The sequence below is a fragment of the Pipistrellus kuhlii genome, unplaced genomic scaffold (assembly GCF_014108245.1).
Source record: "Pipistrellus kuhlii isolate mPipKuh1 unplaced genomic scaffold, mPipKuh1.p scaffold_m20_p_1, whole genome shotgun sequence".
NCBI classification, from domain to species: Eukaryota; Metazoa; Chordata; class Mammalia; order Chiroptera; family Vespertilionidae; genus Pipistrellus; species Pipistrellus kuhlii.
In genome coordinates this window covers 39,902,846-40,044,458 of record NW_023425404.1, presented here as the reverse complement: position 1 = coordinate 40,044,458, position 141,613 = coordinate 39,902,846, and the positions used below count along the sequence as shown (strand labels likewise).

The 141,613-nt window shown below is 43.8% G+C and overlaps 2 protein-coding genes across 10 annotated transcripts; both read left to right on the top strand.

Moving 5' to 3' along the window:
* The first annotated feature begins 25,448 nt into the window (after positions 1-25,448).
* On the top strand, positions 25,449-113,120 carry LOC118720643 (myocardial zonula adherens protein). 7 transcript variants are annotated; one of them, XM_036440731.2, is made up of 13 exons: positions 25,451-25,616; positions 39,453-39,539; positions 53,391-53,546; positions 56,449-56,541; positions 59,724-59,837; positions 63,544-63,696; positions 66,987-67,112; positions 68,187-68,315; positions 71,778-71,857; positions 73,273-73,378; positions 95,993-96,076; positions 103,730-103,830; positions 112,142-113,120. In XM_036440731.2, the coding sequence occupies exons 1-13, from the start codon at positions 25,542-25,544 to the stop codon at positions 112,239-112,241; spliced, it is 1,404 nt and encodes a 467-aa protein (XP_036296624.1). In that variant the 5' UTR covers positions 25,451-25,541; the 3' UTR covers positions 112,242-113,120. The 7 variants fall into 7 exon arrangements, with proteins under 7 accessions (XP_045438164.1, XP_036296645.1, XP_036296632.1 ...); XM_045582208.1 differs by lacking the exon at positions 56,449-56,541 and having other exon boundaries at positions 25,449-25,616; XM_036440752.2 differs by lacking the exon at positions 66,987-67,112 and having other exon boundaries at positions 25,449-25,616.
* Positions 113,121-129,580: 16,460 nt separating this feature from the next.
* POLR2M (RNA polymerase II subunit M) lies at positions 129,581-138,017 on the top strand. 3 transcript variants are annotated; one of them, XM_036440781.2, is made up of 4 exons: positions 129,581-129,834; positions 131,349-131,987; positions 134,564-134,768; positions 136,969-138,017. In XM_036440781.2, the coding sequence occupies exons 1-4, from the start codon at positions 129,722-129,724 to the stop codon at positions 137,113-137,115; spliced, it is 1,104 nt and encodes a 367-aa protein (XP_036296674.1). In that variant the 5' UTR covers positions 129,581-129,721; the 3' UTR covers positions 137,116-138,017. The 3 variants fall into 3 exon arrangements, with proteins under 3 accessions (XP_036296674.1, XP_036296664.2, XP_036296684.1); XM_036440771.2 differs by lacking the exon at positions 129,581-129,834 and adding an exon at positions 130,839-130,936; XM_036440791.2 differs by lacking the exon at positions 129,581-129,834 and adding an exon at positions 130,889-131,034.
* The last annotated feature ends 3,596 nt before the right edge of the window (positions 138,018-141,613 follow it).

Here is a 141,613-nt window from a genome sequence, read left to right as displayed (position 1 = left end):
GTATAAAAACAGAGGAGTTGAGTTGTGTGCCTTCTTGTCCTTTTTGAGGAGGTAAAATAATTTTTTAAAAATGGCTAGTGAAATATAGATCTTATAAAAGACATGATCCTTGATCATCAATATGAAGAATCAGCTTCTCCATTTGAGAATTCTCTGATAATCCATTATAAACATCCCAGGGTGCAAATTACTATTTAGTCTAGACCAGATATTTAAAAACTATAAACAAGAACCATCTGGGAAGCATGTTACAATGTAGACTGCTGGCCTCATTTCCAGAATTTCCAGGAAAACCAAAAATTTGATGCTGATGCTACTACTGGTCTGGGGACCACACAGAACCTCTGGATTAAACTTCCCACCTGACCTTTCTCAATAAATCCACTGGGTGGCAGAAGAGAGCACTACAGGTACAACACTGGGTGACCTGGAGTCCTCAGGCAGAGGCAGTGGGGGGCTGTTTCTGTGAGCCTTCAATGTAGGTCTCTGCTACCAAATGATCTTGCAAACCAACCACAGCAGCATGCTCTCCAACATGCAAGAATGCATTATAGGAGTGAGTGCTTGGTGACTTAGATCTTATTCCTTCTCCCGGATGTCCCCAGTCCCAGCTCTACTCAAACACCCTCTGCTAGGTCCTCAGAACCCTTCTCAACTAGAAGCAAAGTCTATTTGATAACTTTCAAGGTCACTTCCAACAAGGTTTCTGTCTGAGTGTAAGGTGACCTAGATCTTGGAAAGGGAACTGACTCATCCAGAATGGACAGGTTAGGCTGCGGATGTGGGGGCCTCCTGAGGTCCTCAAACCATATACCTCATGGTCACTGCCCACTGTGTCTTAGCAGAGACCCACCCTGACCAAGACACATGACTGGGTTAGCAAGGTGTCATCCTGAGTGAGATGCCATCCTGCTACTCCCTGTTATGTCCCCTCTGCTCAACCAAATGTCTGCAATGCCTGCTCCTTCATAAAAGGGTTGTCCTTGTATGCAACACCAATGGCCGTTTGTTGACATGAACCCTTTCAGGAACCCACACAGAGCTCTACAAGTAATCAATGCTACACATACTGCCTATGAGTTGTTGCATGAAGGACATCATCCCTGCCTGGGATCTGACTATTTAGTCCACCAGTAGCCAAAATGGTTGGTACCCATGCCTCAAGACTCAGGGCCAACATGAACTCATACGAAGCCTTTCCTGGTCCTTCATATCCAAACTGTCCCTCCTCTGGGCTCACACCCTTTGTCCTATTGTAGCCCATTCCGGATTGTGGTGAGTTGATGACAGTGGTTTTTCTCTGCACGGTAGGTGGTGAGCTCTTCCAGGGCAAAGACTGCCTCTCATTACTCATCTTTGTGGGAGGTACCTCGTAAAGTGGGTGGAATTGAGATGGTTTGTGTTTGTCTCACATTTTGACAAGTGATCAGGGTTATATTTACCTAAACTTTCTGACTTAGTAAACAAAAGCATATTTCTCTGGGCCCTCCTAGACTTAATAGATCTAATAGTTTTACTTTTACATCATAGGGCAACCCTCCACCCACAGAAGAATAAGTCTAATAAGTCTAGAGGTTTCTAAGTTAATTTGTGAATCATTGAAAAAGAATACACCCTGAACTGATCAAAAGGTGACGAACGAAGTTAACTTCAATCAACAAAGGACAGAATCAGACATGCCTTCTGCTAATGACTCCTTTATTTTCCCTGTGAATGTTTTTCTTTCTAGTCTGTTCTGTTTATGATATTATTTAGTTCTGTTATATGCTTGAGATCAGATACCTGTTATTTTTATCCTAGTTAATTTACTTAATATGGATAGCATTTTCTGATATTTTAAAGCATGTCCCTAATGTCTTTAAGCATATTTAAAAGTCGGTTATTCTATAATGTATAGAAAATACACTTTACCTAAATCTATAGACAATATTTTCTTTGGTATTTGGGGTTATTTTCTTGGAATAGTATCCTCAAATGCTTTTTTTTGTATGTTCAAGTGAAATCCTTATTAACTCTTTCACTTAAATAATTTATGCTCCTTGTTAAAAAATACAGATAGATAAAGAGTAATAATAATAATAATATGAAGGAGAAGGAGAAGGGGAAGATGTGGCAGAGGAAAGTCACCCTTGGTTTTAATATCTGGAAATGAATGTTTTATGTATATTGTCTTGGCTTTTGTTTCTCTCTATGTATGTTTATTTTATAAAATTTGTAATCATACTGTTTATACTATTACATAACCTGCTTTTCAAATTATTTTGACTTTTTCCATGTGTATAAACATATTTCCTTGACACGTTTTTAACAGCTGCACAACATTCCCTGGAATAATAGTTAACATTTATTTGGTGCTTAGTATATGCTATACCTAAGCTCATTTAAATCCTCACAACAACCCTCTAAGATAGGTACCATTATTCTCTGCACTGTAGCAAAAAATATATATATAAATAAATAAAATTCAGGCATAGAAAGATTAACTAACTGGCCTAATTATAGGAATATCATAAATGTACCAGTATATGAACCAATAGTCTGTTGTAAGACATTTGTTCCTTTTTGAGTGCTGTCTGAGTGATGTTGCTGTTAATCATTAAACAAATATTCAATCAGCTCCCACTATGCGGGGTGTTTTGCTAGATGGTGTGTATACAGGGGTGAAACGGTCAGCAGAAGGTAGGAATGGTTGGGAGAGACCCTATGAAAGGCTTCTGGCCTCAGAGTGGGTTTTCTCCATTCTGTTTCCACACCTGTGACAGCAGCATCTGGCTGGGTGTGGTTCTGTCTCTTTCTTTAACATCAATATTTCCCGGTTTCTCTTCCTGCTCCACACATCAGCCAGGGTTGGCATTCTTCCTTCCTGAAACAGGCAACCAAAGCCACAAGTGTAACCTGGGGGGCTGGTTCTGCACCTCTGATTCTGCTGTTTGTGTGTAATGAAAATGCCTAGACATGCTCACGATCAGTAATTAAATAAAACTGGCATTGGCTGTTTCACAATGGAGTAGGTTACTCCACCCTGCTATCCCTACCTTCCTGCAGGCTACTTGCTGATACATACATATTTAGTGCACTGGGAGGGAGCTAAGACATTTTTGGGAAGCAGATAAGAAAAAACAAGCAGTCTTTGGGTTTTCATGTATTTTCTTTGAGTAACAGTTTTATTGAGCTATAATTTTCATACCATACAATTCACCCATTTAAAATACTCAATTCATTGGTTTTTAGTACATTCCTAGAGCAACACCACTACTATCTAATTCCAGAGCACTTTTATACAATAAACCCATACCCATTAGTAGTCACTCCTCATTTTCCCTCCTCCCTCCACACTCCCCCCCCCCCCCAACCCTGGTGACCACTAATGAGCTCTCTGTCTCTATGGATTTGCCTGTCCTGGAAATTTTATATAAAAGGAATCTACAGTAGTTACAGAATCAGTATTTGAGTCCGATTTCGTCTGAAGCCAAATCTCTTTCTATTACCTCCATTTTTGCCTCTCAAAATGAATACTTAATGTTGTTGACTTACCTTTAGACTCTGGTTTTCTTCAGAGTCTGACTTCAACTGAGCACAATGTTTTCAGGGCTCAATCACGTTGTAGCATGTGTTGGTAATTCATTTATTTTTATGGCTAAAAGTTCCACGGTGTGAATATACCACAGTTCTACCACGAGGGACATTCCTGTTTGTGAGTCCTCCTTCCTCCTTGTCCCTGAGCCGGTTCTCTGTGCCTGAGAGAGCTTTCCTCCCACCATGGCTTCTTTAAAAGGATCACCTGTGCAAAAGACTCTTGTAAAATTGACACCAAGTGTCAATTCAGTGGGCCAGAGAATGGTGTCACCTATGTGGATAGTGAAAGAAGTTTGAAATATGCAGAATCTTCTGCAAAAGGGATGCAGATGGGGCTAAAAATAGGATTTGTTGAAAGTTTATATATGAAATAGTTAGATGCCCTTGATCCTCTCTCTCATCCTAGAAGAGAGTAGACATTGATTCCCTGGGGTTTCTGGCTTTGAGCAATGACATAGCTAAGAACAGGGTGCTCTGCTCTCACTGAATGGTGAGTGCACCTACTCCTCCTCCACAGGCTCCCAGAGTGCTGGGATCACAGGTTGCTATCTCCCGGGCAGGGCAGGAGCCTAAAGGATTCCTTTCTGGAGAAGATGGCTGGCTCAGGGATCCGACTGCCACACAGAGGGCTGCCCATAGTTACTTCGCGCCCCACTCTTAAACGGGAGCTGACCATGAAGGGTTATCAGGCCTTTGAGAGGAACCAAGAGAGAGAAAAAACAAAGAAAAAAGAAAAGGCCACGAGGAACTTGGAAACCAGTAGGTTAGGCAGTAGAAGGAAACAACCACCATAGCAACAACAAGACCCTGTGATTGGCTGGTCCCCAGAGAATACATACAACCCCAGGAATCATCTGTGAAACTTCAAAGTTTGAGAGCAGAAAGAAAATTAAACAAAGAGTTAGAAATGAAGCTAAGGAAATCACATAGAAAGCAGAATAATAATATAAAGTAGAAAATAGGAAGGAAAACATAATAAAATTATAAGATCTATCCAGGCAGTCTAACATCCAAATAACAGGAGTTCTACAGATGGAAAACAGAGACTTTTGAGGGGAGAAAAGTAACAAAGTCATAATTCAAGAAATCTCCTAATGTCTGAAAGACATGAATGTATAGATGGAACGGGTCCACAGAGCGCCAAGCACAATCCATGAAAACCTATGAAATTTCAGACCATGAGGGAAATGAGAAGACCATGATAAATTCTCAGGGCCAGGGTGGAGTGGGGAGAACAGGACAGCAGGAATTAGAATGGTATCAGCCTTTTCAAACAAAGCAACACTGGATACAAGAAAACCATGGAGAAAGCCTTCAAAATTCAGAGAGAGAATGATTTTTTTAATACCTAGAATTCTATAATTAATCAAGACAGTTTCAGAAATGCAAAATTTTAAAAACTTTAATTTCTGTTTAGCCCTGAGTCTGTTCCTCCTAAATTCAGAGATTATCCAAGAAAGAGGAAGACATAAGATAAAGGAAGCAGGTGATACACACAGAGAAATCCCAGGAATTAATAAGGGCAGTCGCTGGGTGTGTGTATGTGTGTGTGAGGGGGGTGGGGGGGCGCTGTGTAGCTGGCTAAGAATGAGCAGTCCTGGCTGCCCCATGAATGTGAAGGGCCCTATGGGAAGTGGGTGGGCGCAGTCTCCTGAGAGATGGGCTGGCACAGGACCCAATGAGTGTTGTTGCCCCGAGGGACTCTACTTTGGAAGGAAAGTTAGTGATGAGTTAGTAATACAGAGAAAGTTAAATAATGAAGAAAAAATGACAATTGTTAACTCCAGGTTAACAATGTCTTCTTCTTTCTTGGATAATCTCTGAATTTAGGAGGAACAGACCCAGGGCTAAACAGAAATTAAAGTTTTTAAAATTTTGCATTTCTGAAACTGTCTTGATTAATTATAGAATTCTAGGTATTTACAAAAAGGTGTGTAAGAAAAAAAAATCTATAATAATAAAAACATAATATGCTAATTAGACCGATGTCCTTCTGAACAAAGCCGAGGCTGCGAGGGAAGCCCAGGTCCCAGGTGCCAGAGGGAAGCCTGTGCTGGCAGCTGGGAGGGGGGCGGGGAGAAGGCCTACTCTTACATGAATTTTGTGCATTGGGCCTCTAGTTACTCTATAATGCACTTCATGGCCTAATAATCCTACAGCAATAGGGGATAAGTACTGAATGTTGATTTAACCAAAGCTTTGATGTAGCTCTATTTGCAGAATGGAGGAGGGAAAGTGGGCAGGGAGATTTAAGAGACCAAAATGTCAGCTTCCACATGGAAAGTTGATAGATACAATCTAAAATAAAACAAAATCTAGATAAAGCCATATCAGTGTGTTGTTTGAGTATACAGTAGTCCTCCTCGATCTGTGGTTTCTTTTTCCATGGTTTTAGTTACCCTCGGTCAACCGTGGTCTGAAAATATTAAAAGAAAATTTCCAAAAATAAACAATTCATAAGTTACAAATTGCATGCTGAATAGTGTGATAGAATCCTTTGCCACCCTGCTCTGTCCTGCCTGGGGCATGATTCATTCCTTTGTTCAGCATATCTGTGCTGTATATATTCCTGTTAGAGTCACTTAATAGCTATTTTGGTTATCAGATTGGTTAAGAGAAAGATAGAAACAGAGAGAGACCACATTCACATACATTTATTACAGTATATTGTTATAATTGTTATATTTTATTATTAATTATTGTTCTTAATCTCTCATGTGTCTAATTTGTAAGTTAAACTTTGTCATAGATATATATAGGAAAAACATACATAGATAGATATAGATACAGATACAGATACAGATACAGATATAGATATAGATATAGATATAGATATAGATATAGATATAGATGATTCAGTACTATCAGTCAGGCATCCCCTGGAAGTCTTGGAAAGTATCACCTGCGGATGGGGTGGGGGGCTACTCTATAGAGAGAAATAAGAGAAGAAATAGCTAAAAGAATTCAGTGGCAATCAGGGTGGAGAGGGTGGAGCTGGAAAACGCTAATTTTCATTACAAAGCTTGTGGAACTGTTGGACTTTTAAAATAATGTATATAACTGTAATTTCTTTTTAATAAGGTCAACAGCTAGCAATTGCGGAATCGGTGTTTGAATTCAATGTGATTAGATGGTATCTTGTGCTTTAATGATTGGCCTAAGGATCCTTCTTTTCTGTCATCCCTTTCTACCTTTCTCCCTCTGTCCTGTCCTTCTTCCGCTCAAGAACACCTACTACTCAGGTGGATGGGAGACACTGGAGGGGAAAAGGCGACTAAGGTCATCCTTGCCACCAAGGAACTCACAACACAGTAAAGGAGTTGGGCACGTAGTCAACTTTCCAATTAGAGGGAGGCAGCAGGAGGAAGAGCAAACACGGGACAGGAGAGAGTGTGGGAATGCAGAGCGAGGAGCATAGCATTCTGACTGCAGGGCAGGGAAATCTTGGTGGGCAGCTTGGGGCTCACAGGCGAGACAGAGCTCTGGTGTGAGGTGGACAGGACAGGGGCACCCAGAGGCCGAGTCCTTGGTGCCAGTGCAGAGGAGATAGCTGGAGCTTGGAGCCCGGTGCTTTCTGCAGAGCATCCAGAGGGGAACTGCATGTCCTTCTCTGCCCTCCTCCCTGAAATGGTGACTACAAAACCCCCGGGAATGCTGAGGAGATGTGGGGAGAATCTGGAGTGACCCCTCTGCCATCTAGAGAGGAATCAGAGCAAAGGTCGCAGGTTCCCAGAGCCAGTGGCTCCTGCCAGACCGGAATGTGCTCCGTGGCCTCTGGGTGAAGCTGAGCTGGTAGCTGCAAGCATTCAAAACCCATCGGGATTACTGTAAGTGACAAGGAGAACTTGTTCTGGGCTTGGAGGGATGTCTCACAGAGCCCACGGGACAGGAACTTGAACCAGGGACTGAGGCACTGTAGGGAACCAGGAGGTTCTTTCTCTCCATTGCTTCTCTATGCTTCCCTCTGTCTGTACCCACTTTGTTTGTTTGATTCCCAGACAAAGTAAAAAATAGCCACTGAGTTTGCACCTGACAGAACAGCTAGACAGACACTTGGGAGGATGAGATAAACCCAACAGGAGAGCCAAGTTCTGCAAAGTCGTAAGGGAGGTCCCGTGGGAAGCACATGCTCTTTGTGGAGCTCAAAGGGGCTCGTGTGGTGAATGGGATTGAGGTCCGTGGGAGCTGGAATAGGCCCTGGGATGTACATCCTCCAAATTCATAGAATTTTGAGATTTGGAAGGCGTCGGTCGTTTCGCCCTCTGGGACGATGAGCAACTGTCACCACTGTCCAGGCTCCATTAACGATCCCCATGCACTTGTTCACCCCACTTACTCACCCTGGAATGCACCACGCTTTACACTGTCCCAGGAGTCATAACCACACATTCCCTCGTTAATTCTCAGCTCTGCACGCCACTGTCACACTCACAGAACCAGTTCTTCACCCTCAGTGAGACCACAGGTGCCTGGGCCCTCCCAGTGTACTCCCCTTCCCTCTCCTTGACCTTCACCCGTGTCCCCAGCCCCCACCTGTAGGGAAGGCAGCACTGACCAGGAGTGAAGGCATGTGTTCAGGGGCAGGCTGCCTGGGCTGTGTCCCCATACCTTCTTTACAGCCTGGAAGACTGTGGGCAAGTTATTTAATCTCTCCAGAACTCAGTTTCCTTAGCTGTAAACTGGGATTTATGGTAGCATCTACCTCATGGAGAAGGACGTGCTATATAACCATGTCTGTGTATATATGCATAATACGATAGTGGGGGCAGAGCTTTCTATAGTGCGTAGTTCACAGATGCTCTCAGCAACCATTAGCTATCCAGTCACTATTGGTTCTGTCTTTTCACCTGCCCCTTAGGGCTGCTCAAAGAAAGCTCAAGAATCAGACTTCTTGTTTGTGCCTCAGAGTCACCATACTCCCCACTGGACCTCCCATGGCCAGTGTGTGTGTGTGTGTGTGTGTGTGTGTGTGTGTGTAAAAGTTTTACCCACAAATGTGTGTCAGTATGTTTTTTTTAACAGCTTTATCAAGATATAGTCCACATGCAATTCAATCTACCCATTTAAAGAGTATAAATATATAGCCTTTAATTATATTCATTGAGTGCCACAACTATCAGCATAAGCAATGTAAGAACATTTTCATGACTTTCTAAAGAAACCTGATACCCTTTGCAGTCAATCTCTCTCCTCCAGGCTCCTCAGCCCCAGGTAATCACAAATCCACATTTTTTTCTCCTCTGTAGATCTGCCTATTCTAGACATCTAATTAAATGAGACCATACCATATATGGTCTTTTGTGACTTGCCCCCCAACTTATTTCCAAAGTTCACATATGTTGTAGTATTTATTAACACTTTATTCCTTTTTAATTATAAAAACAATATTCCATTGTATGAATACACCACATTTTGTTTATTCATTTATTAGCTGGTGGATGGTTTCTACTTTTCGGCTTATATGAATAATGTTGCTATGAGCTTTTGTGTTACAAATTTGTGAATGGCCATACGTTTTATTTCTCTTGAGTATATGAGTAGCAGAATTGCTGAATCCTGTGTTAAGTCTATGTTGAACTTTTGAGGAACTGCCAAACTATTTTTCAAAGTGGTTGTGTTCTTTGACATTCCCACCAGCAGTGTAGGAGCCTTCCAATTTCTCCATATCCTTGCCAATACTTGTTATTATGTGTCTTTTTTATTATAGCCATTCTAGTGTACGTGAAGTGGTACATATTATGGTTTTTATTTGCATTTCCCTAATGGCTAGTGATGTTGAGTAGCCTGATAATCATTTCATCCATCGTTTGTTTATTATCTCTTGGATTCCTATTATAGGTTTAAACATTTTCACAAGGTCCGAATTCCTCTCATCTCTGGAGATCCCATCTCCTCTGCTACTCTGAAACATCTCCATGCTTGCATTCATTCTTCAACAAATATTCATTGGGCTCATTTGTGCAGTGCGGGCTAATGGCTGGGGACTCACAACGGAGTGAACCATGCTCTTTGCCCTTATCTCTCACTTGTTCATAGTGTCCAGCACCATTTACAGTCTGCAACTCCTCATCGTGGGACTGCTCTGCTTACTATGTATGCCTTAGTGGCATTATAGAATCTGGGATAAAATTTAATGATGAAATTTATGGCAACCAAGGTTCTGTGTATATCTGAGTGTTAGGCAGCCCAACCACCTTCCTCGCCATTCTCCCTGCCTCCCATCTTCTACTGCTATGATTCTTTCATGCAGTCTTATCCCTCTTCTCCACACCCCTCCTAGACTGTAGTTTCTCCAGAGGAAGGGATAATTCTCACACCCCCTTGCATTTCCCACGGCCCAAAGATAATACTTGGCACATTAAAAGTATGCAATACTATATCATATCGATACAACGTTATGGACTCATTTATCATTGAATTAGTAAATGACTAGATGGCAAAATAAGTGGATGGATGAAGATATTCCATTCTACTAAGTATGATTTGTTTTTTAGTTGGCTGAACTGGGGCTCTATTCTGATCTGTATTTTGAACTGGCCTGAATGATATGCCAGGCCAGCTGAACTGACGAGGCTTTATTTTAGTTAAATATTTATAACAAATAGTGTTGTGTTGCAGAGTTTTTTTTGTTTTGTTTTGTTTTTTAGTGTTTGGGGAATGGAAGGAGGTTCACATTTTCTTAGGAATTGAGTTTGTTCATTGCATTTTTGTCACACCGGATATTAAGTTTCTTCAAGTTCTATTATATTAATTTTTAAAAAGTTATCTTTCATTGATTTGAGAGAGAGAGAGAGAGAGAGAGAGAGAGAGAGAAACATTGTTCTGTTGTTCCAATAATTTTTGCATTCATTGGTTGATTTCTGTATGTGCTATGACTAGGGGTCTAACCCTCAGCGTTGGTGTATTGGTGACACTCTAACCAACTGAGCTACATGGCCAGGGTCTTCCTATGGAGTTCTAAGTCCTGGCATATTTGGATTTGTTTGCATCTGTAGGGTTTCAAGCACAATGAAATAAAACGACATAGCATAAAATAAAACATCCAAAATCCAATACAGACATGTTGAACAGAGTCATGGTAGAGGAGGCTGTGCCAAACTCTGCAAGGAAACCTGGATTTAAAAGTGTCTGGTCATGGTGTACCTTCCCTTTCACCTGCACAGAGGCAGGACAAAGGTCTCTCTCCCTCCAGGACAGGAAATGTTTCTCTCTGAATGGTTTTGTTGAGGGAGGGAATGGATAGGGCGGAAGTGGCTTCCGGTGGAGTATCCGCCAGGCCCCCGGAGACAGGATGCAGGGACCCGGGCCCTCCAGCCCCTGTACTCGGCTGTTTCCTATTTCCAGAGGTATAGGTGGTGTCCCCTGTGCTGCAACGGTGATAAATGCATTGTCCTGAGATCTAAACGGGGGAGGGAGGAAACGCCTGGCATTTCTGATTATCTGTCTGCTTATTCTCTGACATGTTGTCTGGGGCAGATAACGGCCACAGTGGAGAGCGTGTTTCCAGTGTGACGTCCCGATAAAGGGCTAAGACATGGGAGACCTGAAGCAGGTCTCAGCCAGGCTAAGCGTGCCCCTCGTCTTCCCCTCAACTTCCCTCCCTCCACTTTGGGGTCTTCCCAGTTGTCCATACTCTGACTACTCCATCCCCAGCGACTGGGCTCGTTCCCCTCCCACACATGCTCTCAGGGCCATGGCTCCCCACAAGTGCCACTTGTGGCCACAGCTCCCTGAGGCTTCCTCTTTCCCGACTCCTGGCCTCCCACTCACTCCTGAAACTGGGAAAGCTCTTCTTCGCTGATAGGTCAGGCAGGAAAGGCTGCAGGAGAGCCCGCCCTGCTCCTCTGCTTTTGGTCAGTACTTGCCTCGTGCATGTGTTTCACTTATCCCCTTCATGTAATACTAACAATCTAAAGGGCAGTGATTTAACCACGTCCCCCGTTCCACAGGTGGAGAAACAGAGGCTCAGGGAGGGAAACGGACTTCCCTCATAATGGGAATCCCAGGGATGTGAAGTCATGGTCTGATGCAGAGACCTCCCTCTCACTCAGTACATTCCATTTCCTTCTTGCTACTCCCTGGCACCATGTGAATGTCTGGGCCCATGAAGTGCATAAGGCAGCCCTACCCTTGAGGAGTTCCTGGATACACAGAAGCTGGGGAAACACTGGGAGAAGCACAGATGGGCCGGGCAGGAGGGAATCATACACGGGAGGAAGGGACGATGAGGGAGGAGGCAGAAGCTCTGTGGTGGATGCTGCCCACAGCCCTCTCACCGCCCCAGCTGCACGGAGGGGCGGATGCTGATGGTGCCCGGGAATTGCCCAATGTTAGGCCCCCTTCACAGAGGAAGCTGGGTGCAAAGGCCCAGCCTCCTTGCCTCAAATGAACACAGCCCTGGAGGGCCATCAGCTTCAGAGCACCCATGGGACTGGCTGAGGCCTCGGGTCTGACTGCCCTCAGGCCAGCCTCCTCCTACTGGCCCTGCTTTCCTCACTCTGAGCCTTTCTGCACACAGCTGTGTGTCCCAAGGAAGGCGAGATGCCTGGAAGCAGGAGATATAAGGGTACACAGCATGCTCCAGAGAGTAAAAGTAGGCCAAGGCTGTCAGGCTGTAGGACGTAGGGGGTAGAGCAGGCTGTGCAGGACTCAGCCTGCAGCTATGTGCAGGCTTGGAGGCCTGACCCATCCTGCGAGTAAACTGCTTACAAAGTAGGAGAAGCACAATGTATGGCCTGAGTAAAGAACAACGAAGACATGTTTGGGAATCACTTAGGTTTGTCGATACTTTTGGAATGTCAAAGCTGAGAAGCAGCCTCAGACACATCCAGTCCAAGGCCCTCCGCTGTCACCAGGAAGTGGGAAGCCCTGGAGAGGTGACAACGCAGCTGGTGTCAGAGCCGCCTCGGAACCCAGCTCCCTGGCCTCTAGCACACTGGTCTTTGCACCACTCCTCTGCAGGCTGGTCCTCATTCCTAGGAGAACTTAAACATGAGCCCGTGAAGGTCCACTCATCTCGGTGCTCCGACAGTGATTTGTCCAGGGAGTGCAAATGCCCTTGAAGAAGACTGCCACCCGCCAGCTTCCCCCAAGGACTCTGGCAGCTCTCCACAGGGCTCCACACAGTGAGCCCGCATGGCTGGTGCCATGCGCATTAAGGCTCAGTGTTGTTCTAGAACCTTCTGTGCCTCCCCTACTCCTTATCACATCAAATTCAACTGCAGTCAAGACAAATGTGGGAGCCATGGACATCGTAATGGCGGCCACTCTGCCCACCTGCGCACCTGTTCAGTGTTTAGTGGGAGCTGGGCCCTCCCTGCTCTGGGGAAAGTGTGATCAGTAAGCTGGCCACCAGCTGGGGCACTTACTATGATCAACAGCAGTCCTTAGCTTCAGCGCATTAACCTCTGATAAATGGATGGCCCCAGATCCATCGCTGTGCTGCAGACCGTGGTGCTGTCTTGGCCGTCAGGTCTATAACTGAGACTTTGTCCTTCTGTCTGGCTTCAGGGCTTGGCAATTATTAACCCACATCATCAGCCTCCATGTGAACTTCTCTTCCCAGATTAGGCACGTTCCCTAAAAGCTGCCTAAAGCAGTGTCTCCTCTGGGATCTGCGTGATGCCAGCTTCCAATGAGCTTGATACATTAGTTCCTTCATGTGCTGGGGAGGTCCTGTGGTCACTGACGTTGGAGAAACGTAGTTATTTATCTTTGGAAGATGCTCCATCTACTTTAGGGCACTAAGTCCTATCTGAAACCTGCGTACTTTTGTTTGACTTAGATTTCCCCGATTTTATTTGACTACAGAAACTTTTTTTGCAGGAACATCTTTTAACCTCCTTGAAGGGATCATCCTCACCTGTTTCTGAGCCGGGTTTCTCTCCTCTGTCCTGGTTCTGACAACTGGGCTTTCTGTGTGGGCCACACGGCTCTGTGTCTCCCTACGATCCCTTCTGCGCGCGGGGGTCTGGGTTTGTTCCTGTGGCTTTGCTTCCTGCTTCTAGACTCTGGTTTACCTGGGACTGATGGGGTTTCCTGGGACATGGGGCCTCCAGTGCTGGGGCTGAGGACATCCCAGGCCCCTGGGGCATATTGGTCATCTATCCTGAGCCCTGCTCTGCGCCTGCAGCCCCTCCACTCCCTGCAGCCCCTCCGCTCCCTGCAGCCCCTCCGCTCCCTGCAGCCCCTTCGCTCCCTGCAGCCCCTCCACTCCCTGCAGCCCCTCTGCTTTCTGCAGCCACTCCGAGCTTGCAAGGACTCTCCTGGGATTCCTGCCACTGGGCTTGGCCCACCTGGTGGAACACACAGGTATTTTGCTTTAACTCTCTGCTCCTGATGAATGGTCTGGGTCTGCGATCACAAGTTGCTTAAACGCCCACTCCCTCCCTACCTTTTCAACTATACGCAATCTCCTTATCACCCCCAGCAAGGGGCAGATCCTGACATTCCCTTGCTACCCTTCTGGGCAGAGCCTGACCCCACACTACCATCCCATCCCATGCCCCCAGCAGACTTCAGCAATCACAGCTCCAAGGTGCCCTGTCCCTCTTGAGAGCCACTCAGGCTCCGGGGGAGGGACCTCCGTGGAGAGGAAGCTGATGGTCAGGGCTGCTCGGCATGTTTGTGTGGAAGGGAGAGAGAGGCCCAGGGAGCAGAAGCTGCAGCCTCCCAGCCCCTGCCCCACCTCTGCACTGTCACTACATTAAGCAGGGTTTGGGGGATTGGCATCTGGGATCGATGGCCGAGCCTCTGGGCGAGCTGAGCACGCACATGTTTGCTCTGATGAATGAGCAGTCTCTGACGTCAAGGGCTCACTCACCGCGGTGGAGGGTGATAGGGCATGGGAACAAATGAGAGCAATTAGTGTTGAGACTTGTCAGAGCACAATTGGTGGGGTGATTAATCGGTCCCTGTCTTAACTGCTGTAAATAATTTTCCTTACTCGCCGGCCCTTGCTCGAGCCTTTCTGTTCCCTTGTCCCAGAGTCCTTCTGTAGGTCCAGTCAGGAGTTCCCTTCGTTCATGAAAGCCCTAACTAATTGAGAGACTGTGACATTTATTCCGGAAGAGGTGGGGTTAAGGTGACCTGTTGCAGTGGGAGGCAGAAATGGCCACATCAGAGGGAGGTTTGGATCAGAACTAGATGTTTTCCTAGGTTTAGTGAGCAATGGTGCCGAGACCTTGGATGGACTGATTTGAGCATGCTGTCACCCTGGGGGCCATGGCAAAGACGGCTCACTCATTCATTCAAGAACGAGCTACTGGATGTCTATTCTGTGCCAGGCACTGTTGTAGACTCCGGGATTAGAGGAATAAACAAAATAGACAAACACTCCTGCCCTCATAGATCTTGGATCTTGGTGAGGAGAGATGAGCACAAACTAAATGCAAAAGTCTTGGGCTTTGATCTGAAGAGCTGTGAAGCCATTGGAAGGAATGAGTTTAAAGGATCGCGGTAGCCTCTGTACTGTGATTGGACTCTCATGGGGCAGGGGCAGGGGCAGCATGACCAGTTAGGAGGCCGTTTCTAGGGTCCAGGGAAGAGATAATAATGACTTAAATGTTGGTAATGAAACTGTTTAGATTTGGGACATATTTTGACGTGAAGCAGATAGGGGAAATGTAGAATATGAGGTAAAAAGAGGAATCAAGAATGATTCCAGCCCTACTAGTTTGGCTCAGTGGGTAGAGCATCAACCTGCGGACTGGAGGTTCCCAGGTTCGATTCCAGTCAAGGGCATATTCCTGGTTTTGGGCTCTGTCTCCAGTTGGGGGCGTGCAGGAGGCAGCCAATCAATGATTCTCATCATTGATGTTTCTGTCTCTTTCTCCCTCTCCCTTCCTCTTTGAATCAATAAAAATATATTTTAAAAAAATGATTCCAGGGCCCAGTCGGTGTTGCTCAGTGGTTGAGCGTTGACCCATGCACCACGAGGTCTCTGGTTTAATTCCCGGTCAGGGCACATACTGGGTTCTGAGCTTGATTCCCAGTACGGGGCGTGTAGGAGGCAGCCGATCAATGATATTTCTCATCAATGTTTCTATCTCTCTCCCTCTCCCTTCCTCTTTCTCTAAAAGCAATAAAAATACGTTTTAAAATATATTTTAAAAAGAATTATTCCAGGGATTTGGCCTGAACTACTAGATTGGAGTGACCATTAACCAGACAAGGCTGCGGAAGAAAGTGTTTTGGGGGAATAAGAGGGAGGGAATCTTGCACAGAAATATCAGAGTTCCCATGCCCCGCTTCGAGGCAGGGCACACCAGCCTAGATGGTTGTGTGTGGATTAGAAATGGCATCCCTTTCTCTAGTAGAAGCAGCCCCGTGCTGGAGGCACAGTTGACAAGGGGAACATGAGCTCTTCTAGCAGGAAGCCCTGGTGCTTTGAAAACCTTTACAACTCCATGGAGAGGCCCAGCCTGAAGGGATCAGCATATCAGAAAGACGCCTGCAGGCAGGATGGGGCCAGATGCATACTTGGGGCAGAACAAACTGAACTCAGAGCAATAATTGTTCCTTTCCTTATGTCATGTTTAATAGGAAACGTTATACTTGCTCAGCAGCTATAAAGGAAGCCTGTTTGCATGAGTTCATTAGATGTATAAAGGCGGAAACATAATGTTAGGAAGTATTGTTGGTCTTCTTAGGATTAAAAAAAAGTGAACGCTGTTTTGTTTGGAAGTTTTATTATTCTCTTCCATTACATGATAATGGCAGATTAGTTCTTTATATTAATCTCTTAATAAAACAAATCAAATACAGGAAAATAATGGCTTTTATCCTTTTCTGAATGCCTTACATTGGCACTGGTATGGAACACAATATATTTGCATTGAAGACACTGTCCAAAATCTAAGAAGTGTTCCATCCCCTTTCACACTCATATTATCCCAAAATGACCAGACGAACCATGGTTTTCTTCAGAAGGTTCCTTACAACATACTATAGTCATATACTTTATCTATATAGTATAGAAATATGCTAATTAACTGGGATGAGATAGCGGGTCAACCAGACAGGAGGAGGTTGTGCATGCAGTGTGTGTGTATGTGGGGCGGGGGAACAGGGGGCAGGAGGGTGGCAGGGGCCTCTGAGCGCCTGTGTTGGGGGAGGGCCTGATCAGCAGCTGCTGTGGCTAATTCAAGGGTAGGAGAGGGAGACAGGGCTGGATCAGCAGTGGCCTTGGCTGCTGCGGGGTCGGGGGAGTAAGGCAATGCCAGTGACTCGAGGGTGGGCAGTGCTGCGCAGTTTTGAATCTCACACTGGGGTCCTAGTACATTCATAAAGCCTCACAATGACCCTGAGAGGTGGGTCAATTACCTCCCATTTCACAGGTGAGAAGATTAGGGTTGGAGAGTGGAAATGACCTTCCCAGGACCCTCCAGCTAATAAGTGGAAGAGCCTCAATACAAACGCAGCTTAGTGTGGCTCCAAAGCCTATGATCTCTATTAAACAGTGTTCCCCAGACTGCCTGCTCTGATGATGAGAAACCTAGCATTTCCCAGTCCCAGGGCCCCTGATCCTGGAATTCGTAGGTAATAAAGGCATCTACTCTATGCTCCCTCCTCCATGTGACACCTGAGATCCTTGAGATATCTTCACCAGTGGTCCCAGAGCCTGCCCAGAGTGTGAAGGCTGGATGGTGCATAAGGAGAAATTGGGGAAGCCTATTGGAATGTAGATTTCTGGGTGTTATCCCAGGTCCACTAGATGAAAATATCTGTGGTTCAGGGCCCAGAAGTATGTTGTTAGCAAGTCCCCAGGTGGCTTTGGTGCGGAGTTGGGTGTGGGGACCACTGATAGAGCCTCGTTCCAGTGATGGGGAATGCCCTGCCTGCCTCTGTGTTAGCCCTGCCCATCATTTTCACCCTCCTTACTTCCTTTTCTTTACCCCCTCTCCTTGGTTAGCTCTGATGATGAAAGTATTGCTTAGATTGCATTGCACTCCATCTCCTATAGCTTTTACTACCTATAGCTTTTACTTACTGGGCCCCATTCTACACTTTGGGTTACATAGAACAAGTCTATCCCCTCTGCCACAGTGACAGTCCTTCTAGAATTAAAGTCACCTAACATGTTCCCTGGTCTTTTCTTCTCTAAAACAATATTCCCAGCTCTGTCACCTATATCTCCCATTGTTTAGTGTCAAGTTTTTATGCCATCTGTGTCATATTCTTCTGAAATCATTTGGGCAACCCATACTCTTTTAAACCAGGAAATCCAGAACCGAAGGCCACATTCCAGGCATGGTTGGACCCACACCACATAGTAGGGAGTTTTGCCTTTCTGGTTCCAGACCCTGCCTCTCTCTACATGCAGCTTGAACAGGATGAGATGTTCTGGGTCACTGAAGGGTGGGTTTCTGTGGAGGGACTGGCCAGGCTGAGATCCACAGATGTCTGTGGTACAGGAGCCGCTGACTTTGGCCCCAGGGTGAAGACCACAAATTTATTCCTGATGATTCCATCTTGTCAGATTCTGATTCTTGCTCCAGACTCTTTGATTTTTTTGGACACTGTCTCTTCCATCAGTAGGTTGAATGTTCCTTCCTCAGATTCTTTCGGATATCTGTATTCATACTGTTTTGTACTAGACTCTCTGGGCCACACAGTGGTCTATGGTCATTCTTGTTCCAGCCATCATTATTCTGAAAATGACATATTACATACCCCTTGGTAACTGTATGCATATCCAGATTTTATACAGATATAATACAGAGATGTAGTGGACACAGTTGGTGCCTACCCAAAGCTTATTGGTCCTCTTCTACCAGTTCTGTGTGTCTGTTTCCCAGCTTTTGTGTGATTTGATGCTAACAGTCTGTACCTGTGACCTTCAGAGGATGTTCCATGGGCACAGAGATTCCTTGCCCCCACCCCACACCAGGGAGTGACTGAAATCAGGAGTCCAGATATGCAGCATAGTGTCTGGAGGCTGAACTCAGGTGTAGCTCACACCTTGGAACTGCCTGGGGGAGCAGGCTGGTTGAGAACTTTGCCTCAGATGGTGTCCTGGTCCACTTCTTCCCCTTTCTGCATCTCCACTCCCTTCCTGGTTTCTCTTGGGAGCACCTTCTCAATAATCCCCTACTCATGATTTTTGGCTTAGAGTCTGCTCTAGGAGAAGCTGATGTAAGATGGTAGTCATAGCATAAAAAGGTGTGCCAGGTGTTCTATGTGAATATCTACACTAATAAAAGAGAAATATGCAAATTGACCATACTTCCATTACTCCCCTCAAGCCATGCCCACTAGCCAATCAGGAGTGAGAATGCAAATTAACCCAACCAAGATGTCAGCGGCCATGGAGCTGGAGTGAGCAGGAGGCTTGGGTTGCCCCAGCCATGGAGGAAGCTAAGCTTCTTGCCTACCCTGGCTGGCCATGGCCTCCACTCAAGGCTACAAAGTTTCAACTATAGAAGATAAATAGATACCAGATATTTGCTTCCAGCCAGCCCTGGCCTCAGCTCAAGGAGGCACTGAAAAAAAAAAATTAAAAATGGAGAGGCTGGGAGCTTGGACCTTTGGGAGGTGATCAGGCCAGGATGGGATGGCAGTTGTGGATGAATAGACTGTTGAGGGTATGGACACCAGCAGAGGGGGCAGTTGGGGGTAGAACAGGACAGTGGGGGATGCAGTTTGGAGTGAGAAGCCAGCAGGGGGCAGTTATGGGTGAGCAGGCTGGTGGGGGGGGGGCATCTGGGGGTGAGCAGGCCTCTGGTGGGGGGCATTTGGGGGTGAGCAGGCCAGCAGGCAGATTGGTTAGGGGCAATCAGGCAGGCAGGCCAGTGACTGGCTGGAGCCAGCAGTCCCGGATTTTGAGAGGGATGTCTGACTGCCAGTTTAGGCCCGATTTCTGTATACCGGCAGTAGGACATCCTTCAAGGGGTCTCAGATTGGGGAGGATGCAGGCCAGGCTGAGGAACACCCCCCTCTCCTCCCCCACAAGTGCACGGATTTCATGCACTGGGTCACTAGTACATATATAAATGTTTCAGGGCTTTTTGTTTTTAAAAATAAAAAAAAGTCCCCTTTATAGATTAGCCATTCCATTTTTGGTATAAACTCAAGTACAGGTATTACTTATATGTTCAGTGGTCCAAATGGGACTTACTGACCAGTCACCAATTCAGACGTTTCAGAAGGAATCTTCAGTTCCTGAAGGAAGCAACTGGGTGCCAAAGGGAGGTGTTCTTGGTAGTACACTGCTCAGGAAGGCCCCTCATTCTTTTAACATTTCTCATCTGACTTATTCCTTCCCATCTGAGATTATTAGTATTATTTTTTCAGTAGGTGGAGCCTACTTCCTCTTAAAGACAGTCATCAGGATGTCTTCCTGGAAAAATAATTACATAATAGAACGCCTTTGCACCTGCACCTTTTTCACTACAAACCCATTCAGCTACTTGGAAAGTCAGAAGGATGCCTTCCTCCAGGTGGATGTCCCGATTTGCCCCTGTGTGCTCAATGCATGACAAAGGCCCAGGGCTGAGGAAGGATCACTCCTCCTTTACTCCACCTATTTCCTTGTGTGTGTGTGTGTGTGTGTGTTTAAAATTTTTAAAAATATTTTATTGATTGTTTACAGAGATGAAGAGAGAGGGATAGAGAGTTAGAAACATCGATGTCAGAGAATCATTGATCAGCTGTCTCTTGCACACCCAGTACTGGGGATGTGCCCACAACCAAGGTACATGCCCTTGACCAGAATCGAACCCGGGACCTTTCAGTCCGCAGGCTGACACTCTATCCACTGAGCCAAACCGGTTTCAGCCATTTTTATTTATTTTATTATTATTTTTTTTAAATATGGTTTCATTGCTTTTAGAGAAAGAAGAAGGGAGAGGGAGAGAGAGAAAAAAATCTATGAGAGAGAAACATTGATCGGCTGCCTCCTGCATGCCCCCTACTGGGGATCGAAGCAACAACTGGGGCTTGTCCCCGGACAGGGGATCTAACTGGTGACCTTTCAGAGGATGGGACTGCCTTAGTTCAGAGCCTCTTTATCATGTCAATAGTATTTTAGTAGAAGCCAAAGTACTTTTGACCCTTGGGCAACATGGGTTTGAATTTCATAGGTCCACTTACGCTGGAATTTTTTTTCAAAAATGACAGTAAATGTCTATTCTCTTCCTTATCATCTTCTTAACATTTTTACTTTAGCTTATTATATTGTAAGAATAAGGTGTATAATACATATAACATAAAAAATATGTGTTAATGGACTGTTTATGTTATCAGTAAGGCTTCCGGTCAACAGTAGTAGTTAAGTTTTACAATTTATTTTTATTGATTTCAGAGAGGAAGGAAGAGAAGGAGAGATAGAAACATCAATGATGAGAGAGAATCATTGATTGGCTGCCTCCTGTACACCCCCAAATAGGGATTGAGCCTACAACATGGGCATGTTACCTTGACCGGAATCAAATTTAGGACCTTTCAGTCTGCACGCCGACGTTTCATCCACTAGGACTAGTAGTGAAGTTTTAGGGAATTCAAAACATATACACAGATTTCCAATTATGCTGGGAGGAGGGGATAGGCACCTTTCACCTTGCATTGTTCAAGGGTCCCTGTCTTGGCCTGCAGCCTCTGCCTTCCATCTGTGCTCCTCTCTGGAGCCTGATCTTGTCACTGCTCTGGTTGCAGACCTTTAAGAGGTATCCATCACTTGCAGATCGATTCTCAACTTTATTCAAGGCCTTTTGCAACCTTTGTAACTAGCCATTCCCTTTTTCCCTGAAGTTCAAGCTGAATGGCTAACGCACATTTCCCAGGCCCTCTGAAATCATGGTTACATGTGGCCTCTCACCCCCTAGCACCCCAACTTTTCCTTCTCATTTTCCCAGGGAGCCTTTCCTGTCCTCTGCTGCAGCCACAGCTTGGCTTCCCTCCTTTGGTGTCCATCACAGTGCTCTGGATGCCTTAGGTCTGGGCCTAACCCAGACCAAGAGGTGAACAGGCAAGTCCACAGACTCTGGAGCCTTCTGGCCTGGGGCTGATGCTTAGCGTCACCACTTACAAGTATTGGAACCGCAGGTAAGTCTCTTCACCTCCCCGGGATGTGATTTTCTCATCTCATCTGCAAAACAGGGGACATGGTGGCCTCTTCCTCACTGAATTGCTGGGGAAGTTAAATCAATTGATGTCTTTTCAGCCTTTTGCACAAAGTAAGGGCTACCTATGTGTTAGCTATCATTTTACTAAGTACACATTTATCTTCCCAAATTGATTGTGAACTCCCAGAAAGCAGGGGCTGTCTTATTCACTTCTGTGTCCCTAGCATCTGGCACACAGTAGGCCCCTGGCATGTATTTGTTCAATGAATTGGCTTAATATTATTCTGCCAGTAGTTCATTTGCTCAAGGGTTAATCGGTGAGCGCAGCGTTGTTTTCAATGAGCTTGTATTCCCCAGAGTGGTTCCAGCCCCTGTGTCTAGACAGGTTTTTAGTGCCGAGTATCTGGATGGCTTGGCCAGGGGGTAGGGTTCCTCTCAGTCTGCTTTCCTTATCTCTAGGCCCTGTTCTCTGCTCTCAGACACCCCATGAATACGGGCTGCTTCTTGTTCTACTTTATCCAAAGCAGCTTTGTAATTCAACACCCTTGTCCTTGGGTTGGAAATGTGTCCTTTTTTCACTGTGAAAATCTGGTCTCTGACATTCAGAACAGGAGTGTATGCCAGGGCTTTGCAACGTTGTGACAGCTGAATGGAGAAGAAGAAACAGGAAGCCTCAGAAACGTAAGAGCGAAGAGGGCACGAATAACAGGAAGGCTGGCATTGCTTGGGCTCACCTACTCTGGGCCCTTGTTCAGCAACTCGGTTCCTGAGTGTTTCTGCGAAGAAATAATGATATTCTTTGCCGGTTCAGACTTTGCTGGAGAAATGGGTCCCATCATAAGCCTGTCAACTAAAGATGCCAATGGAGAACCTAGCGGGGCCTCAGCAGAGAGCAGCAATTTCACAGGCAGACGGTGGGAGGATATGAGAGCGAAATCTAGGATTGGGTGAGAGAAGGAGGTGTAACAGTGATTGAATTCAAGAAAAAGAAGGGCGTTTAGACAGACCTCTAGGGTTGTCTGCAGACCTGTGCTTTAGCCAGGAGATGTAGGACCGCTCTCAGGAATACGTGGCTGTTGCTGTGGATGCAAAGGGATGGCAGCGGAGACAGTTCTGTCAGTGCTCCTGTGCCTCCAGCCCAAACAGTGGCGATCCTGTCACCAGTGCTCACGGGGGTTCTGGAGTAGACGAGGACAATGTTGAAGGGGAATAGGGTGACCTGCCACACCAGAGCCCTGTCCCTGTCCCTGTCAAATCTGCCCCTTCCAACCCTCATTTTTGTGGACCGTGGAGGACCCTGGCCTGGTTAGAAGTGCGCAGCTTTTGATTCCTCTTTCGAAGAGTCAATGCTTCCTTTTTATCTTCCCCCAGAGCTGTTCATAGAAACCCATGCCTACAACTTCATTTTTGACTTTTTCTTTTCATTCTAGACCCATCTTTTCAATGATTTCTCAATTCCTACTTATCTTTCCATTTTTCCCTTCTCCTCCTGTCCACTCTCCTCTCTCGTGTAGTACCTTATGCGTTGGCCTGGCAGAGAGGGGCTGTCGCATAAGCCGGAGCCCGTCATCTGTCCGATCCAGCCACCCACAGGCCTTAGTGACAGCCGGCATGAGGAACTTTCCTGGCTGGGACCATCCTGGGGCTCTGGCTGCTTCAGCTGGCATGCTGCTTGGAGACCCTCACCCCCCTAGAAGCTGGGTTGAGAAGGATCTTGGTTTCTGTATTGCTAGATCATAAGTGAGTTGAAATATTGCTCTGTAATATCATTTCTTCATTCCTTCAACATTTACTGTGCATTTACAACATGCCAATTACCGTGCTGAGTACTGGCAGGAAGAGGAGTAAACAAGATCCAGGTTCCACAAAGAGCTCACAGCAGGTGTGCAGCCTGCTGCTTTTGCAACGCACCACAACACAGTGTATTATGTTAACCATATGAAAAAGACTCGGGTAGATGGAGGAGAAATGAGTCCATGGGCCACACTTCCTCTCAGAAGCTGACTCCGTCTTGGGTGGTCACTTGGGTAGTTGCCATAACGTAAATAAACAGGGATGATGCCATGCTATTTTGACTCTGCCCATTTCCTTTCTCCTCAGGGCAATGTAACAAAACAACAACAATCATTAGCCTTTTTCTGCTGAGGTAGCCATGCAGATCTTTCTAACCCATGTTGGCTTTCAACAGCCACCTTTTGACCGCATGTTATTGAAAGCAGACCCACATTTTAGTCTTGCTGAAGTCTCCCACGAGTAGGGGCTACATGGAAGTACATTAGAAAGAACCCTCTTTTTAGAGGAATGGTTGGGTGGAGGATGCAGGGAGAAGTGTGGTAAAAAGCAGTAGACCTACAATTAGAAGGCCAGAGGTTTAGTCCCAGTACTTCACCAAGTGTCCTAATGTGCCTGGGCCTCAGTTTCCTCATTTGCAAATGGAAAAGCATCCACCTTGTTGGGTCATGGTGAGAATTGGTGAGAAAATGCTTATGAAGCACTTAGAATGCAGGCACAGCGGCAGTGGTGATCATGGCCTCACTTCCTCATCTGCAGAAGGAGCGAGTGTCTGTCCAGCAACATTGAGCATCTTTTATATTGGTGCCACACTGGAGGTTGAGAATGGTCCAGCAGCTCACCATTGGGGAAGGGGACACACACACACACACACACACACACACACCTCTAACAGCTGCTGGGTTCATGAGGTTGGGTGTGCAGGGCAGGAGGGTCCTGGAGAGCTTGGTGGGAGGCAGCGTTTGATCTGGGCTTTGAAGGGTGAATAGAAAGAGATTGTCTTTGCAGAAAAGCACATCAAGTTCTTCATGATCTGTCTGGACTCCCTTCTGCTGCTTCTCTACCATTAGCCCCTTACACTGGGATATTTTCAGTTCCTCAAAAATAGGCCATACCTTCTCTTGCCTTCTACCCATCTTTGCACAGGCCCATTCTTTTGGTCTGGAACTCCTTCCTCTGATGGGGGAGAGGGGGCAGCGTAGTGAACAAGCAAGGCACCAGGATCAAACTGAGGAGTCCATTCTAGCTCTGCCACTTACCAGCCAGTGAGGCCCCTGTTGTGTTGTTACTCAACCTCCTGACAAGTCAATATCCTCAGCTGCATAATGGGGGTGCAAGCTAATAACAGTGCCTACCTCAAAGTCTGGCTATGGAGACTGATGGTGGCAACACCTGACAAGGGCTTGCCGGTGGCCCACAGTCATCGCTGAATATTAAACAGGAGCCTTTGTGGTGAACACTCTATCCTACTCGTATTTCAGGTCTTCGCTTAGTCATCCGCTCCTCCTGGGGGTGTCTCCTACACAGGAGCGCTCCCTATGGCATCTCCTCTTCCACCAAATTACCAATACCTGCCCTCTCTGTGTCCCCACCGGAATGCAAACTCTGTGAGGACAGGGGACAGTGGATTGCAGGCTGCTGGGAGGGACACATGATAGGCACTCAATAACATACTGAATGAATGACTTGGGATGAGGGTCCTGGCACCCCCCCCCCCTCCCCCTGCCCCGGGACATGGCAGAGCCTCCTGGGGCAGCCAGGGTGGGAGTGGGCCGTCAGAGCATCTGAGGATGCAGGGACAGGTGGACCTTGCCACCGCAGACAGCAGGGCGTCCAGGGAGGACGCACAACGCCTTAGGGGTAGGATGCATTTCAACTTTGGCCTTCTGCCCCCTTGGGAGAAAATGCAGCCTGACGGGTAAGGCGAGGGCTCTCCGGCCGCAACGGCCCCGCCCCCGGGCCAGGCCCCGCCCCTGCTCGCCGCTCCCGCCCCCGCCCCGCCGCCTCGCCCCGCCGCAGTGGCCACTGGCCGGCGGCGCCCGCAGGCAGGCGGGACCGCGCTCAGTCCGCCTGGAGCAGCGCCGCCTGAGCCCGCGTCCGCTGCCCTGCGGGATGCTGCGCTCCACGTCCACCGTCACCCTGCTCTCCGGCGGCGGCACCAGGGCGCCCGGGACACCCAGCCGGAGGGTGAGTAGCTGGGACGGAGCCGCCGAGGTCCTTCTTCCCCGGTCCAGCCGCCCGCAGGCAGGAGGGGTCTGGGGAAGGGGGCGCGCGGAAGCCGGTTCCTGGCCCGGACGCCCCACCCAGGCTCAGCCGTCTTTGGATGCTGCTTCAGATCCGGCCTTGACCCTTCCTCTGTACGCCCCGAGGGCGGAATTGTTTAGGGCACTTTCTGGAATTCCCAGAGATTTCCTCTCTTTCCCGACTCCCCTGCCAAGCCAAGTTTATTGGCACCATTTAAAAAAAAGCAAGGGGGGCATTTCTGCAGTATCCCTACCTTGGGACTCAGAGGTAAAGAAAGTCTTTGACACCCAAACTTCTCTCCTTCCAGCGATTGGAAAAGGGTCTCTGGTCCCCACTGGCGATAGAATAACACGGCTTGCTGGTGGCGTGCGCTTAGCCATACCAGGTAGTCTTCACCCGACAAAGTTGGGGCCAGCCGCTGGAGCCCAGTTGCCTGTGACGTGGATTTATGCAAACCACTTTCTTCTTTCCGATTTAAATATGAGCACCGTGGCAGCAGAAACAGCCCTGGTAGCAGTGGGCTCCATCTCCAGGGAGATTGCCCTTTGGACGTTGCTTTGTATCTCTGCGACCTTTTTTGCATCTTTTCTCACCTCTCCAGGTGCTCTGGGAAAGAAATGCTAGGCACATGCAGGTTGCATCTTTCTCTTCCAGATCAGCACCCCAGAGCACACTGCCAGGGCCTTGGCTTGAGCTTCTCAGTTCATCTATTCATCGTGATATTCAGCACTTATTATTTGGTGCCTCTTTGCCATGGTTGAGACATCTCTCTCGTGTGTTTCCCCAGGGTTTAGCTAAGTGAGTGATTAAGTCCAAGTCAGGGCCACCTTGGTATCTAATTGTGGTCAAGTCTTGTAGACATGCATGATTGCTTTGGATATGCTTCAGCTGAGTGCCTAGCAGTTGCCTTTCAGGGGTCCTCAAACTTTTTAAAGTGGGGGCCAGATCACGGTCCCTCAGAGAGCTGGAGGGCGGGACTATATGAACTACTAATTCCTACTGTAACACCTCGGCTGCGCTCACTGCCCAAAAAACCTGGCGGGCCGGATCAGACTCCTCTGCGGGCCGCATGTGGCCCGCGGGCCGTAGTTTGAAGACGCCTGCTAGATTGTCTTTCTTTAGCTCTGTTGTGTTACTTTTGGGTGTGGACCAAGTGATGAGTTCTGGCTGTGTGTGCAGATGTGTGAGTGTGCGTGTGCACACACCCATTTGCGCATGAATGTACACATACACTGGGACAGTTAGGATTGACACAGTTCTGGTTGTTCAGCCATTAGCTTCATAAAGCATGATCCCCATGAAGTCCAAAAGGGTTTCCAACCGCAGTCCCGGCCTTATCCAAGATGGGGATTTGCCTTTTTTTCTGTGGAAATCCTTCACAGTTGGAACACAGTTGCGATTGAGAAAGAATAGAGTCACTGAAAGGCTCGCCCTGAGCCAGGACAGTCATGAGTGAACCATATTGCATGAGTTACATTGTCTAAGTCTCTTCCCCTCCCCCCCTCCCCCCCAGAGGTGGGAGCTGATTGGAGTGATATTGTGGGTGGATGCAAACGTGACAAGTATCAATATAATCTTTCTGAAGATGTTTTCTCAAAATTTAGTTTTAAGAATTTCTTTGGTTCTATGTGTTTTGGTGTCTGGCACAGTGGACAGCGTACTGAGGAGACTCTGCCTTTTGAATGAGACAACCTTCTTTGGAGAGAAGGGGTCAGGGCCCTGATTCAAACCATGCAGGGCTGTTCTGAGCACATGAGTACTTGTTTTGAGAAGATATCTAAAGGTTCTAGGATTTCCTTTATGATTTCCACCTCTGTTCATGATTTGCAAATGTCATGAGTAGTGTGTGTGTGTGTGTGTGTGTGTGTGTGTGAAATGAGAGGCTGTGATCTTTTGATTGATGCTTGATTGGTTTATTAAACATTTATAGACCTCCTCTGTGTGATTCAGGGCCAGACACTGGGGTTCACTCTACCTGTGGAGACCAACTGTCACAGACTGCCATCATACAGTGTGATGGTTGCCCAGTGGGGTAGAGTGTTGATAAGTCCAGTGGAAGCTGCAAGGACAGACTTTCTGGAAGCATCTGAGGAAGGCCTCCCTCTGCAGGGGACATTTGAGTTTAGTCTTGCAGGATGAGGAGGAGTGTGCAGGGCCATTGACATTTCTGGGATGCTGAAAGGAGGAACTATCACTCTTCTGAATGGAACTCTTTTGACATACACTGAATAGCAGTGGCATATTGGACCTGCTTTATAGCAAAACAATTTTTTTTTTTTAAACAGGAGCACACTGTCTTGAAAATAAAATTGTAGACCAAACAAGTAATCATGAAATGTGCTCTTGAAGTTGAAAGTTTTTCAATAAACTGCACTGTTCTGTCTTTCCTTTCTGATATTGGACAAGTGATGGTTTTGAACAGTAACATTGGCCATTAAAATAGCATTTCTGTTTTCTTACCAAGTTAGGGGCTACAGGGGAGCCAGGCTGTGTTGATGTAGACATTCAAGCCAACCAGAAATGGTGGTGACAGATGACACTGAGCAGGGAGTTCTCTGAGTCAGCTGCCAGGGGTGGTGTGGCCAGACCAGACTGTCACCAGTTACCCTTCATTGAGTGGCTGCCACCTGCAATTTATACTTCCTCCTTATCTGAAATCATCTTTCAAGGAAGAAAACAACAACTGTAGGTGGGAGAGTAATTCCCGTCAGCTGATAAACAACGCTCTAAGAGGCATGTATGGAGGCCAACAACAGGGGTTGTGAAATGGTTAAAACAATCTGCCTCCAACCAGTTGTGCTCTAAAAATAGTTTTATCTATGGCAACAGCAGGAAGATAAATTGGCTGGAGAATAACCATAGACAGAAAAATAACCTTGGAGAATGGGGAAAATATTTTTAAAATACTGACATCGCTTCATGGTTTTGAAAGAAATTTTGTAAATGCAGTTAGTCCCACTGAACGAGCATTTGAAGCGAGAGGTCAGTGTGTGGCCAGGTTGTGCACTTTGGGGGGAAGGCACCTGGTGCTTTGTGCAGCCAAATATTATTGCTCAAACTGTCCAGCTAGGATGGTGTGGCACCTGTCAAGGGTGTCTTCCCTCACCATTAGGTATTATGAATATTTCCTACTGATAATAAAAGACTGTTGGCTGATGTTATTGTTATCATGGCCCCTTGGTGGCATATAAAAAACAAAACAAAACAAAACAAAGCAAAACCCTGGCCCTGGCTGGCTGGACAGCTCAGTTGATTAGAGCAGGGGTCAGCAAACCGCGGCTTGAGAGCCATATGTGGCTCTTTGGCCCCTTGAGTGTGGCTCTTCCACAAAATACCACTGCCTGGGCGAGTCTATTTTGAAGAAGTGGCGTTAGAAGACGTTTAAGTTTAAAAAATTTGGCTCTCAAAAGAAATTTTATTTTATTTTTTTTAATTTTAAAAAATATATTTTACACAGAGAGGAATTGAGAGGGACAGAGAGTTTAGAAACGTCAATGAGAGAGAAACACCGACCAGCTGCCTCTTGCACACCTCCTACTGGGGATGTGCCCGCAACCAAGGTACATGCCCTTGACCGGAATCGAACCCGGGACCTTTCAGTCCATAGGCCGACGCTCTATCCACTGAGCCAAACCGGTCCTGGCATCAAAAGAAATTTTAATCATTGTACTGTTGATATTTGGGTCTGTTGACTAATGATTTTATGACCATTGGTTAGAGCATTGACCAGGTACACCAAGGTTTCAGGTTTGATCCCCGACTAGGGAACACATAAGAACCAATCCATAAGTGCATAAATAGGTGGAACTACAAATCAATGGCTCTTTCTCTCTCTCTCCTTCCCTCTCTCTCCCTCCCTCTCCCTCTTCCTCCCTTCCTCTCCAGTCTCTCCCTCCCTCTCCCTCTCCCTCTCTCTCCCTCCCTCCCTCTCTCTCTCCCTTTCCTTCTCTTCCTCTCTCCCTCCCTTTCCCTGTCCCTCTCTCCCTCCATCCCTCTCTCTCTCCCTTTTCTTCTCTCCCTCTCTCCCTCTCTCCTTCTCTCCTCCTCTCCCTCTTTCCCTCACTCCCTCTCTCTTCATCTCCCTCTCCCTCTCTCTAAAGTCAATTAAAAAACAACAACACTAAAAAAAAAAAAAATCCAAACACAACAAGGCCACAGGGATAGGACTGTCGCCTAGCCTGCTCTTGCCCACACTTCTGTTTATTTGGCAGAGGCTTCCTCTGTTAAATGCCAGAATGGGCCTGCCAGTCATCACTTCCTAGCTCATGCACCACTCTCCTGGGTCCCATTTCTGTCTGATTGGCTCAATACAAAGAATTCTCTTCAGTTGGGCAATGAATGGGCCTGACAGGTATTTAGCTCATTTCCCTTTCCTTTTCACAGAAACACTGTGTGCATAACCTCTGTATTGTCCCACAGGCTCTGAGGAAGGGACACAGGGTGTTGTGGGACCTCAGGGTCTAGGGAGGGAAGTTGGCTGCAGCATCCCCCAGGGAGGGCATGGGCAGGGGGCTTGCTGGCCCCTCACTAGGGCCCTCCTGGGCCAGACCCTGACAGGCCAACTTACAACGTTTGGAAACCCTGGCATCCTCGGGGCTTAGCCCAAAAGCCTCTGCCACTAAAAGTTGACAGTCATATCTCAGGGGGAAAAAGAAAAATGAAAGAAACGTACCAGCTTCTCTGGTTTGTTTTGGTTCACCTATCTTGCCGTGTCAGGTGTAGGATGAATCCTCGGGACTATAAAGGAAACTTGAGACCTGGAAGCTTCTAGTCACTTGGGAAACCTTTTGAAGTCAGTCAGCTTCAAACATTGTCTAATTGAGTTCAGGGAGCTGTGGGTCCAGTGCTAGCTAACTAGAGACCATGCTGAAATGTCTCGATCTAAAATGCTTTCAGCGTTGGTCTGTGGAGCTCAAGGTCCCCAGGTTCTATTGGTTGCAGGCTCCTCCCCGGCCCAAGCCCTGATTGAGGCATGTGCAGGAAGCAATCAGCTGATGCATTTATTTTTTTTAAATATATTTTATTGATTTTTTTCACAGAGAGGAAGGGAGAGAGATAGAGAGCTAGAAACATCGATGAGGGAGAAATATTGACCAGCTGCCTCCTGCATTCCCCCTACTGGGGATGTGCCCGCAACCGTTATACATGCCCTTGACTGGAATCGAACCTGGGATTCAGTCTACAGACCAACGCTCTATCCACTAAGCCAAACCGGTTTTGGCCCAATCGATGTATTTCTCTTATATAAATATTTCTCTCCATCTTTTCCTCTCTCTTCCACTCTCTTTGAAAATCAATGGAAAAATATCCTAGGGTGAGGGTTAAAAAAAAAAATGCTTTCAGTGATTCTGTGTGCGTGGTCTTAGAGCTTCCTGTGGCGATCCCTCTCAGGCTAAAACAATGCTGGTATTGCCCAACACACTGAAGAGTAACACAGTGGTATTTACTGCTTTTCCCTCTTTATGAGTACCGCGTGCTAACCGATTGCGCCACTGGAGCTCCTGCTTTTCCCTCTTTAGATGAGTGATATTCCCTAAATGTCAATCACATTGTCGACTCTTACTTGTTCCTTAAGGCCAGAGTGAAATGCAAAATTCAGTCACCCGAGTTCTGCTTCAAGAGCCCCCTCATTTTGTAGAAATGCAGACACTCCTGGGACAGTGTTCTGGAAGGTCCCTTTGCCCGAGAAAGTACCAACCCCTTAGTTCAGCATCAGGCCCCTCTGATCTGCCTTCCGTTCCCTGTATCCCCCACCCCCATGTAACCTCTTCCGAGATATTCCAAACTGCTCACCATTCCCCAAGCTTTCCACGCAGTTTCTTGCCTTGCTGCCGTTTTCGTACCTTTCCTCTGATGAAGGGTCATCTCCTCCAGGAAGTGTGCCCTGAACCCTCCTCTCCCGTGTGCCCAAGAGGCTTGTGAACCCTGTCATTGTTTGCATCACCCACCTTTAACTACTTCAGGGACCTTCCCTCCCCACGCTACTGTACTGGGTGCTTAAAAAGAGGTGTGTTGCTGAAACTGGTTTGACTCAGTGGATAGAGGGTTGGCCTGCGGACTGAAAGGTCCCAGGTTCGATTCCAGTCAAGGGCATGTACCTTGGTTTCAGGCATATCCCCAGTAGGAGGTGCGCAGGAGGCAGCTTATCGATGTTTCTAACTCTCTATCCCTCTCTCTTCCTCTCTGTAAAAAATCAATAAAAATATATTAAGAAGAGGTGCATCACCAGGGTCCTAGAAAAGCCACACGTAGCATTGGATTGGCAAAGGGGAAAACAGGAAGAGAAGCCTGGGAGGAAAGCCCGCCCATCAATGCTGGCTCACCTGGGCAGGAAGCAGGTGACAAATGGATGGGAGTGCTGGCCCAGGTGCAGAGAGGACTCTGACAGTTCTGGGAAGGCCTCCAATTTTGCAGTTACCTCATCCTGTTGCATAGTTGGAGTTTCATTCCTTTGGTTAAGTCAGTGGTTCTCAACCCTGGTTGTAAACAGCATCACCAGGAAGCTTAAAATATCTGTGCCCAGGCGTCACCCCAGACCTTTCAAACAAGAACTCCAGAGAGCAGAGAACAACATTCGTATTGTTCATGAAGCTTCCCAGGTGACTTCAACGTGCAGCCAAGGATTGAAGTTCCTTCTTCCAGCTTTGCTCTCCCCTTACAGCTTTTGTGGAAATGTAGCCACTCCTGGGACAGTGTTCTGGAAGGGCCCTTTGGCCTCGTGGAAGGGCCAGGCTGTCGGGAGGGGCAGATGGGGGGGTCATACACTGCAGGTCACACTGCTGTCTCTCTGAGCACTCACTTACCTGCGTGCTCTCCCTGATCTTGGCGTTCGCACATTGTGTGCTGGATAGAAGTGAGCCAGCATGACAGGGAGAGAGGTCGCGTCTCCTGTCTATTAATTTTTTCTGGAGCCAGCCCTGACATGGGAAAAAGTGTTCAACTATATAGGTCAGGGGTCAGCACGCTATTATCCATGGGCCAAAATCAGTCCTTGGCCTATTTTGTATTATTTGAGCTAAGCATGATTTTTATAGTGGCCTGGGAAACCTGAATGTTGACTCTCTGGTACTTACAGAAAAAAGTTTGCCCCACCCTGATGCAGATAATCAGGCCTTCAAGTTCAGGGCCACAGCAGAGATAAGAGGCCTATTCCAGAACAGACATGCCTGGTTCCACACTGCTCACCCTGAGCTTTCTGGAGAGTTGATGCTGGTACTGATCAGAGAGGGTGTGGGATCCATCCTCCCACCTCAGCCACAGGGTCCACACCTTCTCTTGTTAGAGGAACTGGGCAAGGGCCCCACCCACAGTCACATTGCAGACTAGGGCTGAGAGAAATGTAAATGCAGTTGGCTAATTTCCTTAGGGAAATCAATGGTCATAAACCGGTTAGTAACACCTGTCTCCTCTCAGGGTCATCTTCTCCACACCTTTTTATTTGAGATGGATAGTTTTCCTCAAGTAAGCCCAGGTGCCTGAAGCTGAGAGCATGATGGCATGTAGATTCCCATCCCCTACTCCTCCATCCCTAGCCCCCCCTCCCCCCTACTTCCCCAGATGGAGACCAGCCCTCTGCCTTCACAAAGGGGTCAGAAACAAGCCCCAGAGAGCATGCTTAGCTTCCAGGAACCCTGAGTTGCAAACAAGGGCTTGCTTGTGTATTTTCTTGTGGCGGAAGTTTGAATGCTTGTGGTGGTGGCTTGAATACTGTCTGCCCTTCTCCTGCTGTCCTTCCCATGGGGATTAGTTTAAAGAAAGAGGGGGGCTCTCTAGGGAGTTTCAGGCATATTCTCTTACTGTGTATTACTATTAGTTCAACCCCGAAAGAAATCCATACTGATATTCACTGAGCAAAGGCCTATGTTGTGTTGATTCTATTTTAAGCACTGTAAGGGCTACCAATTCAATTAGGGCACAAAGCTTGCTCGATCTCTCCATTTTCCCCTTCTGTCATGTTGCAGTGTGTGGGCATAGCAGGAGGTACTCAATAATTGCTATCGAATCACTGAACTCAGGTTTGAGTTTTAGTTCCTTCCTCTAGCCTTCCATTAGAGGCCTTGCTTCTGCAGCAGCCATTTGTAGGTTGTTAGAGGTTGGCCTCTGCCTATTTGCCCATTTTCTGTTCTACTACAGCTTAAGCTGCTGGCCCACTTACCATTCTTAGAACAGGCCAGCTTCTGCATCTTTGACCAGCCGGAAGCAAACACCTTTCATGGTAGCTGTCTGTTATTCTGACTACAAGTTGTCCAAACCTCACTGACTTGAAAAGTTCTTTCTGTACTTCTATACTCATACAAATGTCAACTCTAGGAGCCTTTCCATATATGATCCTGCCTCCAGTTAAGATGATTGTTCTCCTTCCTATATTCCCATCAAGAACACTTATAGAGGGCCTAATATGTGCCAGAAACTATTCTCAGCCCTTGACATGTGCCAGCTACCTTAATCTTCACCACAGTCCTAAAAGAGTGGTTCTGCAGTATTGTTAGCTCTGTTTTACAACTAAGGTAACTGAAGCTGAAGATCAAGTAGCTTTCCAAAGGTTTCAGAGCTAGTCCGTGTCAGGGCCAATATTAGAATCCAGGAAGTGGAGTTCGCCAATCTATCCTGTCCCTCAGGATCTTGTGTTGGTGACAGACACTCAGTGTTCTTGGTTGCCTTGTTTGGGTTGCTTTTGGATTCTGAGCTTCTGGGGGCCTGGCTGTTTCTTTTTCATCTTGGGACCCTCAGAGCCCTTAAAAGTATTTTACCAGTAACTGGGCGATCAGATACACCGAGTCTTTCTTTCTGCTTTTATGCACTGGAGGGGATCCTCACGTATAGCGGTGGCCCAATAGCCGTGGTGTTCAAGATAGGTAATTTTCAGCATTCCTCATTGTTCAGAACACAAGGCTGAGCTAGCCGCTCTGGGAACCCCAGAGAGTAAAGTACCCTACCTGCCTCTCAGGTACTGCCCGGCCTGACTTGCTCTGAGTATTGTGTATCTGAGTTTCAGGAAACCGTTGAGATCAGCATCATCGATGGTTGAGAGATTTGCCTTGATCTTACTCAGTGGGAGATTTCCCCACAAGTGGATTCCTGAAAACAAATGAATAAGGAGAAGTAAACCACACCAGGTCCACCTAATGGGCGCATTTAGGGGTTACTTCTGGTAATGCTTCTGTTGAGGAATTCAGCGTACCATCCAGACCACTGAGATGTTCTGTTTGCTGCTCCAAGGCAGTCCTAGGGGTTTAGGAAAGGTTGATATCTTTCTTCCTATCTTTCTGATACATTGCTCTCAATTTTTATTAGTGCTATCATTAATACTGTTATTATTTTAATTAAAAAGCTTGCAACAATTGCAAACAATGCAGAAATCCCACTTTCTAGAGACTACTGCCACCATCACCAATTGGTTGTGTTTCCTTAAAGACATTTTTTCATATAAATTTATACCAGTGATTTAAAAAACAAAAATGTGCCCTGGCCAGGCGGCTCAGTTGGTTGGATTGTCGTCCTGTACACCAAAAGGTTGTGGGTTTGATTCCCCCAGTCAGGGCACACACCCAGGTTACATGTACAGTCCCTGGTTGGGGTGCATACAAGAGGCAACCGATTGAGGTTTTTCTTTCACATCGATGTTTTTCTCTCTCCCCCACCTTCCTCTCTCTTTAAAAATCAATAAAGAATACCATCAGGTGAGAATTAAACAAACAAACAAACAAACAAAAATGGGGTTATTTTTTCAATGCAGCTTTTTTCCCCCCACCTGACAACATATTTGGCCATCTTGTTAGGAAGGCATCTGATTCGTTCCTGGATTTAAATTGCTCTGTATAGATAGCTAGTCTTCAGTGGCTCAGCCTTGATTAAAGAATGCTAGCAGGGTCCTTAGGGTTTCCATCAAGCAGCTCTAATGATAAGAGTAAACAATCCAGGGCACTCTAAAACTTCCAGATATCTTTGAGGTTCATTTTATTTTAATTCATTATCTGTCACCAGGTACAACTGATAGTTCAGGGAATTGCATTCTATTTACCCTGTGGCTTTGTAAACTCAGGGGACACATGGCTCAGTGAGAGCTATAGGAAGGGTGCTGAGGAATATGGAAGTTTGGGGTGGGCAGATGAAGAATGGCTCAAGCCGAGGAAGGGGACATCTCGCCTTTGGGTGGTGGGACCCCTGGGGACACTTCAGTTTTGTAGTTTATTGCCGTTATGGATTACCCATCCAGGATAATTAACTTACAAAAAAAAAAAATCACAGTTATAATGCCCACTAGATCCAGTGACCAAATTGTTATTTCCATGAAGCAAGAGCTGTGAAACCAAGTAGGCTCATCTCATTTTGGAACTTGTAGGATGATGAGACTATGAAGATAATAATAAAAATCTCTGATGTTGATAGAGGCTTACTATTATATGTGCCAGACATCTTCCTTTTATTCACAGCTTGCCTTTGAGATTCTGAGAGCTCAAATAACTGTCCCATAGTCAATACACATGGTAGGTATTGAAACCTGGGTGTGCATGTTTGCACGTGTGTGTGTGTGTGTGTGTGTGTGTGTGAGAGAGAGAGAGAGAGAGAGAGAGAGAGAGAGAGAGAGAGAGAGAGAGAGAGAGAGAGAGGTGGTACTGGAGAAGAGTACCTTATTTTCTCTGCAGAATTAAACTGTGGATTAGATCCAGCCTATTATGAAGACTGTTACCCTTTGAAGTCTGTGTAAATGCCAACTGGTTTCAACCAGTTCAAGTGGCCTGAAGTCAGAGGGTTGCCTTTCTCCAGAGGGACTAAGATTCCCATCAGTGTTGCTGCCTGTCAGCTAACCTTGGTAGTTAGTTTCTCTTTGGACAACATGACTGGCAGCGTGTTTTGAAAGTTTGGCATACAATTAGCCACCTAAGAGGCAGATAGCCTTGGGACCATTGGGGGACGAAGCTTGCCCTAAGGATGGAGAGAGATCTCGAAATCAAATCATGTGGTTGAAAGAACTGGGATTGTTTAATCTGGAGGAAAAGAGGTTCAGAGGACAGCAGGCCTGTTTAGAAAAAGGGAATTATACTGCAGTCTCCATGGGCAGAGCTAGGTTTATTAGGTTCTGAGGGAACAAGGTAGTTCATTACCCGGAAGTGAGAGGTGCTGGGCAGCAAAATGAGATGCTTCAGAGGGAGGTGATGGTGTATGTGGAAGAGCTAACACGTGTCCCAAATACCCACTTGTACGAAATGTTACCCCCAGACTGGGCACCCATCTGCCAGTTACATTGTTAGCTGTGGGTTTCCTTCATAGTGCTGAACAAGCATAAATGAATCATGATGCTTTGTTACAATTAAAAATGGCAAAGTTAAAACAGAGTGTTCCAAGGAAGAAAGAAATGTCAAGATTTTTTTATGGTAAAAGTTGCATTCTTGAGAAGAATCAGCCCTACATTCTTATTAGCCCCTGGATTGGTCTAAGATAAATATTCCGGATACCATGGAAGTCAGGTGATCTGGACACCTGAACATTCTTTAAGTCCTTCAGGCAGGTAATCACAAGGCTATCTATAGGATCTGTACATCTATATTTGTAGCTATATCTACATCTACGTCTACATCTACATCTATCTCCAGGCATTGTTGCATACCCAGAAAGTTCATAAGTTTAAGTCCTCAGGCTAGTTAAAATAAAATTAATTCTTCATGCTTCAGCCCATTTGGTCCAATCCAGTTTTGCCAGCTTGACTATACAGATCCTGTTTTAAGTCAGCTTAGCTGTACTGACTTCATCTGGTGTTCTTCACTCGTTCCTCCACAGGCTGGCAGGTGGATTTAACTGGCCTTTTTCTACCCCATCCCACCTTGGGCTTCTTTGCTGCAGGGCATTTTTGCTCAGAGACCACCCTGTGGATCAGTGCAGACCCATGACCCTGCAAATCAAGTTGGGAGTATTGTAGTTTGCTGGGGCTGCTGTAAAAAGTACCACAAACCAGGTGACTTAAACAACAGACATGTATGGTCCCACAGTTCTGGAGCTAGAAGCCTAAAACCTTCTCAGGGCTGTGCGGGAGGATCTGTCCCAGGCTCCTCTCCTCAGCATGTTTACATGGTGTCCTCCCAGCATGACTGTCTGTCTCCACATTTCCCCCTTTTTAAGGATATTAGGCATTTTGGATGGGGACCCATGCTAAAGGCCTCATTTTAACTTAATACATCTGTGAGGACCTTGTTTCCAAAGAGGGTCACTTCCTGAGGTGCTGGGGTTAGGACTCTAACATTTGGATTTTAGGGAGACATAAATCAATCCATAACAGGGCCAGGCAGCACTTCCGTAAGCTGAACCCATGCAGCTGTGGGCTGGGTGCTCTGGGTGCTGCTGGAACCTCCTTGGGCTTCCCCCCTCCCTAGATATATTTCTGTTGATTTCAGAGAGGAAGGGAGAGGGAGAGAGAGATAGAAACATCAATGATGAGAGAGAAGCATTGATTGGCTGCCTCCTGTACGCTCTCTACAGGGTATTGAGCCCCCAACCCAGGCATGTGTCCTGACCAGAAATCAAAATGTGACCTCCTGGTTCATAGGTCGATGCTCAACCACTGAGCCATGCTGGCCTGGCTTCTTGGGCTTTTTTATTTTATTTTTTATTTTTTTTAAATATATGTTATTGATTTTGTACAGAGAGGAAGGGAGAGAGGTAGAAAGTTAGAAACATCGATGAGAGAGAGTCATCGATCAGCTGCCTCTTGCAAACCCCCTACTGGGGTTATGCCCGCAACCAAGGTACATGCCCTTGACCGGAATCGAACCCAGGACCCTTCCAGCTCTATCCATTGAGCCAAACCGGTCTCGGCTCCTTGGGCTTTTTTAATGGCAGGATCATTTCTCCCTGGGAAATGTCACAGCAGGACCATCCTGTGACATTAGGGTAAAATAGACATCATGTGTCATTAGTATATTCTCATTGTTTTGCAAACACCACCACCATCTGTCTCCAGAATTTTTTTTTTTTTCCTTCTCAATCGGAAACTTCATACCCATTACGTAACAAGTACTCATTCTTTTCTCTTCACCTTCTGGCATAATGGATGCCAGGTGGTCTGGACCCGTGAACATTCTTTCTTAAGTCCTTTAGGTGGGTAATCAAAAGGCTACCTATAGGATCTATGTCTGTATCACCATTCTGCTTTCTGTCTCTATGAATTTGTATTATTGGCTTATTTCGTCCAGCATAATATCCTCAAGTTTACTCATGTAGCATGTGTCAGAATTTTCTTCCTTTTTTAAGGATGGTATTTCTCTGTACATACTACATTTTATTTATCCCTTATCCATTAATGGACATTTGTGTTGTTTCTACTATTGTGAATAATTAAAAGTATGAATATGATTGTATAAACTTAAAAAAAAACACCTGTGATTAAATGAGCATATTAAAAAATTTCAATATATTGTCAAGTAGAAAGCAACCTCATACTCCAGTCGTCACTGTGTGTATTTTGGCCTCTATCCCTCTAGCTGTATATGCATATGGACTATGCATGTGAAATAAGGTTATTCTATATATACTATTTGCCCTTAAAAAAAATGGTTGGAAAACTATGAAGTCACTCAGTGGTTTCCCTGCTTTGAGCAGCAGTGTGGCGCATGTCGGCGATGTGCAGGCGAAGGCTGGTCTTCCCTCAGTCCCTGTGTGGTTGGAATGATTACCCTCATTGCAAAGTCAGGGAAATGGGCTCTGAGAAGCACAAGATTGCCCAGTTCCTTCTACCCCAAACGCAGGTTCCTAACTGGCCTCTCTCTCTCTCTCTCTCTCTCCCAGGCAAACGTCTGCAGACTGCGGCTGACCGTACCTCCCGAGAGCCCCGTCAGTGAGGAAAGTGAGAAGAAGGTGGAAAGAAAAGAGCAAGTAAGGCATTTCTGAGGCAAAGCTGTGACAAGTTCTTCTCTTTGCACTCCTTTATGTAGGCCCCTTCCCCGCCCGCCATCTCTCTAGACTCTCAGAGCCAAGTGTCAGCGGCCCTGCTGAGGGGAGGGCTCTCCACCTTGCACCCCATTGTCTGTCCTCCAGAAGCCAGACTGCTCTGACCGCTGGCTCTGCCACCCTCGCCCCTGCCTTGCTTCCTGTGAACACTGGCCCTGTGTTGGCTTTAGTGACAGGTGCTGGGGCAGGGAACGTGTTTTTCCTGAGAGAGTGCAGCCCGGCAGAGTCAAAGGGCCCATTGTGAGCTGCCGGCGGGGCCTGGCCTTTCTGTGCAGCTGGAGCTGGAGCCAGTTCACGCAGTGGAGAGGCCACCGGAGAGGAGAAGCCCAGCAGGCACTGGGGTGTGGGGCAAGGGCACTTGGCTGCGGGTCGGAGGGAGCAGGCATTCCTGTGCCAGCGGCTGTGCTCAGTGCTGGGCCATGGAGATAAGTCTGACCTTGCCCTGGCCTCAGGGAAACTTGCAGTGTTCCAGGCGAGACAGACATGTGAGTAAACAGTGATGATGTGATGCTTCGTTTCAGCACCAGGAGGTGTTAGAAGGGCTCTGGGAACACGGGAAGGGGGTAACAGACTGCTTGGGGTGGGGGTGACATGGAAGCGGAGGCTTACAGGTACACACGGCAGATCCTGCTCACCTCTAGGCCTGTGGTCCTGGGCAAGTCATTGTTCTCATTCACAAACAGTTATGGGGTACCTATTGTATTTTAGGCACTCTTCTAGACACTGTGAGCATAGTAATGAGCAAAGCAGTAAACAAACAAACAAAAAAGTCCATCATTGACAGGACTTAATATAAGTTCTATTGGGAGAATAACAAAAATTTAAAAATGAAGCAGCATTTCTAGTTTAGAAGGTAGTAAGTGCCGATGGAGACAAATTAAGCTAGAGAAGGGGATAAGAATACCAGTGTGTGGGTAGTAGGTTTTTTTCCCCTGCATGTATTTTATGTAAGTGTAAAATAAAAACAATAAACTATGATATAACATAACTTTTATACATGAAATCATAAACAATACCGACTCAGAATACAAGCCGTGCTTTGGGAATAACCAATTGTGTGGGCACCTATGAAAAAAGAAGCTTTTTCTTGTCTGGTAAATAGTTGATAGCATCCCCAAATTTACTGTAGGTCTTTGTCTCCTTCCCCTCTCCTACACCCCTTTTCTACCCACCTGCTGTCAAGGACAAAGAACCATCTGTGCTCATGCAAATGATAAATGACCAGGAAAGGAGGTAGGGAGGAAAGAAAATGAGGTTATGACTAGAGCAAGGTGAGAGAATGTGAAGTTGCTTATCTGCTGGAAAAGAGGATGAGTCCCACTGGAAGGATCCTGTAAAATAGCTGGTTCCAGGTTGGAGCAGGGAGAGCACCAGGTGAGCCTGGGACATCACCCGCTAGAAAGCAAGGGAGCATCAAAGGCGAATGGGGTCATAGCAAAGGACCCGGGAGCTGGTGTGAAAGGTCTCACACTGGCAAACATGGGACAGTTTGAGCACCAAAGAGAATAGTGACAGTAATGGGCTACGACACATTGAATGATAAAAACAACCTTCATGAGTGTATTGTAATAATCAGGGAGAGAGAGAGAGAAATATATATATATATATATATATATATATATATATATATATAGAGAGAGAGAGAGAGAGAGAGAGAGAGAGAGAGAGAGGGAGGGAGGGAGGGAGGGAGAGGGAGAGGGAGAAGAGGAGGGGAGGGAGAGAGGGAGGGAGAGATCTTTATAGAACATCAGCTGATACTTTTAGAAAATCTGTTTTGTCACTCTTAGGCTGAGTCATCAATAGACGTGATTAATAGGTGAGCGATTATTGTGGAACAGTATATTCACATAGTCTCACAGATTGCTTGCTGATTTAAAAGGTACAGAGGGTCCTAGGCGGTTTGGCTTAGTGGGTAGAGTGTCGGCCTGTGGACTGAAGGGTCCTGGGTTTGATTCCCGTCAAGGGCACATGCCCAGATTATGGGCTCGATTCCCAGTAGGAGGCAGGAGGCAGCCGATCAACAATTCTCTCTCATCATTGATGGTTCTGTCTCTCTCTTCCTCTTTCTTCCTCTCTGAAATAAATCAATATATGATCCAGTTTAGGAACCAATAGTGGGATGGCCTGATCCTATGTGATTTCTGAGGTGGTCCCAGTAAAAAGTATGCAGTGTTACCTTTGTAATATTCATGCCAAACTTGCTTAACTGAACCTAGTAATAAGGAAACAGAAAAAGCCAAAACGTGGGACTATCTGCAAAACAATTGGCCAGAATCTCTTAATAAATTCAATGTTATTAAAAAAAAAAAAGATGAGAATCTGTTAGAGATAAAAGAGACTTAACATCAAATATAATAGGTGAACCTTGATTTGATCCTGGATGAAAAAAAAACAAAAAAACTCTGTAAGAGATACATTGGAATAATTAGCTCTGAACATTCTCCAAAGAAAACATTTGGGGCTAATAGCTTGTAACCAAAAGAGAGCAGGGGTGGCCTGGCTTCGGCCACAGGATCCTTGTTGGTGACCAGGACTGAGTGGGGCCCTATCGTTGCTGGGAGTGTGTGTCCCCCCAATGTCCTCTCTGTCCCTTTCCTGTCTGTCCCCTTTAGAGCTGATAGGTTTGTAAGAGAAATGGGCCTGGGCTATGGCCAGGGGCACATGGATAGCTTAGCAAGAAGGGACGCAGAAGGACCTACTAGGGATCATGCCCTGACTGGGAATCTAACCGTGACCTCCTGGTTCATAGGTTAACACTCAGCCACTGAGCCACACTGGCCAAGCTCAGAGGAGCACTTTTTGAAAAAGGTCCCAAACAGTGAGTGACGGGGCAGGCCTTGGTGGCTGTCCCCTTGTGCATGGCGGGGGAGGTGGGGGACTTGCTCTGTTGAAGTGACCCGTGCTGCAGGCCTGGGGGGATGTTTATGCAGGGTTCCCGGTGCTGACACTGGGGCAGTGGGAAGCTCTGGAGGGCACATCATCGCCGTTAAAGAAGAACCAGGCACTTTTCCCTGTCAGGGAGTTGGTAACCAAGTTGTGTACTGATTTGCCTATTTGTCTTGAACAGTGCTTTTCAAACATTTTAAAGCAATTGAATTCTCTCCCCCCCGCCCCCTTCTGATCAAAATGTTATCCCAAGCCCATGGATATAATCAAGACAAAAGTGATGATGGTGAAGATCAGAGTCCTCCCAGTTTCCCTTGACCCTGCTCTCCGGGCCCCCTCCTGCCTGAGAACTCCAGGAGCACAGGGCAGGAAACTAGATCCTGTGCCGTGATGCCGCTCATACTGGGCGGACCAGGTGTGCAGCCGGAGTGGCCGTCTGTGATGCATTGGTGACTCACTGCAGAAGAACTGGGGTAGAGAGGAGGAGGTGGGGCTGGCTCTTTCCCCAGGACTGAAGTCCTTGGGTGGTGGCAGCACTCGAAGGCACGGGTGGTAACTGTGAGGCTGCTCTGGGTCATTTCGTCACCAGTCCTGGCGGGGTTCCTGGTTTGAAGTCACTGGGAGCCAGAGGCAGGCACCAGTGGGGAGGCCCTGGGGGTGCCACCACCTCTGATGTGCCTTCTGCGTGGCAGCCCCTCTCTGGGATATCGTAGCCCACCCACCTCCAAGATGCCAGGAGTTCTGGTGAGATGACTTTGGTATTTTGGGAGGGGTCTGTGGTGTGCAAAGGCTGGGGCCTGCAGCTGGCTGAGAGGTGGAGGCAGGAAGGTGTAAATGGCCCAAGTGGCTTCTGATGAGGAGCAACTTCTCGGAGGACTTCCAGGGCCCTGTCAGGGCTGCAGCTGGCTGGGCCTTCCTCTTTCCACAGCCACGGAAAATGCGTAGTGTACTTTGAGGATGTGAGATGACGTGGAGTGGCCGGCCACACATAGATGCCACTGCCAGTGGGGCTGTTCTTCTGTCCACTGTTCCCACGTCACCAGAGAGGGGATTCCTCGCAGTGGATGGGTGTGGCACATGGTACAGGCTGCCCAGCTTCACAGTGGTGTGTCTGGAGGTTCTGGGGCCGGCACCACAGCGGCAGTGACTTTTTCTGGAGTCATGGGGCTATGGGGTGGATGTGGGAGGCTGTCTGCTCCTTTACTTTCCCTTACAGGTGATGTCAGCTGCCCTGAGGCTGTTTTCTCAGGCCTCAGATGACCTCTCAAATACTGTCCCTGCTCCTCAGTTTCTTCATCTTTCACACAGGCACAATAATGTCTGGTTGTAAAGAGCAAATGAGCTAATATAGGCCATGGGCCCGATTCAGTGTCTGGCCTATAAAAAGGAGTGGAGTGGCAGTGATTGGATGCCTGATTCTTCCCTTTGACGCCCACAACTGTGATTCTTGTTCTTTGCTTTTCTCCCTCGGACCCTCCTGGAGCCGGTCCCTTCCCTGGAACAGCCCAGCCTGCATCTCCCTTACCCTCTTGGGCTGTGCCTGCTGCATCGCCTTGATGCCATTATGTCCTTTTCCATAAATCTGAGTATCCCTCTGCCCATACCACCAGGCCTGGCCCCTTCTCCCTGCCGGACCTTACCTCTGAGAACTCATCCTTACACAGCTCAGAGCCACCACAGGAGGATGCCCACCAGGCCGCCAGCTCTGCTCTCCTGAGCTCTGTCCTATGGATGGCCTCCCTGGCTCTCAGTGTTCTCGACATGGTGGTGTTTTTATGTACAGGATACAGATATTTTAGAGTTTTAGCATTATTTTTAGTATTAAAATATGAAATCTGGATTTCATGGTTTTATATGAAAAGATTTGCCCGTAACGTTCTGGGCTTCCTTTAAATTTAAATGGAGTATAGGTACACCATTCAGAAACTGTCCTGACCCTGACCAACAGGCCGCCAGGGCATCTTGCATCCCCATTCCCCAGTTACAGCGAGAATGGCTGTCCTGTCTTAGGTTTGTTCGGCCAGTGTATTTCCCTCAGAGCCACTGGGGTTTCATCTATTTCCAGAGCACTCTGCTGGAGTCATCCTGGAAATGGGGCAGGGCATTACGGGGAATACAAAGACAGTGTGTGGGGTTTGTGGGGGAGGGGAGTGGGAGAGAGGGAGGCTGGTGCCAGCACCCAACTCCCTGTCCTTCACTGGAGTCTGACCCCTCCCTCTATTTCCTCCAGAGCCAAGCCCCTTCTCTCTCAGAGCCTGTCCCCTCTTCTCTAGGAAAATTTAGTTGTTTTGGAACCTTCTTCCCCAGACAACCTGAGAGATTCAGTCTTGGGCATAGGCCCTCTCTCAGATAAAATATCAAATGAAGACAAAGGATAGACGAAAAGGATCATATCTCTTCTTTTAAATAAAATAATTATATTTTGTTGTTCAAAAAAAAAAAAAAAAAGCCAAAATATCAGTATTTGGGGTTGTTTCCAGTGTGGCACCCTGTTTGGGTAGCAGGACTCAGAGCCTGCTGGCCAGTTCCTCTCAGTCCACCTGAAACCAAGTCAATATTATCTCCTTTTTTATTTCCTGGTTGGCCTGCCCTCACTGGACAGGTTCACTTATTACCTTCTAAACCCATGGCCTCTACTTCCTCCCAGAACCCTTGCTAAGGCCCTCGCCCAGGCCTGGGATCTCTTTTAGCCATCTCTCAGTTTACCGATGTCTTCCTTGTCCCTCAGGTCCGCTTCCCCAGGAACTGCCCTGACTGCCCGTGCCAGATTGTCTCTCTGGCACTATAGGTTCACAGGCTGCCCCTCACCTGGCACCTGGTCACCTGCTGCTAACAACTCCCACATGTCTACACACACATTCCTGCGAAATTTGTGTACAACATATATTTATACATATCTACACACACATAGAAATTAGGAGGTGTCTTTGTTTTTACCTGGCGCCTAGCACCTGCCTTACTCATAGTTTGTGCTTAATGAATGGCTGTTGATGATGACGATTCATGGCTTTGTGTTTGTTTCCTAGGTTAGCTGCCATAACAAAGGACCTCAGACTGGGTGGCTTAAAATAACAAAGATTTATTGGCTCCTGGTTTTGGAGGCTGGAAGTCTGGTATAAATAAGGTGTCACTCAGCAGGGCCATGCTTTCTTTGAAGGCTCTGGGGATGAATCCTTCCTCACTGCTTCCAGCTGCTGGTGGCTTTTGGCAGTCCTTGGCTTGCGGCAGCATCCCTCCAGCCTTCACCTTGTGTTTCCCTGTGTATGTGTGTCTCTGTATCCAATTTTTCTCCTCTTTATAAGGACACTGATCATATTGGATTAGGGCCCACTCTAATGATCTCATTTTAACTTGACCCTAGCTCTAAATAAGGCCAAATTCTGAGGTATCTGGGTTTAGGGCACTGCCATACATTTGTTTGTATATCACAGTTCAACCCATAATACATTTTTTTGTAAAATATAATCACCTTAAATTGTACAAACAACTCCGATGAATTAGCCATGGACTTTTGTTTATTAAAAAATCAGTAATAACTTAGGAGAGGAAAAGTTGGTTATTTTGTAGGCACACAGTTCATGTTGAAAAATTGGTAAGTGTGCAATATAATCTTTATAAAATTGTTGAACACTGAAATTAATATTGGTGGGTAGATAATTTTGAAACTAAATTCCTATGATTTTCGAAGAACTTCGTGAATGCACATATCTGTATTTCTATCCAAATAAATATGCAGTGCATTCTTAAGTAACACACATACTCTTACACATAGAGAAGTAAGAAACAGACACAATGCCAACGATTACAGCCTTACCATGTTGAATCAAGGTCTCACCGTATAGTTGAATTTTTGAGAATGTGATCTGAACTTTGCTGATTTTGAGTCCGTGATGGTGAAGCCTTTTGCAAATTGACAAAGTAGTTTGAAGCAGATAATATTTGAAGTAGCTCTTAGTATTCCCCCATCGTAGGTGTCCTTCAGTGACCTGTGTTTTGAAAGAATCTGTTTCTCTCTAGACCTTTGAGGGCTCTGAGTGAGGGAGAGCAGATATATGTACACTCAGGGAAAGTCGGGAGCTTTCATAGCCTAGTAAAATGTTGAAAAGGAGGCAACCCTTGCCCTGGGTTTTATAGCCCCCTTTCCTTTAGAGCCCTGGGTGAATAAGCCTGAGTTCCTGCCTTGGTGTGACTGTTTACACAATATCACGGGCTGTTGCCAGGTGAGGGAGTGTGCTGCCATGATTCAGGTGGGGGTGGGGCTGGGGCTGCCCTGCTGATAGCGTGCAGGATCTACACTTCTCCCAGGGAGGATGGAAAGAGGCCTGGGTTCTAGTCCTGGCTCCCTTACCAACTGAGGTAGTGTTGGGCCAGTCAAGACATCTCTAGAGGCCTCACTTTCCTCTTCCAACAAATGGAAACATTCGCCTAGAACCAGGGAGTATGTAGAGAAGTGCCACCGGTAAAAACGCCACCAGTAAAAGTGCCACCAGTGGCTGTGGCTTCCATGGACCAGGCTGGGTGAGCTGCCCAGCAGTGCCCGCAGCCCCACAGCTCTATCAGATGCTGAGGAGGGGCGGGTTTACAACTCCCCTGGACTCTACAACTTTTTCCATTTTTCTAACTTCTGAGACTGTGATTCTCTCCCAAGTCAAGTCAAGAGGTGAGTCAATTTGATGACTGTGATCCATGGTAGGCAAACTGCAGTTCTCGAGCCACATGCAGCTCTTTGGCCCCTTGAGTGTGGCTCTTCCACAAAATGCCACGGCCTGGGCGAGTCTGTTTTGAAGAAGTGGCATTAGAAGAAGTTTAAGTTTAAAAGATTTGGCTCCCAAAAGAAATTTCAATCGTTGTTCTGTTGCTATTTGGTTCTATTGACTAATGAGTTTGCCGACCACTAAATGTGGTGGTAATAGCAAAAAGATCCAAGGAAAGGGAAGTGGACAGACAGATAGAAGCATCCAGAGAAACATGTAGACTTAAGTAGGAACGCAGATCCTCAGAAATGTAAAGACACCACTACCAATAACAGAATCTGTCAGTATCTACTAGTCTGCCCACTGCCTGCTGGTGTGTGTGTGTGTGTGTGTGTGTGTGTATATATATATATATATATATATATATATATATATATATATATATATGTTCTTCTGTGAATTCCTTAGAACAACCTTTTGAAATTGGTGGCATTATCTCCTTTTTACTGCTCAGGACTCTGAAACTCAGTGAATTAAATAACTTATACATAGAGGATTTGCAGTTACAACCGGCGTCTATGATGTGACCCTGTTGTCATGGGAACGCTGATTTGTACACTTTCTCCTATGAGGAAAAGTCTGTTTAGGAGATTTAATCAGTCAAGGTTACCTAAGGTGTCCACTGCACCATTGGGATCCAGAAAAGAAGTTTCTGATCACTCTCCCCCATGTCCTTCTTTCCCCCTCCCTACCTCCGTGGGTTGTGAGGCCTAAGCATCTGTTGTCTGCTCAGAACTGTAAAGTAATATCTTTAAGAAGTTACCTCCTATCAGGATACTATCATTAGAACTACACTCTTTGGCATTTCTGGGTAACTAGAAGTTTGTTTTGTTTTGTTTTGTTTTGTTTTTCTTCTCAGAGGTAAGTATTCAAAGTGGTTTGTTTGTTTTTTCTTTCCCCAAGCATGATTTTACTTAGGAAGGGGTCTCTATTCAGTCTGTGAGATACACAGAAATAAATATCTCAATAGCCAAAGGTTTCCATTTCTCTGAGGAGCCTGGGCTGCCCCTCCCCTATTTCTCAGCTGTGGCTCAGCTGTCATGTTCCTTTGCGTCCCAAAAAGGCAAAACAATGTCAAGTGTAAGTAATGACCAGGGGCCAATAATTTGCTGTGAGGGATGCACAGGTCAGACAGGTCAGGCCACATTCCTGAAAGTGCCCTGCTGCCTGAGGGTGGAGAGCATGCCCAGTGCCCCAGCACTCAGCTGGCTCTGGGTCAGCTGCTGCCCTCTGGCTGGAAGACAAGAGTCATTCAGTTCATGTTGTGGTCCATCTTTGTTGTATTGGCAGCCTGAAGGTGGGACCAGCTGGCCTTCTGGGCCCTTGGGGTCAGGGGCTGGCTGTGGCCGGCTGCCAACGTCAGTTTGGATTTATGTTACATTGTATTTCTGCTGTTCTCTATCTCCCCCCAAACCCTTCTTGTCCAAGGACTTTCTTCCTTTGCACAGATCAGTGTCTGAGATGACCAAACACTCCAAATATTCGGGCATAGACCTGATTCTAAATAGTCTACACTTCTTTCCTTCAAAATGTATTTAGCGAGCATCTATTCATGCTGAGTATCAGGAATAGAGCAGCGAAGATAGTCAATACTGTCTCTGCCTCAAGAGAGCTTATCTCCTTGTAAGATCACATATTTTGATTTAGAGTTTGGAAAATATAGTCACCTGTCACTGGCCTCACTGAAGCCCACGTAGCAGGGAATTAGGCTGAGTTACTTTTTTATGGTTTCTCCTTCTTTCTAAGGCACTGGTTGCTAAATATATTTTTAGTTACGAGCCTGTAAGTAAATTTTAAGTTCTGAGTATATCTGGGAAACAGTCTATGTTTTAATGATTATGGCTGTTGTTAATTCTGCTGCATTTCACCTAGGGATTCTGAGATGGCCTTTGTGTTGGTTGTTTCCTTTTCCCTTTTTGGCGATAACTTTCTTTTCATTCCATACATGTATTAGGGCTTTTGCTTTCAGAGATTTTACCTAGTATTGTTTCAGGCCCTGGAGGCTGTTAATAGGCCTAGTGTACATGTTTTAAAAATGTTTTTTTTTTTTAAATACTAAGCATCATTATAAAGAAGTTTTTAAAAACTTAACTATGGGGAATTTCAAACACAAACAAGAAGAGACTAAAGTGTGTAATGAATCATTGACCCTTCACCCAGCCCCGGCAACCCTCAACCTCCTATCTACACCCCATCTACTTCCTCCACCCTGTATTCTGATGTCATAAATATTTAGTTATGTATATGTCTCTGAAAGATAAAGGCTATCTCCTCATATAATCACAATGTCATTCTTATGCCAAAAAAGTTAATATTTATCTTACTGAGAGATATTTTAAAGGATAGAAGTGGAGGAACATTTAGCCACATAGTGCCAAAAGTCACTCTTTTCTTTTTTCCTGTATTCTCCCATTTTGATTAAAATGATAGCACTCTCAGCTCCTTTGCAGCTTTACTGGATATCAAATTTATGATTGGGGCAAAACCATCAGATCCCTGTTCCACCATCTAAGAGGACACAAGGATGTCTCTTTCAGCTGGACCCTGTGTACACACTCTGGGTAATTCCCAGAACCTCTGCCAGCTTCTAAAGCTTCCTCTTCATTCAGCAAATTTTTATTGAGAAACTCATTGCATGTTAGATGCCAGGAATTATGGTGGAAAAGAAGACACACAGGGCCCTAGAATTATTGGAGCTTTCCATTGATAGGGGCAGGCCTTCCATATATAACAATCCTAATAGTCACTTCATTATGGTTGTGGTTAGCTCAAAGACCCAAGCAGGTGGAAGGATCAGTGAAGATGTCCTTGAGGGAGGGCCTATCAGAGCCCTGCAGACAGAGCAAATAGCCAGTGTAAATGCCCTGAGGCAAGAAGGAAGATGGTTGATGAAAGGACAGAAAGGAGGCAGTGAGGCTGGAATGGGGCAGAGGCTGAGGGGGAGATGGACCATAGGAGGCTGGAGGAGAGCCTCCTCATCCTGGGCCCGCCTCTTCCCAAAGGCCCAGGACCCTGCGGTCTGGGCTGCCACATGGAGATGTGAGTTTCAGTTTCTCTTCTGACTCTTGGCTACATTGAAAGCATTATAGTCAAAGAAGGAGCTTACATTTGAGGGGACATGAACAGGCACTTGAATGCTGCCACCTTGGAAGCACTAATATTCACACAGGAGGGTTATTATGAGGATTAAAAAATATTGTTTAATAAAATGACTAGACAACAAACATTTTCCCCTTCTCCTTCTTCATAAATGTTCCTTCCCTCTCCCTTCACAGCCCAGCAGCTCCTCACACGGCCTCAGGAGCCCTCTCCTTGTGGTGATCCTGCTCCTGAACAGAGTCCTGGGCTGGGCCCTTCCCTCTGGGCCTTTTATTTTCACCCTGATTTTGTAATAATTTTTGTCCTATGAAAATTGAAATAAAAATTATTAATTCAAACATAATGCCTTTTTTAGCCCCCCAAATCAAAGAGTATAAAGGAGTATAAATGGAAAAAAAAATGATATCCCATATTACTGAGGAAACTGGCTTTAAAGGTTTGGATGACATCTTTCTAGATGTTTTATACACACAAGCACACATTGTTTAAAACAAAAAATGGGATATGAAAATTAGCATTTTTTTACTTAAAAGATCTTCATATCTTTCCATGTGTGTAACTTTTTAATATATATTTTTTATTGATTTATGACAGAGAGGAAGGGAGAGGGATAGAGAACTAGAAACGTCGATGAGAGAGAAACATCGACCAGCCGCCTCTTGCACACCCCCTACCTGGGATGTGCCCGCAACCAATGTACATGCCCTTGTCCGGAATCGAACCTGGGACCTTTCAGTCTGCAGACCGACCCTCTACCACTGAGCCAAACCGGCTTCGGCCATGTATGTAACTTTTTAAAATATATATTTTATTGATTTTTTACAAAGAGAAAGGGAGAAGGATAGAGAGCTAGAAATGTCAATGAGAGAGAAACATCGACCAGCTGCCTCCTGCACACCCCCCACCAGGGATGTGCCCGCAACCAATGTACATGACCTTGACTGGAATCAAACCTGGTACCTTTCAGTCCACAGACCGACTCTCCATCCCCTGAGCCGAACTGGTTTCGGTGTGCATAACTTTTAGATCCATGACTCCTCGAGCAGTGCTTCGCAGACCCTGTAGTCCTTGTTGGTATGTTCCTCCGTGGTGGTGGCCCTTATTTCCCCTCGTGTGCAGGGAGGCAGAGTCCTCTGTGCCCAGCCCACCTGAGTGTTTTCCTGGATGCTAATCCACCCGTGGAGGGTGTGCTTTGCAGTAATGCATCTCACCAAAGCCTGATGTCGTCACCAGCTTGTTTTGCAGGAACCGGGTGGAGTCCGTGGCTGAAAGAGCATGCTTTTGTTTCCTGGTCCAGGGGGAGTTTCATTAGAGCGTTTCCTCTTCCTAATTCCATGCCCAGTAAAGCAGGGATATCTAACCCCAGCTTGTCACTCCACCAAGACCCGTTTCACAGTCCTCACCTCAATTTGATGGACAATTTCAAGAGTTCATCAATGCCTGTGGGAAAAGGGTGAGGGACTCAAGTGGAAGTATTTTCCAGAATCAAAGGGAGAGGGCCAGAGTTCTTCATATCCCATGTTTCTCCAAGTATGTGCAGAAGGGTAGGAAGCAATGAATGTTTTGTTGTCTTACTTTTTTAAAAAGCTCACATCACCAGTATGAGCAAACAATATGAAAGGGTAGACAGTAAAATAATTGACAGTTATCCTGATCTCTAGCTCCCCTGTACCACCTGCTTTCCTTCCTTCGGGGTCATCACTATTAATCATTTGTCATATATCTTTCTAGACTTTTCTAAATTTTGAATGGGATTTTAAAGTACTTCTTATTCTTCCACAAATGAATGGTTTTAAAAATGCAAATGACAGTTTGATATGTCAAACACATTTCCTGGGAAGAATTTATGCAAAGGTGACCTGGAAATGAGTGGGAAAGCAGAGTGGCTGTGATGGAACCTAGGCTTCTGCGCTGTCATTGTTGAAGTACCAGGATCATCCCCCCCACCACACCCCAGGAAAACTGGGGCTCCACCAGGTTGTCTATGAAATCTCAGTCTCTAGCCTTGCTTGTTTTCTTGCTCCTTCCTTTCGATGTTGGGGAGGCCCCTACTCTGTCCCCTGACATATAACAAAGCCTGCGAGTGGGGAGATATACTTAGTGCAGATGGAATTGAGCTTGAATCTAGATGTGTGACTTATCTGAACATTAGTTTTACTTTCGCTTTCTGGGCTACAAAGTAGAGAAGACAATCACTATGTCTCAGAGTGGCTGTGAGGATTAAGTGTGCTAAGGAGCAGTTCTAACTTATAGTGTGTACTCCACAAATCTTAATTTCTTTTTCTCCTGCTTCTTGAGCCTTTATTCTAGAAAGGTATGTTAAGACTTGGACATATTACCTCTTTCTAAAGGTATTTGCACTCCAAAGCTGATCAAAACTTTACCTGAAGAAATTAAGGAGTCGGAAGATTCTTGTTCAGTGAGGTTATATCCCTCTGCCTGGTTTTTCGGAAATATTTCATGAATAGTCACAACAGGTTGTGTACTCACCCCACATCCTTTTCTCAGAGCTGGTCCCAGGATCAGACCTAACTTCAGAGGACAATTTGGCTGCCAGAGGGTGGCCAACATTTCCCGCAAGGTATCTCAACCCCATGCACTTCAGGCCACATATTTAGTGAGGAGGTTGAAGGCACACAGAGCAACTGGTATAAGGGGGAAAACAGCATTACCAAGAATGTCAGAGTTCAGACACTTGCTCTTGTTATTGGGGACAACACAAGTCTAGCCCTTTTGTGTGAATTAGCAAAAGGCTCCTCTGGGAAGATGGAGCTGTGCAGATGCACTTCTAGGTGGATGGACAAGGCCTTGGAGAAATTAGAGAAGGGTACTGTTCCTCAAGGGTAAAGGCAGGTTCTGTCCAGGCCCAGTGCAACTTGGTGAGCAGAGACTGGGTTTCTGCTGGCCTCTCTGTCCGGGGCCAGGCAACCCAGTGCTGGGCACAGCATGCATAACCATAAACCGTGGGCCTGTTTTTACAGCTTTCTTCACAAGGCCTAAAGAGTTATGATTCCTTTCTTTTTTTACCCCTTTCCAGCATCCTGACCCAAGCAATGGGGAACCAACCAGGAAACTTCCTCAGGGCGTTGTCTATGGCGTGGTGCGAAGATCCGATCAAAATCAGCAGAAAGAAATGGTGGTGTATGGGTGGTCCACCAATCAACTGAAAGAAGAGATGAATTACATCAAAGATGTGAGTCACTTAAGGATTTTTTTTGTTTTGTTTCTTGTTTATACTCTTTCTGTAGCATGCAAGAGGGCGGAGTTGGAGTATTGATGTGAATGTAACACACATTTTGGAAGAATTCTTAGCGTTAGCACTTTGGATGGGAATGTTTCTACATATCTTTATGGTCCTGTTAAGAGTACAGATGTAGTTCTTCAGTGAGGTCTATAGTGAGCTTCTGGGTGTTACTTAGTAGCTCTGCTCAGGAGAACAATGACTTTCTTTCTTTGTGTATGGTATGGGGGCTCTTAATTGGCTTTGCTTATCATGTTGGACATTCCTAATGCATGAGTTTGGATAACTGTATGCATTTGGATGATTTTGGATGCAGGTAACAGAAAAGCCAACCCAGAAGGGCAACTTGTCTCATGTAGGGATTGGTCTAGGGGTAGGTGGCTCTAGGCATGGCATTTTCCAGGCTCTGGTCTACTTCTCTGAGTTTCCCTTGGTTCTTTTCTCCTTCAGCCTCAGGCTCATAGTCTCTGAAAACATGCCAGTGTCCAGGGAAGAAAAGGAGTTTCTCATCTCTGATCACTCTTTAAAGGCTCTCCATTAAGCTTCTCCTATGTCTCACGGACCAGGACTTGGTCACGTGCCCATTCCCAAATCCATCACTGGTGTGGGAAATGGCATGACTCAGGCTGGTTAGGACCAATCAGTTGGTTTGAAACAGATGCTGAAAAGTCAACCCCATAGACATTGTTAAATCCAGACCAATCAATGCCATTTCTTTGTATTTAATATTACATTTCAATCTTTTTAATTCATGTGTGTTTTTTAAAGAAAATTTGGAAAATACAAAAATGTAATAAGAAGAAAACAAAATCACTGTAGTTCCACCCATTCAACCAGAGCAGTAATTAGCATTTTGAAGCATTTCCTTTTAAAATTTTTGTATCTATCTGTTATATACCTCCATGTCTCTTTGGCTCTTTTGGTCTCTGTAGATTGACCAATACCTTGTTGACCAAGCCAGAGTGATTACATAGAGAGAAAATGAGCTTCTGTGACATTTATGGTTCCTAAACATTGACCCGTGGGCTAGAGGTGCTCATGAGCAACAAGGCATTGTGGGGCCATGGAGTACCTCATGGGCCTTGGTTCAAGGTCCAGCTCTCTGTTTGGCCCAGCCAAACTTTAGCCCTGCCTAGGCTTCAGTTTGCTCATGCGTAGATCAAGGGGCTAGGAAGAGACCTTTGAAGTCAAACCTGCAGAGGAGCAGCTTGGACATTTCCAGCCTTCTGTATTTTTCTCATGGAAATACTCGGTCCTTTATTGAAACGCCCCAGATAACATGACAGGGCTTCAGAGGTGAACCTTCTCTGCAGGGTGGAGAGTTGCAAATCACTCAAGACAAAGACAGCAGGTTCAGGCTGGCTGTGCACCAGGATGACATGAGCCAAGCTCACAGGGGTGGCTCTGCCCCGAAGTGCCCACCTCCATTGTGCCCTGCAACCTAAAAGTAATCTCCAGGTCCCCTTTTGATCGTGCCTTCAAATCCATCACTGGGCTGCTCATTCCTACACGTATCTATGGGATTGTTTGTCCTCTCTCGCTGTGATTCTGGTCTCTGGCTTCCTGAGTGTTTGCCACAGCTGAGGATCGCACCCACTCCCCACTGGTGAGCAGCATAAGAACCTACTCAGAGATTCTGCCTGCCCTCGGTGAAAAGTAATGAGTTTGGCCCCATTTTCCCAAATTGTTTGTAGTTAATGGCAGAAAGGTATTGATGTGAATGTAACTAATTTTTATTTTTCAATTATAGTTTATATTCATTATTATTCTGAATTAGTTTCAGATGTATAGTAAAGTGGTTATTAAATGGTGTATTTCACAGAGTGGTCCTCCTGCTGCTTCCAGTACCCACCTAGCCCCATATATAATATAATGTAGATCTTATTGGCAGTATTCCCTGTGCTGGAATATGCATCTCCGTGACTATTCTGTAACTACCACAGTATACTGCATCTTTTCCACGTAGTTCCCCAAATCTTCTCCCCTCTGACAACTGTCAGTCGTTCTCTGTATCTATGAGTCTGTTTCTATCTTGTTGAAAGTATACTATTATTAGAATTCATCTAGGGAAAGCGTGGCATCTTAACTGCCCTCCCAGATCTCCACCAATATCCAGTCATCCTTAATAAACATGTCTGATTTTAAAACGAGCTAATTCTGTAAAAGCTACTTCAAGATTGAGTCCCCTATGCTGTCCCCTGCATGTCTGTGATTACTCTAACCTTGGAGTCCTTTCAGAGATTCCCTGTTCTCCCTGCAGATCCTGGGGACACCAGACTATTGGGGAAACTGACTTCCAAATTTATGGGTTCTTCAGGGCTCATGCTCCCCCACATTACATTCCAGGCATTTAATTGGAAGTCAGAGCAGAGCTAGGGAAAATTAGAGGTTGCTTTTGCTTATTGGTCCTCCCATCTGTGTGTTTGCTGACAAGTTTTAAAAATTTTCTACTTGTAAAAAAAATGTGTGATAGGAAAAGGGGCAGACTGCCTGAATTGTAGTTTGAAGGTGATGGGTGAATTTCAACAAAGCATTTTCTCTCCATTTCATTATTTGTATAATTAATTCTTGTTAATGATTATAATTATATAATCATAATATGTTATTATTATTAATATAATTCTCTTGGTTTCTAACCAGATGTCAGGAGTGATCTTATTCCTTAATTTCCCAAATTATCCTGTTCTTAAGATTGTTGTGGTGGGAGGGGAGTGCCTTTTCTCATTAGGATTTTTTTTTCTTTATTGATTACAGTGTTACATATGTGTCTTTATTAGGATTTCTTAAAAGATTGGGAAATCTCACATGAAAATGTTATAGCTTGCTCTCTAACCAGCACCTCTGTGGACTGCAGGTGAGAGCCACCTTGGAAAAAGTAAGGAAGCGGATGTACGGAGACTATGATGAAATGAGACAGAAGATTCGGCAGATCACCCAGGAGCTGTCAGTAAGTCAATGTCTGGGTGACGTGGGACTATGGAGGGTGACAGAGTCTAGAGCTCCCTCTCAGAAGCTAGTATCAGAAGACATTTGAGTTTATGATGTTCTTTATGAGTGTGATCATGTTTTAAATGAACTGAGAGAATTTATTACAGAATAAAGTTTATCGTTTAAGGGATTTTTTTTTTTTTTTCTGGAGCAAGAATACTCTTCCTTATATCAAAGTATTCCCTCCAAGTTCAGGAAGAAGACAAGGAAGCCAGCTTTCACCATATTAATTATCAATGAGTCTGACGTTCTAGCCAGTGGAATTAAACAAGATAAATAAATCTAGAGGTATAAAAACTAGATAGGTAGGTATACAACTATCACTATTTATAAACTATATGATTATATACTTAGAAAGCCCAAGTGATTCAATGAAAAAAAAAATACTATAAACAATAAAAGAAGTCTGTAAAGTAGGAGGGTGAAAAATAAATAGATACAAAGAAAGAGGTTTCGCTGTATAAAAACCAACCAGTTAGAAGAAATAACAGCAACAACAAAAAGAACCTACCAGATATCTAGGAGTAGATGGTTACAAGTGAAAAGACATACCATGTGCTTAGAATGGAAGATTCAACATTATAAAATGTCAGTACTATTGAGCTAATATACAAATTTAATATAACCCAAAATACCAATAGACTTTTATTTTATGTTGTTTTTCTATGACTGGACCAGGTGCTTTTAAGGAATAAATATGAAGAGTTGGGGCAATTCTGGGGAGAAAATACCAGTGAGGGAGATGAACCCTACTATCATTATAAGAAACTGAAAAAGCCCCAGAAATTAAAACAGTATAGTATTGGCACATAAATAAATAGGCATCAATGAAAGAATCTAGAAAGGTACCCCAATATGTGACAAATGTAGCATCTTATAAAGAGGGAAGAAAATGGACCAGTGTATGCTGTGGTGACAACTTATGTGCTAGTGGGACAGAATTATATATGAATAAATTCCAGGGAAATTATATCTCTACAATAGAACAGAGTTGTAAAAAAAAAAAAAATAAAAAAAAAAAAAATAAAAAAAAGAGAGAGAGAGAAAGAGAGAGAGAGAGAGAGAGAGAGAGAGAGAGAGAGAGAGAGAGAGAGAGAGAGAGAGAGAGAGAGAGAAACAGCCCTAACTGGTTTGGCTCAGTGAATAGAGAGTTGGCCTGCGGACTGAAGAGTCCCAGGTTCAATTCCAGTCAAGGGCATGCACCTTGGTTGCGGGCACATCCCCAGTAGGGGGTGTGCAGGAGGCAGCTGATCCATGTTTCTAACTCTCTATTCCTCTCCTTTCCTCTCTGTAAAAACTCAATAAAATATATTTTTTTTAAAAAGAGAGAGAATGAAAAGAATGACTAAGTTCTTCAAAAGGAGATGGAATGATTACAAAGATTATAGAGTAAATGATGAAAAAGCAAGATTCAAGATAATGTAATGTAATGTAATCCTAACACTCATGTAAAACAGGAAGGGTAGATAAATGTATCTAGATTGTTGTGGGTGTGCAAAAAAAGTTGCTAAAAACATAAGGAAGTAATTAACCATGATTCTTAATTGAGGGGCAAATTAGGAAAGGCAGTACCTAAGCAAATGAGACTGGGAGATTATTTTAGTGCATACCTTTTACACTTTTTAAAAGTTTGAACTATGTGACTGTTAACTGCATCAAAATTTAAGAAAAGACAGCCTTCCTCTGATTTAACCATGCTAATGCTTGTGAGAAAAATTTAAAAATATATATTTGTTATTAATAATCTTGAAGAAAAAAGTCCATGTGTCTATTACATATTCTCCACAAGAGTTAGTCATTGCAGGGCTGGAGCACAGTTACAACAGCCACGCATCCGAGTTTATGGATTGGCTGTGAGAGTATCTGCTTAAGTAAGACCTACTGCCTTCATTACAGGGGCAGGGATTTATAAACACATCCACCCAGCCATTCTCCCTGGCACGTAGGAAGTGATTTGTAAAATCCTCTCCTACTAATGGAAATTCACTCAGCTATCCAATGACGGACACTAACAACTTTAATTAATGCTAAAGGGTTGGATTTGCAAAGATGAATAACAGGTCTCTGCTCACCCTTGTTGTCCCATGCCAGAACTGTCACAGGAGCTTGTCTCTCTGCCTACAGCCTCCTCCTCCTCCAGGCCACACCACACACTGCAGCCAGACTGATTGCTAAACTGCTGTGAACACACCCCAAACAATAGCACACCACCCATTCCGGGTCCTGGCGGGCTGCTCCAGCTCTCTATCCCATCCTCAGGGTGCACCTCCTTCTGTATCATGCTGGCTGCTTTCTGTGGCTCTCGCAAGTTTCACCCTTGGGCCTACCCTGATCCCTTCACCTAGCTCTGCTGCCTCCCTTCTCCTCTCTAGCCAGCCCTCCTGTAAGTTTTAGCTCAAGATGGGCCTCTGATGAACTCTCTCAAAGTATCAAATGCACACTCCCAACCAATATAACCCAACAACAGCAGCAGCCACAAAACAACTCTTGAGACTGGGATGAGCCCAAAGTATATTCTTTCTAGGGTGGGTAGAAAGAACAATAGAGCCGGGACCGGTTTGGCTCAGTGGATAGAGCGTCGGCCTGCAGACTGAAAGGTCCCGGGTTCGATTCCGGTCAAGGGCATGTAGCTTGGTTGTGGGCACATCCCCAGAAGGGGGTGTGCAAGAGGCAACTGGTTGATGTTTCTCTCTCATCAACGTTTCTAACTATCTGTCCCTCTCAATTCCTCTCTGTGTAAAATCAATAAAATATATTTAAAAAAAAAAAGAAAAAGAAAAAAAAAAGAAAGAACAATAGAGCCCAAGAAGATATTCCAACTAGGTTTGATTCCAGCCTTTGGGTGCAAATTCCTTACCTTCTCTGATTCTGTTTCCTCCCCATAAAGGCCCATGTGTGGTTGCTATGTAGTCTTGTTGTGAGGACTGAGGCCCAGTAGGGGAATGTGTACAAACTATCCAAAGGAGAAGTCTCCCTGTCTTTCTGATCTCTGGGTCCTGCAGATGTGACTTTTTAATTTGAGGCTGTTCGTGAAGTGGTTGAGGTGGATGTGGCTGCTGTCCGGAGACAGTTCCAGCCCAAGCAAAGGTTCTGGGGGGTGTCTGGGTTGGTTTTGTGAAACTGCCTCTTCTCTCTGTCCAGGTTTCACAGGCTCAGAAGGATTACCTGGAGAATCACATCGAAACACAGTCGTCAGCTCTGGACAGCTTTAATGCCACGAACTCTGCGCTAGCATCAGACTCCATCGACCTGCAGGTATTCCCCTCTCCCTGGTAGGTGGGGTGCTGTCTGTTGGAGGGCAGGCAGGCCTAACCAGAGTGGCCCCGTGCCTTTGCAGAAACACAGAATGTCCTCAGCTCCTCATGCGGAACCCTTTAAGCTTGGCTACAGTGAAGGCCATGCAGGGGAGACGGAGAAGGAAGCTGAGGTGGTGCTTCCAAGCTGAGCCTCTGAACCTTTGTGTTGCAGTTGTTTTCCCTCATTAAAATGGGGGTTCAGTCCTGAGTTTCATGCTGAATATGTCTCTTTATCCTCTAGATTAGGGGTGTCGAACTCAATCAGAGAAGGGGCCAAAATCTAAAATCCAGCCTAAATCGCGGGCCGAATGGTTTACTGAACAGTCATAAACTGTCATTGTGATGGAAACGCAGCGGAGTGCAGTGATGACAGCGCGGTGCGAGCCACATTGCAAGGCCTGGCGGGACGGATTTGGCCCGCGGGCCTTGTGTTTGACACATGTGCTCTAGATCCTCGAGAGGTCTTAAGTGTTAGTGTCATCAGCCCCATCCCCTGCAGCCCTGGTTTTCAGGAAGTTCCACCCAATCACAGGAGAGGAGGCAACCTGTATTCATGTCTGGCTGTTTAGCACATTTTCCTAATTCAGAAGTTATTTTTCATGAAAAGAAATAATATGCATTTAAAAAAATCTCTTGTAGCACCGGACAGGTTAAAGGAGGTCCATGAACCTGTTTAGAGATCCTTTCTCTAAGCAGGGGTCCTCAAACTTTTTAAAGTGGGGGCCAGATCACGGTCCCTCAGAGAGCTGGAGGGCCGGACTATATGAACTACTAATTCCTACTGTAACACCTCGGCTGCGCTCACTGCCCAAAAAACCTGGCGGACCGGATCAGACTCCTCTGCGGGCCGCATGTGGCCCGCGGGCCGTAGTTTGAAGACGCCTGCAAAGCCTCACTGTCTTACATTTGCGCAACTGAGTGTGTCCACCCCTTAAGAGGCTTGCTCTCTTGACTAATTTGATTTGCTGGGAGTTTACCCCTCAGATGCTGCCCATTGCTGTTCTTCCAACTGAGCCCCGCCCCCATCTAACATGCAAATCAACTTGAAAATGACCAAAACAAAGCATATATTCTCCTGAAGTTGTGTTCCTTGGGTTTAGTTGTTTTTGTGTGTGTGTTTTTAAAAAAAATATATATTTTATTGATTTTTCACAGAGAAGAAGAGAGAGGGATAGAGAGTTAGAAACATTGATGTGAGAGAGACATCGATCAGCTGCCTCTTGCACACCCCCTACTGGGGATGTGCCCGCAACTAAGGTACATGCCCTGGACCGAAATCGAACCTGGGACCTTTCAGTCCGCAGGCCAATGCTCTATCCACTGAACCAAACCGGTTTTGGCTTGGGTTTAGTTTTTAAATATGCAAACATTAGTTTCCGCCTCACCTCCAACTACATGTGGCTCTTATCTTTCCCCCCCACCTCTTAAAAGTTCCATAAGCTATTTCACATCCTCTCTGGTTCCATATAAATAACTTCTCAGATAAGCAAACAGATTTCCATGTTAGGGTTACCCACTTCCCCCAGGACCTGGTGTTCTCTAATAACAGCTGTGGGGCAGCATGGCCGCAAGCAAAGCGAGCCCATTGTCCCACCAGGGGCCTGGGTGGGCCTCTTGTTTGGATATGTCTGGGAGCCCGTGTCTGGTGGGGCCTCTGTGTCCCACCCTTTTCCTGGCTCTCCAGACCGCATGCCCGTTCCCCTGGCCTCAAGCCAGGCCCTGCTCCATCCAGCAGCCTTTGTTTTCCCTGACTCCAGCCATCAAGGGGGCTCCCTCTCCTTTCCTTTTGGACATCTCATTCCCGGCCAGCTAGGAGATGCTGTGCCTTACCTGATTTCACTCCTAGCCAGTATCTATGCTGTTTCTGGGTTTTCTTCCCCATGATCCTTCTGATTTGCTATCTTGCTGACACCCCAGGCATTTACTTTAGAGGTCAGCTGTTAGGACATGGCCAACCATAGCCCAGGTACTTGACTGATTCCTGGTTATGGGTCCAGCCTCTTAGTCTTGGGCAGACAGAGGAACCTTATAAGGAAAATATTAAAAACCATTATTAAAAAGGAGGAGAAAAGGGGGAGGAAGAAGAAATAGAGGGGAAAAAAGGCAGTAAAGAAAGGCATGATCTCACCTGAGTCTGACTATAGTTGGCTTCTTCTGCAAGACCCTAACCTCTTCCATTGTCCATTGTCCATTATACCCTCTTTTCATTGTTATGTACAGCCAGACCAGACCTTTGGTCTGATTTCAGAGAACATCAGAGCTGGAAAGAACTGTGGAGATAATCTCCAAACCCCTTGTTCATATATAAACAAGACTGAAACCAACAGGGGAAAATGACTATCAGGTGTCCAGCTAGTGGCAGAGCTAGGGCTAGAACCTGGGTCTCTTGGTCCAGAGATAGATTCATGAGCATATGAGTATCTACAAGCATCTGTAGAACTGGTGGGACTTGGAAAGGGGTTGTTGGGCCACGTGGTTTCTGTTCCTCTGGCAGCTTCAGTGTTCTGTGATTCCATGCTTCCAACGTCTCCAGTGTCTATTATTGAAAAAAAATTTTTTTTTTCTTCTGATTCAAGTATGTTTAGAAATTAGGCTTTTTACAATATTTAATTGGAGGGTAAAACTTTGGGGCATTTCAGAGACTGATCATCTACAAAGATGACAAAGGGTTGAGAAAGTGTCCAACATCAGATCTGATTTTAAATGATAGATGACCAGGGTTGCTGCAGGGAGGTGCTCAGAACTCAGGGTCCAGTGGGAGGCATTGGGCTCTGGAGAGAGGGTTAACCAAGTAGAACGGGAAGCATTAAGGAGCAACACTCTTTGTTTAAACATTCTTGCTGCAGTGGGTGGCCTGGAGCAATAATCAACAGGCATTTGACACTTGTCAGGCACTAGTCTGAGTCACTGACCCTGTTCCCTGGTCCTCCTTCACCACCACCTCCTCTGCCCAAGAGAGGAAGGTGAAGCAATGCAGGTGTACAGCAACCTCAGCCGCATTGTCTCTGTCCCCACAGGCAGTCAAAAGTACAGAAGTGAGGGCCCCTGCAAGGAAACAAGGAAAACATTTCTGTTCTACAAAACACACATTTTATTTTCTGATTTCATTGTGGGCATTTGGGAGGTATAGAAAACACAAAGAGGAAAATAAATATCATCCATAATCCTATCACATATGAAAAACCATTATCTGGATTTGGATGAATTTCGTGCTAGTCTTTTAAAAATTTCTCTGTATAAACAGATTTGAACAAACACTTATACATTTTTTTCCCCAAATGAGATTGTTCTATTCTTACTGTTTTCAAACCCATTGTTTCCCCATGTGAAATCATGTACTATGAGCACTTTCCTTGGAAAGTCTCCATTTTAGTCTATTTCCGCCCATCCTAAGCAGTGGCAGCGGGCACTGGCAGCAGTGGTGGGGTGTTATGGGGGAGGTTCTTGGTCCATCCAAACACAGGGCCACAGAGCTCTTGACCGCCAGGGGGGACTTCAGCCCCTTAAACACCAGGGTTCTGGGTTGGCATCTCGGTGGCCTGACCTCTATTTCAGTGGTTAACAACAAAGATGTCCTAGTGCGCGCACGACTCTGGTCATGTTTTCTCACACCACGAGATCTGTGTTTTTTATTTATTTATTTTTGAAACTTTTCACCCCATTAGAAAACACTTGTGGATGTCACTTTGGAAAATAGCAACATTAAGGATCAAATCAGAAACCTGCAGCAGACATATGAAGTGTCCATGGACAAGCTGCGGGAAAAGCAGAGGCAGTTAGAGGCCGCGCAAGTTGAAAACCAGCTGCTGAAAATGAAGGTAAAGTAGGGCGGGGTGTAGATTTTCCTACTAACTTTTCTCTTCTGTACTTCTCCTCTCTCCTCCCGTCTCCAACGCTTCCATTTCCTTTTCTCTGTTCTCTTTGTTAATTTTGTTAATTTTTTCCCACCCTCCTGTGGTCAACCCCAGAGGGCTTGGCTTAAAGGCTCTAGGAGGTTTCTGGATCACAAATATCAGTACAGATGGGGGTGCCCCATAAAGCCCCCACTGGCGCTCCTGCCGTGGGTCCTGTGGCCTCAAGGGCTGCTGAGACAGTCATCCTGGCACTGCTGTCAGTACTGAGAGGCACTTGGGATGCCCTCAGGTCTTCGATTTCAGCAGCTTCACTGATCAGATTTTCTCTGAGGCCCTAGCTTTTCTGTGTGGTTTGACAATGAAGAGTTGAAGGGCACAAAGAAAACAACCGGTGGGTGACCAGGACCCTGGGCAATGTCCCTCTAGCTCATCAGGCTGTGCTTAGTCCACTGCTGGGCTCCTAAAGCCCTCCCACATTTGAAACCTACTTTTGGCCCACCCCGTAGTGAGTGTTTACTGTGTGTCTGCCTGGACGTTCCTGTTTATTCCAGGGCTGGCATCCGGCATCTGGTGCCTGGGTACATCGTTAGGCAGTTTGGCAGTCTGGCTTTTTCCAAGGAGACCAAGCCCCTGAATCCGGCCTATAGTTGCCTGTTTTAGAGACTAATGCTTTACTTGACCCCCAAATAAATAAAGTTTTAGGAGTCAGAGTGTTCCACATGACCTGGATGCAGAGGAAACAGGACTTGGGTGACCTTTTCGAAGTCCGTGTTTGCAGTGGAAATGGGGTGCAGGGTTGGGTCTCTCAGCTGATGACAACCCTGTTCAGGATTTTTCATTTTGTGGCTTCTGGGTACCAAATCGTGCCTAGTGACAAGAAGGGGGAGTTAGAGGGCATCTTTGCAGTAAACATCATGTGACCTACTGAGATTCAAGTATACCTTACTTTTCCAGGGTTACATATCCAGCAGACTCAGCATTCTGGAACAAGCGGTAGCTGGAAGGAAGGGCTGCAGACAGCATAAGGTCAATGGCATGAAGTTCACAGGCCAGTGCAGGGCCACCTCCACCCAAAGCCTTACCTATCCACTACTCCACTGACTTTTCTCATCTCCTAAGCTGGGTCTGCCCGAGCCCTCAGGAGCCCCCAGCTTAGTGTTGCCCAAACCAGGTGGGGATGTTTCCAAATGCAGCATTTGGGAAAGCACAAAGGTATGGAAAGGATGAGTCCAAATTTCTCCTAGGAGCTTAAGTCTTTCCTAGAGATTTATTGGTTAGTGCAACCAATGGGGCAGCTTCAACTCCATGTGGACAGCTACTCTTCTGCAACTACTATGTCTGCTTTTCTGATATAGTTTTTGTAAAGTAGCATACAGGGGGGAGGGAAGTCAAACAATATGAAAGGTAATCTAGAGATATGCCTGCACCATTTTACCTTCCCAGCAGCAGGGTAAGAGGATTCCAGTTTCTCCACATTCTCACCAACGCCTGTCACTGTTACCTCACTGCTGACGGCCATGCTAGTGAGTGGGCAGTGGTTCCTCACTGCGGGTATGCATGTCCTTGCCGACAAATGATGTTGGTCATCAGTTCTTGTGCTCAAAGTCATGGTCATCTGTGTCTCTTCTTTGGAGTGCCTGTCAGACCCTTTGCCCATTTTTAAATTGGGTTGTTTATACGTTATTATTGAATTATAATTATTCTTTATATCTTCAGGATACAAGTTACTAGATATGTGATTTGCCAATATTTTCTCACTCCCAAATATTTTCTCCCATTACTTTATTGATGGTATTCTTTGAAGCACAGAAGTTTGTTTAAAGGTCTCAAAGAATTATCTCATGTTTTCTCCTAAGAGTTTTACAGTTTTAGCCTTTGCATATAAGCCTTGGATCCATGTTGAGTTAATTTTTTACGTGGTGTGTTAAGGGTCCAGTTTTATTCTTTTGCATGTGTCCACCTGGTTGGGCTTGCACCATTTGTTGAAAAGTCTACCTTTTTCTGATCAAGTGGTCCTTGATAGATAATTTTTTGAAGCTTAATATTTTATAACAGGGAAATTATCATTTTGCTTCCAAGTCAATGCTACAAATAAAACAAAGTATATTCAGAAATAGAATATTTATATCTGTAATATCCCCTTTCCATTCCTACTTCTCCCTTCCTCTTCCAGATAACCTTTTAATTTTTTAACTTTATAGTTTATTAGTGACCTAGTACGCAAAATTGTGCAAGACTCAGACCCGAGGGAAATTGTGAGAGACCTGGGACCCCAAACCCCGCTGGGGTGTGGGACTCCCCAGAGTCCCACCCAAGTCCCAGTCCAAGTCCCTGCCCACCCACACATGCCTCGCTGCACATGCAGCCTCCTGGTGACTGGTCTTTGATCATTAACAGCATTATGACCACTGGGTATTTATAATATAGATTCTACTATGACCCAATTCTAATAATGTAGTGATCTTATTTCTCAGCCCACACAGAATACTTAAGGCTTAAAAAGAACATATCTTTCTGGGTCCTATTATATTAGGGCATGGGCCTATTATGCAGAGGAAAAGGTTTATTAAAACCTTTATCGGACGAAAGGGAACTTTAGTTCCCGGCAAGGAGTGGTTAAAAGATAACTTTAATAATAAACAATACATTTTCTTTATAAATGTTTTTGCTTTTCATAAATAACTCAAAAAATAGATAAGATAGAGGCAAAAAAAAGTAAATGCCTGCAGAGCTGAATTTAAATGCCCAAAAAAGCTCTGGCCAGGAGACCCCACTATGGGAATTTAAATGCCGTCTTTTAAAGGTTAAAACTAATAGAATAAAAAAAATAGTCAAATTTCAGGATCAAAAGAACATCAGGCAGGAAAAATCATTGAAGAATGGGGTTAATAACACAGTGGAGCATAGACACATTTTATAAAGCATTCAATTTAAAAATGCCTACATTTTGGGAGGCCTGTTTAATACTTAGATTAGTTGCTACCTCTTGAAAAATTCACTCACGTGGAACACTTTTCCTGATAAGATCAAGTACGTTGGCATACGGTGCCACGTTTTAGTTTCTGTGCACCTGTTCACCCCCTTCCTCCTGCCTTCGATGCCTTGGCCTGTGAGTTCCTGCTGCCTCTGTCTTCTGCCGAGTCCGGGCCGGCGGGGCCCTTCCTCCGTGTGTCCGCCTGTGACACGTACAGAGTGGAAAGGGCTGGTGCCCTGGCACCGGCAAAGCTGCCGCTCTGACACGGGTGTCTCTGTAGGTGGAGTCCTCCCACGAAGCCAACGCCGAGGTGCTGAGAGAGATGACCAGGAAGCTGTACAGCCAGTACGAGGACAAGCTGCAGGAGGAGCAGCGGCGGCACAGCGCTGAGAAGCAGGCGCTCCTGGTACGTCGTGGTGTGGAGGACAGAGCAGAGCAGGGTTTTGGGTTCATTATTATGGCTGAGGTTCAACATGGGGAGTGGGCATAAATAGGTCACAGTTGTTCGTGTGGAAAATAATACAAGAATTAATAAACCATAATACAAGAATAAACTCTGTGTCTGGCGTGCTCACAACTGCATTCCTGCTTGTGCCCCACCCTGCGGTAGGGTTTCTGGCTGGAGGTGAGTTGGTGGACTCACTGCTGGGTGAGGGCGCAAGGAATTTATTGTTTGCTCATCCACTCCCTTCCCTTCTCCCTCCTTTCCTTGACTCATCTCTCTCCCTTCTCAGAATAGCCCCCAACCCCTGGCTCTAAATCCATCCCTTTCTCTAGCTAATCGGACCATTCTTTCGCCAGCATCCAGGCAGGTCCTGGGCCTGCAGCTGTGTCCGTTCTCTCCCCACTTGCTCCTCTCTACCTGGAATTTCCTCCTTCCTGTCCCTGATCCAACCACATTCCCTAGGAGCCGAGAAAGTGAGGGCCTGCCATTCCCACTGCCGGCAGTATCCTGCCTTTGGGAAGCCCGCATGCTCTCCCCACCCTTTGCGTGGCCTTCTCTGTACCCGTTATCGGAGAGGGGCTGTATGCCTCACACCTTGGCTTCCCTAGGATAGCATACGTTTCTTGAAGGCGGGGACTCCAGGTCTGCCCTTACCTATGTCCTTACGGGCGTCTTAAATGTGCCGATAGATGGACTGAGCTGGTGCTTTGCCATAAGGGAGAAAGACGTGGGTATTCTGCATTCAACTCCAGCTCTGGCTTTTATCCCCTTCACGTTGTTGGCACATACACTGACATTCTGAGTGTCTAGTCAAGGGCTAAATAACTTTCGCAGGCTCGTTTTATACATAAGGACTCAAGGGAAAGAAAAAAAGGAGGGGGGGAGAAGGAGGGAATGACGGCTTATTAAAAAGCCACGTGATGCACCTAAGCCCTAACGTCATGCATTAGGGGAAATTAGAGGCATCATTAGCAGCACCAGGTTGGTCATCTGGGGTCTCCATGGCTCTGCTGAGGATGTGTGTTGCTTTTGCAGGAAGAAACCAATAGTTTTCTGAAAACGATTGAAGAAGCCAATAAGAAGATGCAGGCGGCAGAGATCAGCCTGGAGGAGAAAGACCAGAGGATTGGGGAGCTGGACAGGCTGATCGAGCGCATGGAAAAGGTAACAGACACAGCTCCAAATCTATTCCACTGGCCCGGATGCCCGGCTTTTCCACAGCCCCCTGAAGGCCTGTGTGGAGGCCTCAGACGCCTGCAGCACTGATACCTCTCGGCCCTGCAATGTGTGAGTTCAAAGAAAAGACCACACTGTCAAAGTATGGGAAGTCCACAGAAGTTCTAATTTTTCCTTGGTGACCATTTTGATGCTTTACAAAGCGATACATTTAAAATTATTTACAAAAATGAATATTTTAGTGGCTCTGTTATGCTGGGGCCTCAAGCATGAACTTAGCTGAATGGTCAAGTCCTATTTAGATGTTACATCTGCACTGCAAGCCTGTTGCTTCTTGGAGTGTGTCTGAAGGTGGCTTTTCTCCGACACCCCACATTTCAGAGTTGGGGGCAGCACGTTTCTTTGTGGGTGGGTACAGGGGCTGTGCGGGGAAGGCAGGTGCTCAGCTGCGATCATGAAGCCTAGAGAAAGGGAGGAGGCCAGAGGTTAAGCAGAAGTGGAGAAAAGGGAAGAAAGAGAGGAGAGAAGAAAGAGAAAAGGAAGAAAGGGAGGGGAAAAAAGAGGGGCCTGTGACCTTGAGCAGGTGACAGCTGACTTCTGGGGGAAGGGGAGTGGCTGAGGGAGAAGCCTGGGACTGGTTTCTGGAAAATGGCTCTCTAGCCACATGTGAGTTTGCAGAACAGTGGTGACCTGCCGGGACCGTGACTTATCAGCACCCAGCACTCTTGCTGGGTACTGAGATTCTGATGACAGTGGGAGGGGGGATGAGGACATGCGCAAGGCCAACATCTGGGCTTCTGAGTGATTCTGAGAAAAGGTCTCCTTACCCCCATGTCTGCAGCTTACGCCTCTCCCCTGACAAGGTGAGGTTGAGCCTGAGTGGGAAGGGCATTGGATTCAGTGCCATGGACCTTTGGCCTTGCTGGGTTCCCCTCCGAGGGAATATCGTTATTTGGGAGGGACTTGAACAACTGAAGAGTCAATGACCCTTTCACCTCTCCCCTGGAAAGCAGAACCCTGTCTTTTATTGAAGAGAGGACGTGAGGTGGGTAAGACCATTGTGTTGGGAGGTGGTGACAGTGAGGATCAGGCAGCAGAGGCGTATTCCAGGACTCGGGAGGGAGAGCGGGCTCCTACAAGAGCAGAAGATGCTATTCTCACACACGCTCCCTCCAGGTGACGTTGTCTCTCAGGACAGAGAAGCAAGGTCCCCGTGGTGGTTCAGAATATAGGTTTTGCAGTGAGACCGACCTAGGGTTTGAGTCTTGCCTCACTTTCTAGTTGTGGGCAGTGAACTGACTTTTCCAAACTCGGTCTCCTCTTCTGTAAAATGCTGATAATCATGATTCTTTCCTTGGGCTTTGGGAGGAGGAACGAGAAAAATCTATGCAAAGTACTAAGCACAGTGCCTGGCGTATACCCAGCAGGGCCTCAGAAATTGGGGGCTGGTGCTTTTATTTTGTTACAGATTTGCTTAAATGTCTGCCCCAAGTCAGCCTTTTAAAGCTGGATCTGTTTTGTTTGTTTGTTTGTTTTTGTTTTTTTTAAGCTTATCTTCTTCGAACCCTTGAGATTCTGAAAGTTTCCCGCTTTCCCCTGCGCCCCCCGCCTTCCCCCCCCCCCCTCGATTTCCATGTGGAACTGGTATGAGGGCTTTTTCTTGGTTGAAAATGTATTATCTTCTTTTCCATTTAGGCTAGAGAAATGTTTGCTTTATTAGCTAGGATTAGGAATACCAATTGATTGCTCTTTCCCCTTCAGGGGTAAATCTTTGAGAGCAGGAATTGGGCCACATCTGTGTCACACCCCTGTGGTGGTGTGTGTGTCCTGCTCAAGGACAGACCATGTGTTTTTGAATGGCTTCTCTGTTATATACCTCAGTTTGTCGTCTCTCTCTCTCTCTCTCTCTCTCTCTCTCTCTCTCTCTCTCTCTCATTTATTTATTTATTTATTTATTTTAATTTCTTTATTGATTAAGGTATCACATAATAGTTCTCATCCCCCCATTCCCATCCCAAACCCCTCCCCACGTATGCCCCACACCCCCGTGTTGTCCGTGACCACTGGTTAGGCTTATATGCATTGTTTCTCTTTTTGAGTATGATATTCAGAACACTTTTCTTTGGTCGGTAACATTCTTTTAAAGAGTGTGTTCTTCCAGGGACCCCCTGCAGAACAGATAATGCTCTGTGCCTTGATCTGGGTGGTGTTTTCCCCAAGTAATCAGGTGTATACAAATGTAAGAAATGATTGGGCAGTGTGCACATAAGATTTGTTCAACCTCAATTTAGGAAATTATCGAACTTTTAAAGTATGCTCCACATTAGGCCTTGCCCTACTTATGACAACATCTTTGGGGTGGTTGAAAGGGGAGTTCACTTGTGAAAGGTTCATCATTGTTATTTCAGGCCTGATGTAAACTTCCGGCCCACCGCCTACCATGAGGGGGCAGGGGTCATCCTGCCCACACTGGGCAGCAAGAACATGCATTCCCTGTACAGACTGAGAAATAATAACAAAACCCCACCGGAAGCTGGACTTCCTTTTTGACCAAATACATCGATGGTAATACTCTCTTCCTGCCAGGGCGGCTGCCTCCCAGTATACCAGGGCTTACAGCTCCAGAAGCTGTGGGATTTACATTTTCAAAGACTTGATTTTAATAATTGTGCAGGAAAGAGGTTTGGGACCTATCTAACAAGTAAGAGTTTGTTGTGGGGGGAGGGCATCTCTGAGATGTGAAGCTCCAGAGGAGAAGCATTTCTGGCCTTTTCTAGCTTCTCAGACAACTCATATTCCTGGGCTCATGGCCCTCCCCCAGCTTTGGAAAAGCAGGCAGCATTTTCCAATCTCTGTTTCTCTCTGACTCCGATCCTCCCTCCAGGAAGGGCCCAAATGGATAATCCCGGGTAATTTTCCGTTAACTTTTAATCACACCCGCAAAGTTCCTTTTCTCAAGTAACGTGACATATTCACAGGTTTCAGAGGTCAGGCTGTGGACATTGCTGGAGCTGTTGTTCTTATGACCACAGTATATTTTTACAAGTGAACATACCTATGTAAACAATCCCCACCCCACCCAGGCGAGTCTATAGGCATTTATAGAGCCTCTTTAGCTGCTGCAAAAAAAAATCAAGAATTTTGCAGTATCACAGGCCACTGATATAGAGTATTGATGATCATTATTTAGAACTACAAATTTCACAAGGCATCTGAGCCTAGGCTGGCAGAATACTGTGAATGGCTTTATCCAAGGTGCTTGTCTCTAACTCATAAATACGCCTAGAAACACACACCAGCAAGTTAGGACTCTGGTGAGTGGGCATGTAAAACTCACAGTGTGTTTCATATAGACATGAGCTCACCAGTGCTGGCGTCGACAGAGGTACACATTCTCTGTCCCGCTTGGTTCAATCCATTGGTGAACATGCCGGTGTCTGTCTGCTTTAGGAACGCCATCAGCTGCAACTACAACTCCTAGAGCATGAAACAGAAATGTCCGGGGAAATAACCGGCTCTGACCACGAAAGGTAGGATGCAACCCCCTTGATCTTGTGATGGGTTTTGATGGTGGACGTTCTGTGTGTGTGTGTGTATGTGTGGGCTCACTCGGTCCTTTCACTTTCCACTCTCCTGGTCATCTCTTCATGCAGAAAACAGTGCTTGAGAGCTTCCCGTACGGAGCTGGTTTCTTTAGGAGCCCAACAGCCACATCCTACAGCTGTGGCCCACATTTCAATGTTGCACTGTCACAGTGCAAAAGTTCAGTCTGCCAGTGTTCTCCACAACCTTGAATTTCACAGGATGCACCTTGTTGATGAGAAAACATCAACTATGATTAACATCATTGCCATGGAAGCTAGCTTTAAAATGTCTCTGTGTTTCCAAACACTGCTCGGTCAGATCTTGCCTTGCCCCCTGTCTCTGAGCGTACGGAGCTCTGTGTGGAAAACGCAGAAGTAGTGCGTGGTCTCTTCCAGGAACCAAAAGAGACCACGTGTGGCCCCTTAGCGAAGGGGAACAAGGTTGGGATGGCTTGAGCATTTGGGGCAAGTTCCTTATCCTCCCGAGATCTTTGCCAATCTTGGAAAAGGGAATTCTTTCTTAAAGGAGGAGGGTATTGTGATGATTATGACAGCGTCCATCTCACTGGGTGATTGTCATGAGAGACATGTTGGACGTACTGCCTGCCACATAACATTTGCTGAAAAAATGCTTGTTTTCTTTCCTCTTATGCAACTTTAGAGTTTGCAGAATCTTAGGGGTCTTGCCTGGTCTTTAATGCAGCACCAAAGAGGAACCTGGAAGAGGTGGGGAGCGGTGAGCTCACCACCAGACCCTGCACCAGTGGTCCGGTCCAAGGCCCTCCATCTGCTGGGTCCTTTGGTTTCTTTGAAGCCAGAAAAGTTAGAGAATAGCTTTTGCTATTTTCCAACCAAAGTGTGAAATGTTGTTCGATGTAGTTCAATTTGTTTTGCTGAAGAGAAGGTCTGTCAACAGGTTTCCCATTCTTCCAAAGTAATCTCATGTAGAACAAGGATAATTCTAGACTTCCCACTCTGTTGGGAGCTCCCAGTTCAGATATTCTGTTGTGTTGCTAGATGCCTCTCCTTCTCTGTTCCCTTAATCAACGTAATTTACTGGCTGTTCCGATATCGTATTAACTCTAAAACAGACAGCCTCTCATACCTGCACGTGGTACCAGCAGATTCCCTCTCGGTGCCTAGAAAGGGTAACTGTCCTTATACAGAGGAACTTACAAGGAGGAGCATGAAAAGAGCCCTCTGTTCCTTCCACCATGAGGTGGTTGCTTGAGGTAATCACCTAGGACACACATCTTGGCATTCCCTCCTTATTTTTGGCATCATTCCTTCCCAGGGGGGACTCTCGGTGCCGTGCACACCTGTGGCGTGGGACTCAGTGGCTCTCTCCTCTGTTGCGTTAGGTATCAGCAGCTGGAGGAGGCGTCGGCCAGCCTCCGGGAACGGATCCGACATCTGGATGACATGGTGCATTGCCAGCAGAAGAAGGTCAAGCAGATGGTTGAGGAGGTAAGCGCATGTCAGCGATCATGGGCCGGGTTGCTTCCTGTGGTGGGAACATTTCAGCCCTGCAGCCAGATTTGACCTCAGCCCAGTGTTCTGGAGCTCACAGCGGACTCGCTAAGATCACTTCCATCTTGGCTCCGAGGGGAATTTCCTTGTATTTCTCCCCACCCCTGCTGACTATCCCTCTAAAAGAGGGTGTTCTCCAGAACAGAGGGTGACAGTTACTAAGCCATGAGGTGCAGGGCATAGCTCACCCATTCTCAGAAGACAGCAACACCCAGGGAGCAAAGGGAAGTTTGACAAGAAAAGTTTAATTCAGCTCGGGTCTCTACACTGCCCCCTACTGGTTTCCCCTGGCTACTACTCGCCCTTTCTTCATTTCTGGTGTGTCTCTCATTCCCTTTTCCTGTCTGTTCCTTTCTCTTTCTTCTGCCTTCTCCCCTCATTCTCTGCTCCTATTCCTGTTTCTTCTTCATATTTTCACTTTTCCACCATCCTTTCTCTTCTTAAGTGCCTATGTGTGAAACCAAGTTGTAGGTTTACTATATGCTGGGCATAGTTTATTATTCTATTTTTTTAAATGACAAAAAAACAGATAAGTTGAATATTTATATTCTCTAAGAGGAAAACAATTCTTTTAACCTGTGTTACTGTAATCTGCATCTCTTGTGGTGATTTCTCAATAGAAGAAAGTTTATACTGTTGTAAAGCCAGTAACATATTATTATAATTTTTTCTTGCTCACTTAAAAAAAAATCAGACAGAAGCCTTAACTGGTTTGGCTCAGTGGATAAAGTGTCGGCCTGTGGAGTGAAAGGTCTCAGGTTTGATTCAGTCAAGGGCACATGCCCGGGTTTCGGGCTCAATTCCCAGTAGGGAGCATGCAGGAGGCAGCCAATTAATGATTGTCTTTCATCATTGATGTTTCTATTTCTCGATCCCTTTCCCTTCCACTCTGAAATCAATAAAAAATACTTTTAAAAAATCAGACAGAAGAAAAGAACAGTTTTATAAAAAACTGATTTATAAAAATTCTCTAGGGTCTAATTCTCTAACTTGCAAAGAAAAAAAATGGTTCAATTTAGTTAAACATGTGGTTGGCAGTGAAAAAAAAAAAGGGAAAAAGTTTTTCCCTTTATATAAAGCACTACTCTGAAAAGTTACTTCTTTCATTATTGATTTACTGAAATTAAAAGTATATCTACTTCTAATACAAAACTTACACACATGACACAAATAGAAGTTTAAAAATATATTTCTTTGACTAACCTATAAACTGTTGGAGATATTAGTAGCATGGGCTTAAAGTCTGGGAATTGAGAGATGGGGAGGGACATTGTTTTTTCTTGTGTGTAGGATAAATATATACATTAGATAAAATTTGCTTCCCAAACAAGGAATCCAATCACATGGAGTTGAATCCTGTGTGTATTATATTGGCTCCTGTGCCAGCCTTGGGAGCAGTAGAATAAAAGAATGGGCGTCTGAGGTTCAGATGAGGCACCCATGCAAGTACCTTCGCAGCCCCTTTGCACACTGTACAGGAGCATGGCGGGCATCAGCGATGGCAGATCCTGCCCAGTGGCACACTAGGTCGATGTCAGGAGTGTGTTTCCCAAGGAAGAGCATCAACTGTCACAATTAGCATCTCGGGGAGCCATGGCTGTCAGAGCAAAGCTTTTCTGTGTCTGACTTTCACACATGTGAAGTCTAAGGCTGGGCTGTTCTCATTTCCCACCTGTGGCTCTACTGTGGAACACTGCAGTTCCCCCACCTTACCACAGGGTGGTGCTCTGTACTGATCTCGTACCTAATATTAGAGAACCAGTGACTAAAACCTCAGACTGGTTGGCTTCTGATATGATTATCATTTGTAATGTTTATAATTGGTACCAAAATCAAGAAATGCTTTTTAAAAAGACATTTTCAAAGAAGTTTAGGATTCACTGTTTTCTAATTTACTTCTGGAACATAATGGAACTACCAATTGGAAGAGAGTGGAGTGGGGGAATATCTATACACGAAAATAAGGAAAGATACAAAGATCACTGTCCACGTACTGCTTTTCTACCTGTGATTGGCTGACTCCAGAATGGAGTCAGCTTCCCTAAGTCCCGATGATGTGGTCTGGGAGACCCAGCACTGGAATGAGATCACAGGCTAAAATTTAGGATGGCACCGTCAGAGAGTGCCTCACTCAGAGGCCTGCTGGATTTCTGCAGAGGATGGAGACTTAGAGAGAAAGAGGCTCTTTATTCTAAATGTAAACATCTAAGTTGAGTAGTAAGAATTAATGTGTCTAGTACACTGTGCTAACTTTACAACAAAAAGAATGGTTTAGAATCTTAATTGCTGTAACCACTTATGTGAGTTATTTTTTAAGTTGGAAACATGGAAACAGGGATATTGACAAATGAGCACATTCAGAAGAGCAGAATCAAGTTGGAAAAGAGCTGAGATCTCTGGAAATTCAGGAATGGTTGAAGGCTTTGGGGAAGAGGTGGCCCAGGGGGCCAGGCGTGAGAGCTGAATTAACATCTTAGATAATGGTCATTGAGAAGAGGGAATACATCTGTTTTGTATCGCCATGCAAAGCCAGGCTGGAACCACTGGGTGGCACTTAGAAAAAGGCAAATTTCAGGTCTGGGTTTAACATAACGAAGACATCCTATATACCGTATTTTCCGAGGTATAAGACGACCCCCGTAATTTTACAGTTAAAACATAGGTTTAGGCCTATATTTGCTGTATAAGACTACCCCCCACTTCGGAGGCAACACCAGTTCTTTTTTTAATAGACCACCTCTCTGACTCTGGCCAATCTGAGCAGGCTTTTTTTTGTTTCAAAAGTCATCTTATACGCTGGAAAATACGGTAATTAAAACTTAATATGTTAAGTGTCTGGTCATCTGGTCATCTGTTCAACCAATCAAAGTGTAATATGCTAATTATATGCTAAGGCTAGCTCAACCGCTTGCTATGATGTGCACTGACCACCAGGGGGCAGACAGTCAGTCAGTAGGTTAGCTTGCTGCTAGGACTGAGCAAGACAGGCAGAATACACCCTGAAGCCCTCCCACTGTCCCTCCCTTGCTGGCTAACCTCACATGTCCCTCTCCATCCCCGATTGTGCACCAGTGGGGTCCCTCAGCCTGGCCTGTGCCCTCTTGCAATCCAGGACCCTTCAAGGGATATCAGAGAGCCATTTTGGCCTGATCCTGCAGCCAGGCAGAGGGACCCACTGGTGCATGAATTCGTGCATTGGGCCTCTGGTTTCTAATATTTGCTGCCCTGGAAGGTATTTAACAAATAAAAATATACCCGGCCTAGCTTTTGCAATCCATAGCTCAGTAATTGATTTTCATTGTGTAGGACAGTATGTTTTAGTAAGAACTTGCACATATAAGGAAAGAGCAGAATGGGCCTTTTAGAAATGAAAGGTTAATATATCTCTTATGGGGCCAAGTACACTGGAAAAATGCAACTCAGAGAATTTTGTGTGAAGTGTAAGACCAAATACCCCCCCTAGACTAGATCTTTTTTGTGGTGGATGTCAGGGACTGATGTCTCCCTTCATCACTCCTTCTTCTTACTGGTTCTAACTCTGACAAAAAGAAAAAAAATGAACTAGCCCTACAAGTGCTTCTTAGACTTTCAAAGGTTTTCCAGGAAATACGGAGGGACTGAAAAAAGTAGCTCTTGTGGGGAAATTCACTCATCCATCTGTCCACTAGCTACCCGCCAGCACTCTCCGTGCAGAGCTGGGACAGGTAGGGAAGCGCAGGTGTGGCTCTGGATCTCCCCGTGGTGTCATCCGAGTTCCAGAGTGATCCTCCTGCTGGGGAGTCCTGCTTCTGTTGAAAAGCCACACTAGGATAGGCCCCATGCCTCAGTCAGGCTGCATTCTTGAGTTTGCCATGAAAGGATCCCAGGGCTCAAAGAGGATGTGTTGGAACCCTGACACATCTTCAAGTGTTAAGTCTTTAGTTGGCCCTTCAGAGGGTCATTCCCACCTCTTGACCTATGCTGCTCACCAAAACCTGGGCTCCTGTCAACCACAGCGGTTTTTCTGCCAAGGGGAAATTAGCTGTAGGAAAAAGCAAATTCTCATTTGCCTTCAAAAAGGGTAGACTTACATTTTTGCCAGTGGGAAGTGATATTATTCAGCTGAATACATAGTACTTTAATAAGAGTTCCTTTACTTTTTCTGCCTCAATCATAGGCATCCTTTTGTTTCATCGCGGCCTTCTTCTAATTTCCCATTGTGTTTGTGATGGGTGAAATGTTTCTTTCACCAGCAAGTGTCTGAAGAGGTTTCCTTTCAGATCCAGAGAAGGCGTTTTTCCTTCGAGTTTTCTTTTGCAGAAAGCAATTGCACCCCTGACCCCCTTGTATAATTTAGATGTTTGATGAGTGCACAGGTGCAAGGAATTGATTTTCTAATGCAGGCAGCACATTAGAATCACGGGGAAGCCTTAAAAAATTCCAGAACCCAGCAGATGGGAGCAGAAGGGAGGAACTGGCGATTGGGGGTGCTTTTGGTTGGTTTTTAAGCCCCACAAGATTCCAGCATACAACCCATGTTCCGGGCTCTTAAAACAGTGGAGCATGTGTTTCCATGCTGGGTTTTCAGGTCATCAGTGCATTTAGCCAGCCTCCCTCAGGAGCTGTTGTGCCTGAGGCAAGAAGCTGGCAGTAAAGCTGGTAGGAAGGGCTCAAGGGAAGAAAGTGCGGGAGACAGGCCAGCAGAGACCAGGAGCACTGAAGTGGGAGGCTGGTCCAAGTGTGTGACCCTCTGAAGGCCTATCGGCCCCATCTAGACAGCTCCATCTAGAAAGCCCCATCGATGGCTCTCTCTTAATAGTTCTGCTGGCCTGGTGGTGTCCAGGCAATCCAACTTCCCAGAGGCTATCCATGGCCACCTAGAGAGATGTTGTTACTAAGGCAGGTATATTTAGGCACACTTGTTAAACAGATAATAGAGACTTCGAGGGACAGAATCCATTTCCAATGGGAACCAAGAACTACCACTAACAAAGAGACCAAAGTGGTTCACAGGGATCCTCTTCCTGCAGTGCTTGTGTGTGCACATGTACGGCCTTGCTCTGGTTTAAATTACTCACTTCTTTTTACACAAAAGTCCTGACTTTTGGCCACATTGGCCTTCCTTAGAAAGAAAAGAACACAATACCTTGTTGAAATACTAGTATTAACAGTGACTTCATCTCAAGTGCAAGACGAGGCAGAACATTTTTGCAGTTCCTAAGAAATGGTTTTGAAAGTTTTTGATTATCATCCTTTAGATTTCTAAAGAGTGAATGTCTTGTTATAACTCTACAGTTTTTTGAGGAGACAAGTTGGATGAGGGAGAATAGATGATGAGTAACTCTTTGGGGAGTTGAGGTTTGAGTTACTAGTTTCTAGCTCTTGAGCCAGCCAGCAAAGCTGGGTTTCTCTTTTCTTTTTTCAAATCCCCATAACTTACCTCTCAGGTCCCAAATCTGTGTGCACCCCCTGCATTAGAGACCCTGGAGAAGTAAGTTAGATGAAGGAGTAAACTTTATGGGTTTACAGTGAGAGGTACCTACACTGGAGATGAACATGGACTTCCTAAAAGCAGACATGCCTGCATTTACTAGTTGTGGGACTTTCCAAAACTTATTAGTTTCTTGTGTGTAAAACAAGGTTAGTCACAGTATATATCCAAGAAGTTTTTTTTGTAAGAGTTAAATGAAGTGATCTACAGTTGATTCTCGAACAACGTGTAGGTTACCCTATGCCAATGGTCGGCAAACCGTGGCTCGTGAGCCTCACGCGGCTCTTTGGCCCCTTGAGTGTGGCTCTTCCACAAAATACCACTGTCTGGGTGAGCCTATTTCGAAGAAGTGGCATTAGAAGAAGTTTAAGTTTAAAAAATTTGGCTCTCAAAAGAAATTTTAATTGTTGTACTGTTGACTAATGAGTTTGCCGACCACTGCCCCATGCAGTCCAAAATTTGTGTATAACTTTGACTCCCCCAAAACTTAACTACTAATAGCCTACTGTTGCCTGGAAGTCCTACCTATAATATAAACAATTGATTAGTACATATTTTGTATATTATATGTATTATATACTGTATTCTTATAATAAATGAAGCTAGAGAAGAGAAAATGTTATTAAGAAAATCATAAGGAAGAGAAACTGTATTTTAAGTATTTATTGGAAAAAATCTGCATATAAGTGGACCTGCACAGTTCAAATCTGTGTTGTTTAAGGATCAACCCTACAGAAAATACAGCATATTCATTAGCACATAGGAAATACCCAATAAATATTAGCTGCTATTATTATTATTATTATTGTTATTATTATTACTACTACTACTACTGGTAGGTGAGTTCTTGCTGTGAATACCACAGGTAAAATTAAATGAGTTAAAAGCAAAAGCCACTGGGTTGATTTTTTTGACTAATACTCAGGACTGCCCTTCTCTCCTTGGGAATCTCTCCTTGGGCATCTTTGGGTAACCTTCTTCCTCCTCCTGTGCTTTGTGCTGTGTTTGAGCTTAGTCATCTGTCCTTTGAGTAGAATATTTATACACAAAGCACATTTTAAAAATATTTTTATTGGTTTTTAGAGAGTTAGAGAGAGGGGAAAGAAGAGGGAGAGACAGAAACATCTCTGTGAGAGTGAAACATCGATCACGTGCCTCCCACATGCCTGCTACTGGGGATCGAGTTTGCAACCCTGGCATGTGCCCTGACTGGGAATTAAGCTGGCAACCTTTTGGTGCACGGGATGATGCCTAACCAACTGAGCTACAGTGGCCAGGGCTATACACAAAGCAATTTTAAAAAATCAATTCTCTACATTCCAAGAATCTTCCATTTTAAATAGATCAGCCATTTATTAGCAATTTATTTTGAAATTATCCTGAGCTGTGCTGAAATGTACAACACAAAAGTACATTTTTGCCAAATGCCCTATGTTGAGAGGATTCCATGTAATCCCCAACACTGATAATTAGACAAATGGGGGTAGGGGAAGGAGCCATACCACTGAGCCCACAACCCTAATGCACCCAATTCAACTGTTTCCAGATCATGTCCCACGAGCTCTTCTTCAGATTTAGTCTCCGGCTCTTTGGAAGATGATAAAATGGTAGCCTGCCCGGGGTTGGAAGCGATTCCTTGTATTGGTCGTGATTAGAAGAACACTTGCACTCTCTGCTGAGAAAAGGTGGCATGTATCTGATGAGCCGATGAACAAAACAGAAAGGATACGCTATTAAAAGGAACACTTGACCATGTAGGGCTCTTATTTGTGGAAACACCACAGACTGTAACCTCAACTCCTACAGCCTCACGCTGCACAGCCAAGAGGGCTCAAAGATCCACAGACCATTTTTTAAAGAAACTTGAGTTCCTAGACATCAAAGAAGGAGCCACGATGAAAAATAGTCCTAAATATAATTTGGAAAGTGCCAGGTGGAGGCTGGTCGTCAGGTCCTGGAGAATGGAGCCTTGCATATGGAGAAGCTGCTGAGGACCCTGCTAAGGAGACGGGAAGTGGGCTTGAAGAACTCCAGTGCTCCCACCAGATCACACCCCAGAAAATACAGAAGCAGCCGAGTGTCCATGTAGTTTGCTTTTATTTATCTGTGAGTGGTGGCCCAGCGATGTCCTCTCTGAGTGGAGATCAACAGCACTAGTCAACTTAGCACTCTTCCCGTTGGTGTAAGGAAAGTTTGGTTGACTTCTATCATCACTGGCATTTTGCCTGACTAGACAGTTCAATTAACTTCATGGAAAGGAGAAGTATACCTGATGATAAGAAGAGACATGCATTAAGCTGAAATACATTGAAGTGAAATATGCTTCATGCCTGCTTTATTTTTATAGGGTGCTGGTATCTCATTAAAATGTAGTGTTGATTAAATCTAGTTAGTAGCAGCAGTGGTGGTGGTAATAATAATCAGAGGGAGATATTAGCCCACCTACGCTAGCAGACTGGTTTAATGGAGTGAGATCATTAAGGGGCAGCATCAATTTTATGTTCTCTACTTCTTCACGACAAGGTGGACAGGTAGATGCTTTCTTGTCAATAGCTGTCTTTGGGCTTTCATTGAGATGCTTCTGTCCAGCTTAAGCAAGCAGGCAGTGGACCGGAAAGGAAGCGAATGAATAAATTCCTGGATTAGTAATGAACTGTTAATGCAGTTAACTTACCTTGGTATCCTGTTTCAGAACAGGTCTCCAGATACCCTGCTGGGAACTCAGACTTCTGTTAGGGAAATCTGAGTCAAATTTGAGATTTGCTGACCAAGATGTCACTCTAGTGTTGTAACCTACACTGCTCATAGGGTTACATACCTTCATAAAAACCTTCATATTTTTCTAAGTCTCTGGTGGAAAAGTTCCTAGCATTTGTTCTAGTGGCATAGATTCATTACTCAGTAAAAAAAAAAAAAAAAAAAAAAAAAAAAAAGGAAATAAAGAATATGAAGCGGAAATGTCATAACTTGTAGAGAAAGTGGATCATTCAGGTGAGCCTTTCTCCCAGAACCGTGTGCCGTCCTCCTGCCCTTGGAGCTTCTTCCCTCTTGTGGGTGACAGACAGTCCTTGGAGGCCAGCTAGGCTTTATTTTGTGCAGAGAGGGGGGCCTTGGTTGTGTGCAGGACCCTGAGAGCCTCCAATTGTTGTGTCCTCAGCGCCTCATCCACGTCCCCCTAGAACTGGCACTAGCTCCTCAGCTAACTGGTGATGTCCTTGACCTGAAGATCACCAACTGGCCTGACAGGACTTCCCTCCACCTGCCCCTCCTTCCTTTGCCCAGTTCACATGTTGTTGCCAGGATTGTGATATGGTGAGAACCTGACTTACTGCCTGTCACACCTGAGTTAGGTGTTCCCATTCTGCTCACCCATCCATGCTCCTCCCCTTCACTGGATCATTAGCTTTCAGCTCTTAAGGCTACAGTTTTGTCTCGTGGTCACTCAGGCTTCCACCCAAAAGAGGTGCTACTCAGAAATTTGAGGCAGATGTATTTATAGTAAATTAGAATGTTATGGTTTCAGATCCTAGTGTTTAATGTTGTATTACTCATGTTTTTATTTTAAAATCTTAGGTACTTTATCTAAAATGTAGTTTTTAGAAGGTAATAGAAAGCTCATATGTGTGGGAGCCTTTTCTTCTATGCACTACTGAAAGGATTACTGCAGTCTCATTGTATGACATGTACTTTCACCATACAGATTGTCCTTTCAAGGGAGAAGGTCTGTTTCTAGTTGGCCCTGCAATATTTCTTAAAGACCAGGTGCCCACGATCTTCCCATAGAGAGTATGTGAGGCTGTGCTCCTGTCCACGTGACTACTGCCTACTGGGTGTTTCTCAGGTTTCAAGGCAACACGTGTAGACCTAACAGCCCTCCCCCACAACACTATAATAAACCTCTAGGGAGGGTATTATTAGCCCAATTTTTTTTTTTTTTTTTTTTTTTTTTTTTTTGGCATAGGAAACTGAGACTTAGTGTCTTAAAAAATAAGTAGCCATCCATCTCTTATCAAAAGATGTTGGTCTTGGGTTCATTGATTTCAAAACCAGCATTTATTCTTTGCTTCTTCTATTTTTTTTAATTGGGAAAAACTTTAAATGCAGAAAATTATAAAGAATTATTAAAACAAAACCCTGGTACTCTCCTCTAGAATTGACAAATTTTAACATTTTGGCATATATTTCAGATTTTTCTAAATAAAAGAAAACAGTACAGATAAAAGGGAGTTTCTCTTTTTATCCCTCTCCAATTCTGATCTTTTTCCTTCTCCCCGCATCCCTCCCTCCTCAGAAGCAATTTGGTCTCTATGCAGAACATGTGTCGATATTATTACTACCTACATATGTGTCTATTAACAGCATATAGCTTAGTTTATCGATAAAAGATGTATGTACATTTTTATTTATACTATGTAAATAAGTAAAATTTATTGTATATATTTTGCAAGTTCTTGTCCCAGTTTTGTTTCTGATGTTGATCTAAATTATTCATTTTAATGGCTCTCTAATATTCCAATATGTAAATATAGGATACTGATAGACTTTAAACGTTTTTCCAAATTTTTATTCTTTTACAAACAATGCCAAACATGTCTCTGTGCTTCTCAAATTGGGGAATATACTTAGAGGAGGAATTGCCAGAGCTTGGGGTTGGCACAATTTCACCTTTGCCAGGTACTGCCCATTGGTCGCCAAAGCAAACATACACTTCCGCCCACCACGTGTGAGTAGGTGGATTTCTCCACATCCTCACACCTCCTGGCACTATTGGACTATAATTTTTGCCATTTATGAAATAGTATCTTTTGTTTGTTTGGGTTTTAATTTGCATCAGCCTGATTCCTACTCATTGCAACTGGCGAGTTGAGTGTCTTCACAAGCTTATTGACCATTCAGGCTTCATGTCTATGAATTGACTGTTCATGTCTTTGTTTTTCTATTTGGTTGTTTATCTTTTCTTTCCTCTTGAATTGTAGGAACTCTGTATACTATCAATTTCTATAATTTATCAAAAAATATTTTGATGCCATTCTCTTCTCCCAGTGTGTTTTATTTGTTGATGGTGTCTGGTGTGATATACATGTTTTTAATTTTGGTATAAAGTTACCAACTTTTTGTGTGGTGCTGTGTGTCTTTTTTGTTTATCATAAGGATATTTTTATAATAGTTTCAGAGGTCTGTTTTTATCTCCAGGTCTATAATTACAACCCCCACCCACCCACTCATACCTTCACTTACTTTATCTCCATACCTATCTATCTTATTTAACGTAATATGTCCTACACTGATCTGCTTTGTTTATTTATTTGTTCCGTTTCCCTCCACTAGAATGTAAGCTCCCCAAGGGCAGTGGCTTTTGTTTGTTTTGTTCATAGCTGTATCTCTAAACCTGAAATAGTCACTGACCTAGAGGAGATGCTCAATAAATATTTATTGAACAAATAAATAATAATCCATGTGGAATTTATTTCTTGTATATGTAATATGAATAGGGCTCTGTGTTGTTTTTTTTGTTTGTTTCTTTTTTTGGGGAGTGGGGAGGGGGCAGGGAATGGGAGAACATGAAAAGCTTGTTTCTCTAACAGCATTAATTGAATGGTCCATCCTTGCTCCACTGATTTTTTTTTTTTTTTATGCCACCTCTATCAAGCTGGAGATGTTTTCCTTGTGCCACTGTCTTTAAATATGTCTATTCTCACCCAGTTGGCATGGCTCAGTGGTTGAGCGTCCAGCTATGAACCAAGAGGTCACGGTCGAATACCCGTTCAGGGCCTGGATTGTGGGCTCAATCCCCTGTGTGGGGCATGCGGGAGGCAGCCAATCATTGATGTTTCTACCTCTCGCTCCCTCTCCCTTCCTCTCTGAAATCAAGAAAAAATATACATTAAAGTATTTCTGCACTCCTGCCCTTGTGCTAAAGTCTGCGGGAAACTCAGTTTTCAGGGCCAGGAGTGGGAATGCAGGTGAAGAGCCAGGTCCAATGGATGCCCTCAAAGGGCTTTCTGGTTGACCTAAAACCTGTGAGAACTCAAGGCAGAATGTAATGTTGTACGTAGGGGTATGATCCTGGTGCCCAGGCACAGAACCTGGAGACAACACTAGTCAAGCTCATGTATGTCGAGTAATAAATGAAATCTGAGTTTGGGTCCTGTTTCTGTTCCTGGGTGGGCTTCATATCTTTAGTGAGTTCCTCATTCTTTCCAACATTGTTTCCTTATTGACAAAATGGAAATGATGACCCAGCACCTGCTCCAGAGGTGGTTGTGAGGAGTGACTGGTAGAATACATGCTCACTAATTCCAGTGTGGGCGGGAGTCTTTAGGGAGGAGGTGATATTTACCTTGTCTTGCAGGATGGATTGGAAATTCCTAGGCTGGGATTTAGTGGGTGGAAAAGGACATATTTGTTTATTCCATATCTTGCCAGACAAGATATGCAATAAACAAAAACCAAAAACATGGAGACCAGTAAGTGGGGGGTGCGTTCAGGGAGCACTAATCTACTTTGACTGGACTGTGGGAGGGAATCCTAAAGAAGAGGCTGGAAATGAGGGTTGAGGCCACTTGTGGTGGGTTATCAGCACTAAGCCAAGAGAATGTCCTTTATTGCTTTACTGTCAATTCCTAATGGCTCTTTAGGGGGTGCTGGGCCATTGTGGGGGTGGTGGGGGGAAGAGGCAGGGAGGGCAGCTAGGAAGCTCCCAGGAGAGTCCTGGCCAGTGCAGGTGAGGGCCCGTATTCAGCACCCTTGAACTGTAGGGACTTTTATTTTATTTTTTAAATCTTTATTGTTGAAAGTATTACATAGGTCCTCCTTTTCCCCTCATTAATCTCTTCCAGCCTGCTCCTGTCCCCCTCTCCCCTGGGCCTTCACCACCCCATTGTCTGTGTCCATGGGTTATGGATATATCCACACAAGTTCCCCAGTTGATCTCTTCCCACCCACCCTCCGTTCTGACAGGTGTGAGGTGATATCCCATTGTCCTTCTGATTTGCATCTCTCCGGTGATTAGTGACTTTGAGCATTTTTCATATGTCGCTTGGCTTTCTGAGGAACTTTATTTTTTAGCTCCAGCTGTGTGCCAGATATGGAGCTGGGTATTTCCATATACTTACCTCACTGCATTTATCTCCAGCGATGCTTTCCCTGGATATTCCTGTTCAGTGTGCGGTCTTTTGCCTCTGATCCTGCATCCACCGAGGAAAGTATAGGGACAGAGACGCTTAGAGCACCCTTTCCCCACCCCAACTCCCTCCTCTCTGTGAAGAGAAAGAACAGCTTTCAAGACATAGGGCCCCAGGATTTCTTCCCACCTTGGCCTTCTTTCTGGGCAGCATCGCAGCGATAGGTTTGTCACCCGGGGAGGATAGAGGCAACCTCTGAACATCAGTGTGGTGGGAAGGACAGAGCCTTGCCATCAGAGGATGTGGGTTTGGATCGCAGGTCTGCCAGCTTCCAGCTTTAGGGTGACCACTGTGCTGATTTGCCTGCGACCGAGAAGTTCCTGGCACTTCCAGTGCTTAAGCCTGGAAAGTCCCAGCAAGCTGGGCTGGGCGGGTCATTAGCCCTCGGTTCTGAACCTTTCCCTCTCCCCATCAGCAGCTGGCAGGTGCCTTCCGTATTCAGGGGGTACCTAACACCCCTCTGTCTGCTCACTTTATTGCACCCACTTGTGCATTTCTTTCTCCATTTACTGCTGGCCTTCCTCCCTGGGATGTTTTTCTGGGAGAGTGGAGACGAAGTCTTCCTCGCTCAGCACCTGACACTGGGTCCACCGCAGAGATGACCACCGGCGTTGAGGGATGAGCGATGATGCAGCTCTAGGAACCTCAGTTTCCTTCTCTTTGGGGGTGACCGCTCTTAGGGTTGTTTCTGAGAATAATGAGCGGGCCCAGCCAAAGCCCCGGTGCCCAGTGCACCCACCTTTCTTCCTTCCCCATGCATACAGGGGGCAGGGCCAGTTTGCTCACCCTTCCCTGATGTGTGTACAGCCTACTCACATTTAGGCGCCAGGAGACTCGGGCCTCTCTCCTCGAGGAGAAGTTGAGTTATCGTTAATATAAGATAGAAATCAAACCAAATCAGATTATTCTACCTCAGAAGCCCGTTTCAACTGATCCTTTTGAATGGTATAGTTCTATTATTATATATAACTTCAAACTTAATAGAAAAAAATTGATTAAAATATGTGCCCTGCTCATATCCAGCCTGGCTGAATGCCACAAGACACATTAATTGAAAATGAATTTCTGCAAACCCAATCAAGCTCATGATGATGAAAAATGTACCTTTTTCCCCTCCGTCCCTTCATTGATTTTTCATTTTCCCCACTCAGAGCTTCATTTAGCAATTTTTCAGTTTCATTTTGTTGTGGCCTTAATTCATTTCCCTCACTCCCCCCAAAATGAGATAATGTACCATTTTCCTTGTCCTTTTAAAGCTGTCCTTTTAGGCTGCATTAGTGTGGGCCGGGTTCCGGCTGTGCCGTGTTTCTCCATGCTTGATTATTTCTCAGGAAAAGAGGGTCACTTTATTATTTTTAAAATTCTTAACTGCCGTCATCTTTATGGAGGAGGATGCACTTTAAAATGCATTCCTGTGAAATGACAATGCCATCAGATTTGTAGAATAGAATTAAGAGAAACTGTAGGAAAAAATAAAAAACACACAAACCTTTTCAGGAGAAAGAGTGCAAAATGCGGCTTATCCCCATTTTTCACGGAGAGTGCAGGAGGGTCCCGCATGCTTCCTGTTTTGTTGAGGGAAATGGAGACCACCGTTTGCCAGATCGCAAGAGGTTTGGGTTGAGAACGAGGCCCTGTCAGGACAAGAGGAAGCCGAAGGAGAAGGCGCTGAAGCCTGAGTGAGCTCTGGAAGGTTCCTGCCAGGCCTGTCCCATCCTTGCCCTGGGCAGTTCCCTGGTTCGCTGGACCTCTAGGCGTTTTGAAAATAATGGGGATCCTCGAGTGATTCTCTTGTGAAATTTCCAAGTCATCTCACAGCTCATAATGTCTGGGAAATGTCTACAGGGACCCACCATAAAGTGTCATATTGCTTTATTCTAACCTAGAATTCAGAACCCTGATGGTCTTGTTTTGATGAGAAGCTCCAGTTGGCACTTCTCTGACATGTCTTGCAATGGGAAAGGGATTTGTTTCTTTATCAGCGAGGAAGTGTGTCTAAGTGAGGGTTCAGGGGAAGGAGTGCTGCTGATGGAGGTTGGAAACTTCCTACCACCACACACCACCCTCATACCTGGTTTTGAATAAAAGCATCTGGGCTTTAATTGGTTATTCCTAAAATCAGAATGAAAATAGCAGAAGGCAAAGGGAGGATAAGTGGTGATAGGAGATGACTTAGGGTGGTGAATACACAATAAATATATAGATGATGCTTTGTAGAGTTGTACACCTCAAACCTATATAATTTCATTAACCAATATCACCTCAATAAATTCAATAAATATTTTTTAAAAAATTAGAATGAAAACAAAATAAAACAAATTTCAAAGAAAATAAACAATATCATAAACTTATTAGTAAACAATCAAAAAATAACGTGACTCCTAGCATCATACTCCATTCAGCGTGTTTCCTGTTATGTAAGGCATTTTTTCAAGTACCTGCATATTGTCAGGCAAAAGAAAGCATCCCAAGCACAATTTCCTTAAAAACCACATCAAGTGCTATCTTGCATTTAATACTTACTTGCTGCTGCCATTTCTTACATTTCTTCCTTTCTGTCCACATCCCCAACCTCAACATTGAGCTATATGTTTCACAAGTCTTACACAATTGGGTGCTATCCTCACAGTTCTAATTACAGAGTTGTATCGCATTCTGTCGTCTAGCCAAAACAACCTGTGTCCCACGCATCTGTCACTAATGGAAAAAACCTCCAGGAAGCTGAGAGCCTGGCAACCTCCAGGGTTGTATGGATTCAGACATGACAGGACTTCACTCAATTTTTGTACAATTTCATTTTGATCTGGTTGACACATAACCTCTTTTCGAAACAAATTAGGAGGAATCCTTTCACTAGCAATCTATTTCCAAAGCAGTTTATAAAGACGTGTGGATTGATAAGGGTGATTTGATCTCCTCAGAGAACTGCTCTTTCCTATAAGATAATTGATACACTGAACATTTGTCCCAGGTGGGTTTGCTGTCTCGTGCAAGGGCAAGATGTGAATAAAGGATGGTAAATGGCAGTTATTGTCCTAACGGGCTTGCTGGGAGGGCCGGGATAGAACAGAGGAGGGAGACACAAGGCCAGCTTGAGGTGACTCTTGAGTCTTTCATGACAGAGGGAGGTGTCTTGGTGGGGAGGAGGAGGGAGTGTGCCGAGGGATGGAGGTAGGACCGTTCTGTGTCCATGGAATGCTGAGAAGATTGAGTGGCTCTTCTGTAGGATTTATTATGAGACAGGACAGGCAAGACACGAAACTGGGGAGATAGAGTGGGACCACAGCAGAGGGCTGGATGTCCATGCTAGGAAGTTTGAATATTAGAAGCTTGGGTGGGTTTTTAAGTAGGAGAGTGGTATTCAGCATCTCTGAGGGTAGAGCCTAGAAGTTGGGTTTTCTGTAAAAGCTCCGCCCAGGTGATTCCAGGGGGTGGCTGTGGATAAGAGGGGCTGCTTAACCCAGGTCACCTATCAGGCCACTTAATGGTAACTAATGTGAAGGAAAGCCATGGTCAGTCCTAAGATCTCCTCTCCTTCTTAACTATTAAACTGGCCTGTAGTCTTAGAGAACTAATATCCTGCTTGAGCAATTAGGCTGCAAGACATATATATGCAGTTTGAGTTACCAAAAACTGTGCTCACGAAGACAAAAATTAGAAAAGATTCTATTAACATCCATTAAAAGGTTCCAGATTTTACCAAGATGGGTTTCTTCCCTTTGTTCTATAAGGGGGCTTACAGTTGTATATTTCAGTGTAATTATGGCAACAAGATGACCTTCTGGTGTAGATGGAGTAGGTGAGGTCTGAGAGCCAGTGCTTCTCATTTCCCATTTCCGATGCCCTGAGTAGAACCTGGTCACCTGGCACATTTACCACCTTCTCACGACAGGCGGACCTAAATGCTTCTCCACGAGAGCACATAAACCTGCTGAAGGTCAAATGTGTAAGCTTAAGCATGGCAAAAAGTGAGGGCAAAGGTACCACAGGGATTTCGCTTAGAAGCTGCACAGCACCCTGGATTTGGAATGGCCCCTGATTTTGAGGGGACATGTTCACCTGGGTTCATCCAGTTCTCCAAGAGTCTGTTCCAGACAATTCCTCCCCAGACGTCTAGGGATGGATTGTTCAGAGATGGGTGGATAGATTCATGGAGTCATTCCTTCATTGAGAATATAAAGGTGACCAAGGTCTTCACTCTCAAGGAGTTGACAGTCTGAGTGAGAAATTGCAGTAAGGCGGTAGTAGTGGCTAATGTTTTGAGTGTTTATCGGATGCGAGGTGCTTTTTGAGACAATATTTCAAGGCTCTTTGAAGTGGGCAGTCAAAAATAGCACCATTTTCCACACAAATGTGCGATTTAGCCGCTGTGGTTGAAGAGTCACATTTGGAAGTCAGTTGTCACCTGTGACGTTATCAAACCCAGAAGCAGGCAAGTCTGCTTATTTTAGAAGCGTGACCTTCTCACTTGGGAGAGGGCCTGGGATGTGCTCCAAGGGGCAGGCTCCAGGGCAGACTAAGCAGGGACTCAAAGTTGGCACCTGCAGGGCAGAAGGGGCCAGCCACGCCCTGCCTGCCAGTCTGACTGCCCTTTTTTCCTAATCTGAACAAACTGGCCCCGGTCACAGAAGGCGCTGTACGAGATGCTTCTGTAAGAAACGCTCAGGGCCGAAAGGACATGTGCACACACAGCTTTCATTTAGCACAGAGCATGTCGCTTCGTGAGACATCAGCTGCTGACAGACATGAGCCTGGGCAGAAACTTGAGCACCCCAAATCCTCCCGCAGCCTGTCCTCTCTCCCCAGAAAATGAGGGGTCTCTTTAGAATCAACCCTCTCATCCCTTGGAATGCTCAGAATGCTCCCCTCAGCTCTCTGCAGACGGCATCTTGCCTGTATTTATTTCCTTCTTTAAATTAGAATGCTCCCATGAGCTGTTCATCAGGGTGCCCTTACCGCACCTCTTTCTGCTCTTGACTCACAACCCCCTCTGATGACTTCCGAGACAGGGAAACGTGTGTGTGCGAAGTTACACTCTGCGGTACTTGAGGTTATTTGATAGCCTCTGACATTCCTGGAACATTTTTAGTTCATTTCAGGACCCATTTTACCTATCATTTAAGCTTTTAAAAGTCAGCTTTTAAAAACCTTAAATCCTAAAGGAAGGGATGAAAAAAGGAACACCGTTATAAGGATGATTTTTGAAAAAATTTCCTACAAACGTTGAAGGAAATTTAAACAATAGAACTGTTTTGCCCAGCTTTTACCTTCCTCATTGTAAACTTTTGTTTTTCTCTTCCTCTGGGCTTTTGATAAACACGTTCTCACTTTGCAATATATTTGTTTTTTAGCGTTGGTGTAATATATTCCATCCAATTGATATCCCATAATTTATTACCCATTCCTTTAGTGCTAGACATTAAGGTTATTTCCATTTTCTCTATTATAAATAATAGGAGCAAGAACATCTTTGTATATATAACTTTTTTTCCCCCCCTATATCTGAGTTGTATCCTTAGGATAAATTCCCAGGAGTAGGATTAGTGGGTCAAAGGGTACAAACAGCTTTATGGCTCTTACTATTTATTGCTGAATTGCCCAAAAGGTCATTCTGGTTTACAATGCCACCTGCAACACATGAGAGGAGCTGTCCCTCCCACCCCTTCCAGCACTGATTTCTTTGGTCAGTAGTTTGGAGCAAATTTAATAGGTAGTAAAAGGTACCTCACTACTCTTTCAAATTGTTAAGTTCTTTAATTATTATCAACCTTGGACATTTTTCTTAAGCGTGATTTGTATATTCTATTTTGTAAGGTTTGCTTTCATGTTGGAAGGTTATATTTTTTGACACTGGGTGGAATTTTAAGTATTTTATAATGAAAATGTCAAATGCATTTAGGACAGAGAGAATAATCAATGAAGTTCTCTAGACTCACTAACCAGATTCAACAAATAGTAAAATATGGCTATATTTGTCTCTTCTTTTCTTCTCCCCCCCCCCCCCCCAACCCCATGTAACTATTGTAAAGCAATTCCCAGACATCTTGCTTATGTTTCTTATATACTTCACTATGCATCTCTGGAACATGTGGAGTTTTTCTTATATAATCACTAGAGTCCTGGTGCATGGATTCATGCACCAGTGGGGTCCGTCAGGCTGGCCTGTGACCTCTCACAATCTGGGACCCCTTGGGGGATGTTGGATAGCTGGTATTTGCCTGGTCCCTGCAAGCCCGATCCAGACAGGAGGGAGCCCCATACTGTGTGTTGAGCATCTGTCCCCTAGTGGTCAGTGTGCATCATAGTGACATGCCATTGTCACACTTAACAAAATTAATGATAATTCCTGGGTATCATTGAATATACCAATCTGTGATAATATTTTTTGAAATGTCTTTAAAATGTCTCTTACGGATGCTTTGGTCCAATCAGCACACAGAGAAGGTCCATTCATTTGGTCTCTTCCTTTTATCCCTGACCCTCTCCCCCTCTCCACTGCCACCAGTTTTACCCCCACCAGGGACCTGGAGTTGGCTGTCCTATAAAAGTTCCCACATTCTGGATTTGACTTTTTCTTTCCTTATTTGCTCTAGAAGTTCTCCTAGATTCAGTGTCAACTTTCTGTGAGTGAGGGGAGGCAAGAATACTTCACAGTGGTGCTGTATGATTCATTTTGCATCATTTTGGGGCACGCAGCGTGTGATTGTCCCACCTTTAATGGTGCTAAGGCTGATCATGGATTCAGATGGTGGCAGCCTGAAGCAGCTGTAAAGTTCCTCACCAGCTTTGCCCCTAATGCATTCCTCTGTCCATGGTGGTTGCTCCCGTCAGTTGTTTCATGGGAATAGCACAATGGTGATTTTTCTGATTTATTCTTTTTCTATTTTTTTTTAAATTTTCTAACTTATTATTCTTTCCCCATTTATTAGCTGGAATTCTTCTGAAAAGTACAGCTTTTTCCCTCACAGATTAGAACTTTTTAGTCATCTCAAAATGTAGTTTGTACAAGAAAGGCAGGATAAATGCTTTATTCTTTCTTCTAAATTGCCAAATTTATAAATAAGGGATTGTGCCCTTTCACTTCCAATGGTGTCCAACGAGTAGTTGCTGTTTTGTTTCTGATGAATCATAAAATACTCATATATATATATATATATATATATATATATATATATATATATATGTATATATTCCATTCAATTCCATTCATTATTCTTTTTGATGCTCAAATTGTCCCAACCTTGGCCCAGGGAAAAGCTTTCGTGTTCTTGTTTTCAAGCATAACAAGGTGTCTGGATTCATTTAGTATATTTTTGCCCCGTGAAAAGGGTCATTCCTTCAAGATGTCCTGTGTCTTTTTGCTGAGGAATGGTATTTAAAGACCACAACCAGCATATATTATGTGTTTATTGTTATTGTTTTTAAGTTTTCACCATGGAAAAAGTTAGGAAATGCATATTTAACAAAAGAAAATAAAAGATTATGAGTTCCTACTGATATTTTTATTTCGAATTTAATAAAACTCTTTTTACTTCTTTGATTTCATACTTGAATTTCTTTCTATTACACTAAAAATCTTGATATAAAAACAAAACACTAGCAGCTTAAGGCACGAAATTTGTGCACGGGGCTCGGCCCTCGCAGCCCAGGCTTTGTCTGGAAGGTCGTCTGGACAGTCATTCTGCTGTTCGGTCTAACTAGCATATTAGCTTTTTATTATATAACTCTTTATTATATAGGATGTTTAACAATATATTGGTTTAAAAATAACAATACTGAGATTACTACAAACAATTTTCCTAGTGAATGAAAGATTTTTTTTTGCAGTTCTGTTTATTTTTAGAATACATTTCACTAAAAAATATAGTCAAATTACCTTGTTAAAATGCTTGAATTAATTATTTTCACCCATTTACTATGCAGTTAAGATCCTTTATTTCAGTTTGTTTTCAAGTTTTAGGATTCACTTATTTTGTCCATTTTGGTTTAGTTTTATTTTTGAACCTGTAAAATATGCTTCCAAAATTAAATCTATGTATTATAGTTTTATCAGAAAGCTCTTCCTTCTGTTTTGTGTCCTCTATCTAATTTTCTCCCCTTCCCTATGGTAACTATTTTTTAATTCAGATTTATTTTTATCTTTGCAGTATTTTCTTTTTCAAATATATATGCATTCATGTGTCCTCACCTATTTTACACCAATGCTAGCAGAGCATGTATTCCTTATAATACACCAGATCAGTGCTTTAGAGATCTTCATTTTTCTTGAAGGTTAGATAGACATCCAGTGCTAAGATGCACCATGGTTTATTTAACCAGCCACTTACTTATAGTTTTGTTTTCTAAAAAAAACCCCACAAAATCCTGTTTAAGTCATTTCATATTTTGGCCAATATTTCTTCAATATCTATTTTTTAAATATATTTTATTGATTTTTTACAGAGAGGAAGGAAGAGAGATAGAGAGCTAGAAACGTCGATGAGAGAGAAACATTGACCAGCTGCCTCCTGCACCCCCCCCCCCCCCCCCCACCGGGGATGTGCCCACAACCAATGTACATGCCCCTGACTGGAATCGAACTTGGGACCTTTCAGTTCGCAGACCGACGCTCTACCACTGAGCCAAACCGGTTTCGGCAAATATCTATTTTTAGAAGTGGAATTGCTGCCCTGGCTCATGTATTCTGGGGTTAGAGTGTTGTCCCGCACAACGAAGGGTCACAGGTTCAATTCTGGTCAAGGGCACATACCTGGGTTGCAAGATTGATCCCAGCCCCTATCTGGGTATGTGTGGGAGGAAACCAATCCATGTGTTTCTCTCACATCAATGTTTCTCTCTCTCTCTCTCTCTCTCTCTCTCTCTCTCTCTCTCTCTCTCTCTCTCTCCCTCTCTCTCTTTCTCTCTCCCTCTTCCTTCCTCCCCCCTCCTACCCTTTTCCCCCTTTTCCTCCCTATCATTCTCTCTAAAAAAAATTAATGGAAAAATTATCCTCAGTGAGGATTAACAAAAAAGAAAAAAAGAAAAAAATTGAATTGTTGAATCAAAGGGTAAGGGTAGATGCAATTATATTTTTGTACTTTTTATAGGAATTGTGTCATTTTGCATTGAGAGAGATTTTGCAAATGTTCAAATTTAATATACAAGATTGTTTGAAAATTAGTGCAGTCTTCAAAATCATGAGTTACTTAATGAACGAACACACTATTCCCACTAGTTTCTGAGACATGGCCTGGTACCACAGTACTCTGGTTCAGGCTTTAGGGCATTTGTGGTTTGTCTATGGAGACATGATATGTGGAAGAAGAGCAAAGAGGAGTCCAAGAGAGAATATCTGTATTAAAAAGCAAAGGTGAAAGCCTAGCTCAAGCCTGTCTCTTAGGGAGCCTTCCCTGCTCACCCCAGGCCGCAGGAGTCCCCAGTCCTCTGTGCTTCACTAGCGCTTTGAGTGGCAGTTACCCCTTCCCCAGATGAAAATTTTCGACACCTGGTTGAGCAAATATGAAGCACCAACAGGAATAACAGAGCTGCATGTTTGATAGGCTGGGTACCTCATATATTTAAACTGAAGAGTTGTTTTATCTTGAGTTGAATCTGCATTTCCTGAAGCATGTTCTGATGGGAATAAGGGTTACCCAGCAAAATCAGTGTGACTACCTGATTAGTTAGGTTACACACACCTAATGACATGGGACTCCAAAATCACGTCTGATGTCCCAGGCTTACCTGGGCTCGAAATTCCCTTTACATGGAGCTTCTCGTGTTCATACTGTTCCATGGAACACACAGAACCAATGTGTAGGTCTTGTTTAAATGAAAATTAAAGGCGTCTCTTCCAGTGGGTTAACTTGTACAGTTCTGTATTTTTGACTAACAGTCTTCCATTTGTTTTCTTTCCAGATTGAATCATTAAAGAAAAAGGTGCAACAGAAGCAGCTCTTAATATTGCAGCTTTTAGAAAAGATATCTTTCTTAGAAGGAGAGGTAAGAAGCTGTTTCTTTAAGCTGGTGTGTCTTCCTTCCCATTACATTTTATGTTGCTGAGCCTACCGTCAACACTTAATTAAAAATATGGCTACTTCCTGGCCTTATAAAATGGATTGAAGGTTAACTGCCAGCACGGAAAATGAGCTTCTGACAGCCAGTTTTTCTTTGCCACTTGGCTCTCCTCAGCCCCGCTTGCCGCTCACCTCTGATGTAGGCTCTCATTTTTCTTGTTCAAGAATTTCCTTAGCAAGCCTGATAAGCTTTTGATTAATACTGATCATTGCCCACGCTTGTATAGTGCTTCATAATTTGCGAAGTATTTTCGCATGCATTCCTCACACGATTCTCTCCGTAGCTCTAAGCAAGGCAAGAGCAGGATTGTAATCTTTGTATTAATCAACGTTTATTTTTCTAAAAAACAAACAAACAAACACACACACACACACACACACACACACACACACATTTTTATTGATTTCAAAGAGAAAGGGATAGGGAGAGAGAGATAGAAAAAAATCAATGATGAGAGAGAATCATTGATTGGCTGCCTCCTGCACACCCCCTATTGGGGATCAAGCCCACAACCCAAGCTGTGCCCTTGACCGGAATCATACCCAGGACCCTTCAGTCTGTAGGCTGATGCTCTATCCACTGAGCCAAACCGGCTAGGGCTTAACCAGTTTTTAAAGAGGAGGCTCAGGGAAGGCCGGTGTTTCGCTCAGGATCCCCCAGCTCAGTAACACTATGACCGGGTGTTACTCAATCCAATCCCATGTTCTTCTAGGAAACTAAGTCAACACGTTTTAGCAGTGACTCAATTTCACCTGCAACTTTAAAGCTGTTTAGTAGTCCTGTCTTTCCGGCTTGAAAGTCACTTTGGTGTTTTATGTAAGTTCCAGAGAAGGAAATCATGGAGTTGGGGGGGAAAAAAATTGAGGGCTTAGGTATTAACTGGAGGAGAAGCCAAAATCTATTTGCTCTGAAGGGTATGTAGTAAGAGCTTGGCATTGAGCCTCTTCCTTCTGAACCTCCATGAATCTAGCCTTGTCTGACGCTTCAATATACTCTTTCCCTTGGGGACAGTCCAGGAGAGAAGGATGAAGTAAGGGGCCAGGAAAGAAGAGGCATTTATTAAGGACCTCGTACTCATTGGGCACTGTTGACTTTCTATATTCTCTGTATAACATTGACGTTGAGTGGGATCAGACTTCTGCTTCCTATTGTCTGGGTGATGCTGGGGAAAGTTTCTTATAAAATGTGAATGTTAACTGCATCTACATGTGTGTGTGTGTGTGTGTGTGTGTGACTGTGCATCATAATTTCCATAGAGATGCATAGAGAGGGCCTGGCAGTTACTGAGCGCTTGTTAACCTGTAACTTGTTAGTGTTGTTCTCCCTTTATCGAGAGGATGCCCAGTGAGTTAGATTATATTCTCCCCATTTTATAGAAGTGGAAATTGAGGTGTAGATGCATTAAGGAACATGCCCAATGTGGTGGAAGAGATGGTAAGCCTGGATTCAAAGCCTGAGCTCTTAACCAGTATGTTTGTCGGGTTGGCGAGCTTTTAGTGGAGACCTACATTGGTAAATAACTATCTGGCAATTTTTTTAGTCACAGGATTAGGGAAAATGCGTATCCTTTTAAGATTGTGAGATCACACCAGTGTTCTCCAAGTTTGTCTAATTACATTGCTCTACAATACAGGGTCCTGTTAGGCACTAAGAATGTCTATTATGTTGATCTATTCTAATACCAGTAATTTTTATTCTGTGACTTTTCACCCCATGCCTTAAACCATAATTTTGCCAAGGGTGGTGTTTCAGATCTCTTTGAAATGTTTTGGTAAACAAATTTGGTAAGTTCCTATATTCTGTCTTATTAATAAAGTAGTTACTTTCTTTTAAGGGCCCAGACTTTTAAGTGGCAGACGCTAGAGCCAGACTGCCTCAATTGAAATCTCAACTCTGCCACTTACTACTTACGTGATCTTGAGCAAATTACTTAACTGCTCTGTGCCTTGGTTTGCTCATCTATTAATGGAAGTCCTCTCTTGGTATGGCATCCTCTCCACAGAGTCGTTACAGAGATTAAACTAGTTAATACTAAATGATTAGAAAAAGTATATGTGTTTATTATTTCTTCAGTTGTCTAGGTGTCATTGAATATATATTTCTTCCTCCTCTTCCTCTCTTCTTTCTCCTTCTTCTTTTAAATAGAGAAATATGGATAATTTTGGTCCTTGAATTCATCATTTGTACTTACTGATGCTTATGCAATTCCCACCCCTACCAGATCCCCCAAAATTTGTCTAGCCTAGCCCCTCTAGACTGCATTTTCATCAACTCATTCAAATCTTCCTGATACAAAAATATGCCCGTTCTTTTTTCCAAATTTTTATTTGCTCACCTCTTGAATAAGAAATATCCCATTTTCTACTTTTGATATAGAAGATATTCTCAAAATAAAATTCCAAGCATACATCTTCATTAGGTTGGTAAGCTTTCTGAAATTCTGCATAAATCCCATTATATATATATATATATTCCTGCTGGAAATCCTACATGTACAGCTACATTTAAAAGTCAGAGGGAAGGCTTCAAATGTCTTGGTTTGGTCCATCCTGCATTTAATGTGCACCGTGTAGCCCATAAACCTCCCCACATGTCTGTTGTGCATTCCTGGGGCTCATTAACTTCCCCGGGTACTAGTGGGGCAGCAGCCCCAGGCACCAGGGCTGCATGCACGCACTTTATTGGACACACATTCTTGTTCAGTGTGTGTGCTACAGCCTTGCTGCTTGTTTCCGGGGCCTGGGAGAGTTGGGGGAGTTGGTGGCTGCCATGCATTTGTGACATAATTTCCAAAAGACTGCCCAAAAGGTGTCATAGCAGATGCTTCCTTTCTGGAAGACACACAGCCTCCAGAGCCACTGGAGGGTATGCATTTCACATCTAAACACAAGGTGGTGGTATTTGAAAGCAGGAAAATCCTGGAACTTGATTCCGGATCCTAGAAGCAACCTCTTCAGCGCTCAGGCCAGGCGGTAGGCCATCTGAGCTGCTCTTGTCAGTCCAGTTTATCCGAATTCTGCAAGACCGGGAGCAGCTGCAGGCAGCCTGTGTTTTCCTGTAGCGGGTCCTGTCCGTTTTATTTTTAAGTAGTTCTCAAATCTGTCCCTCCCTTGTACTGCCCAGGTTCAGGCTCTCACCATCTTTTCTTTTTCCCCTTGTCAATGTTAATATATATTAATTTATGTAAATAAACTGCACCTATTTAAAGTGCATAATGATGGATGTTAACTAGACTTACTACGGGGATCACTTAGCAATACATACAAAGATCGAATCATTATGTTGTAGATCTGGAACTAATATGCTACATGTCGTTATACTTGACTACAAAAATGAAGTGTAAAACGCAATGGGTTTTGACAGTCACATATACCTGTGGAACCACCACCACAGGCAAGAAAGAGAACATTCCCATCACTCCCCAGCCAGCTACTCTGTTGCCCTTGTCAATCTTTCTTGCTAGGCAATCACTTTTCTTTTTCCTCCAAGGAGGGGACACTTTTGTCACTCTGACCTGTTTGCATTTTATGTAAGTGGAATCATATGGTATGTACTCTCTTGTGTCTGGCTTCTTTCACTCAGCATAATGATTTCAGATGTATTGCAGAGTGGTAGTCCATTGTATGAACATAGCACAATGTATTTATCCATTGTTGATAAACATCTAAGTTGTTTCCACCTGGGCTATTTTGAATAAAGCTGCTATGAACATTACTGTACACATCATTATGTGGACATGTTTGTTTTTTTTCCCTCCTGTGTAAATTTCTGGGTCAAATAATGTAGATATAGGTTTAACTTTAAAGAAACTGTCAAACAGGTTGGTAAAGGGGTTATACTATTCTATATTCCCACCAGCAGTTGGAGGGCTCCAGTTTCTGCACACCTGACTGAGTATTGCCAAGTCTTTTTAATTTAGCCATTTTGTGGTATGTCAGTGATTTTTATTTGTGTTTTGTGGACACTACGGATGTTGAACATCTTTTAAAATGCTCATTGGCCATTTATAAATCTATTTTTTGAGGTTCCTGTTCAAACCTTTTGCCCATTATTTTATTGAGTCTTTAGTTTTCTTATTATTGGGTTAGGCATAGTTTGTATACTCTGGCTTTTTGTCAGATAAATGTATTGTGAACATTTTCTCTCATTCAATTTGCTTTGTCACTTTCTGGATATATTTTGAAGGTATTTTTGTTTAGGTTTTGATTTTTTATAAAGCTCAATTTATCTTATTTTTCTTCTATGGCTTATGCTTTTTGCATCCTCTGAAATCTTTTGTCTACTTCAGGTTGCAGAGGTTTTCTTCTATGATTTCCTCTAAAAATTTCATAGTTTTTGCTTTTTAATTTAGATCTGTGATCCTTTTTGGAGATCATTTTTGGGGTTTGTATGAAGTGTAAGGATTGATGATTTACCCCCCACCTGGATACCCACCTGTTTCCTTTCAGTATCTCTTTAATTCTTGATACTGATCATCTGTGCTACCCTCCTCCCTGCTCTCCCCCTCCTCTTCTTTGGTCAGTCTAGCTATTGGGTTACCAGCTTTGTTGATTCTTTTTTAGAAAAAAAATTAAAGTGGCATTTAGTTTTATTTTCTTTATTATTTGTTTTCTATTTTATTGAGTCTTGCTCTGACATTCATTATTCCCTCCCTTCTAATTATTTCGGTATTACTTTGCTCTTCATTTTCTAGCTTCTTGAGGTGGACCTTAGGTCATTGGTTATAGACCTCTCTTCTTTTTTAATGTAAGCCTTTAAAGCTATAAATGTCCCACGAATCTCTGCTTTAGCTACCATCCCACAGGCTTTGATATGATGTATTTTCATTATCATCCAGTTCAAAATATGTCCTAACTTTCTCCGAGTCTTCTGTGACCTATGCATTATTCAGAAGTAGGTTGTTTAACTTCCAAATAATTGAGGGATGTGTTTTGTTTTGTTTTGATTTAGATATCTTATAGTTTTTTATTTCTAATTTAATCATTATGGTCAGAGAACAAGCTTTGTATGGTTTTAATTCTTTTAAATTTATTGAGACTTGTTTTATGACTCAACATATGGTTTCTCTCGGTTAAATATTGTGAAAAGAGTGTATCCTGCTGTTTTTGTTTGTGTTCTATAAATATCAATTAGATTTAGGTGGTTAATAATATTGCTTAGATTATTTATATTTTCCTGATTTTTGACATAATTGTCCTATCAATTGCTAAGAGGAGTTCTGAAATGTATAACTATGGTTTTAGGCCATCCATTTCTTTCTTTAATCTGTTATTTTTGATGGCATGTATTTTGAAGCTCTATTAATAGGTACATACGCATTTTTATTGCTATGTCTTGGTGATGAATTAATCTGTTCATTATTATGAAATGTTGAAATATGAACACTACCTTTTTTCATATTCTTTGTCTTGAAGTCTGTTTTATCTGATATCAACATAGCTAGTCCTGCCCTCTTATGTTTAGCGTTTGCATGGTATGTATTTTTCACCCATTTATTTTCAACTGAACTATACCTCTATATTTAAAGTGCATCTCTTATAGATAATATGAAGTTGGGTCTTGCTTTTTTATACATTCTAATAGACTCTGTCTTTTCATTGGAATATATAGTCCATTGATATTTATTATTCTGATATTGTTGGATTTAGGTCTACCATTTTATTATTTTTTTTTTTATTCCCTTTGTTTTTTTGTTTTTTGTTTTGCTCTTCATTTCCTTTTAATGATTTCAATATTTTGTAGAATTCCGTTTCAATTTATCAACTGGAATTTTGCTGTGTGTCTTTTCTCTAATAGTGATTGCTCTAGGTATTGAAATATACATCATTAAGGGTTCCCAGTCCACTTAGAGGTAATATTTTACCACTTCATGTGAAATGTAGAAATTTTGCAATTATATAGGTCCATTTACCCCTCCCCCTGCTGTTACAATTATTGTATGTATTGAATCCATACACATTATAAACTCACAATATATTGTTGTAATTTTTGTTTTAAAATCACATGTATTTTAAAGAGATTAAGAGAAAATATAATGCAACCATTAAAATATTTATAATAGGAAATGCTTATATAAATGAAAATAACAAAGTACAAAAGTATGTATACTATAATCTATACATATGAGAGAACGGGAGAACGGATGCGGGGAGCGGGGAGGGGATGGAAGAGCGGGGAGGGGGTGGGGGAGCAAGAGAGAATGTTGATGTGCCCCTGGCAGGGAGCCAGCAGGGGTCTCCCATACTGAGTGTCAGGGGATAGATTCGGAGCCTGCAGGTTTGTCATGGCTTGTCAGCTGCCAGGGAATCTGGGTTGAATTCCCTTCCTTTACACTTCACATTTATTACAAAAAATTCATGGCTCTTTACATCCTCCAGGAGTTTGTATCCGAGCACCACATTCTGAGCTGTAAACCACATTCTTCCTCTCCAACAAACAAGCCTCTGTTTCCATAGGACTTTGAGACGTCTGTGTGCTATCTAGTACCTTAGGACGGAGCCTCAGCTTCTGCTCCAGCTTAAAGAGAAGACAAATGCTGAAATGCTTTTTCTCTAGTTATGCAAATAATATGAAAGGCATTTATACATTTTTTATTCAATAAATATGTATTGTGCATCTCTTACATGCCATGCTATGAGGACATAACCAGTAAGATAAATATGGTCATTGCCACATGAAAATTTAGTCTAGCATTATAGAAAATAAGTAGAACTTTTAAGTACATATCTAAAAATCTCAATATACTGAGATAACCACTGTTAATTGCTTTCTGAAATTTTTGTGTAAGTTTTTGCCCATTAGATTTTAGGCACCATCATTTCATCTGTTTTCATTACAATATCCTCAATGTTTTTTTGCTCCTTTGTCCTTCATTTTCCCCATGGGGCAAATTTCCAATTCCCGAGCATGTGATCATCAACCTACGTAATGTTTGGCCCTGCCTTGAAAAAAAATAATTAGAATGCTAATTTCAATCCCAAAGAGCTTGTTCTATTTTATATGTTTGAGATTCTGAATTTTCCACACCTATGAAATACTAATTATTAAGTTATAGAGGTATTTCTCATTAAATTAAATTAATAGAGTTACTCATTTTATAGTTTAATAAGGGAGTATTAAAAGCTGAACTTACCTTATTTATAATTGTAAAAATGCACTAAATATCTAAGTTCCCATCAATAAGTTAAATAAATAATGTACATCTATACAATGGAATGCTATGAATGCATTAAAAGAGTTTGTTGTTATAAAAAGAAAACTAATAAATGTGGAAAGGTATTCACAACAAATTGTTAAGTGAAAAAACAGATTTAATATGTAGATCAGGATATTTTGTTTGTTTCCATTTATGTAAAATTGGATACATATGTATGTGCATGCATAGAACGCTACCTGTAAGAATCCAATCTATGTATTTCTTCAATTCCTGCTGTATAAGAGATGCTTGATTAATACATTGTGATGGATGTCCATGTCATGGGGGAAAATCTGATAATACATGTAAATTATATCATGTATATTTGGGGGGGAACATATTTGCTTTATTAAAAATACTTTTTTTTCCTCCCGCTTCTCTAGAATAATGAATTACAAAGCAAGCTGGATTACTTAACAGAAAACCAGCCCAAGACTGAAGTGGAAACCAGAGAGGTTGGAGTGGGCTGTGATCTTGTACCCAGGTATTTAGGAATTTCCTGTTTTTCTGACTCAAATTCTTCTTTGACTTAAAAAAATACTTTCTTGAGCTGTTATGATGAGAATTGCATTCTTTCTATCAAAAATATTTCTTCAAAGATAAGTGGTGACTGCTGAAGCATCTGAGTGGTTTCTGTGGGAGTTGTAGGGGGGGGGGCGGGCGGGGGCAATGTTCAGGGGGGGAGAGGAGGTAAAGGAGAGATCTGGGAAGCCACTTCAGGGAGCGACTGAGTGCCACTATCAGTGAGTGCATTTCTCCCTTCTTCCTCTCTCCCTTTCTCCCCTCCTTTCCCTCTCTTTTCCCTCCCTCTCTCCTTCCCTTATCCTTTCCCCTTCCTCCTCTCCCCTTCCTTCTTTCCTTCCTCCCTCCCTCCCTCCCTCCCTCCCTCCCTCCCTCCCTCCCTCCCTCCCTCCCTCCCTCCCTCCTTCCTTCCTTCCTTCCTTCCTTCCTTCCTTCCTTCCTTCCTTCCTTCCTTCCTTCCTTCCTTCCTCAGACATTGTGCCAGACAGTTATGACATGGAGAAGAATGAGATTTAGTTTCGGTCCCAGAGTGCAGCCTGGAAAGAAAGACAGATATTTGGTAGTGACTTACAACAGTGTGAGAGGGACCTGTGAGGGAGGGAGAGTCTAAATCTTGGACAAAATTCATCTATGTCCCAGCACCAAAACAGAGTATTGTCAAGCACTGAATCAGATTCATAAATAACTGCTGTGCTTCAGTCATGAGCAGATATACCACAACCATAGCCTGTTGGATTCGGTTGCATTTCTGCACTAGAGGACCAACACATTCAATGTTAAGCTCCACATGACCATGCCTAGGTTACATGCTTGGGAACTTGTATTGAACCCACCGGCTCCAGGTGCTCACAACTGTGCTTGACCCAACGAGGACATAAAACAAGCTGATAAGAAGGATGCTGATGACATGTGGTTTGTGACTTAGATCACCAAGGTCACATTGTTCTCCTTTACATTGCTTGTTTTCTGGTAAAAGCAAGGCAAATTTCATCACTCTGATATGATTAATAGAAAAAGTTTTTTAAAAGGAAAGAAAGACAAAAGGGGGAGAAGATTATGTAAACAGACCCCCAGGTCTCACCCATGTGGGGTACAGAGTACATAATAAAAGTGTTGCCAAAAAGCTCCCTGGCCAGGTAGCTCAGTTGATTAGAGCAACATCTCCATCTGCCAAGGTTGTGGGTTCCATCCCTGGACAAGGCACAGACAAGAATCAACCAGTGAATCATAAATAAATGGAACAACAATGCCATCTCTCTCTCTCTCTCTCTCTCTCTCTCTCTCTCTCTCTCTCCCCCCCTCTCTCTCTTTTCTCTCTCTCTCAAGTCAATAAATTAATAAAAATTTTTAAAAAGAAATGATTGATCATACTCAGGAACTCCTTTTGAAATATAAAGTGAGGCCATTTCCCTCCTTTTCATTTTTTAAGAACCAAGTGACTTAGTCCACCCTAATTGCCCACATAATAAATCTTGTTGGGCTAGGACAGGTCCAAAACCATGTCTGAAACCAATCAGTTGTTTGTTTTCTAATTCCCACATTTTGGCTTAAAACATGCTTTTCAATTTGTATGCCGAAGGATAGCCTGGAGCAAACTTTTATGGCGAAGTCATGAAACCACAAAGCGGTTTTCATAATGGAAGTGCTGACAGACCCTTAACTTATGGCCACGGTGAACTTGGAAGCCACTTCAGTATCTGAAAGCAGCTTTTCCATAAATGTAACATTTGGTCTCCCCCAGGATCCATCTTAGCACTTTAACTACCTGGGTCAATCAGCAGAGGAAATGAAAACTACGTATCCACATTTCCGAAAAGGCAGAATAATATTTCATGCGTTTCCTCACAGATATTTATTAAGTGCCTACTATGTGACAGGCACCTTGCCAGCCAGGGTGGTGAGGACCACGAGGTCTTTAGAGATTATCCGGGCCAGTAGTTTTCCACCTGTGCTTCTCGGAACCGCCATGCTCCATGCTAGGGCTTTCCCCACCACCACCATCACCAAAAGAAAACAAACGAGAAGAACTCGGCTTTTAGTGTGTTTGATAGTTGGGTTCCAAGTAAGATTTTGTTGGAATAAACAGTTCTATGATCAAACAAGTTGGAAGCCCCTGGTCTAGCTTAATCCCCATGTTTTATAGACACGAAAACTGAGGCCCAGAGAGATAACGTGATGACTGGTTGCCACACAGCCAGGATGAGAGCCAGGCTTTCTGAGTCCTGGTGTGGTACATTTGTGGTTTTAAAATAACAAATAGAGTCACTAATTGTGTTGTGTATGTTCCAACAAAATTCCTGGTTCTTTTTTGGACTTCAGTCGTGCGTCTAACCAATACAAGATTCATGGTGTTTTCGAGACTGTTTTACAAACAGGCTCCTCCACTGTGTTTTAAATCAGCGAAAGTACTGAGTTAAGCCCCAGAGATGTACAGGGTTTGGTCCTTACTCCCTATTCTTCTCCCACAAAGGACTCGGCAGTGTGGTCCAGCTAGGGACCTCGGGCTGCAGGTGTGCCCTGCTCGGCCAGCTGTCAGCTGAGCACTGCCTTGGGCAAGCTACGTAATCTCTCTTAAGCCTCAGTGATTTCCACCTTAAAATGGGAGTGAAGATGGCAATATCAGATCTCAGAGGGTTTCTAAGAGGATTACATGAAAACGTGTATAAAATGTTTAGCATGGTAACTAGAACTAAATTGAGCACTTCTTAAATAATAGCTATTACTATTAAACCAAGTAAAATCTCTGACTTTACATGTAAGACATTTATCAAATATAAATGAATTTGTGTGTGCTAAGACAATATATCCAACTTAATTCTTATTGGTGGTTAGTAGTGATCTTGTTAAATGTATTAATAGCTTATTCAAGGGCATAGTGCTTTAGTATGCATTGAGCTCCTCAGTTAAACCATCAGTGGCCTGAAACCCTCTAGACAGGCTCAGTGGTTGAAGAGACTCTGTCAGCTGAGACATCAGAGTGGCCCCAGCATGTCCCAGGCCCCGGCACAAAGTCTCACTGTAGAGTAGCCCTATGACTCATTTCTGTTTACACCTGCAAGGGCTATATGCTGTGCTATGGCTAATAGCATCTGTCTATTAGAGCTGCTCTATATTTATGTACTGCTGAAAAGAATTGAAATCAGCCTTTTCCTTACTTACAAAGCCATCAATCCCCTTTATCATCCCTCTCTTCCCCCCCCCCCCCTCCAATATACACACACATTTCCCCCATCACTGCCAACACTAGGTAGCCTACTGACAGTGATGCTAGGGTGCCATCCCTTGGTCAAGCATTTATTTCATGACTGACTGAATGAAAGATATACAAGTGGGGTCTTGGGCAGCTGATCTGTGTTATATTATGAATCTATATAATAAAGAGCCAATATGCTAATTAGACCAAACAGCAGAACCACCGTTTGGGCCCCTTGCAGGAATTTTGTGCATCAGGCCTCTAGTTTATTTAATAAAACTTGGAAAAACATTTCTTGCTTATATTTTACCTCTTTGTTATTATTATTATCTCTCTCCTCCCACTAGAATATAAGCTTCATCAGGGTAGGGATTTTCATCCATTTCACTAACTGAGTCTCTCTGGGATCTATTTAGAATAGTACTTCCCACATAATAGGCATGCTTATCTGTTGATTGGAGCCTTCCCTCTCTAGCATTTGATAGTCCTTCTTAGCAGAAGAATGTTAACTCTTGGAGGACTTTCCTCTCTTGGTTCTCTCCTACTTCCCTGGCCTGTCCGTCATGTTTTTGTTTGTTGTTGTTGTTGTTTTTTTGTTTTGTTTTTTTTTAATGGATCCTCTTTTTCCTCTAAGATCTCACTGTAGGAACTCCTCATGGTTCTTGCTTGGTTACAGTAGTTCCTATAAAGTTGGCATCCAGTCTCCTGGCTTTACCCTGTGGCCGAGCCATGAAGTAATTGAGTCTTTCTGTCTTGCATATACAAGTCTTCGTTTCCTGCTGCTTGCTGGACAATCCCAGCTCTTGTCTGCTTGATCTTCATATCCATCATGGAGCCAGTCAGTTTCTCTATCCAAGTCATTTTCTCTTAGTGGTGGTTGAATTCTTGATGGAAGTTAAATTTGGATTTAGGTCCTGGATCTGCCTCCTGTTTCTACATCCACAGCTGTGCAAGTCAGTTTTCTCACCTAGAATAGCAAGATAGTAATTCCCTTAGAAGCTTGCTGAGATAAGTAAGAAAGAGACATAGGGTCCCCAGTGCAGTGACCACATTTGCATATTTTCTTTTGCTGCTACTGCTTTCCCAGTTACTTAAGTTCCATGTACTGCAGTCACCTTTGAGACTGATTGTTTGCTCCTAGACTCACTCACTCATACAGTGCTGTCTTTTTCCTTCATGACTTGCTTCATATCTTTCTTTTCCCACTTCCTGAGGTTAGTTAGTGGCATGTCTAATCTCCCAACCTCCAGGCTCTTCTCTTCAAATCTTTTCCCTCCTTCATCTAATCTCTGCTACTCAAATTCCTGGACCGAAAGGATCTCTTAGTGGAGCGAGGAGAAGGGAAAGAAGTGAGAAGGTACTCAGTGTGATTTCAGGGTCTTTTAAACTCTTATTTTTAAAATAAAAGATTGAACCACTTTATTTGAAAGGTTTGATGTATGCTAATTAAAGCCATGGAGAGCGATTTCAGGTCAGCTAACCTTAGTTCACAGAGAAAAGTGAAAACAAAAACAACAAAAGAAAAGAGGCCTCTTACTCCTGCTCCAAGTAAAACCTGGTTTCCAGCAAACTCATAAATTATGCCTGAATAGGTACAATTTAATGAAAAATATTCCCTGTAGTCATAAGTGCTGAGCACACAGTAAGCACTTTAAAATGCCCACCTTTTCAAATTTCTGTTGCAGAGACCAGAACACAAGGTAGCTTTTGTCAAAACTGTGATTCTGCTATCATTCCCCCAGGGGAATTTCCTCTTTATGGATTTATAAATGGTTAACAATAGCCTTAATTTGTTAAAGAAAATGGTTACATTTCAGTTATATGGTTGAAAAATGTTTTGTGTTTTTAAATCTTATTGTTTCCTAGTGATCAACTGAATAAAATGCCTCACTCTTTTTGGTTGGGCTGTATGAGCCTGTTTTTGAAACCCGGAAAGTCCACCTTTATAAATATTTCTGCACTTTATGGCTTTTAGGATATTATCACCGGAGACCATTTCTGTTATAGGGAATTTTCACAGTGGTGAAAATTGCCATCTGGTTCTGCCCCTGGCGCTCCATGAACCTGCCTGGTGAGGTCACTGTGGACCCCTGGGTTGCCAGATCCTGTGGCTTCCTCACTGTGGCAGGTGACACTCTGAGCATCCTTCTCAGCACCTTTTGTCTCCTGGTTCCCTCTGCCACCTGCATGTGGAGTGAGGGATTTGTGCCTGGCCTGAGTGAGCTTCTGGGGCCATGAAGATGAGTGGGATGCAGTTCAAGAACTGACACCCAGCAGAGGAGACAAATGCATGGGCCAGAGGGTGCAATGGGGGTGCTCCCAGTGGTGTGTCAGAAGCCTGTGTGACAGGCCTTTTCAGGGTGTTACCATGAGGGTAAGGCGGAGGGCTTGGAAAGGACCTGTTGAATCAATTAGGGAGAGACATGTGAAGTTTAAAGCCACCCCCCCCCCCCAAGCTTCTAATAGACCTCGTTAAGAAACTGTCTCCCTACTACTCTTTAGTTGAAAATCACTGCAAGGCAGTGGGAGGTGTTAGTGTGGGATCGTTTAGCAGAAGTGAACCTTTGGGAAGCAGGAAATTGAGCAGCGCTGCTCTAGGAACTGTGAACGGATAAGAAAGGAAGGATCATTTCTATCACTGGTTGGGGGAATCGGGGAAATTGTCATATGAGAGGTGCTGCCTGGTTTGAGTCTTGAAAATCAGGCAGGAATTCATCAGATCGATCTGATTAGGGAAGCACTCAAGGTGGAGGGGACAGCATGAGGTTGCAGAGAGGTGGGCCACCGTGCGGTGAATGGTGAGGATTGTGTTTTGGTTTGCAAGGCCAGCCAAGAGGTAAAACAGGAGATGGTGGAGGACCTTTGGACCAGACAGAGGAGTTGGAATTCACCCAGGAAATAATGGGGAGACTTTGGAGAATTCTAACAAGAGTAATATGCTCTGTTGTCTTTTTAGGAAGATGTCCTTGACAGCAAATGGGTAGTAAATTCAGGGAGATGGAGTCAGGGAGACCATTTAGGACACTGTTGCAAAATTCAAAGATAAAATATGAGAGCCTGAAATAAGGCAGTGGCCAAGGTGATAGAGAAATGAGATCAAAAACAGTACTTCAGATTCCATACCATTTGGTGAGTAATTGGACATGAAAAGTTAGGGGAAAGGGAGTTGAGTCTTATACCTCATATACACCATTGGTCATTGCAACAATCGGGATAAGAAATGTAGCAGCTATAGCAAACAGCCCAGAGATATTGGGGGCTGAGCACAGTAAAGGTTGATTTCTCAGCACAATCTAAGGCAGGTTGGTATGGGCCTCGCTCCACACAGCCATCCAGGAACCCAGGATTCTCCTGTCTAGTGACTCTGCCTGGGCTTTTGAGTCCCCTTGGATCCTCTACTATATCCTCTGCATGGAAGGAAAGAGAGATATCAGAGAATTATGTAGAAGGTTTTTCTAGGCTAAACCTGGAAGCAATGTATAGTTGACTACTGAATAATGCAGAAATTAGGAGCACCAGTCCCCACGCAGTCAAAAATTTGACTATAATAAGTAGGCACTTAGCATACATGGATTTCCATCTGCAGACAGAAAAAATAACACACTGACCCTTAAAGAACATGGATTTGAACTGTGTGGGCCCACTTATATGCAGATTTTTAAAATCCGTGTAATCCTCTTATGAGTGGACCTGCACAGTTCAAATCCATGTTCTTCAAGGGTCAACTGTAAATGATTTCTGCTCATTTAGTTACATGGTCCACCAAATTGCAAGGTAGGCTGGGAAATGTAGTTTTATTATGTGTCCAGGAGGAAAAAATATGAGATATGGCTCCATCTTAGACACTAAGTTCTATTAAATCTACTTCCCACATAGCTCCCTAACTTCTCCTTGCTACTTTACCTCTAGTGCTACTGTTAGAATTCATTCTCATGATCCACCTCCATGATCACTAACCTTCTGCCTCCAAACTGACCCCTCAGCAGTCAGCCCTCAGCAGTACCAAGGTATCTGACTGGAATAAAATATGAGCATATCATTCGCCCCAACCTTGAATCCTTTGGTGACTCTCTGACCCTTTCTGAACTCCTTAGAGGAGCACAAAGGGCCCTTCTCCACCACGTCTCAGCTTTGCCTACTTTCCATTTTGAAGTCTTTGCTCCAGTTGAACCAAGTGTGTCTCCTTTCGCACCTGTGGCCTTCGTGTCCACCCTTCCTTGCCTTGGCACATTCCCATCTTCCGCCTGGAATTCCCGTCTCCTTGCCCACTTGAGGAATGCCTGAGAATCCTCCAAGATTCACCTTCCCTATGTGGATTTCCAGATGCCCTCCTAGTGATGCTAGCTTGTTCTGCCCTCAGTTTGCCCATAATCTATTAATTTCTCAGGATCTTGGTTGGAAGGGAATATTGAAGAAATTTAAATGAAGGGACTATTTGTAAAGACTTGGGCATCTTTAGGGAAAATAAGCAAAGGGCAGTGGCAGAGTCTGGGCCTAAAGAGGTGAAAGCCAGTGGAAGAGACAGAGGGTAGGGCTGTACCTGAGGCCTTTGCCAGAGAAGTATAGCCACCTGCCACCTGGCCAGGAGGGAACAAATGTTCTGACCTTTCTGAACTCCTGTTTTCTCATCTTCTGCTATTTTTGTCCCAATTAGTCAAATGACCCAATGAATGGTAAGGGAATCCATTGATGCTGACCTTCAGATCAGCTTCCCAGGGCTGAGAGTGAGTGAAGAAGGGGGAAAGTAGATCTGAGTGGGCAAATGGAGCTCTTTACGTCTCTATTAGAGTCTTCCCAGTACATAATCTTAAAATGATTTATGTACGAATCTTTCCCACCAAATTATGAGTTCCTTCAATGCACGTTTTATATTTTTCTAAACCATGGATGTCTTGCACGTGCTAAACCTGTACAATCTGCTACAAATAATGGTCCCTTTTGTAACATTTAAATGAAATATTCAACTGCATTATTACAGTCGATTTTTTAAGTGTCGAAAAGCTATTTCCTAGAGTTGACTTACCCAAGAGCATGGAGAGTTTTTTTTCATCTTCCTGACCAGCCTTTTCTCATTTCTCAGCGAAGCACATCGGACCCGTGAAGTCTCCGCAATGCCTTCCAGGAACTATGCCCCGTACGCACGAGTCCTGGAGTTAACCATGAAGAAAACTCTGACTTAGGCCCTCAGACACGTGCACTTTTTACAGATGGACAAAGGCCCTGGGATCCAATGGCTCAAAGTCTGGAAAGGGTGACTATTGCTTCTTCGTATATGCAGTTTAAGCCAGAATGGAAATTGCTGCGGTTCTGATCCATTTCATAAGATGTGAAGGAAAGGGGAGATGTTGGGGGAGAGCAAGAGAGAGGTTTACAAGGTCATATTTCAAACACCCAACCAGCCTATTCTGCTGTCCTGGGCCATTCTTAGTTTTCCATGTAGTAAACGCTGAAGTCCTGTCAGAAGAATCCCCTCACAATCTATTTTGTTTTACTAGACTTCAGTTGGGAGGAAAAAGGGCATTCATTTGAAATTTCATGCTATTCCGTCCAGGACCATTTGTTACGCATGAAGGCTTTGTTTACCATAAAAGTATTAGAGGCAGTATTTCTCTGGAGCAGAGAAGCCTGTCCATTAGAGCATGGGCATTCGGGGAACTTGATGGTGGATGCAGGAGTTAGGGTAGGGGGTGGATGTTCCCAGCACAAGTGCGGTCGGTCTCTTCTTGATTGTGTGCAGCATTGAGGGAACCCTTGGAGATGGTCCTCATGTGGGCAGACACGCTTCATTCTGACCTGCCGATCTCTTGGTTTAATCTGTGCCTTATGCTTCTGCGGAGCCAGCTGAAATCACTGTATTTATTCAACCTGTGATTTTTTTTTTCTTTCTCATTTTAACTGAAAGAGAATTTTGTATGTTGTGGAAATTTAATCATGTCATGTTTTCAGTATTGATTGGTGTTTTTGTTAAACGAATGAGTAATTTGTTCATGCATGCTTTACTCTGATATTATAATTACCCATGTCACATCTGTTTAATAAATGCCATATATTTTGTTCTACTGATGTTGTCTCTGTGTTTCACCCATGACCATGGACAAGGGGTTGAGAGTGGAATGAGACTCTGGAGTGGGTGTTAAGGTCAGGGCATGGTGAGCTTTCAATTAGCATAATCCATAGAAGCACTTATGAATCATAAGATGTGTGTGTATGTGTGTGTGTGTGTGTGTGTGTGTGTATTTTTAAACTCTGAAACTTAACTAGTTAACTCTCCTCTGAAAAGAATAAGAATACATGGTTATAAAATACAAAAGTAGTTTTTACTTTAAAAAACGACTCTCCCTTTTGCCCAATTCCCTCTGCTCTTAATTTCCTATTTCAAAAAAATAAAGCACCAGCCGAAACTGGTTTGGATCAGTGGATAGAGCTTCGGCCTGTGGACTGAAGGGTCCCTGGTTCAATTCCAGTCAGGGGCATGTACCTTGGTTGTGGGCACATCCCCGATAGGGGGTGTGCAAGAGGCAGCTGATCGATGTTTCTCTCTCATCGATGTTTCTAATTCTCTATCCCTCTTTCTTCCTCTCTGTAAAAAAAAATAAATAAATTATATTAAAAAAATAAAAAAATAAAGTACCAAAGAAATGAAGCAAAGGAACTCAGATGGGTAAATCCCTGTGAATGAGGATAGTGTAAAAAGGAAAATGTGCATATTGAAGCCAAACTGGTATTTAAATTATGGTTTTAGGACCTTGGGCAGTCATCAAAGCCTCATCTTCTAAGAACCTGGGAGAATCACTCCTACCCAACAGGCTGATGTGAGAGCCAAAGGAGGTGTTCACACAGAGGCACTGGCTGGGCGCTGAGCACAGGAGCAATGGCTTCATTCTGAAGGTTTATTTTAAGGCTCTGCCACCTCCAGGTTCCCCTCATGGGGATGTCCCAGCCATGAGAAACCATGCCCAGAAGAGGAGCCTCTTGGACAAAGGCAGCCCTTGGGAACCAGAGAGAGAAGCTGGACTTGGAGGGGCAGAGGGACCCGGGAGCTCCGGCCTCTAGAGAAGCTGGCCGGACAGCCATTTCTAAATGAAATGCAACACTGGGAAGAATGAGAGTTTTAATGGGAGCGAGGCAGAAATGAACACTGCTCCGTGAGCGCCACTGCATTCCCTCTTCTCTTTTCCTAAAAGAAAGAAAAAGGGGGAAATTTTAGTGGGTGATTTTACATTCAAAGAATACAATGGATCATTCTACAGCATTAAAGGTGGTCTCTATCTGGGGCCTTTGTATTTTTTTACCCTCATCCTAGGTTATGTTTATTGATTTTATTTATTATTTATTTATTTATTTAGAGAGGGAGGAAAGGGGAAAGAGAGAAACACTGATGTGAGAAAGAAACATCAATTGGCTGCCTCCCTTACATGCCCCGACTGAGGATGAAAACCATAACCTAGGTATGTGTCCTGACTGGGAATCAAACCTGCAACTTTGTGTGTGTGTGTGTGTGTGTGTGTGTGTGTGTGTGTGTGGGATGACACTCCAAACAAGAGTCACCTAGCCAGGGCTGGGGGTTTTGTATTTTTAAATATATCTTTAACATGTAGAGAATTCTGAACATTATTTGAACTATTCAGAAAAACACAGTGAGTTCCTGAGCAATATAGACTGAAATAAAGATATAGAGATGACCTTTCTTGATCCTTTGTCAACATTAACTCTGGTGACCCCTGACCCCACTACCTGAAAGAGTTAAACTCTTCATTTCCTCCTGAGCACAGGTCACGTGTAGAACTGGCAAAATGAACTCTAATATGACATGGTAAACTTACTCTATTGAAATGACAGAAGTATATATAACAAAAAAAGATAACATCCTATAATATATTATTCCTCAGTTAATATTTTTATTCTAGTTCTTCCAGATTTCCTTACACACACATACACCATTTATTTTGTTTTGTTCTTAAATATGCTCCTATTCTGAGATGCAGAAAGTGCTCAGCCACTCAGTGTGGCAAGTCATAGAATCCCTTCAAACCCCTGTAAAATGGGGACAGTGACAATTCTTTCCCAAGTGGGCTTGGTGTAATGATTAAGCAAGTTAACATCTGTGGGGTTCTTAGAATAGTGCATGGCACATAGCAAGCACCCAATAAATGCCGCCTGTTACCAATGCATACTTTTGTAACTACTTTTCACTTATTATGATTATTCTATGTATCTACACCATTGTTTCTTATAATTAATTGGATTCCAGTTTATTGATGTTCTATTAGTCATTTGACCTATTCCTTATTGTTGGAATTTTGCTCCCTTTGAACAATCTTCTGATGAACCATCCTGCACAATATGTCTTTCTACATTTGCTTAATTATTTTCTCAGGATAAATTCCTAGAAAAGGAATTGTTGAGTCAAAAGTTATGTACCTTTAGGTCCAATTTGGCCTGTGGAAATTTGAATCCATTGAAACTCTCAGCCACAGAATGAGAATGTGGTTTCTCAGCCTTTTTGCCAGCATTGGGGATGAGAAAGGGAGGCATGTATAACGTTGCTTGCTTTAAGCAGACGCATATGTCCTCCAAATAGGCAGGCAGAAAGCTCCTTTAGGATATTGCCTTTGGAGACCTGAGCTCAGGGACTGCAGGTGTGATCTGCAGGCCTGTAGCGTCCCCACAGCCCAGAGAGTGCCTGGGCAGCTGATAGGAAACAGGATTGGGCTCAGAGGAGCAGTTGTCACCCCGGGTTCTGGAATCAGAAAGGGCCTGCTGCTTAGTGAGCCAGGAGCAAGAGCCAGCTATGGGACATGGAAGTTCAGGCTTTGGGATGTGAATCTGAGTGGGACATGCCCCAGAGGCAAGATTTCAGAGCTAGCCAAGGAGAGAACATTTGGGAAGTGCTTGGAGTAAAGGGATGTGACAAGGTCCCCATGGAGGGCACACTAATCAAAGATGTACCAGTATGTCTAGTCAGGGCACCCATTTTCTCCCTAGCAAATGCTGTCTGCTTGCTTCAAGGTGGTCCTCAGGGCAAGGGGTGGGGAGCTCAGGCTACATCAGATCCTAGTGCTTTTCTTGACATCCACACTCAGAGGTTCAGTTCAGGTCAACCAGCACATGCCAGGTGCTGTGTGCCAGGTGCTGCAAGCCAGGTGCTAGGAACACACAAACGTGCACCTCAAGACCTTGTCAATACCAAAACCTGTCCCAGTAAGTCAGGTTCCTCCTGACTTTTGGCTGTCTCTGCCCACCTTTCTACTCTTATAGCTAATCATTTCTCCACACATTGTCTCTCCAATGATGTAAGCACCTTGGAAGCAGTTTCCTCTATGTAATGTGGAGAGGATCATTCCCAACCTTGATGAGCATAAAGAAATCTACAAAGGAAAAGTATTTCAGAAAGGACCTTGGTTGGGGAAGTAAAAGAGCCCGAGATTGCTGAGGCAGTACAGCTTACATGTACTGCCTCTCCACAGCAGTTCTGTGGAGTCCGTTTTGTACATAAGGCAACTGAAATTCAAAGAGATGAAACTCAAACTCAAAGCCTGTCTGATTCCAGAACATGGGTGGGAAGCCTGGAGTTGGTCCTGGGTCTGCCACTGAATCGCAATACCCCCTTGGTTAGGTCAATTCAGCTCTCTGAGGCTCGGTGCCCCAGTAAGAAGTTTGCCTAGGAAGCAAATGGAATTGCACCCTTAACATAGCCTTGCTGTGCAGATCACATGAAATAGCATGAAAAAGTTTTCCAGCTCTGCACCAGAGGCATGCCAATAATTGATACTTCTATGATTACTAGTAATTGCTGGGAAGGAGGTGTGGCACCATGAATACTTGCAAAGACAGGATCTCCTCTTATATAACAAAATGGCCCTTGACCAGGAGTTCGACCAGCAGGCAGGCCAGCCAACCACCCATGTCCCTTCCCCCAGGCCAGGCTGGCTGGACCCTACCTCTAATACACACACACACACACACACACACACACACACACACACTGAGTGGTGGCCATATTATTATGTGTTCAAAGATCATAATAATCTGACCACTCAGTGTATATTGTACACAAGGAAAGTAGGGGAACGTGGTAGTGGCTGGATAAGCAGGAAGTCAGTCTCCTTTCCCTCCTATACAAATTTGAGAATAACTCATTTGAGTTTGTCAGGGAAGATAAAGCCCAAAAGGGAGACTGGAGATACAATTCTGGAAAGAGAGACCAGAGGTAGATGCTGCTGAATTTGGGGGTAATTGGACACTGCAGGATTGGATTACTAATATGTGGTGGGAAGTATCAATGAAAGAAGTTTTCTCACATGTTTTAGCATCATTTGTTGAAAAGTCTACCCATTTTCCATGGAATTGCCCCTGTAGCATTGTAGAAAGTCAATTGGCCCTACAGTCATAATTCTACTTCTGTCCTCTCTACTTTGTTATATTGATTCAGTTGCCTGTCTTGACATCAATACCCCTACTGTCCTGATTACAGTAGCTTTACCATAAGCCAGGTAGTCTCCAACTTTGCTCTTCTTTTTCGAAGCTGTTTTGGCTAATCTAGGTTCTTTGCATTTCCATATGAACTTTACAGTCTGTCAGTTTCTACCAAAGGGCTGCTGGGGTTTTGATGGGGATGGCACGGAATAGATAGGTCACCAAGGAGAATGCCAAGATAGGCCTGTGAGTGTCAGCTCGTAGCAACATCACAGTCTTGCTGGCAGTACTAGGGCAGCTCCTGGAACCAGGAGCGACTTCGCTCTTCTTCAGCTGGGAAGGTACCAGGTAAAAACTTCCATAATATATTTTGATAAAGGTACAGTATAATCTTTGTGGAATTCCCAACAAAGTTTATAAGAAATATTTAATGTTGCCCAAGGGCCATAAAACTGATGTAATTTGGATGCAATAAAATATAAATAAATGGCAAACAGTTCTTGGGGGTTTTCTCTTAATTTTTCAATACATACTTTAGAGTTTTAACATACAGCATTTACAGCATTCACCTTCCTGCATTAGGGATGGGAGGGGTGGGGGTGGGGGGTTGAGAAATAATTAGTAGGCAATTTTTTGGCCCTGGAACTTTTCTTGTAAATGTTTTCTTTGGCAGCCTTACTCTTGAGAACAGGAAGTTACTCTCTTGTTACAGATTTAAGACTTTTCTGAGCCAAATAACAGAAAGCTGGATTAGTTCTGAAATGAAAGGGAGAAAAAACAACAACTCTAGGCTCTTGCTGGAGATTAATGGCATCTCGCAAATGTTTTAATTCCCCCCTTTCCTCTTAACTTGCCACCTCCTAAACAAAACACATTCTGCCAGAAAAACCTTAACTGGTCACTTTGTGGCCCAATCCTAAAAATAGAAGATCTTTATGGTACCCACAAATTTATTCAAACATTTTTGGGTGCTGAAGGAAAATAATTAAGGGTTATCTCCAGTTAACCTTTTTTCTTTACAAAATCTCCTATATGAATTTAGAGTAGGAAATGTTATAAAGATGCTAATGTGTCCACACTGATCATAAAAATTCACAATTTTCTTTGACCTTTTAAAATGGCTTTTGTCATAGAAAAAAATGTTATATCAAGCTTTGTGAACAATGCCTATGTTTTGTTTGAGATGCTCACAAACAGTTCTTTAGAATTGTTCAAAATAACAGGATGCTTTGACTAGAGCATTTATTAGTCTGACTATAAAATAAGGAAACTGGCCTCCTCTCTCCCCAAAGAAAGGCTGTCCTTTTGAATGAAAATTCACTTTTCACAGTTGATTCCAGGGAGTGGGGGTGGGGAGTGGGTGGGATAAAACCAAAACCACCTGAGAGGACAGTGAATCTATGAATTATCTGATAACCTTTTGTGGGAATTCTTTAAAAAAATATATCTTTTTATTGATTTCAGAGAGGAAGGGTGAGAGAGAGATAGACAGAAACATCAACAATGAGAGAGAATCATTTATCTGCTGCTTCCTACACCCTCTCTTCCTCACTGGGGATGGAACCCACAACCTAGGCATACGCCTTGACCAGGAATGGAATCATGACCTTCTAGTTCATAGGTCTATGCTCAACCACTGAGCCACCTCTGCCAAGTTGTGGGTATTCTTAAAGCACAGAAGTCTTAGGAAGACTGAGATTTAGAGGAAAAGCACACTTTTTTTATAAAAAGTGCACATCTTCTGCTAGTAATCTAGGAAGTTTCTGGGCTATACATTGTAGCTTCTTAGAAAGAAAGAGATGGGCAAAATTTTTCACTTATACTTGCATCACACACCCCACACTCAAAAACCCTGGTGCCCAGGAAGTTTGCATGAAGGTGGGAAGGGTCTAGGGTAAGATAATGGATGCGAGTGGCTGGTGGGAAGGGGGTGGGAAGGATGCTTACACAGATTGAAGTACATATCTATCTTAAAGTCACTCAGATTCATAATTTTGCATTGCCTGTTTTTTTTTTCTGTGCATTATAAAGAAAATTCTCATTCCTTCAAACCACCTTTTCCTCCAGTCAGCTTGGAATGATGTTCCTCCCACATCATTAATTATAGTTTGCTTGTCTTCTGCTATTTTGACAACTTCAGTTTTTAAAAACCTTATAAACAATCTTAAATTACTCAGAGCTGTCATCCATTAGATATAAAAATTAAATTAAGCCCAAGAATGCTAGGTGACGGGAAACATTATCCAGTCTCATAAGATATGGGCAACTGTGGGAGTCCGGCAAAGGTTGATAAAACCTGAAACTTCATCGGTGTTGGATGAGTATTTATTTAAAGGGAGCTACCTGCTTCCTGGTTTACTGCATACCAAATATTTCTTCTCAACATTTATGAGTTTAAATAGATGCAGATGTTGCCAAAGGATGCATTATAACATTAATCATACTGGAATCATATAATTTAAGCGTTAAAATCTTGGAATCTGTCTGGTTCAATACCCTCATTTTAAACAGGAGGAAACTGAGGCCCAGAGAAGTCAAATTGTTCACCAAGTTAGTGGTTTGCAAAGCCTCTCCCTCAAAAAAGCATAGTTGGGGATTGACACATCTCACCAACATCCCTTCATTTTCTGATCTGATATAACTTCTATTGTCCTTTATACTATGCCTGACTGTTCTCTCCTCCAAATTTTGGGGAAGAAAGTCAAGGAGGACTTTTCCCCCCTGAATAATCCCCCTAACTCTATATTACAGAAGCATCCTTTTCTTCTCCTTATCTCCTTCCCCTAGCTGAAGCTTTTCAGAGTTGTGTTCTGATCTCATGCAAGACAGAATGTGAAAGGTGGCTAGACACTTGATTCTGGTAAATGAGAAGAGATGAGTAGTCAGTCTTCTCTAACTTCATCCTGTTGCTGATCAGTTTCTTTATGTCATGGCTGCTGATGTACATCGTACTTCCAAAAGTGGTGAGATGTAAGGTGTGTTGATTGTTACAGAGGCCCTTTCTTCCTCCATTAAAGGCACAACTCCCATGCCTTCCCTGATGAAACTTGGAAGGAAATCACGTAATCTCACCTTTGGTAACCTTAAAAATTACCTCCCTGGATCTTCTTTTCTGTTTTCTGTAAAATGTATATGAAACCATTTTTCCTCAAACACAAAAGAAGTATAACATACGAAATATATTTTACTAATGAAATAATTCTTGCTTTAAAAATATTTCTTTTTATTGATTTTTTTAGAGAGAGAGGAAGGGAGAGGGATAGAGAGATAGAAACATTAATGAGAGAGAAACATCAACTGGCTGCCTCCTGCATATGCCCCAAGGGGTATCGAACCTGAAACCTGGGCATGTGTCCTGAACAGGAATGGAAGTGGTGACCTCTTGGTTCATCAGTTGGTGCTCAACCAGTGAGACACACCGGCTAGGCAATAAAATGAGTTTTATAGCCAGACTTTGTGATATACAATATATGCGATGTCTTATGAAAAATCTTAGATTAGCCCCATTTACATGGAGATCCTGTTTTCTAGCATGGATTTTTAATTTTTATTTTATTTTATTAATTTTTATACAGAGAGGAAGGGAGAGAGATAGAGAGTTAGAAACATCGATGAGAGAGAGTCATTGATCAGCTACCTCTTGCACACCCCCTACTGGGGATATGCCCGCAACCAAGGTACATGCCCTTGACCGGAATGGAACCCGGGACCCTTCAGTCCCCAAGCCGACGCTCTATCCATTGAGCCAAACGGGTCCCTGCTCTAGCATGGATTTTGAATAAACTCTGAGTAAAGTTTGGTTTTGACATCCTTCCGTTTTGCCTGCCCTACGTATTCTCCAAAGCTTGGTGAGAAGGTTTCCTGGGGTCTTCCTGCTATCCTAAACTCACTGCTGTAATACTCTCTCTGGTCTATTCTTCCTTTCCGATTACTCAAAATTAATTCAATTTTCTCCCTTTTCCACCTATCAAATTCCACTCTTTTAGTGTAAGTCGTCACCTCAGCTAGGCTTTTGTAAGAAAGCCATTTGGAACAAATTTACACTCACGTGTAAATGACTGATAGACCACAACTCTTCCGGAAGATACATGGTCTCAAAGGAAGATCCTTGTGAACCAAATAATCTTATTGGTGGGATTTCAGCAAACTTGTCAAAGGAAAATGAAATAAATCAAGGGGCAGGGAAGATATTTTAAATCTTGTTCAAGATTCTTCTAAACTAAGAGGAGGGGCCTCAGCTTCAATGTCTATCCTGTCTGTACCAAAGTTCAGTACATGTTATCTTTCAAGGACTTTTTTTATGGTTTGTGAGTTTAGTCATATGAAAAACCATAGGTCCTAGCCCTTGAGGCTCCCTTTCAGTGCACAGTGTCATCCTATGCCCTGAAAGGATTCTGGTTTGATTTCAATTGGGTCAGATGCCTGGGTTTCAGGCTCTGACCCTGGTTGGGGCATGCAGGAGGCAGCTGATGGATGCTTCACTCTTGCATCAATGTTTCTCTCCCTCTCCCTCAAAATTAATAGCTATTTAAAAAAATCATAAGCTGAAACCGGTTTGGCTCAGTGGATAGAGTGTCGGTCTGCAGACTGAAAGGTCTCAGGTTCGATTCCAGTCAAGGGCATGTACATTGGTTGCGGGCACATCCCCATTAGGGGGTGTGCAGGAGGCAGCTGGTCAATGTTTCTCTCTCATTGATGTTTCTAGCTCTCCATCCCTCTCCCTTCCTCTCTGTAAAAAAACAATAAAATATATTTTAAAAAAATCATAAATCATAAGATGTTATTCAACCACAATTCGTCGCATAATCTAATTAAAAAACAAAATAACATGCAATTTTAGAGGATCAATTTTTTTTTTTTCTGAATGATCTCTTCCCACACTATCAAAAAGATCATAAAACACGTTGGTGGCCTGCAATGGGAGATTGGGCACCAAATAACATTCAACCATGTGAAAGTCTGCCGAGGGAGGAAAAAAAATTCTTTCCCTTCAACTTGAACCTTATTTGGCTGGGATTTTCTCACCAGAGTCTTCCTATTTTCTTTCTTTTTTTTTTTCCATGGGCAACTGCCCTCTTGATTAATCCCATTTCCCTCAGTCTTAGTTTTTCCAAGCAGCTGAGCAAACAAAGCTGTAGGCGGCCATGTTAACGCGCTTCCTCCCACCAGCCCTCTGGGATGGGCCGCTGTGCATCCTGTTCATAAACCCACTGCTTGAATGTGCTTGGAGAAAGCAGCAAGGATCTTCTGTCAGGATTAATTTTAATAGGCCACAGTCTGTCAGCCGGGAACCACAGCTCTGGTAAATGGCCTTAAATTACTATTTGCTGATAAAGAGTGAGATAGGAGCTGAAAATTTGGTCCTTCATTTCAAACAGTTTGGATAACTAATGCAAGAATTTACTTTTAGTGTGGAGTACATTCTCTTTACAGCCTAAGCCCTTGGGTGGTGAGGAAAAACTTTTGTTGCAGTGGGATCACGGTGAAATGCAAAGAGGGGAAATGTGGCATTCTGCAGAAGTATAGAGTTTTAGGGCTGGAAGGGAAATGAAGAATTTATCTGTAATTTCCTCAGCACAAAGCTTGTTATGAAAATTTCTGTTTCTGATTCCTGTGCAGAGAAATGTTATTAATCTTCCTACCCCGTCCACTTGTTTGTCTCCCTCTTTACCAGTTCCTTTCTTTTTCCTTTTTTTCACTCTGTTTTTCTCATACCTAGTTTCAACTCCCTGTTACCTCCCTTACTTTCTCTTTCCCAACTGTCCAGGGGTCCTGTCAGTTATTTGTGAAGGTCTATGCTGAGGGACAGACAGAAGAGGCAGCAGGGCAAGACTGGCCCATAGAGGGAGGGGGTCAGGAAGTCCTAGCACTTGCCTCTCCTTCTGTGACATGAGCCTAGTCCCCAGTGCTCTACCTGAGAAAGCAGTGTGGGGAGTGACTGGAAGAGAAGGTTTGGTAAATGGTATGCAGATGTCAGCTATTATTCTTCAATAAAGTCTTAGGTTCACCATTCTTTATGAATTTTTTATTAGCTATGGTTGCTATGGTTTGAAAGTTCAGCATGTTTCATTCCCACATGGATGCTTAAAAAACAACAACACGAAAGAAAATAGAATTTTATTTGAATCTGTTTATGACCCTTGGTTCCCATCTCCTCTCCAGCACATAGCAAGGGCAGACCAAAAGCTAGCCTTCCTCTTCTCAGTCCACTCTCTCTCCCGGAAGTCCAGGCATCAATCAAGCCCGGATTTTTCTAACAGCTTAATACTACTGGACTCTGTAAAATGATTCTCTCAGGTTAAGGAATTGTTGCTCTTGACTATCACTGCAACATAGGCCAGCAGCTGGAGACCCAAGGAAGAACCCCTGATGAAGTTCAAGTCTGAAGGGCATCTGCTGTCAGGGTTCCTTCTTGCTCAGGGGAAGCCAGTCTTTGTTCTAGCAAAGGCTTAATGAATTGGACAAGACTCATTCTTATTATTGAGGGCAATCTGCTTTACTCAAAATTTACTGACTTGAATGTTAATCTCAGCCAACAAATATCTTCACAAAAACATCTAGATTCTAGACTAATGTTGGACCAAATATCAGGACACTGTGACCTAGGCAAGTTGACACATAAAATTAACCATCACAGGCTCCTTAAGTAAAAAACTATCTGACAGCAGAGGAACAGGACAGCTTAGGCTATAGGCAGGGAGATCTTTTAGGAGCTTTTATGAAGGACTTGAACAGAGACAATGGAGGCAGTGGTGGGTGTATGGGGAGGTCCTGAAAGGCTGGCAAGAGGCAGAGTATAGAGAGAAGGAGGTATTTAGGCTGCAGGATTTTGAGATCAGTTGGGTTGAAGGAAAAAGAATAGTCAGGTATGAATACCTGATTTCTTGTTAGGGCAACTAGGTGAACGGTATTGCCATTAAACAGTCGGAATTTTCTTTTATTTATTTTTAAATATATATTTTTATTGATTTCAGAGAGAAAGGGAGGAGAGAGATAGGAAATCAATGATGAGAGAGAATCATTGACTGGCTACCTCCTGCACATCCCACACTGAGGATGGAACCCATAACTGAGGTGTATGGCCTGACCAGGAATTAAACTGATTCATAAGTCGACACTCAATTACTGAGCCATGCCAAACAGTGGAAGCTTTAAAAGGAAGAGTGGGTTGGGGGGGGGGAAATATAAGTTCAGTTTTCCACCCTCTCCCTGCTGCGCCTCATCAGTAGGCAATCACTGATCTGCTTTTGGACACAATAGATTAGTTTGCATTTTTTAGAATCTACATAAATTCTTTTTTGGGGGGGGCTTCTTTCATTGAGTATAATTGAGAGTCGTTGAAGTTGTTGCATAGACTATAGCAGGGGTCTGCAACCTTTAAGACATAAAGAGCCACTTGGACCCGTTTCCGAAGGAAAAAAAAACCTGGGAGCCGCAAAACCATTGCCACATTTAAAACAAATATAACACTGCATATATTGTTTCTTACCTCAGTGCTATATACCGGATCGTGCAGTTAGCTGTCAATCTGAAGAAAAAAAAGGACTTTTTCACTTAACAATGTAAAATATATTTTTGCAAATTAATAGCTAATTAAAATATTTAATTTACCTGGTTAATGGGATTTTTTCTCCTGAACCTCAGTGCACAGTGTCAGCACATCAGGGCTGTAAGACATTACCTTCATTTTCACACAGGCTTGCAAGTTGTCAGAGCCGCGGTAAAGCTTCAAAAGAGCTGCGTGCGGCTCTGGAGCCGCAGGTTGCCGACACCTGGACTATAGTATTCAAGTAAATGGACATACCATGATTGGTTTATCATTCACCTAGTGATGGACATTTAGCTGTGTACAGTTTTGGACTATTACAAATAAAGTTGCTATCAATACCTATCTACAAGTCTTCACATGGACTTACTTTCGTTTATCTTGGGTAAAATTTTAGCTGAGGGATGGCTGGGTCACATGGCAGCTTTTAAGAAACTACCAAACTGTTTTCAAAAGAGTCTGTGCTATTTTACACCGACATTAATGGTGCATAAGACTACCAGTTGCTCCATAACCTTTCCAACACTTGGCATGATCAGTCTCAGAGATTCTGATAGTTGTGTAGTAGTATCTCATTGTGTTTTTAATTTGCATTTTCCTAATGGTTAATAACATTGGTCACCTTTTGCGTATTTATTTTTCATCTGTACATCTTCTTTGGTGAAATGTCTGTTCACATCTTTTATAATCTAATCTTGAAGTGACTTCCCATAACTTTCACCAATTGTATCTTGTTGACCATATTCTATTTATTGGAAGCAAATCAGTAAGTCTGGCCCACATTCAATGGGAGGGGATTAGACCAAAGCAGGACTGGCAGGTGTCATCTGAGAGCTGGCAATGACAGGTGATTTCCCATTTCTCTTGGAATAAAATTTAATCTCCGTATCTTAGTCTACAAAGGACTGCAACATCTAGCCCTGCTTTTTTGTTTGTTTTCTTTATTTGGACACTCTGAGCTCTTTTTCCTTGTAGAGCAAGCATATCAAACTCAAAGGTTAACATGGGCCAAATAAACAAAGTTCAAGTTTATGTATGCCCTAATAAAACAAAAGTTTCAATTTTCATAGAAACATAGGTTTATTTTGATAGAGACATTGCTGAATACAAAGGGCTGAAATAAATGAGTCATCATTAACATAACATAATAGAACATTTTAAATATTTTTTATTTTATTTTATTGACTTTTCACAGAGAGGAAGAGAGAGGGATAGAGAGTTAGAAACATCGATGAGAGAGAATCATCGATCAGCTGCCTCTTGCACAACCCCTACTGGGGACGTGCCCGCAACCAAGGTACATGCCCTTGACCAGAATTGAACCCGGGACCTTTCAGTCTGCAGGCCGACGCTCTATCCACTGAGTCAAACCGGTCTAAGCATAATAGAACATTTTAATAAGAATTAATATTTTTCTTGAACATTAACTTACCAGACACTGAATAACTGCACAAATTAATAAGTGTAGCGCAAAGAAACCTATTTTATTTGTTCTCCGAAAGCAAAATATTTCCTGTTGTGCACACCAAACAAGTCAGTCCAAGACTAATGATGTGGTAATCGGCTACTAAAATATTCACTGCTACTATTAGTGGAGAGAAATGCAAGTGAGGGAAATGAATGCAATATGATTATATTCATTAGCAAACATTGTAATTCGTTATTAATAATTATGTATAACAGGATATTGCAAAAATTAAGTTACCATTTTTTTATTCAAATGTTTCTTACATACTGTTATATTGGTTGGGCTGCAAAATATTCATTGTGGGCCACGTGTGGTCTGCGGGCCACGAGTTTTGACATACTATTGTAGAGCTTTACCAGTTGCTCTTGTGTCTACTTGGGATGTTTTTATGTCAGATTTTCCCATGGCTAATTGCTTCGGGTCATTCAAGTCTCAGCTTACAAATTACCTCATCAGAAAAACCAACCTCAATCATCTAATCAAACAAGGTAGCCTCTCAATTACTCCTGATCACGTCACCTGATCAAATCTTTGTGTGGCACTTATACTATCTGATGGAATATATGTTTGAGTCTGGCAGGAAACTCACTCATTATTCTGTATCCAAAGCTTAGAACTAGAAAGTTTGTGTATGGGTGTTGTTGTGAATCCAGATATTCATTATGAAACCTTGAAGTCCTGAGCGAAGTTGTGTAAAAGATTCTATCCCATACCACAGAAAATATCTCCACAGTCATTATGGTTAATATTTATATAAAAAGTTTAAGATTTCTATATATGAATGGGACACTTCAGAAGTCATGGACAACAAGGGGTGGGCATACATGGGGAGGGGTTTGGGATAGGAATGGGGGGATGAGGACAATTATGTAACACCATAATCAATAAAGAAATTTAAAAAAAAGAGTAAGAGGGATATGGAGGGAAGGCAGAAAGAAAAATTATAAGTGAGATTTAGTCAATATGCATTAGGAGAAACAGAAGTACAAACATAGCCCCCTTATAGAATTCCCTGACTTTACAATTCTATCAGAAAGGACAAAGAAATCAGCATGTATAATGCAATTGGAAAAGCACAGTATGCTTCATGTAGTGAGGTTCTAACTCAACTAAGCACTGTAGTTATGCTCAAAAGAGAGCAGCTTGGGTTGGGATAGTCTAGGGAGAAGGTGAGACTTGAGCTAAGATTTATAATGGGCAGGGGAAAGGGACAGCCTTCCACAAGAGGAAAACAGCTGGGGGCAGCATCCTGAGGCTAAACAGGAGGCATCCTTGCCTTGGGACACCTGTGGCACAGGATCAGAAGAAGGGGTTACCTACTGGGGGTGATAAAGGCCTCAGCTTTGGCTCAGGGACAAGATGAGGAAGGTTTGGGGTAGCTTGCCAGGGAACAATTACCTGAGCCAAGGGTTTTACTCCAGTATTTCTTATTTAGTTAGGGCTAGAGCAGGTTATTAAGTCCTTGAAAGCAGGGCTTATGCTGAGAATTGTGAACCATCAGTTAATCTGATCTGAATGGACTAGACTGGGAGGACACAGAAATGGTTTCAACTGTGCTCCCCGGAGTAGCTTCAGATATTACTTAGAGCGTCTGTCTGGTTAGAAGGGAATTGCTGTGTTTATTGCAGCCCTTTACATAGGACTGAGAAAATATAAATTTTCCATATCAAAGAATGGAGAGGCAGTGTTGGAAATTGTGGGGCCATTCAAACCTCCCAGTCATTTCTTGTGATTCTTTTTTTAAAAAATTTTTTTAAATTTCTTGTGATTTTTACATGCTTCCTAGTCTTTCCTTGGGGACACAGCTAGGGTAGCTGAATTATAAAGAGAGGGTAAGAATTAGGTGTGGCGCTTATTATGCCACCTTCCTCTTCTCAACAGCCTTTAAAACACACACACACACACACACACACACACACACACACACACAATACCTTTCAACAAATTTAAACATGTGAACAAATTTCAGATTTGTGTTGTATTAAGAGCAGCTGGACATTGAGTTTGAAAGCTGGTGCTGTCACTAGTGTCGTGCACTGGGAATATTTACTTGTGTTTTTGTGCCTCTTTTTTTCTATAGCAAAATCTGAAATTATTAAGAGAGGCTCTGAATCCAGACACCAAATGTCTTGCAATGCCAGCGACAATGCCACAAATGAATAAAAGTCTGGATCCACATGCCACAGAGTCCCATTAAGAAAAGTGAATGAGCTGAGACCGGTTTGGCTCAGTGGATAGAGCATCAGCCTGAGCACTGAAAGATCCTGGGTTTGATTCCGATCAGGGGCTTGTATCTTGGTTGCGGGCACATCCCCGGTAGGGGGTGTGCAGGAGGCAGCTGATCGATGTTTCTCTCTATCCCTCTCTCTTCCTCTCTGTAAAAAAATCAATAAAAATATATTTTAAAAAAGAAAGAAAGAAAAGTGAATGGTCCCTAAGGATCCTTCCCACTGTTAAAATTTGAGGACTCCATTCGGGCAAGGGGCACCACACCACAGACTGGGGCCTTCTGAGCAAGGTCCTGCACAGTCCCCAGCCTCACCAATGGCTAACTCATCACTCATGTTTGGACTTACATTTCTCTTCTCAGACACGCCCCCTGATGCCCACACCAATCTTACCATTTCATTGTTTTATTATTTGACTGACGTCTGCCCTCTCCAGCACTTCGTAAACTCCACAATGACATGGGCTATGGCTATTGTTGGAGTCATGGTGGCACTGAGTAAAACTTCAATATATATATAATTTTTTATTTTTCAGAGAGGAAGGGAGAGGTAGAGATAGAAGCATCAAGGATGAGAATCACTGGAGGTCCAGCCTGTAATCAGGTCGAGCTCAAACACTCAGTCCCACCAGTCGGGCATGAGTCAAGTTTTTAAAATTAAAATTTAATTTTTATTTAATTGTTGACAGTATTACAGAGAGCAGAACTGTTCCAATCGACAGATGAAGCAACAAACGCCTGCGCACTCACGCCCAAGCTGGGCCCGACGTCATGGGAACTTTCGCCCCTGCGCACTCCTCCGGGCGCCCCCTTCTCCTTGTCCATGTTCGTTTCCGGCGTTTCAATAAAGCTCGATTTGGTTCGAATAAAACCAGTCCTTCCGGGAAAATGGCGACGCCCTCGAGTGCCCCAGCGTCGCCGCCGGCCGCGGACCCGGCGCTGGCAGCGGGCGCCGCCGAGGGATCCGAGTGCCCGCCGCCGCGCCCGCCGCCGCGCCCGCAGCATGTGCTCGCTGCCCCGCGGCTTCGAGCCCCCGGCGCCCGAGGCCTTGGGGCGGCGGAGTTCGGCGGAGCTGCGGGACATGTTGAGGCGCCAGGAGAGACTTTTGCGCAACGAGTAAGCCTGGGTCCCGCCGAGTCCCCGCCAGGCTTGGTCCTGGCTCCTGGACGTGACCCTCCCACCTCACCCCCACCCCCACCCCCACCCCGTCCCCCTCCGGGGAAGGTGACCTGGGCCCCGGGCCGCCCCGCGGGGAGCGGCGGCCTAGGTGACCCGCGGAGCCGGCCGGGCCCTGCGCTCCCCCGCGGGGCGGCCCGTGTGCGCACCGGCCCGCGCTGCCGGGCTCCTCGGGGTCTTTACCCGCCGCTGGGGGGGCTCCTGACCCGAGGGGTGTGCCTCCACATCCCCCACGTTGTGTCCCAAACATCTCCGCAGTTTCGCCTGTAAATCCTGTGTTTTACCGGCATCCTTGGGGTGGGAAGAGTGGTTGGTGGGGCAGAGAAGGTTGGTCTCTCCCCCGCGTGGCGGGCTCGGTGGATTTGGGCCGGGGCACGATGAGGGCCGTGACTTTTAAGGAAGCCGACCTTAGCCCCGGACCTTAGCTCGGTGCGGGGCGCGGAGGAAGGAGAGGCCGAGGGCAGTGGGAGGGTGTTTTCAGAGAGGCCCCCACAAGGAGGGGTGGACGTGGGGCTTGGACTGATTTGGATAGGTAGTTGGCAGAGGTGCCGAGGTTTGTCATCCATGGAGAACGTTTTCGCGGGGCCCGAGGGAGGAGGAGAAAGAGGGAAATACAGGGATCTCAGCCGGCGGGGATGCTGGCCGTGGAAACTGCGGGAATGAATGAGCGTGGTGTAACCTTCCCTCCCCGCTTACTGGGTGGCTGAAGCAAGGGAATCCGAACAGAAACTCAGCAAAAGGGACAGCTGATCTCTTGGGGGCTTCTCAGTAGACACAGTATTTTGACTTAGTGAGAATGGGTTTTTCATCCACCGCAGCAGCAAATTCACTTTTGGGTCTCAGGACCCCTCTTTCTATCCTTTATCACTTACTGAGTGTCCCAAGAGCTCTTGTTTTAGATCTGAGGATTTTTGCCAATCCATTAGGGATTGCAAGTGAGAAATCTTTAAAACACAAGAATGTACAAGCTCTCACAGCCTATTAGCCAGAGCAGTGATAACCACATATCCCCGTGGCCTCTGGAAGACTCCACTGTACCCATGTGAGAAAATGAGAGTGGAAATGGCAAAGTATCTTACTTAGTATTATTATGGAAATGCTTTGGCCTTCCAGACAGGGCCACTTCCCTTCACCAGAAAGGTCTTGTAGATCATTCACACTTCTGTTGACTTTTAGAATATCTTATATAAGTGTTGTATAAAATACTTTTGTTGAAATTATAATTAGATGAAACAAATGAGGCATATTCCCTATTCTTTCAGGATTCCCTTGTTTTGGGGGTGTAGTTGGATAATTACATTCGTGCTTAGGGGAAATTGGAAGTCAGGTTTTTAATGTAAAGGTAGATTCCCCCCCACCACCCCCCGCCCCTTGAAGATAATGCTTTGTCTTTATATCTCAAGTTTAAAAACATGGCTCTAATTAATGCATACATGTTCTTTTCCATTTGACAGAAAATTCATTTGCAGATTGCCCGACAACGGTAAAAAGATCTTAGACTCTGTTGTCAAACTGAAAGCTGCCATTGCAGAACGGGAAGAAGTTAGAAGAAAAAGTGAACTGTTTCATCCTATTAGTTTAGACTGTAAACTGAGGCAAAAAGCAATCGCAGTTGATGTGGACACAGATAAGGCCCAGAATTCTGACCAGATACTTGATACTTCACTAGTTCCTGGCTCTTCTTCTTTAGATAACATCACATCATCTAAAACAACCTCACAACAGGGACTTGTGCATTCTAGTCATAAAAGTGATGAAGAGGCTCCTCAGGTTGGGTACCCAGTGAACAAGTGCCCGGCTTCCAGCCCCAGAGCCACTGCACCTTCCTCACCCGAAGCCAGTGAGTGTCTGCCTCAGCATCCTGGGTCAGGTCCAGCAGAAGATAATCCTACTGGCTCCGAGGACCTCTTTATTAACCGGTTACAAAGAATCACAATCGTGGACGCAGATGAGCAACTTTCGGAAGAAAACATGAGGACTGAGAACTTGATAGGCCTTCGTAGTGGGACCCAGAAGAAACCTCATTACATGGAAGTGCTAGACATGCGAGCCAAAAACCCAGTGCCCCCACCACGTAAATTTAAAACTAATGTGTAAGTACCTTTGGAGACAGACCTGTCACAGGAACATAATATTGGTTAAACTCAAAAAATTGGGAGAACATTGAAGTTCAGTGGACTTCGTGTGAGAACTACTTGCATTTAGGAATGAGTGTGCTGTGGAAACAGTGAGACTGGCCTGCCTGGAGTGGAGGATTCATGTTGGAAAACACTTTAATATTGTAGCCAAATAATTGCAAGGTTTTAAATAGCAGATGGAGTATTAAATTTCAGGATACTTAGCCAATATTTTATAATAAACAGAATTTATCACGACTTTTTCAGAACCATTTTCTGTTATACAGCTCCCCCTTTGATTAGAATGTCAGCCAAAGAAAAAGCAATTGCAGGAGCCCACAGACTTTCTCAGCAGAAATATTTTGTGTGCTCACGGATGCAGCAGCAGGTGCTGTGGTGACACAGAAGTAAAGATTCTGCTCATCAAAGAGTTGAGGCTCTAGATGAGGACACACTTGGAGGAACAAACTATGTAACAACTTCAGAGGGAAAGAAGTTAAAAAACTGTGAAGAGGTTAAAAAACCCTGAAAGTAAATTGGGATAGGACACAAACTAACCCTGCTTCTAAATTCCTTTTCACAGTTTTGTTTCTGAGCTCTTCAGAGAAAGAAAAGCGCTTTGAAGAAAGAATGTTACCTATTTGTATGCAAATGTGGCATTCAAATGGAGGTGTAGGAACTGGTGAGGCCTAGATTTATAAGGATGTAGCATTATTAGAGACATAGGGGAACCACTGCTGCCTTCCTTTTAAAAACTGAAGACCTCTAGTTAAAAATACCTAAAACCATTTTTATTTTTATAAAGAGACTTAAAAGTTTAATCCTACCCCAGTTTTAACCTCAAAACGTTTTATTTCTTTAGTGTAGAAAACCAGGATTGTGTTACATTCATTTTTAGTTAGGAGTAAAAAGTAATCTTTAAGTAATCTCTCTTGTTGTGTGCAAAGAAGTATCTTCTCACTGCTGGGAGGACAAAAATATACCAGAGCATACCCTGATCCCACTTTTGTGAGCCTGTCTTAGCGGGAATGGGAGTAGCAGTGAGGGCTACCAGGGGTTAAGGTAGTTGAACAGAAAGATCTCCTGTGCACTCAGAGCAGATCAGGAAAGGCTGGGCCTTGATAGAAGGCTGTGGGCCAGAGGGGTTGAGGAGAGCATGGACAGCTGCTTGGCAGCTGGAAAGTGGGGGAAGGCTCCAGTTCTGCTCTTCCCTTGTCCGCCTCCTGCATGTACTCCTGGCTTCATTGCCACCAGGATGCTAGAGGCTGCCCCTCTCCTATCTCTAGCTTTGGTCTTTTTGGAACTTCAGATTTATACTGCAGTTACCTATGAAATGTGACTGAGTATCCATGGCACCTCAGGTTTATCATGTACAAAGTAGAACTCATTTCTTCCCAAACTGACTTTTTCCCATATTTCTTAATGATTAGTGTCACCTCCTCACCCACCTTCCTCTTCCCAAGGCGTCTTCCTTTTTCCTCATCTTCATATCTTCTAGCTATGAAGACCTACATAATACGTCATCCTCTTTCCTAAGGGAGGACTGTTACCCTCTTGGGCTATAACTATGGTCTGTTCCAGCCTCACGCCTTAACTCCTCACCAGTCCATCTTCTCTGCTGCCAGAATAAAATGTGTAAAATCAAATCGGAACCTGTTCCCCAGAATAGAGCTTTTCACTGTGTCTGGACCCAGTCTACTTCCCGGACTTGTCTGGCTGCCTTTTTTGTACTCTCTTCCTCTTGCACTTCCCATGTGCTGCAGCCAGGCGCTGCTTCCTCTGCTGGGGTGCCCTCCTCCCCTCATTTTCTTGATGGGTTCTATTTCAGGACTCCTCAGATTTCACCATCTTGAAGTTTTTCTGACAACCTCCCTGTCTCCTGTTAGAACTGACTTTCCTTTATGTTCCCATGTACCATATATTGATATGAATCATGTTACCTATGGTATTAATATAGGGTAGGTTTACAGTTGTTCATATGGAAAATAGTACAATCATAAGTAAATAATATGAGAATGAACTATTGGATTTTTGCCCCACCCTGTGTTGTGTTGAAATGGTTGATAACTTTATTTCCCTCTTTTGAATAGTAAACCCTTTTGCAAATATTTTTTTTATTATTAAATTATTATCTGTGTACATATCTTACCACCCCACCTCCCATACATGCCCTCCCTCCCCAGAGTTTTGTGTCCATTGGTTGTACTTATATGCATGTATACAAGTCCTTTGGTTGATCTCTTTTCTCCCCCAGATCTCCCTACCTTCCCCGCTGTAATTTGACAGTCTGCTTGTTGCTTGACTGTCTCTATATCTGTCTTTTGGTTCATCAGTTTATAATGTTCTTTATTATCCATAAATGAGTGAAGTCATGTGGTGTTTCTCTGCAAATGTTTTTTGAATGAAAAAAAAAAAAAGGTAGCTGCTGCAGTTCAAGTACAAGGTTTGAAGAAAGAAGGAAAGGACAAAGCTACAGTTGAAGGCCTCTTGTGTGAGTGTGGTAGATGTATGTCTGCAGAAAGGTGATATAATCTAAGTTTTCCCTCCTTCAGGTTACCTTCACAACAGAATGATTCACCGAGTCATCAGCAGAGAAGAGGGTCTCCTGTTTCCTCAGAGGAAAGGCTGCGCAGGGATAAGCAGCATCTCGATGACATCACAGCGGCTCGGCTCCTGCCACTGCACCACCTGCCTGCACAGCTGCTCTCCATAGAAGAGTCTTTGGCACTTCAGCAACAGCAGAAACAGAGTTACGAGGTATTTAAGAGTATTACTTGTTTACTGTCTGTATGTTGAATGCTACTTACATAAGTCAGATTTTACTTCAGGGAGGATGGGATTTAACAGAGGGATTAGGTGCCAGAGAAATGGCAGATGAATGCTGTTAGCTCTCAGATGTGTGCCTCTAGTTTTCAGTTTTGAAGTGCTAGAACTGCAGGAAGCAGCTGGAGGTGATCACAGCAACCTTTAGCTTTGGCATCAAACTGGTATTCACCAGGAAGTGCTGCAACATGGCACATCTCCGAAAGCCCAGGCTCTTAGGACAGCAGTAGTATCACTTGTCTTTTCTACCTTAGAAAGCCCAGGGGAGAGCTGCTTAGTGGTGGGATCTAACCAGGACCTGCAAAGAGAACCAGGGAAATGTGGTTTCCGGCTTCCATCTCCTGTGATACATGGGAGGGCATAAAGGGGGTGGGGGAACAGTGTTGTGTTCCAACAGACAATTGGACACTAGGCTTAAAAGCCTAATCGGTAGGCCCTTGTGAAGATTGAAGAATCTCATATATATTGACTTGATCATGTTTGTTAGGACTGTTTTGAAGATCTGTACGTTCTACATAGAATTATAAACATGTATATTGACATTTTGTGTACAGAATAACGAGATGGAAGAAAATAAGTATGAGAACCTTAGTGAGAAAAGAAAAGGTTTGATATATTTAGTAATAGTTTGAGTCTCCAGAAAAATAGTAGCCCAACATCTTAATATTGCTTAGATTTTAATCAGGTAGTATATACCAGTTAATACAGAACCAAGGCTATTCTGCCTTGGCTTTTGGTAAAAGCTCAATTGGCATGGATTGGCATTGTCAAGGCACTCCTTTTTAAAGCCATTTTTCTTCCTCTCAGTGCATTACAATTATACAACCATAGCACTGAGGAATTTTTTTAAAAATTGTCTATATGATCTTAAATGCCTGTCCTAAGACAATTTTAGATTGAATTACACTCTTCAGTTTGAAGTTGACTTCCTGGGCAGAGCAGTAGTAGCTCCTGCTTCAGTCCTACTTTTCCATAATGTCCAGGGCCTGAGCGGATGGCCCTAAAGGAGCTCCTGTGGTGTGGGAGAAAGCAGGAGGAACGTGAAGGGCAGAACTGGAAGTGAACATTGCTGCCTGCCATACATCGGTGGTTTATCCTTGGGTGTATATAAGCACATTGCCAGAATCTGGAATTTACTTGGACACTTTTCTGCATAATTTCCTTGGGACTTTATTTGGAGAAGGATAGTCAGCTTTCCAGTATTAACTTTTCGATTTTTATTGTGGCATTGAAAGGTAACTCACAAGCCTAGAAGCCATGATTTAATCTAGGAAAGATAATTGTCAGTTGGAGAATCAGCATATCATTAGTGATTTTTGACATTTAATAGCCCAGATTGTTCTATGAGTTTATATATATACACACTAGAGGCCTGGTGCACGTGATGGAGGGTGTCCCTCAGCCCAGCCTGCACCCTCTCCAATCTGGGATCCCTTGAGGGAAGTCCAACTGCCCGTTTAGGCCCGATCTCACAATCCAGGATTGTTGGTTTCCAACCGCTTGCCTGCCTGCCTGATTGCCCCTAACTGCTTCTGCCTGCCAGCCTGATCACCTCCTAACCACTCCCCTGAAGCCTGATTGATGCCTAACTGCTCCCCTGCTGGCACGATTGCCCCCAACTGTCCTCCCCTGCAAGCCTTGTTGCCCCTAACTGTCCTCCCCTGCAGGCCTGGTCGCCCTTCCCTGCTCTCCTGGTCTGTCCCTAACTGCCCTACCCTGCTGGCCTGATCACCCACAACTGCCCTCCCCTGCTAGCCATCTTGTGGCAGCCATCTTTGACCACATGGGGTGGCCATCTTGTGTGTTGGAGTTATGGTCAATTTGCATATTACTCTTTTATTATATAGGATGTATGTGTCCACATACTTAAAAATATATTTGTATTTATAACTGTTGTAGTGTGTACTGATTACTCAGTTTCTCATGAAGACGTGGAATATTTCATGTACTTCATTAATGGACAGCTGTAACTAGAGCTGTAGCAGACTACAGTAGTAGTTCTCCCAGCACAGCTCTGTTGTGTTTGTGTTTGATACAGCTGTCAGACATGGTGCATTGCTGTAGAACTCTAAGTTTAGGAATTGTAGGGAAAATATGGAGTGTATAACTTCTTGCTTTACATTTTATTTTAAAGGAGATGCAAGCAAAGCTCGCAGCACAAAAATTAGCTGAAAGACTGAATATTAAAATGCAGAGCTATAATCCAGAAGGGGAGCCTTCGAGGAAATACCGAGAAGTAAGAGATGAAGATGATGACCAGTTCTCTGATGGTGAATTCTGAAGATGGGCATTGGGGTACTCTCCTGACTCTGCCTGTTGAGATGTCATTTTCTTACATCAGACTTTTCTAACAAGTATCAAGATCAGTGTCAGATGTTGAGGGAAATAATTTTATAAAGTTACGCAACAGTAGCTATAAAAATAGTTTGTTTTTCAGAAGATAACTTTCATGTACTGGAAAAGTTTAACATTTGAATGTTGTGTTTAAACTTGTATTAAAGTTTTGCAGTATGTTGTGTGTTGTCTGATATTTTAATATATGGTGAAGAATATTTTTTTCCCTCTAAGCCAAATGAAAGCAGGTGACTGCTTTTTTCCCCTTCTTTTTACCTCTATCAAATAGCTTTTATTACATGCCTTTCAGTGAAATATTTAATTGTCCCAGGCATCACCTAAAATGATTTAGGAAGATATAGTTCACTCTTTCGAGTAATGAAGGGAGCAGTCTAAATTCTGTGCATGTTTGCATGGGCCTATTGGATGGAAAATACCTAGGAAGATGTTCATAGAAAAATGTTTAAGTGTTTGTGTCCTTCTTCTGTCTTCCTTGGAAGAATGATATCTTTCTTCTGGTTATGAATAAGGAGTACATTTGACTCTTGAACAATGCGGGGGTTAGGGGTGCCAACCTGCTCAGTTGAAAATTGTATATAACTATTTTTAGTTCATGTTGGAGGGTGGATGGTCTCTCTGAATGATCAGCTTTGTCTAGGGTAACATGAAATATAGGAAAGTAAAATGATGGATGAGGTGAAGGGAGTAGCTGTTCATATACTTGACCTGATCTGAGTTCATTACTCTTAAAGGATGATGGATTCAGTTTGGAGAAAAACAGGTTTTTTTGTTTTTAAGCTACAATTGAATTATTTGTCAATATATTGTTGTTGTTTCCCCCCCCCCAAAGAAACATACATATGTAGGCTGCAGAAACCTCAATCTATATATTTATGTTTGTAGGATTATATGATTATCTTCAGAGAAATTACCATGTAATCAAATATTTCTTTAATATATTGGAGCTTTTAAACAGCGTTGAAAGCAAGAATAAAATCTTAATTAGAGCAACTTCAAAATTTTAATGGTGATGCGTTACTGGTGCTTAGTTAAATTTAACTTAACTTTAAAAGAGACTTTTCATATATGTGATTTGATGGAAAATACATTTAGGTCAAATGTACAAGGAGAGTAAGGGCTGAGTTCTATATCAAGTCTGTATTACCCCCAGAAAAGCAAATTAAAACTATACTGAGCTAATAACTTCCTTATGTTTAGTTTATAAAACTAATAGTAAATGATTTCACAACAAAGTTATTTGATGTTCTTTTGTTAGAGGATGAAATAATACATGTTACTGGTATGTCTGGAAAGTAGGATAAAGTAGAAGGGTTCACATGCATACATGCACAAGTCCTGTAATTCTGCTACCCAGAGAGAGGTTCTACTTGGGTATATATTTATTTGTACATATTTTTTTCTATGCATAGCTATCCATGTATCTTTTTAACTAGAGGCCCAATGCACAAATTTGTGCATAGGTGGGATCCCTCAAGGTGGCCTGTAGAGATTGGGCCCCAGCTCATGACCCCAGCCTCGCAGCCCCATAACCCTGCCTGGCACTCTGCCTTTACCCTGGTGCCGCTGCCTCACCTGTTCCACCATCCCGCCTGTGGGATGATTGATCAGGGCTGGGGCTCCCTACCTGACTCCCTCAGTGCCTAGGAGCTGGGTGCAGTGTGGGGCAATCAGCAGGGTGATTGGGCCCCGCTCACATCTGCCTTGACCTGGGGCCACCTCTCACCTGCTCCACTATCCTGCTGTGGTCCTGCTCTCATTGAAGCCCATTGGGGCCTGCAAAACCTCCAATGCCAGCCTCCACCGTGTTCTGTGCTGCCCCCTGGTGGTCAGGGCACCTCATAGCGAGCAGTCGAATGACTGCCCAAGGAGACAATTCGCATATTAGGCTTTTATTATATATAATAGCAACAATCACAGTATACATTAACTCACAGTCTGCTCAATATGTTGTTAACATTTTCCCATATTAAATATTTTGCATTTTAAATAGCTGCAGACTTGCATTTTATGGGTGTACCATAATTTTTAAAATCAACTTAATCTTTGACAGTTTGATTATTAATTATAACTAAACAATGATGCTATCAACATCTTAAGAGATAATTACACATGTGCAAAATGACTTATTTCCAGAAGATATATTTTTAGAAGTGAAATTGCTAGGTGGAAGGTAAGTTTTTGAGAATCTTGATATATATATATTATCCCTCATCACAAAGATTGTCCTTTTACATTCCCACTAACAATATATCAAACAACCAGAATTGAAAATTGCTGTTACGAATCTGCAAATTGAATAGTTGCAGAAAAGGATACCTGTAAAATTGGTTTTTGATTACTTAATGAAGGTTGGGTGTTTGGTTTTTTTTTCATGTTTATTGACCATTTACTAGTACCGTATATACATTTTTTGGGGCATTCTATATTATCTATATTTTTTGGGGGGGAGAATTTGTGATTTTGTTTGGTTTGTAAGTTCTTTACAAATTAAGATGCCCATCTTTTGTTGTTATTGTTTTAGTGTATCATTTGCCTTTTAATACAGTTCATGGTGTTTTTGATGTAGAAGTTTTTTTTAGGATTCTACCTTTGCAGATATGCTTGTGCTTGAGCATGCTTTCCCCACTCTAAAGGTGGATATATATGTATCCTTATTTTCTTCTAGTACTTCTTAAAAATTTCACCTTTATACTTATCCTTAGTTCAAAAGGACATTTTTGATCCATCTCAAATTTATTTGGGGATATTTTATGAGGTGAGATTTAATTTTTGCCAATAGTTGATAAAATGGTTTAGTATAAACCACCATTTCTCCACTGATTTGTAATGCTGCCATAGAATAGTCATAGTAGTCTTCAGTGTCTTGGTGTGTTTTGTTTTCCCCACACTTTTCAATAATTATGGCTTTACTTAGCATTACTATTTGGTAGTACAACTCCTTCGTTCTTTAAAATTTTATAAAATATAGCTTTTTAAAATTTTATAACATTTTATAAAATATAAAACAGCTATGTAATCACAAACCAGATGCAGAAAAACTACTGCCAGTACTCCAGAATCTCCCTGTGTGTGCCCTGTTACCCCTTATGACACCCCCCCCCCCACGCCCCAAATATAATTACTATCCTGACTTTAGGGTAATACTTCCCTTATCTTTAAAAAGTGGTTTTACCAGTTATGTGTGCAACTACTTAGTTTGTTTTGCTGATTTTTGACTTACAAAAATGGAATCATAGTGTATATTATATCTGGTGTCTTTCAACATTGCTTATAAAAATTCATGTCATGTAAGTGTGGTTTATTCATTTTCATTGGTGTTTCATGTGCTATTCTGCTAATATCATTCTGTGATAGTTCTATGATAGTTTTAGTTTGGGCTATTAAAGGAAATGCTGCAATGAATATCGTTATGCACATAAATTTCTGTAGGATATTTATCTAGGAGCTGAAATAGAAGGTGTGCACATCTTTAACAATGACTATTCCCACCATGACCCCTCCACCATGTATGACACTTCCAGTTCATCCACACCTGATATTGCCAGATTTTAATTTTAGCCAATATGTTTTTACAGTAGATATTCATTTGGTTTTATTTTGCACCTCCCTATTTGGAATGGCATTGAATATCATATGTTTATTTGCCACTGGATTTCTTTTAAAAAGTGCCCATCCAAGTCTTTCCTTCATCTTTCTGTTGTCTTTTTCTCATTGATTTGGAGGATGTATTTCTGATACAAATCATTATTTGGTTATATTTATTGTAAATATCCTTATCCTCTCTGGATTACTTTTTATTCATGGTGGTTTTGATGAACAGAAATTCTAGATTTTAATGGCAAGTCTATCAATCATTTAGTGTCTTTTGTATCTTAAGGAATCATTGTTTATCTTTAATTCATAAAAATATTCTCTTGCCTTTTAAAATCCTTTTCATTGAAAAATGTTTCATAATTTTACCTTTCCCATTAAGTCTTTGATTCCACTTGGAAATTACTTGTGTCTGTGTGAGGGAGTGTCCTGCGTAGCCGCTTGTCCTGTCCGCGTATTAAGTGTACATGTATGTCTGTTATTTTCTGGGTTCTCTATGATTCCATTAATCTGTGTTAATATTTCACCACATTATTTATGGCAGCTCTATGATAAGGCTAAAGTAAAGCCTGCCATCCTATTTTTCAAAAGTGAATTGGGTATCTTTGATCTTTTGCAATTTATTTTATTTTTTTATTATTATTTTTTTAAATCTTTATTTTTGAAAGTATATCCTTTCCTCCCCTTGATCCCCTCCAGACTACACTGCCCCCCCGCCCCCCACCCTAGGCCTCCACCACCTCACTGTCAGCATCAATGGGTTTTGCATATATGCATACAAGGTCATTGGTTGATTGCCTCCCATGCATGCACCCTCCCCTGCCTTTCCTCAG

What these genes read in the sequence shown, in the direction of transcription:
- POLR2M (XM_036440781.2), top strand. Translation starts at nt 129,722, where the DNA reads ATGTGCTCGCTGCCCCGCGGCTTCGAGCCCCCGGCGCCCGAGGCCTTG. An exon ending in CGTAAATTTAAAACTAATGT is followed by an intron (nt 131,988 to 134,563) that starts GTAAGTACCTTT and finishes TCCCTCCTTCAG; the next exon opens with GTTACCTTCACAACAGAATG. An exon ending in AGCAGAAACAGAGTTACGAG is followed by an intron (nt 134,769 to 136,968) that starts GTATTTAAGAGT and finishes TTTATTTTAAAG; the next exon opens with GAGATGCAAGCAAAGCTCGC.
- LOC118720643 (XM_036440731.2), top strand. Translation starts at nt 25,542, where the DNA reads ATGCTGCGCTCCACGTCCACCGTCACCCTGCTCTCCGGCGGCGGCACC. An exon ending in AGGTGGAAAGAAAAGAGCAA is followed by an intron (nt 39,540 to 53,390) that starts GTAAGGCATTTC and finishes ACCCCTTTCCAG; the next exon opens with CATCCTGACCCAAGCAATGG. An exon ending in TCAAGCAGATGGTTGAGGAG is followed by an intron (nt 73,379 to 95,992) that starts GTAAGCGCATGT and finishes TTTTCTTTCCAG; the next exon opens with ATTGAATCATTAAAGAAAAA.